Genomic DNA, 144179 nt, shown 5'->3' with positions numbered 1-144179 from the left:
GCGATGTAGGTGCGGTTGCTGTTCGTCGAACTGAAAAAGATGCTCCGCCACAGACGTCAAGGCCGAAAACCCTGCCTCGACAACATATCAACGAGACGCCGCCATCCCGACAAAGTATGGACGCAAAGAATATGCCGACGGAAGACACGTACCAGTCACAGGTAAACGCGACGCAGCCTTGATCCGACCCAACTGTAGTGCTAGACAAATAACCACCGACCTCAACGTGCCTCTCAGCGGCCACGCAGCCATCGCCTTAGTGGAGACAGGAGCCGATTACTCTCTCATGATTGGATTCACCGCCACCCACTTGAAGAAATTTAAGACTGCCTGGGAAGGCTCTCGAATTCCTACCGTGGGAGGACAGCTCCTAACGCCGACTGGAATCTACATGGCAAAAACTACATTAATGACCGCACTTACCATGCACCTTCGTTATCCTCCAACAGTGTTCACAAGACATCATTCTAGACATTGACTTGCTGAAGCAACATGGCACGTTCAACGACCTGAAGTCGAAGTCGATAACGCTGCCGGAAAATCAAGCGATACCGCCGGAGAGCCTTCCTAGTAAACGCGCCTTGAGCATGCTCGAATATCATGTGAGCATCCCGCCTCGCTCCAGCATTGTTATTTCGCTCGGCACCGAAACACCCGCTGACGTAGAAGGCGTCATCCAAGGCGACCAACGCCTACTTCTCGACCGGGAAATTTACGACGCAAGAGGGATCGCTCAACAGCACGCAGGAAACACGAAAGTGTTGATGACCAACTTCAGCCATGAGTTCTAGCACATCAACAAGGGCACAATGATCGCATACATCGAGGAAATCCTGGAAACCAGCAATCCGTTTGTTTTCTCGGATTTTGCCGCATCTACCCCGATGACTATATTTCCCGAACCAGACTTTGACATAAACCCAACTCACCCCATGCGTAAGCAGCAACAGATGAGACGTCTGAAATAGTTGCAAGTTCTGGCTTGCGTAGTTGCTGTTCGCACATTAACAACTACATCGAATAAGGTTAATGTCCTCGTTGCTCAGAATACTGCACTGCTTTGTGTGTAAGCACTGCGCGCTCACAAAACGTGAAAAATTAGTTTAATTATTTTTTTGTAATGAAAGCAGGGTCTTTGGGGAAATGATGGAAGCGATTGCTCAAGCTTTGCGTGCTAATAAAATTTATGAAAAATAATTTTCTTCCGCTTACAATTGGAAACGTCACCCGCACTCCAACAACGGATTTTCATTGGTAGGAAATGAAGCTGTTGGGAGGCCCAGACAGACGTGGTGAGCGATAATAATTTTGTACAGACAAGTTCGGTAAACAAGTTTGCTAAAGTTCGATGGTGCATGGCAGGGTTTATGGTTGCATAAGCGACAGTCGGCTCATTTTTCCTGTAGGCACATATGTATACTGAGAAAGCCGCCACCAATGACCTGCATGTGCTTTAGAGAAATCTCGAAGGATATTTGTCACGAGAAAGCGCAGCGATGGTGATATGAAGGTTCTGTGACTTGCATCCTTTTGATGGTCTTAGTGCACTATGATACGACACACTCTGGCTATTTGCGCACGTGAGCCTATCGCGAAGCATGCACATAGATGAAAAAGGTGAGCATAAATATTAGAACACATTAGGAAAGGTGCTGTACAAAGCTGCACGAGTTGAAGTACTGCGGGGTTCGAAGTAGGGAAATTGTACTACGATTATTCTCACCAATATTATTCTCTTCACATCGTCCGTTCCATCGAGTGGCCAATTCTGGTGAAAGCTGGCGGTCGATTTCTTCGAGCCGATGTCACAAGGCAAATATTAAATAATGAAATCACCAATAATATTTATTACGCCTAGTAATGTTATTGCTTATCCAGGAGTCGGATAGCCACGTACGTTTTTTCACATATAAATGAGTTTTGTGCAGGGATAACGCCCAAAGCAGAAAAGCATCCAAAGCAACGGCACTAAAACAACAATTCGAAAGCATTGTTAATGTGTGAAAAGCACCTACCAAAGCCAGAATTTGCAAGTATTCGAGTCTTTCTGTGCGTGTGCGAGGAAAGAAAGAAACTATGGGAACGGCTAAAAATTCAGTTCCTCTATCAGTACCCCGTAACTTTCAAGGTAAATACCTTTCGGTCTGTTATTTTTTTTGCTTTGTTTGTTTGTCGAGTTCGTTGCAACATCTCAATTTTCCTTTGTTTTGCTAATGTTCGCTGTCTGCCAGGCGCTGCCACTTTGGTAGGCCTGATTTTGGTGTACGAGAATTGACATGAATAAAACTACTATCTATCTATCTATCTATCTATCTATCTATCTATCTATCTATCTATCTATCTATCTATCTATCTATCTATCTATCTATCTATCTATCTATCTATCTATCTATCTATCTATCTATCTATCTATCTATCTATCTATCTATCTATCTATCTATCTATCTATCTATCTATCTATCTATCTATCTATCTATCTATCTATCTATCTATCTATCTATCCACGCCAATCGCTTGAGCCATCAGTCCCGTTCATTGCAGAGTTACGTGTAGCCACGTGGCGGGCTTTTTACCTCTGTTTCCGTGGTGTTGCTTAGCAGCAGTCGCACTGGCTGTTTGATTCCCGTTCGCATAGTATGCATGTGTTCACGTTTGTAAATCACCCAATGACTAGAAAAAGTCCCGTGAGTGTCACGTGACACTCCTTCTCACGTGGTCTGATGAGCTGCTCCGTGGACACTGTCGCAGAGTGTGTTCGAAGCCGATTCCTGTGACATGCATGTCAATATGGTTTGGGAGCACCAATGGGCCTGCGAAAGTCATGTGAAGTCAAATGATACCCTCCGCCATCTCGTCTGAGATTCCCTACGTGGCTACCACTGTATAGCTTCTTCGATTCCCGTTTGTTTGTTTGTTTTCATATTTATTTATTGTTTGTTTGTTTGCTTGTTTGTTTGTTTGGTTATTATTAGGAGTGGTAAATATTTATACAAGTGAATAAAGAGAAAGGGAGGTTTAACGTAGGTGATGAAGAGGCGCACATTTGAAAGCTTCACGGTCAGGAATGGAGACGATGCTGGTGGACAGGTGGTTCCAGTCTGAGCTGGTCTTGGGAAATAAATATTAAAAATACTGGTTGGTTCTGGAACTTGGAACACCTACTTTGAATCGATGATGAATGCTGGGTCATAAGTAATTTGGGGCAGTGAAAATACTTTGTCTGCGTGATTCGTTTGCGTAATATATCTTGTGGAAAGTGGAGAACCGTTAAAGATGCCGCATGGAAAGATCTGGAAGGTCTAGGGTTTTTTTTATATGTGTGACACGAGTTGCACGCGAGTAATTAGTCAAAATAAAACCATAGCCATGTTGCCATGATTCGGAATTAACCATGGGCTGCCTAAGGTTACGTGATGTGACGTGGCTGCTTTTCACGGAGTCGGAAATATGCGACGTGCGTACCATCGCTGAGCTTGTTCGAAGCCTGATCGTTTGATATTGATGTCAGTATACTTGGGACCATGGTTCGGCTAGTGAAACATACGTGAGGTCACGTGACAGCCTTTCCCACCACGTTTGACGTTCGCTGCGTGTGTACCATTGCATAGCTTCTGCGATTCTCGTTCCTTTGACTCCTATCTCACGGTGTTTGTGAAGCACGTCAGGGCTCCGGAAAGTTGCGCAAGGTCACGCGGCATCTTTTACAACGTTGTTTGACGTGTCCCTGCTGCGCAGTATCACAGAGGTCCTTCGAAGCCCGATCGTTTGACATCGACGTCAATATGGATTGGAATCAGGAATATGCTGGCGAATGTTAAGTGAGATCTTGTGACGCCCACGTACACGAGGTCTGGGGTCGGCTACGTGGTTTTATTCCCAGAGATAACCAGGTAGCCCAGAATAATAACTACGTTCGAAGCTCATTTAATTGATATCCGCACCAAGTTTGTAGAAAGCGAGATCATCGGATGATACGTGAGGCTTTTTTCAGCCTGATTTACCTTTAGAAATCACCTTTAGAAATCAACCGTCTGTATCTGGATATCCCTTTGTTTCAATGCAAGTCAGCAAAGACATCAAATAGCTCAATATAGCATAACGTCAATAACAGTGGATTACTTAGATGATGTATTGCGAGGCAAAGGCATTTTTGTTGTCACATGACCACACTATTCAAGAAGACTCACCACTTATACTTGGTCGGCGAAAAGTTATAACATATCGTCTTTATTGTTTACTTACCGGAAAACCTCCGCAACTGCATCTTCGTTTTGGATTAACTTCACTGGCGTTCGAATTAAAACATGTGGAGCGAAGAACAATAATTGTTGGGCACTGGGAATAAATGTTTGCGCCTGGATTTACCTGACAGGCGCTTAGGTTAACTTGAGGGGGAAAACCTGTAGATACCACAGCGTGTTTCGAAAGAAGCGCGAGACAGGAGCCCGTCTGCCGCATGACGTGTTTCTCGGCGTTCGCATGCACCGGCGCATCATGTATTTCGGAGGCCATGCACAGGCTTTACTGTGGTGGTGCTAGACGGTTTAGTGTATCTTTAGGGGAGCGCGAAAGAGGAGTCGTGCTTCAGTACATGCATCCTACACATGTTGCAACAGAATGCTGAACGCATTACCACTTACCATCGCCGCAAGATGGATTCTGCAGAGTTGTCTACGCCTCTCTGCAATTACACCACGATAATTGTCAGCAAAGTTCTACTGTGCAACAAAGAAACATTCGTGGATACATTTTATCGGTGCTGAAAAAAAAAGAGAGATAAGGAGATGTAGTGCACAGAGTTTATTTCTTACGAACCAAAGGTAGAGGAGGTTGTCGAGGACAAAGAATTCACTAATGCTAAACAATACATCAAAGTAACAAGACTTCGCGCATGGCTTGAAGGAGGGCCCCATGGAAATAATAGACGAAGTATTCGTCCCGCATTTTTCCAGTGATCGCCGGCAAGAGCTTGCTAAGGATCATGCTTGCGGTCTTTATTTCATGACCGGCGCCTTCGATATAGATGTATGGGCCTAAGGAAATCACGGGGATAATTGGCCCTTCGTAAACGACACCGACCTTGTTGTTGAACGGTCCTCCAGTTATGACGCGGAACACGAGCGTAAAGCGCGATAGTTCGGCGCGCAAGTTCAGCGTTCCTTCTCCAAAACAGGCCTTCCATGGCACCGACAAAAGAGCGTCGCCTTCGTTGACGAAATCCACAATGACTAGCCGGGACCCGTTGACACAGTATGGGCGGAGTGGTCCGAATATCTGGGTCTTGTCAAGACCAGATACGTTGACGGCGCCAGTTTCGATAGCACCGAGACTGAATAGAAGACACGCAGGCTGTGGCTTGTGGTACCGGGGCAATTCACCAAGAATTCTGTCCAGGGCTCTTTCCAGGTCGACTCCAGTAAAGTCGCAGGCAGCTTAAAAGAAAATGAGAACAATGGGAACCACATTTGAAAGCTTCAGGACGTCTGTCATTTTTCTCTTTTGTGATTGTACAAGTGGTGCTTGTGATTGCCGTTATGAGAGAACTCTTAAAAAACAATATCGAGCTGCGTTAAACAAAGGGAACTTTTGTTTAGAACGTACATAATTTTTGACAATCTGACAGGTGCACGTCACGATTTCGTCGTGAACTTGCATGAAGTGGGGAGAGTATTACAGGAACTTATACTTGAAATTCCCAATATCCAGGACATTACCCTAGTCCCAAACTCTTCTTACTTTGGTGTGCCTGAATTATTTGTAAATCAAAGGGACGTCTATACGGCAAGATTTTACGTTTGAATAAAGTGACAGCGATCTCTCAAGATGCATTTTTGTTTCTCACGCATCGTGCGGCTTGACTTCTTACTGCAGTATTGCTCACTGCGGTTACACCTGGCGCCCTAAAACGTGAAACTATTCCAATGTTTTTATTTTAATCTGCTTACGTCAAATTTGCGTAGCCGCCGACGGATGCACCCCGCGATCACCCGCAGGTTTGTCTGAACAGACCAATCAAGTACTTTCCTCGTTCATAGGAGGCGACTTTTGTTTGCTTGAAAAACGAATAACATTGCCTACGCTGAGTGGCTTGACTAATCTAATTGGCTGACAAGAGGAAGGAGCACGTTCAAGGGAAGAGGGATTCGATGGGGCCGAGCCAGTGCACTGAAAGTCGATAACCGAATGAAGAGGACGGCGCCGGCGGCTGCGATTGGTCCGATTTTTGTTACTTAGCTTGTGGTGGCTGGTAGAAAATCGTGGCGGCATGCAACGGAAGCTCATGAATGACGCTAAAACGGATCCTCAGCAAAAAAAAGTTGGCAGAACGAGGTCGTAAACGTGCCGAAAGTGCTCGAAAACGTTACACGGCTACGCAAAATGTTTTGTTATACGAAAAAAAAAAACCCGTGCTCTCCGACAGGTGCAACTAGCCAGCGCCTGAGCCATTGGCGGCAGCCATATTTTATTCCTTTCGGAACGAGGCCGCCTGCGGCTATTCAGAAGAAAATTCAGTTTCGTTTGGCATATTAGTGCATGTCTAATGCGTACACGCCACTTTGACGCATTTTTGTGACGTCGTGTGAGAGGCAGGTGCAGTGGGCGAAGCCCGAAAACTTTCGACCAACAGCTGAAGGCTAATGGCGAAAAGGCGTCGAACCAGTAATAACAATTTTCCGTTTGTTTGGTCAAATCACGTAAAATTAGTGTGTACACGTCATATCAGATGGGGAGCTATCGCGGTTTTCGTGACATAGCATGACAGACAGGTGAAGTGGGCGCAGCCCAAAAAGTTTTTGACCAATCGCGGAGGGCTGAGTGGAGAATTGGAATAGAAATGTTTCGAATAGTTTTACGTAATAGCGACCCAGATGTAGACGAAGGCCGAATCTTCATCTGTACATCATTTACTGAGAGTCAGTTTGGATCGATGTTGATTACTCTAGCCTGAAGATCATAAAAATGTTCTTTGCTTCCAATTACTGATTACCCCACTTTTCAATTCCGCCTTTTTCTCATGTACTCGATACCGTTCTTCACATTATCTCAAAAGAAAACACGTCCGTTGTCCTCATCGGGGAGATAAATATTAACCTACTTCACCTTTCTTCCTCATTCCTTCTCCACTACGTTAGCTGTTTTCACGGTAACCACCTTGAATTTATTCTTTCTCTTCCTGCTTGTTGATCTGTTGATGGATCAGGAACATTAATTGATCATGCGCTTTCCAACCTCCGCTCCCCTCCTTCCGCATTCATTCTTCAAAATCATAATATGGATCATTTCCCCATAGCTATCTGCTTTCACAATAGTCTTCGCATCAATAACGCAACTTTTGTTAAACACACGATTATTCGTGGTAAATTTGTACAATTATTGTCTAGCTCTTATTGGTGTTGTGTTACGTGAATGAACAATCTTCAGTCAGCTCATAGAAACTTTGTTTCAATAATAACCAATTCTGTCACTTCATCCACGACGTCTCTTTAGTGCCATGAATGTTATTCCTCTCCTAGGAATCCCTGTTTAACATTAGGATTACCTAATACCTTACGAAAGAAAGTATAATTTATATAAGAAAATTAAAAGGCAATCACTCAATCTCCGCCCTAATGACCACTACAAACAATATTGTAACACTCTGAATACACTGATGAAGAATGCGATGAAAGGCTATTACCAAAAATAAAATTATTCGTTCTGGTTCTGACCTTAAAAACAATGGCATTTGAGGAATAATTTTCTGAACAAACCTATAGGTCCTACTGTAACGAATATTACTTAAGTTGAGGTTATAGAACACAGCGTATGCGGTGCACCAGTCTCATCGATTGGAACATCAACACACTGAGATACATTTCGCCAGCTGGCGTTCAATTTCAGACTCAAAGAGAATCGTGCAGGCAATGGGTGTAATATTTTTGAGAAAGCACAATAAAATGAAATGAATCACTATTTGTGTGCGAGATTTTTAATGACGGCAAAAACCGCGTGCAGTATTTATAAAATTCACCAAGCTACTCAACGCACAAGCTTTCACGCGGGAAATTTTTGAAGCTGTTCCATTCGGTTTACATAGACATGCACCCGTCGCCGAAGGGTTAGAGGATAGAGGTGCTCTGCTAGAGGCCTTCAGTTCTAATTTTGCTGTCTGACAGTTTAATTTGGAATTATATGATTATTTAATTTAGACAACGTATTTACCTTTATTTATGTTTCATTTAAACCGAGGTAATATATTGACACGTGTATTTATATTTATCGGGCGACCAGGTTTCACCGCCTAACAAATCTTGTCGCGCAGCGCGGGACGCGCTTGCATGTATCCGAAGTTTCTGGAAAGTTATCGATGCTTCTATCCGCGTGTCTGTTGTCGCCGAACCTTGTGTTATCAGATTTCATCGCGTGACACAAATGGTGTAGAACTTTGTGGAAGACACGCGGGTCCCATCAGGTAATCTGGAACATTCGACGACTGATCTATAAAAGCCGACGCGCTTGACCCGCTGATCAGATTTTCGACGATCGCCGAGCGTGTTCGCCGCTATCGTTGTGCTATAAGTGTAGCCTGTTTTGTGGGCACAGGTTCGCCCAATAAAAGTTAGTTTTCTCGTTCACAGAACTGCTACTGTGTTATTCAACGTCACGACCACGTGACATCTGGTGGAGGTGCTTTTCGTCCATGTACAGGACGCCCCCGACAAGCCGTGATCCCAGCCCAGACCGCGAACAGAACACCAACGTAATCCCGGACCACCGAGCAAGCCGCCGTCTTCAACAGCTGCCCCCGGAGCACGGACTTCTACCTGAGAAGACCAAGAAGATTGTGGCCAAGGCAACCGCAATGGCAGCCCCAGCGTCCCCCATCGTCCTGCAGCAGCCCAGGGAACCACCGACGTTCCGCGGTTCCACATTTGAGGACCCGGAAACCTGGCTGGAAACGTATGAGAGGGTCGCTTCGTTTAACAACTGGGCAAGCGACGACAAGCTACGACATGTCTATTTCGCATTGGAGGACGCCGCCAAGACGTGGTTCGAGAATCGAGAAGCCACCTTGACGACGTGGGACCTCTTCCGAAGCGGCTTCCTGAAAACATTTCAAAGCGTCGTGCGAAAAGAGCGAGCCCAAGCTCTACTGGAGACAAGAGCGCAGCTGCCGAATGAGACGATCGCGATTTTCACTGAGGAAATGAGCCGTCTGTTCCGCCACGCCGACCCAGAAATGTCCGAGGAGAAGAAAGTACGTCTACTGATGCGTGGCGTAAAGGAGGAACTTTTCGCCGGTATGGTAAGAAGTCCACCGAAGACCGTCGATGAGTTTCTTCGTGAGGCGACGAGCATCGAGAAGACACTGGAATTGCGGAACCGGCAATTTGACCGACGCACCAAGCCAACAAGCTACTCCGGAATTCAATCACTGGCCACGGACGATTTATGCGAGACCATCAGGGCCATCGTGCGCGAAGAACTGCGCAAGGTCTTGCCATCGTCGCAGCCTCAAGTGGCCCCGATCGCCGACGTCGTGAAAGAAGAGGTGCACCGATCGCTAGGAGTTCCTGAGGTGCAACCACAATTACCGCAGCCCCAGCCAGAAGCGATGACTTACGCCGCCATCGCACGCCGTCAAGCTCCCCCTCCGCGACAACGCCAGGTCCCTGTAACGCCGCAATTCCGTCGTCCACCACCGCCGCCGCCAGCACGCCCACCCGTCGCCCAGCGCACCTACGCGAGGAAGACGGACATTTGGCGCGCCCCCGACCACCGCCCGCTCTGCTACCACTGCGGCGAAGCCGGGCACGTGTACCGCCGATGCCCATACCGCGACCTGGGATTGCGAGGCTTCGCCGTGAACGCACAGCGCCCGAGGGAAGGTGAACGCCCTCGTGACATCGCCGATTACCTCGCCGCTACTCAGTGGAGCCCTCGACGACCGTCCCGTTCGCCGTCACCAGGCCGCTACCTGTCGCCGCAGCACCGACCATACACCGGCCCAGCCCGGGGCCGCTCTGCGAGCCCATATCCGGAAAACTAAAAGCAGCAACCGATGGAGGTGCGGTTGCTGTTCGTCGAATTGACGAAGATCCTCCGCCGCCGACGAAGACGACAAAGAAACCGTCTCGACGACCTAATGACGACACGCCGCCGTCCCGACGAAGTCAGGAAGCCAAGACTACACCGACGAAAGACGACTTGACGAAGCGACGTTCCAGCTTCAGTTCAACACGACGCAGCCGTGATCCGACGCCACGACCTAACTGCAACGCCAGACAAAGAACCACCGACCTTGACGTGCTTCTCGACGGCCACGCAGTCACTGCCTTAGTCGACACAGGGGCCGATTACTCCGTAATGAGTGGACGCATCGCCGCCCAGTTGAAGAAGGTTAAGACTGCATGGGAGGGCCCCCAAATTCGGACCGCTGGAGGGCACCTCATTACGCCGACTGGAATCTGCACGGCAAGAATTACCATTCATGACCGGACTTACCCTGCCACCTTCGTTATCCTGCAACAGTGTTCACGAGACGTCATTCTCGGCATGGACTTCCTGAACCAACACGGCGCCATCATCGACCTGAAGTCGCAGTCAATAACGCTGTCGGAAGATCAAGCGATACCATCGGAGCGCCCTTGTAGCCACCACGCCTTGAGTGTGCTCGAAGATCAAGTGAGCATCCCGCCTCGCTCCAGCATCGTTATTTCGGTCGGCACCGAAACACCCGCTGACGTAGAAGGCGTCATCGATGGCGACCAACGTCTACTACTCGACCGTGAAATTTGCGTCGCAAGAGGGATCGCTCGACTGCACGGAGGAAACACGAGAGTGTTGCTGACAAACTTCAGCCAGGAGTTCAAGCACATCAACAAGGGCACGACGATCGCATTCATCGAGGAAATACAGGAAACCAGCGATGCCTTCGTCCTCTCGGATTCTGTTGCATCTACCCCGACGACCGTGGTTCCCGAGCCAGACTTCAACATAAATCCAAGTCTCCCCGTGATTAAGCAGCAACAGCTCAGAAGTCTGCTTCGACGATACAAAGACTGCTTTTCGACGTCATCAAGGATTCGACAAACACCAGTCGCAAAGCATCGCATAATCACCGAAGAGAGCGCTCGACCACTACGCCAGAGCCCTTACCGAGTTTCGACGCGAGAACGCGAAGCTATAAGACAACAAGTCGACGAAATGCTGCGCGACGACATCATCCAGCCGTCGAAAAGCCCGTGGGCGTCTCCAGTTGTTTTAGTGAAGAAAAAGGACGGAACCCTACGTTTCTGCGTCGATTATCGTAGACTGAACAAAATCACGAAGAAAGACGTATACCCCCTCCCACGGATAGACGACGCATTAGATCGGCTCTGCAATGCTAAATACTTCTCATCGATGGACCTCAAGTCTGGCTACTGGCAAATAGAAGTCGACGAAAGGGATCGCGAAAAGACCGCCTTCATCACGCCAGACGGCCTCTATGAATTTAAGGTTATGCCGTTTGGACTGTGCTCGGCGCCTGCAACGTTCCAGCGCGTGATGGACACGGTTTTAGCAGGATTGAAGTGGCAGACCTGTCTTGTTTACTTGGATGACGTCGTCGTCTTCGCCGGAAATTTCGACGATCACCTTAAGCGGCTTGCGACAGTATTAGAGGCCATCAAGTCATCAGGGCTCACCCTGAAGCCGGAAAAGTGTCACTTCGCTTACGATGAGCTTCTATTCCTAGGCCATGTCATCAGCAAATCTGGAGTACGCCCCGACCCGCAGAAGACAGCTGCCATCGCAAAGTTCCCGCAGCCAATCGACAAGAAGGCAGTGCGCAGATTCCTTGGCATGTGTGCCTACTATAGGCGCTTTGTCAAGGACTTTTCACGCATCGCTGAACCGCTGACGCAGCTAACTAAATGCGACGTCGAGTTCAAGTGGGAAACGCCGCAGGCCGAGGCATTTCAAGAACTCAAACGACGCATGCAGTCGCCGCCCGTACTTGCGCACTTCGACGATCACGCCGATACCGAAATCCACACTGACGCCAGTAGCCTAGGCCTCGGCGCCGTCCTGGTCCAGAGAAAAGATGGACATGAACACGTGATAGCTTACGCTAGCCGGTCGTTGTCAAAAGCGGAAGGCAATTATTCTACAACCGAAAAGGAATGCCTCGCCATCGTTTGGGCTACAGCGAAATTTCGCCCTTACCTATATGGCAGGCCATTCAAAGTCGTCAGCGACCATCACGCCTTGTGTTGGCTAGCGAATTTAAAGGATCCCTCAGGACGGCTGGCACGGTGGAGCCTCAGACTACAAGAATACGACATCACCGTAACATACAAGTGCGGACGAAAACACTCAGACGCCGATTGCCTATCCCGCGCCCCCATTGACCCGCCGCCGCAAGATGACGAGGATGACGACGCCTTCCTTGGAATAATAAGCGCGGAAGACTTCGCCGAACAACAACGAGCGGACCCGGAACTTAAAGGCCTCGTCGATTATTTGGAAGGGCACACCGACGTTGTCCCCAGGGCATTTAAGCGCGGATTATCTTCCTTCACGCTTCAAGACAGTCTACTCGTGAAGAAGAACTTCTCGCCAGTCCGCGCCAATTACCTTCTTGTTGTCCCGTCAGGACTTCGTCCAGAAGTATTGCATGCCCTACATGACGATCCGACCGCTGGACACCTCGGATTTTCCCGGACACTATCAAGGATACAAGAAAAGTATTATTGGCCGCGCCTGACCGCCGACGTCGCCCGTTATGTCAGAACATGCCGAGACTGTCAGCGACGCAAGACACCGCCGACAAGGCCAGCCGGATTACTACAGCCAATCGAGCCTCCTCGCCGACCATTCCAGCAGATCGGGATGGACTTGCTGGGACCCTTTCCGACGTCAATAACCGGAAATAAGTGGATCGTCGTGGCGACGGACTACCTCACCCGCTTCGCTGAAACAAAAGCACTGCCGAAAGGTAGCGCAGCCGAAGTGGCGAAATTCTTTATCGAAAACATCCTGCTGCGACATGGCGCCCCAGAAGTCCTCATCACCGACCGAGGAACGGCCTTTACAGCGGAGCTCACCCAAGCCATTCTGAAATACAGTCAGACAAGGCACAGGATGACAACGGCTTACCACCCGCAGACGAATGGTCTTACGGAGAGGCTGAATAAGACCCTCGCCGACATGCTAGCGATGTACGTCGACGTCGAACACAAGACCTGGGATGCCGTCCTGCCGTACGTAACATTCGCTTATAACACGGCGGTGCAAGAAACAACACAGATCACGCCGTTCAAGTTGGTTTACGGCAGGAACCCGACGACGACGCTCGACGCCATGCTGCCGCACGTAACGGACGAAGAGAATCTTGACGTCGCTACCTATCTCCAGCGCGCCGAAGAAGCCCGACAGCTCGCCCGCCTGCGAATCAAGAACCAGCAGAGGACCGACAGCCGACACTACAATCTCCGACGACGCTTCGTCGAGTACCAGCCCGGCGACCGTGTTTGGGTATGGACCCCTATACGCCGACGAGGACTGAGCGAGAAGCTTTTGCGTCGCTATTTTGGACCGTACAAGATCATCCGACGTATTGGTGCACTGGACTACGAGGTCGTGCCAGACGGCATTTCGCTGTCACAGCGGCGCCGCTCAAGACCTGAATTTGTCCACGTTGTGCGGCTCAAGCCGTACCACCAGCGTTGACGAACTTTGGTACTTCGCGTAACTGACCTGTGGACTTTATTTCTTTTCGTTGTTTTGTTACTTACGTTTAATAAGTGTCCCTTTGTGTTTCGCTCTCTTTGTAGCATCGGGACGATGCTTTTTAAGAGGGGGGTATTGACACGTGTATTTATATTTATCGGGCGACCAGGTTTCACCGCCTAACAAATCTTGTCGCGCAGCGCGGGACGCGCTTGCATGTATCCGAAGTTTCTGGAAAGTTATCGATGCTTCTATCCGCGTGTCTGTTGTCGCCGAACCTTGTGTTATCAGATTTCATCGCGTGACACAAATGGTGTAGAACTTTGTGGAAGACACGCGGGTCCCATCAGGTAATCTGGAACATTCGACGACTGATCTATAAAAGCCGACGCGCTTGACCCGCTGATCAGATTTTCGACGATCGCCGAGCGTGTTCGCCGCTATCGTTGTGCTATAAGTGTAGCCTGTTTTGTGGGCACAGGTTCGCCCAATAAAAGTTAGTTTTCTCGTTCACAGAACTGCTACTGTGTTATTCAACGTCACGACCACGTGACAATATTCAGGAATATGTTCTGTACTTTTGTCAAAATATGTTGAATGTTTCCGAATAACATATCAGAAAAAGAAATTTGTCAGTAGGCAGTGTTGCCTTTGTCAAAGTGACCAAAAATAGGCGTTTAGCGACAGTTTCCGTTCTCTTAGGAACGAGCTGACTGAGCCCTTTGAAACCAATTTCAAGTGGCCCATGGCAACTTTTCCTATACCACCAGAGTTTTTTTTCAGTTGACTTCGGCAATGCGCCTCCATGTTTGATGTAGTCTTCTTCTTTAGGAGAGAAAAAAAAGACAGTCGCAGTGTGCATTACCAGTCGGAGTAATGCTTCATCGTATGCTTCACCTCCATCGTATTCGGTGCCCCCAACATATGCCGCCATCAAAATGACGGCTGCCAAACCTTTGATAACGGTCATGCTTGCCCTGAAAACAGAAGAGAAATATCTTCATTAAAATGGGCTCCAGGAGTGCCATGTCATATATCGGTTGATGAACTTATTTGGGCTAATGAAAAGGGTGATATGTACAACGCAGATGTACGAGAACTCATGCTTCTTTTTTTTCACATGTGGCACCATCTTCGTTACTTAATACAGGGAAGTTTTTGCCCATGCACTGGTCTCCATTACATAATTATATAAAGAAAGCCCAGGGGGGCGGTGTTTTGCCAAACTGGCGATTCACCAGCAATTTCGACTGAAACTTTGCCGGGACTTTGCACCGCTCAAGCACTTGTTATTGGTTACTGATTACCAATGGTACAATCTCAGTACATCAATTTGTAGTACATTCTTTGTTCCGCACGAGTACAACTTGACCTGCAAAAAGCATGTAACGCGTTGTTGTCGTTACAACAAGGTGGAATTGCCCGTGCTTTAAGGTTTATTGCATTCATACCAGAGTTTATCGTAAGCATGGAAGAACACGTAGGCGCACTTTTACTAAGTTTGACGCCAAAGCTAGCCAGCTCTTACACCTAGTGAGCGAAATTTGTTTCACAACGTAATAGTAATACTTTTTTTTAAAATTGAGACTATATATATGAAAATACTACACAACTGGCAGATATATCACAAAGAGTGCCAGCTATTAAGTATTCTGTTTGGAATCGTTATTTCTAGAGTATTTTACAATATGAAATTATCATATTTATTATAACGGATGATATTTCCCTTAGGTAAAATGTTGCTGTAAGGAAGGATGACAAAAAAGCCTTGGGCTACCTTAACTGGAATTTACCTGTTTAAAAAAGTCACAAAAGGGACATAGTGGCAATCTTAATGAAACAAAATTGATATTAGAGACACAATTTATTTTGCAAGCTTTAAGTATTTGGAGCCAACAGAAGAACTCAGGAGCTGCTACACCATTGTAACACATGTCTTCAACGTATTTCGAAAGCTAGTTTTCGTAAACACTTTTACGGCGTTAGTACATCATGCAGCTATTATGCAGTAGCAGTAAATTCACCTTCAGTACAGGTCTACAGTGTTAATGTGACATTCACTCTTCTCAAAGGGTTACGTTATTCAGCCTTAAGCAGTAGTTTGATCAATATGATTAGGCACGCAGATTTTAGGCGCTGATTGATGTATAGAACGTTTCGGTGTATAAAAGGTCGACCAGAGTGCTAAACAGTGAAACACTCACTTTTCGGTTCTCCCACGAAGCCCCAAGTATGGAGTCAGTAGTGCGAGCCTATAGCAACCATTGAATGAAAGGACCTCGAAGTATCTATGAAGCATTTGAAAGAAATTATATTTAGTGCAGCCATATAAAGTTTTGAGCGTCGGCTGTTACGGGCTGCAGATAAGCTCGGCGTCAAAGGAAGTATGTAACTTCTGCTTCATGAAGGAGCCTCCCTGAGTATTGCATGCGCGTCATGGTGGATGTGCTGGATAAGCACGTCCGTGGCTACGATTGTTGTACGCTCTATATAAAAACAACCATTATATGGTGCAAGGTCTGAAAGCTCTGCGCTCTTAATGAACGCTTTTTTCCCTTCTGCTCGGAAAACAGCCATCCATATCGTAAACGTCGGGAAAGCTCGACGTTCTTAATAAGGCTGTTTCCTGGATGCCCGCTATCTGTGGTCGCACACGTCCCAATCAGAGCCCCGAAGCTAACGTCGCCCAATACTCACAGAAACGCATGAATACACATGACGGGACCATGGAGGAAGATGTGAGTAAAAGCTGCTCGTAAGCGGCAGCCCACAGCCCCCTTCTACAAAGCAACAACAGCAAATAAGAGAAAGACACACTCAAGCATACATACAATCTGTTCGCTTTTTAGCAGAGCCAAAAATAACAGGATCATTTAAAAAATGACATAAAAATAGAAACAAAGAAAATATAACAACAATCAATACAATAAGTACAGAGGGTATAAAGCTGTACAATAAACACAGGATTAAGTATACACATTGTATGAATACAGGTGGAGTTACTAAGAATGTGTGCAGTGAAGCTGTCGTAATTCACGTTTAGATATTTCGAGTAGGTGAGTCCAGGATTTTTTACAGTTGTTTAATAGAGCTGGAAGTGTGAAGGATAATTTTTCCATGGTGTAATTGGTTGTAGGAGTTGGTACAATCCACTCCTCTTTATGACGGGTAGGGTAAAACACAGTGCTCTTTTTACGTACTGGCAACTCATGCAGAGATTCAAGATGATATTTTAGTTCACGCTGGAATGCAAGTGCTAGCATATAATTGTAAAGACTGAATACTGGTATTATGTATGCTTTAGAAAAAAGACCTTGCGAGTGGCTGTTCTATGGTGGAATAAAAATACTCTAATAAGGTTTTTTGAAATATAAAGATCTCTTGGAAATTTGCATACGTGGTTGTGCCCGAGACCAAGAAACAGTAATTAAGATGAGAGGAAAACAGGGAATTATAAAGCTGGATCTTTACTTGATACGGGAGGTATGATCTGTAATGGGAAATAATGCCGACTGCTCGAGCTAACTTGGAACAGAATCAATGGTACCATCCCATAGCACGCTCTGAGAAAATGTAACACCTAGAATTTTATTATTATATGCGATTTCTATTGGTGCGCTACCATAACTTAAGCCTACATGAGAATGAGCTGCCTCGATTTAGGTGTAAATATTACAGCTTTCGTCTTATTAACATTTATGTTTAGATGGTTTACCATTGACCACGTTTTAAGATTGGTAAGGAGAGAATTCGCGTCATTGTGTAAGATATGGCAATCTGGAGCAGATAGAACTATACTAGCGTCGTCGGCGTTCAAAACATATTCAGGTTTAGTAGAGCGGTTAGCGAGATCATTGATGTAAATGTTAAAAAGAAGCCGACCAAGAATACGGCCCTGAGTAACACCTTTAACTATAGATTTTAAATCAGAACGATACGTTTCTATTTGGACGAACTGCTGTCGAAAACTGAGATATGATTTGATAAGTTTAAGAAAATTCCCTCGGATTCTATAAATTTTCTGTTTCATCAGCAAAGTGAAGTGAAGAATACAATCAAATGCTTTAGAAAATTCGACATAAATACCTAGTACAAAATTCTTTTTCCAAATTCGGACAAAGTAAATTCTTTCTGTTCAAGCAAAGCTAATTTGGTCGATTTGTTGTTCCTAAATCCATATTGAGCATCTGAAATAAGTTTGTGTAAATCAAAGAACGAGCAAAGCTGATAATCGATAAGCTTCTCCAAACGTTTTCAAAATATGGGTAAGACGGAGATGGGTCGGTAATTATTCATGTCATTAGGATCACTCTTTTTGAAGAGCGTAGTTACTTTAGCGATTTGCATTCGCTTTGGAAAGCATGCACTTGTTAGGCAAAGATAAAAAATATGGGCTAAATATGGACATAAGACATCACACACATATTTCACCGGACGTGTCTGAACTCCTTCACCACCGCAACTGCAACTTTTAAAGAAGAAAAAAACTGTTGTAACTTAATCCTCTCTTACAGGGCTTAGCAAAGCAGATGAATTATTTCGAACGGGCATAAAGCTGTAAAAAATGGTAAAAATTGTAAAAAATACTCAATAAAGGAATCTGCAAGGGTTCAGCCAGGCATTCACAGTCATTTATTGACATAACTTCTCGATTCTAGGTGAAATTTTCGTGCGTATAAAAAACAGTGTTCAACTTTTTCCATACGAGGTCTGATTTCTTTAGGCAACTCAGGAATTCAGAGAAAATGTAACTAGATCTGCTCTTTACCATCCTTTTTAAATTTATTTCGGCACGCCTCAAATTGCTTTAAGGTATCAGGATCTGTTGTTTTAGTAAACTCATGCTAAAGCATATTTTTCTCATTGATTTTCGGCGCAGTTCTGGAGTTATCCAAGTTTTGTGGATTTTTTACCTAGCTTAAAAGGTTTTATTAGAAAATGTCGCTTGTAGATCTGCAGGAACTGGTTCATAAATTTTTCGTACCCTTCATCGGCATTTTTATCTCCATTACGCATGTAAAATCTGACTTCAATAGTTCAGTCCTGAAGCTGTCTAAATTTTACACATTAATAAATTGAAAAAAGAATGGGTGGTCGGCTTTTGCATCCTTCTAAATTCCCCTTCTTTACCATACCAAATATCGGAAGATGGTCGCTAAGACCACATGATATAGCTCCTGTATGTTTTTTTAGGAATGTCTGTAATATCAAAATTTGTCACAAAAAGGTTTAGCAGTGTTTTATTGTCTTTTTTATGTCTAGCAGTGTTTTATTTATTGCCTGGTGTATCTAACTATTATTCCTGGGATCATATCGTGCTTTGTAGGTAGCCAGTGAATTGCATCTACGTCTGCAATCGAAAGCCTTGAAACTCCTTTCGTGTCAGCCACAGCGTTTACGTCATTTAGCAGATTTTCAGGTTTGGTGCACTGAATTCCATGGAATCCAAGGTTCAGCTTTCTGCTCTTCCATTCAAAATTATTGACGTCACTTCACAAGTTCTATTTTCTTCTTTTTTTTGGACCTTTCTATCAAAAATTTCCAATCTCTTTTGAATGTCCTGTGTCTCTTTTTCCTGGGTAGTTAGCAGTTCCTGGCTTGTTGGAAGATAGGCGCAGATAAATATAAATTCATATTGCTTTCTTGAGAAATCAAGTACTGATCCTAGTGTAGTGGAGAATATGAATGCAATGCTGAAGGTTGTGGGCGCTGCCATCATTTCTATGCGAAACCCGAGCTTTCGTGTTGTTGATACCAAGAGCTAGGACTCTTGCTACAAAGCCTGTTTTGAACCATTGGAAGAGCTTTAATAAATCCCCGTTTTATTTGGTGTACCTGCAGGGTAACCTTCAAAACTGTAGCTCCGAAGCATTACGCTTCCCACAGCTGAAACCATGGCTGATAAAAGCAGCCAGCAACATTACTACAGCACCGAGTGGCCATCGTTTCTGCTGTCTTGCCCCAGTGGGATATCCTGCCATGTTTAGGAAAGCATTGCTGGTGAGCTTACGAATGGGTGAGCCAGTAGAAGTGGTGCGATGTGATGAAGTTGCAGAACGTGCTATTTTACTTTGCCGGCATCGCGAAACTCTGGTTGCGAAATCACGAACATGATCTTAACACGTGGAGTGCGTTAAAGACAAGTTTCACGGTAGTGTTTGAACGCACTGCTGTTCGCAAGCCTAAATAAATTAAATTATGGGGTTTTACGTGCCAAAACCACTTTCTGATTATGAGGCACGCCGTAGTAGAGGACTCCGGAAATTTAGACCACCTAGGGTTCTTTAACGTGCACCTAAATCTAAGTACATGGGTGTTTTCGCATTTCGCCCCCATTGAAATGCTGCCGCCGTGGCCGGGATTCGATCCCGCGACCTCGTGCTCAGCAGCCTAACACCATAACCACTGAGCAACCACGGCGAGTGCGCAAGCCTCATGCTGAACAACGGTTATGCGGGCGCGAGACATCATGCTAAGACTCTCACAAGTAACATCAGAAATTTCATTGACTTGTGTAAGCACGTGAATTCGTGAATGGCAGAGCAGTGAGAGATCAAGCACATTATTAAATGTACTAATAAGGACGTCTTTCTAAGGTTGCTACCAAAGCATCCGCGCACCATTGCTGAAGTCATCAACTTGTGTCAAAATCTTGAAACAACGCATCTTAGCTCGGCCACCAACACCCACGAAAGATTGGGTAGCAGGGTTGGTTACTGGCCAGACAACCCTTCTGTCTTTGTGAACGAGGAGGTCGCGTGACAACTTTTCATTTTGCAGACCACGGAATATTCCCGTCATTTGGCTCCCGCAATTCTACAGATGATTCAAGGGCGAGACGCCGAAACTCTACATCTCAGTGTAAGCTGGCTCGCGTAGCTGCAACTATGACATATGCTGAATCCATTTTACGAGCGCGTCGTCTTCTCGGGTTCTCTTCTCTGCCTTCAGCGCCTCGTCGAAAGGTATTTTCTCCTCAATCTATCCCTCGGCAGCCAGTGGCTCCGTTTTTGTTTCCGTGCACAGGTGCAGGGTTCAAATCCTTACCGCACTGCTGACAAACGCCCAGTATGTGGTGCCTGAGGCACCATTGGACATGTAGCTTGCTTATGCCACCGGTGCTTCCAAGCCTTCATGGGCAAGGCAGAAGCCGCCTAGCAACGGCTTCCGACCATTTCATATGCTAGAACAGCCGCCACCGTAAGTGTTGGCTACTGATGACCAACTTGCCTTCCCCTCGCCGCCACTCTCTGTCACTTAAGCTTCGTAGGCCCAGTGCCAGTACAACTGAGGCAGTTCTGCGTTTCTGCAGCCCCTTAGGCACGAAGAGCGTCTTCCGTGATAGTATCTTTCATTGATGTACTCGTTCTTGGTATCGAACCCTTGCGCTCGTCCACACATGTGCTGATGTGTTCATGATTTGTGAAAAGGTTTGGCGCTAATTAAGTAAAGTCACCATGACGCCTTCTGTATTATCCCTCCGAACTCCAAGTGCGCAAGAAATTCAGCCAGTCGCTAGGTGCAGTGCCAGTTTGCTGACTCAGGACATTTTGGATTCGACTTAATTATTTGCGCTAAATGGTTGCTACCCCGATGTCCTTCTGGGCTGGGATTTACGGTCGCGCCATTATGACGTGCTGCGGTTCAGTTCTCCCTTGTGTGCAATTTGCCACCTCACAACTTGCAAGTTCATGATGCCAGCAGAATATTTGTCTCTTCAGATACTGATCTTCCTCCGCAGAGTGCTGTCTTTGACACTTTTGCATGCTGATCGCTTGCCGGCGCAATGGTTTTATTTATACTTGCCGCTGTCTTCCGTCGTCACCAGCCCATATTGTTGCCGTTCGTTCTGCTCATGAATCACCATCGCCCTGCAGAAATACTTTGTTTTTGTTGATATTCCCACACTTTGGCTTTTCACTGTGGGGAGAATATTCTCTCTGCACAGACTGTGGACGCTGACGTTATCGTGCATTTCCCTAAGGCCGACAGCTCCACTACTACCAATGTGAGAGCACTGACGCCGCATGTGCCGTATGAACTGATATCGCTGGATGTTTTTGTCGCTCTATTGCGGATGACCTCAATCCGACACAAGGTGACGGGCACCGTACCATTTTAATTGATTTTCACGCTTCTGTTGACTTGATCAAAGCCTCATTAGGCCGCCCAAGTTCCGTTTCTCACCACACTGGTACGGCACATCGCGCATTATTACGCCATCGTACGTACGGTGTATCATACGTGAAAGGTCGTCTCGTCACCGAGAAAAAACGGATATGCCTCAATGGAGTGTCATCTGATTATCTTACAGTTCTTGATGGTCCCTCGTTAAAAAAGACTCGTTAAGAAAAGTACTCGTTAAGAAAAATGTGGCTTACTTCATTTCATTGCGGAATATCAGCCCCTCAACAAGATTACACGAATGTATTTCCAACCTCTACAGTGCAAGCACGGCGCCATGGATTTTCTACGTGATTTCTAAATGTTTTCTCCTCTTCCGTCATTCAAACTTCGGGCATACTACCGAGAATGTCACAGAGCGCAAACATAAACATGTGGAGATGTATTTATCTGAAAAAGCGTTTGGCTCCAGTCGACAATATCTCTCGAAGAACAATGACTTAGAAACGTTGCATTTTGGAGGCATTATTATTTCCCATGACGGGCAAACACAAACTACTATTTCCTTTAGCCTAATTCATTTTTATTCTGAGCTTAGCGATGATGATTCCGCAGCATGGATCGAATTGCGACAAATACTATAGTTGTCCTCACAGATCGTCAGAATGACAAAAAAAAACATTCTCGCCACATGTATGGAGTCCTGTGATTGTCATTGGTGTCAAACATATAATTTTCAATGACAATCTCTCACTTGAAAGAGCCAAGCTGACTGCCCAGTCTACAGGATTGCATTTGCTACGAGGCATTTTTAAGTTGATTACAAAATCTTTCGATGTTAATTCAGCAGTGTTGTCTCAGTCTTCAATATATTTTTTTATTTTTACAACAGAATATAATTACAGTGTCCTCTTATCTCGCGGCGTAGCATTAGTCACCTATATCGTGTGGGATCGGTATAGCATCTACCGCCATAGAAATGATAGCAGCCAAACATTTTACGATCGCCGTACGAACAGAAGCGGAATATGAAGGGAAGAGGAATATATATTACCGACCTACCCAACCATGTTGTCATCATCATCAGCAGCAGCCTGGCTAATCCTACTGCAGGGAAAATGCCTCTCCCATACGTCTCCAACTACCCTGGTCATGCGCTAATTGTGGACATGTTCTACCTGTAAACTTCTTCCACCTAACTTCCTGCCGCCCCCTGCTACGCTTCCCTTCTCTTGGAATCCATGCCGTAACCCTTAATGAACACCGGTTATCTTCCTTCCTCAATACATGCCCAGTCCATGGCCATTTCTTTTACTTGATTTCATCTCAGATGTCAACTCGCGTTTGTTCCCTCACCCAATATGCTATCTTCTTATCCCCCTTAACATTGCACCTATCATCCTTCTTTCCATAGCTCGCTACGTCGTCCTCAATTTAAGTAGAACCCTTTCCATAAGCCTCCAGTTTTCTGCCCCGTAGGTGAGTACTGGTAAGACACAGCTGTTATGCACTTTACTCTTGAGGGATAAAGGCAATTTGTTGTTCATGATCTGAGAATGCCTGCCAAACGCACCCCAGCCCATTCGTATTCATCTGATTATTTCAGTCTCATGATTGGAATCCGCGATCACTACTTGCGCGAAGTAGATCTATTCCCTTGCCACTTCCAGTGCCTCGCTACCTGTCCTAAACTGCTGTTTGCCTCCGAGAATGCTAAATATTACTTTAGTTTTCTGCAGATTAATTTTTAGACCCACCCTTCAGCTTTGCCTGTCCAGGACCGTGAGCATGCTTTGAAATAGGTCCTCTGAGTTACTAATCAAGTTACTAAGGCATTCTCCATTAACTGTTATCCCCGATTCTTTCCAGTCCAGGTCTCTGAATACCTCCTGTACACACACTGTGAATAGCATTGGAGAGATCGTATCTCCCTGCCTAACTCCCTTCTTTACTGGGATATTGTTGATTTCTTTGTGGACGACTACGATAGCTGTATTTTTAAATACGGCTCGAGAACACCTTGATTACTTAATTCCTGCATGACCTCTGAGGGTTCGACAGAATCAAATGCCATCTCCTAATCAATTGCAGCTATATATAGGGGTTGGTTATATTCCGCACTTTTCTCTATCACCTGATTCATAGTGTGAATATGGTCTGTTGTTGAGTAGCCTTTACGAAATCCCGCCTGGTCCTTTCGTTGACAGAAATTTAAAGTGTTCGTGATTCTATTTGGATAACTTTAGTAAATACTTCGTACACGATGGACAGTAAGCTGATAGTTCAATAATTTTGCAAATATTTGGCGTCCCCTTTCTTATGGATTAAGATTATGTTGGCGTTCCTCCAAGAAAGCAGTACGCTCGAGGTCATGAGGCATTGCGTATACAGGGTGGCCAGTTTTATGCGAAGCATATTACGAGGGCTCAACCCAGCTCCTCAGGCGCGGCGGTGTCGCCATGAAACCACGTGACACCGTGACGTCACGACAGAGGAGAAGTGGTTTTGGCTCAACTCTTGCAAGACGGACTGGGTGGGAATCGAACCAGGGTCTCCGGAGTGTGGGACGGAGACGCTACCACTGAGCCACGAGTACGATGCTTCAAAGCGGTATAAAAGCGCCTCTAGTGAATGCGGTGTTGCCTTAGAAACGAGCTGTTTCTACGGCGTGCGTCTCTTGCTCAGGCGCACATTTCGTTGCCGCGCCGAACGCTGCTTTGCTCGACGCTCACCGCGTCCAATGCGGGGCGCGTAGTCGCTGCCCTGTAGCCCATTGTCTTACACCCCTTGGCGGGTCGACGGGAACGCTGTCGCGTTCCACTCTTGAAGGCGAAGCAGTATTGCATGAGTTGTTTCTTCGTCTAGCCGAACCAAATATAGCCAAGCAACAGCAGTTCACCAGGCTAAACAGTGGTTCAACAACTAAAATAAAGGCTAGTATGCTTCGCATTCTGGGCTTAACCTTACCTAAGCCACAGCCATTTTTTCTAGAACAATCTGCCCACCATCCTTCAACAAATGTGCTGTTACCTGATACTCCTCAGCTGCCTTCCCACTCTGCATAGCTCCCAAAACTTTATTTCCTTCTCCCGGCCTTACTTGTGGGATATCAAATTCCTATAGACTATTCCATCTCGCATTATCTTCGGTGGTACCAGTGGTACTGTGTAAATTTCTACAGAACTCCTCAGCCACTTGAACAATCCTATATATATCAGTAATGGTATTGCCAGCTTTGTCTCTTGACGCATTCATCTGATCCTTGCCTATTCCTATTTTCTTCTTCACTGCTTTTAGGCTTTCTCCGTTCCTGAGAGAATGCTCAATTCTATCCATACTATACTTCCTTATGTCAGCTATCTTTCGGTTGTTGATTAACTTGGAATGTTCTGCCTGTTCTATTCAAGCTGTAGGGTTAGAGGCTTTCATTGATTGGCCTTTCACAATCAGATATTTCGTCTGCTGCGATTCCTTGCCGGTATCCTGTCTAACGAAGTTACCACCAATTTCTTTTCATCATCATCATCAGCCTGGTTACGCCCACTGCAGGGCAAAGGCCTCTCCCATACTTCTCCAAAAACCCCGGTCATGTACTAATTGTGGCCATGCCGTCCCTGCAAACTTCTTAATCTCATCCGCCCACCTAACTTTCTGCCGTCCCCTACTACGCTTCCCTTCCCTTGGAATCAAGTCCGTAAGCCTTAATGACCATCGGTTATCTTGCCTCCTCATTACATGTCCTGCCCATGCCCATTTCTATTTCTTGATTTCAACTAAGATGTCATTAACTCGCGTTTGTTCCCTCACCCAATCTGCCCTTTTCTTATCCCTTAGCGTTACACCTATCATTCTTGTTTCCATAGCTCGTTGCGTCGTCCTCAATTTGAGTAGAACCCTTTTCGTAAGCCTCCAGGTTTCTGCCCCGTAGTTGAGTCCTGGTAAGACACAGCTATTATACACTTTTCTCTTGAGGGATAATGACAACCTGCTGTTCATGATCTAAGAATGCCTGCCAAACGCACCCCACCCTATGCTTATCCTTCTGATTATTTCCGTCTCATGATCCGGATTTCTGTTGCAAACTCCTTGATGGTGCCCATAAAATTGTCGTTCTTTGCTTCGACGCCAGAGTCCTCTTCCTGGGTTAAAGCCGAATGACTAATCTCTAGCTAAATCCAGATTTCCTCTATTTTCCTCTTACCGCTAACTCATTGATCGGCTTCTTATGAGCCAGTTTCTTCCGTTTCCACCTCAAGTCTAGCCTAATTCGATATCTTACCATCCTAGGGGCACTGCAGCGCACCTTTATGGGCACGACCACATCTTTTATGGTACCAGGGTAAGGTCAGAGTATGAGGTCTATTTTATTTATAATATCGCCATTCGGGCTCCTACACGTCCACTTTCGGTTGCCCGCTTGCGGAATAACGTATACATTATCCGCAAATTATTCCGTTCAGCAAATTTCACTAATAACTCGCCCCTGCTGTTCCTAGAACCTATGCCATATTCTCCCCCTGTCTTGTCTCCAGCCTTCTTCTTGCCTAACCTGGCATTGATGTCGCCCAACAGTATAGTTGGGCGACACTATCCATACCTATAGGAGGTAACAGTTGTACGAAAACCCGCAAGGTGGAAAGAAGTGATTAATAATGGGAAAATCAGACATCCACCCGTTCGGAGCAATTGCTACAAAGGAAACCCAATGGGTTCCTCGAAACAAAAGCCTCGCAGTTGAAGAAAAATTCGTCCTGGTATGGGACTCGAACCCGGGACTATCGCCTTTCCAGGGCAGCCGATCATCCAACTGGGCTAACCAGGCGGCTAGCAGATGGCAGGGTGAAGTCGAATTTGTCAACAACTCGAAGCAAAGAGAAGAGTTTAAGGTAATAGTTCTGCGGAAACCCACATGAGTTAGAGAAGCAAATAATTCAGGGAACATCAGACATCCACCCGTTCGTAGCAATTGCTACAAACGAACGCCAACGAGCTCCTCGAGCTGCGGGGGTTTTCTTTCGAGGAACCCGTTGGGTTTCCTTTATAGCAATTGCTCCGAACTGGTGGATGTCTCAATTTCTCTATTATTAATAAAGTCTATTTTGTTTTGACTTAACCCATCGCCGATTCGAGGTGTTCATGGAAGCTTTCGACTTCCTGGTCATCAAGACTGGATATAGTGGTGTCGACCTGTACCACCTTCAATTTGTACCTCTTATTAAGTTTCACAACAAGACCTGCCACCCTCTCGTTAATGCTATAGAATTTCTCTATTTTACCAGCTATATCCTTATTAATCAGGAATCCGAGTTGCTTCGCAGCTGCTGGGGACTGAGGGCCGGGGTATCTTCTCCTATCCTTGTTTGCCCACGATTGCGTCATCTATCACACGATAACGAACCTTTCTTATCAAAATGTGCTTCAAAATGACCTTAACCGTGTACATGACGGGTGCGATCTTTGGCTAATGACGCTTAATACCACTAAATGCAAACTCGTTTTATGTCAACGCCAGCGTAATCCTTTGCTGTTTCCTTACGCAATCTGTAACGCCACTGTGGAATGAGTCTAATCCTTTAAATACCTTGGCATCACATTGTCCTGTGATATTTCCTGGCGCGCACTTTTCACCATTGTCATATCATCAGCGAACAGATGTGTCGTTTTTTAAGCATCATTTGCGTCATGCCCCACAGGACATAAAACTTCTCGCGTCTAAATCTCTAATCAGATTTAAACTAGAATATGCGCCCACGTCTGAAGTCCACACCAGGTATACTAATTAATGAATGAGAATCCGTGCAAAATCGTGCAACTTCATACTCATATGACGTAAGCATATCATCCCTCAAACGCGAAAGTGGTCTTCCAGATCTTTCCGTTCGTCAGCGCATTGCCAGCTTCTGTCTGCTTCACAATTTTTTTCACAGCTTCCTCAATCGCGCACCCTACATCAAAGCACCCACGCGCATATCCCACCGCACTAACCATCCGTATTAAATTTTATGCTCACGCGCTCACACTATCACTTTCACTGCCTCATTTTCTTCGCGTAGCAGTGGACTAGCATTACCTTCCCCAAGACATTGCATAAATCAAGTGTACATCAAGTTTTACAGAAAATGACAGAGCAAAATGTTCCATATAAGAGCTTATTTGTAACCTTGTTAGCCCGCCCCTAATGCAATACCCTCAAACGGGGGCCTTTACGGTAATAAAGTGGTGTGATGTGATGATCATAAACACCTGGCAATAACAAATCGCAATTCCCTTCCACTCTGTGAAGAGCGATGACTGTGTATGTGAGCTGTGTATTCGGGCTCCTAAATGGTGAACTGCACTTCTGCCGCGAGTTGGCCCGCGTGTTGGCTTACCTTCCAGAGCAGACCATGTATGGGGATGGCTTAACGCTTACTTCAACTCTGCCGTGGGGCAGCCTGATATTGCACCATCTTCGGGATTGGCCCACGCATGGGGAGTGTTTAACGCGTCTGGTTAACCCTTCCCGCTGGTGCGCCCGTCATTGCACTATCGTTGGGATAGGCTCACGTATGGGGAGCGTTTAATGCCTGCTTCCTTTCCACCGTGGGTCGGCCGGGCATCGCACTATCTTCGGCATGTTTTTCCACATGCGTCCATGACAGTAGGGAAACTATCCTTTAGAGCTGCGCTGTAATATTTCGCTCAATCAAATGGCACGTGAAAAACGCACATATTGGGCGGCTTATGTTTTGCCTAAACTTGCATTAACTAACTTTATAATAAGATGAACAAACTTTGTGTCTATGCGCGGGAAGCTTTGGTGGTCCTCAATGAATATTCTTGAGGACATAATCGGTCACTTTTTATGTGACCGTAGGTGTGTGCCGCTATTCAATGAAGGCCTTTGATGCCATCATTGATAACTAGGTATATTCGGATGGGATCGTGCAACTCTGCAATAACGGAAAGGTACCCTAAATTTCTCAGATGCGGAGTGCAATTGAACTTACGTAACAAGGCTTCCGGAAGGACAGCAACCAGGAACCTCAGCAGGCTGTGCCAAAAATGGATGAGGAAGTGCCACTTCTCAATAAATGCCTTGGACGACAACACTTTATCGAGCTGCTCCATGAATCCACTGCCTATGCGCCACTCTGGGATGAGCTGTTCATCGCCTTGGATTATAGAGTGTGCGAAAAATAATGGGAAAATTCGCAGTGCTCGCAGGCACCAGCATGGCACCCTTCTCATCTCGGAGGTCATGCACGGACTTTTCGCTGGTGCCACTAGATGGAGCAGCGTGTTTAGGATGAAGCTCGAGAGTGGAGTCCGGCTGTCGCATGACGCGTTTCTCAGCGTTCACATTCACCGGCGCGCCATGCATCTCGGAGGCGCTGCGAAGGCTTTACTGCAGTGGTGCTAGATGGCGCAGCACATTCTTAGGGGAGCACAAAAGAGGAGTCCTGTTGCAGTACATGCATCCGACATAAGTCGTTTCAATGTGGGAAATAAGTTGTGTCCCTGTATTAATATAACGCTGCGCGCATTAACATTGACAGTCATCGCAAGGTGGGCTCACCAGAGTTCTTTATGCCTATCTACTTTTATGGCACAAATATTTTCAGCAAAGCTCGACTGTGTGACAACAGACCTTTGTGAGTATTTTACGTCCGTGTTGAAAAAGAAAAGAGGGAAACAAGTTGCAGTGTACAAAGTTTATTTTTTTTTATGAATCGAAGGAAGTTAAAGTATTCGAGGACAGAGAACTCACTTATGCTCATAAACATATCAAGCAGGCGATACTTCATTTATTGCTTGATGGAGGGCCCCAGTGATATAAAAGAAAAAGTAGTCATCCCACATTTTTCCAGTGATCACCGGCACGAGCCTGCTTAGGATCATGCTAGCGATCCTTATTTCACGACCGGCGCCATCGATATATATGTGTGGGTCTACGGTAATCACAGGGATAGTTGGCCCTTGGTTAACGAGAACTTTCTTGTTGTTCGATCCTCCAGTTGGGACACGGAATACGAGCGTAAACCGCGATAATGTGGTCCGCAAGTTCAGCGTGCCTTCTCGTCCAAAGCAGGCCCTCCACGGCAGCGACAAGATAACGTCCCCTTCGTTGATGACATCCACACTCATTAGCCGGGTCCCGTTCACACAGTATGGGCGGAGCGGTCCGTATCGCCTGATCTTGTCCAGACCAGTTACGTTCAGTGGGCCACCTTCCAGACCAGCGAAAACCCTCTGAAATCCACGATCTTCTGGCACGTAGTACCGGGGCAATTTACCAAGAATTCTGTCCAGGGCTCCATCCAGGTCGATACCACTAAAGTCGCAGTCAGCTTTAAAGAAAATGAGAACAGCGCAATGCACATTTGTAAACTTCTGAACGTCTGCGAGTTTTATTTCTTATAACGGTAAAGCGGAGATTCCAATTTATTTAATTATAAACACAGCGTGGCTCTTCTAAAAGCAATATGAAGCTGCGTTAAACACAGTACATTTTCGTTTAGCTAATCGATAACGTACATAATCTTTTGACAATCTGATTTAACATGTGCACGGCACGCTATTCTTGTCAAGTTGCATACAGCGGAAAGAATATTACAGGAACCTAAGCTTCAAGTTTTCAGTGTCCGGGATATGACGCTGATGTTAAACTCGTCTTACTTTGGTGTGTCTGAACACTTTGTCATAAATCGCGGTGATGCCGATATTGCATGGTTTTGCTTTTCATTAATGTCACCGTGGTCTCTATCAAAATAATTGGTTTTCTGCAGGCGTCGTGCTACTTGACTTCTTCCTTCAGTAATACTTATTGCGGTTGCACTTTTGCTATAAAAACTAATCTATCCTCAGCAGGCCTGGCATGCTTGAATATATTGTCAGGGTCTTCCCAATATATATTCTGGATCTGCTCCGGAACGTATTCCCAACATATTCCGAATCTTCCTAAATTTCTAGCGTTACAATATGACTAAAGTCACCAACCAAATGCGAACTGCAGACCCAGCATCTGCTACTGTGCCAGAGCGTGGTTACACTGAACGCAACTGATAGCCGTTATGATCTGACCTAAACAACCTAGGACACGTGATTTATCAAAATGGCTGCTACAGAAATATTTTTGATAGTTATTAGCTGGATTTAGTGGTCCTGCTTTATTTCTATTGGCAGCACAAACGATAAATAGAGGAATTTAGGGCATGAGTGAGAGGAAGATGTAGTGATGAGGATATGTGTTACGGCCTTCCTTGCCTTTTTAAGCACAGCATCAATTAATTTCGGTTGTACTCCACCGGTTGTGTTTTCCGCACTGTTTGTATGTCTGCCGTAAAATTCGGCGCCGGTTAATTTTAGAGATAACTCTGGGGCTAACCGAACCAGTAAATGGTTTTAATGATGGTTAAGAAATATGTAAATCGAGCACACCCATAAAGGGTCTCTTACGCGCCTTACACCCTTCGACATATATATTTCGCATGCATAAACAGCAAATGTCCTTACTGCGTGTGAAATTATGCACATCACAATCTTAGCAATGGGAAATTTTGGTGTAGTTCGCGGTAACTTCTTTCAAGCGGAATATTGCAAAATTGAAAAACACATGATAAGAGGCAAAGTAAAATAATAATGTTATCGCGGACTTCTTTGTCAATCCTGTATTTAAGCATCTATATATAGAAATCCTTCAGAAAAGGGAAGCACTTAGGAAATATAAAATAACTTTATTTTGCCTACGTGACCCGGAAACGGGACCGGCCTTCGTCGGAGTGCTGCACACACACAACGGTAGCAATATACGAGATAACAATGATGTGTCATTCATTGCAAGTATCACCGCACTGTTGCTGGTTAAAAAACAAATTGATTTCTTTATTTTTTATTCATTTATTTATTTATTTTCAATACTGCTGCTCTCCTTCGAGAGCGTGCTAGTTGGGCAGTAGAATAATTCAGCTGCACAGTGCAAGGAAATCAAAGTACAAGTTAAACAAAAAAAGATCGACATAAGCAGAGCAAGATATATATACTATAAACAATGTTATGGTCAAATAGAACAGTAAATAATAAAAAAACATAAAAGGGAAAGAAAGCAAGAGGCTTTATAAAAATTGCACATGTATCACTATGGGTAAGTTGTAAAAAAAAGTATAATAAAACTAGGGGTGTTTGAGAATCATTATGACAAACAAATAAGCTGTCGTAAGTGAGAGAGTTCATTACATTTCCGAACGAATAAAGCAATCTGTGCCGGCTTTCCTGCCTGCATACCTAGTGTTATTCACACACCGTCTTTTTCTACTTGAGGGATAAATTCAGATAACGATTCAATGTTGGTGATAGTTGCATAAAATTCGTTTCATTCTGCCATTGCGAGCGGGAAGAATAAATACTTAAACCAGACATTTTTGCATTGGATACTTGGTCAATGTGTGCGCATGCTTGTTGCGTGTAGGTCGAGCCTCGGAGAATGAAATGTATTTGGAGGTATCTGTTCGATAGTAATTTTTTAGTAGTTGAAACAAGAATGTTAAGCGAGCGTGTTTCGCTGTTGTGGATAGCGTTCGCAAACCAACATGGTTTATAAGATTTCTTCGGGAGGCTCTACGCTTATATTTGTTATGGATGAACCTCACAGGTTTCCTTCGTATTGATTCTAGTCTCCTTGTGTTAGCCAGTGTATCCTTAAACGAGACTGTGTTAGCGTATTCGAGAACAGGCGTTACAAATGATGTGTAGGCTAGCAGCTTCGTTGACATGGTTGCGAGCGCCAGGCTTCTTTTTGAAAAAAATAGTTTCCGCAGCGCCTTTGATGTTATATTACTAATATGTTTGCCCACTTAAGCTTCGAGGTTAATCAAATGCCTAGATATTTGTGTTTTTCAACTTTTTTAAGTGGAGCGCCGTTAATTGCGTGTATAAATATTGTTGATACCGTTTTCTTCATTGCAGTCATGATCGCGGATTTTTGTATGTTTATTTGCATCTGCAATTTAGAGCACCAACCAGCTGTGTCAGCTAGAGAATCATTTAATTTATTATGAACGTTGTAAAAATTAATTTATCTGTGTCTGACGCAGTCATCCGCGAATAGTTTCATATTGTATTTGATGTTACCTGTGATATCGTTAATATAGAGTAAGAAAAGCAATTGTCCGAGAACAGACCCTTGGGGGACTCCTGATGTTACTGCGACTGTGTTAGAAAGTGTATTCTCGTAAACCACAAACTACTAGCGGTTACTTAAGAAACCTTTTATTGAGGCAGAAAGGTCTCCTATACCAAAAGCTTTTCAACTTTAGCTGTTACTTTGCGGTCACATATGCAGTCGAAAGCCTTGGAGAAATTGAGTAGAATCAAGTTTCTTTGATCGCGGTTATTAACTGTAATAGCAACATCGTGGACTAGTTCTGTTAGTTGAGTTACTGAAGACTGACCACTGCAAAAACCATGTTGGTTGGGAGAGAAAAAGGATAATGCGCTCTAGGAATACTGTCATGTGCTTTAAGATTATGCGCGCGAGATGTTTACATGATGTGCTAGTTTGTGAAACGGGTCTCAAATTTGAAGGTAATGTTGTGTCACCTCCTTTTTGGATCGGATTACCGTTGTAATTTTCCAGTCGTTACGTAGTTGTGAAGTTGTAAGTGATTTCCGGAAAACTAGGCCAACATATTTACTATACCACTCGGCATATATATTGAAAAAAGTATTAGGTATGTCATCGGGGCCACTACTTATGGTTGTTAAAGCGGTATCTGAACAGCTTTTGACGAGCGGTCGCATACATTATTCCATAGTGTCCTCGAGGCCGTTCCCTTTCGCACACTGTCGCGATTGTTAGCAAGAACACACAAACACACAGACACAAAACGATACACTGTGCCGAAATTGCCTGCAAATAACTTTAGCTATGTAAATACTTCAATAATAATGGCTGCTCTTATTATATTTTCGTTCCTACTACGCGTTATTTTGTTTGCCCTGCAATTTTTCATCACGCACAAGAGCATCGGTAATTTACCTTCTTAAATAATTTTGTCCTAAGCTTCATTTATATTTTATTCAAACTGAATAAGGCAGTCAACAAATCTGTCCCAAACTGTTGCAGAAGTATGTTGAATGTCTCTGCATCACCTCTAGGCAGAAGAAATTTGTCACCAGGCAACGTTACCTTGACTTTGTCAGAGACAAAATATAGCCCTTGAGCGAGAGTTTTTGTTCATTTAGGAATTAGCTTACTTGGCCCTTTGAAATAGATTTCAGGTGGCCAAAGACAACGTTACCTCTGCCACTTGACTTTTTCACATAACTTCGGCAATGAATCTCCATGTTCGATGCAATTTTGTGCCATTCCTGCCATAAATTTCGCAGTGTGGACTCATATTGGCGCGATGCTTGCTCACCTGTATCGTATGCAGTGCTTCCAGCATATAACGCCATCAAAATGACGGCTGCGAAAGCTTTGACAGCGATCATGCTTGCTACTGCAAAAGAACAGGACGATCTTCATGAAAATCTGTTGTATGAGCGCAGAGCCATGTAAAGGTCGCCGAAATTGTTTAGGCTACGGAAAAGGGTCAGATGTAGAACGCACATATTGGGCAATTCCTGTTGTTACACAACAATGCGTCATCTTCGTTAACGAATGCCGGGCCGTTTATGTCTATGCTCCGGTCTCTATACCATGAATATATAAACAAAGCTCACTTGGAGGTGGTGTTTTGCCAAACTGCCGATTCACCAACAATTTTGAGTGAGACTTAACCAGGGTTTCACTGCTGATTTTCAATGGCACAATCTATGTACATCTATTTCTAGTACATTCTGTATTCCGCACGAGAACAGCATGACCAGCAAAAGTAGGTATCGCGTTGTTGATAGAAGAGGGAAAATTACCAGTGCTGAAAATTTTACTTCATTTGTACCACAGTTTATCGTAAGCTTGCAACAACAGGTAGGCGCACTTTCACAAAGCTTGATGCCAAAGGTAGGCAATCCTGACTCCTAGTTAGCCATGTTTGGTACACAACGTAATAATATTTTTTTTTAAATTGCTGCTACGCTTATGAAAAGACTACACTATCACCAAGTAAGTCAATAAGAGGTACCGGCTTCTAATTATTCTGTTCGCAATCGTCAGTTCTAGAGGATATTACAATCACGTTGCAGATATCCTACTTACTAATAAGAATGATTACGCAATTACGCACAATGCGGTTGTAAGAAAGGGTGACAATAAATATGAGCCCTAGGCTTCCTTAATTGAAATTTGCATGTATAAAACACAATAAAGTGACATAGCGATACTTTTAATGGAGAAAAGAATACATGAGGTGGATTATTTATTTTGCAGGCCTTATGTATTTGGCGCTTACAGAGGACCTGATGAGTTGGAATAAATTTGTGACTCAGCTCTTCAAAGTATTTCAACAGGTCGTTTTTCTCATCATTTTTACGCCGTTAGTTGGTCATGCAGCTATTCTGCTGTAGCAGTAAATTCACCTTTGGTAGCTGCCTACAGGGTTATTGTCACATTCACTCTTGTCAAAGGGTTACAATTTAGATTTCCGTAAACACTTTTAGGTCTTTACCAATGGTTTGATCAAGATGAACATATACGCATAATTTAGGCTCTGATTGTAGTATACAACGTTCCGGTGGATAAACTGGTCGACCAGAGTGCAAAACTGTGGAACACTCACTTTTCGGTTCCTTCACGAATCCCAAGTATAGCGTCAGAAGTACGAGCCTAACGCAACCACTTACAGAAAGGACTTTGTAGTATCTGCGCAGCGTATGAAAAGAATTCTGTGTAGTGCAGCCTTATAAGGTGTTGAGCATGGGCTGTTACTCGCTGTAGATAAGCCAGATGTCGAAAGCGGTATGCAACTTCTGCGTCACAAAGACGCCTCCCTGAAAAGTGTATGGGCGTCATGTTGCACGTGCCGGATGAGCACGTCCGTGGCTATAATTATTGTCCTCTGTATATAAAAACAACCATTATGTCGTACGAGTTAAGAAATCTCAGTGGTCTCAACGAACGGTCTTCCGCTTCAGCTTGGTGCAAACACAGCCTTCCATATCGTAAACGTTGAGAAAGCTCGGCGTTCTTAATAAGTTTCCTGTGTGCTTGGTATCTGCGGTCGCACACGTCCCAATTAGAGTCCCGAGGCTAACGGCCTCCAATAATCACAGAAACGCATGCATTCACATGACGGGACGTGCCTTAAAGGCTTGAAGCATACAGAGGTCTTTTTTTTTTGTCTTGCCATCATAAAAAAATTGGCTGGCTGAGCTCCATTCGACATACAAGTAATGAACAGGGGTCACGGTTCAGTGTAGAATGGTTCCCATTTATCAGCAGCGATCGATCGGGTAATGCTTTTGGGATGTGTTTCAAATTAATGCGGAGTGCAGTGTTCGGTGTTTTTGCTGCAATTGTTGGTAACAAGTTTTAAATCTGAGAGGTTGCTTAAGAGAAAGAGTACCCTTTAATGAAAGACAGAAATTTTAGCCATGCTAATCTGCATGGTGAAGGGAATTGGGAACGAAACGACAGGAGAGGCACAGAAAAAAGGAAAAGGTAAAAACTGGAAACTGAGTTTTCTGACTCATTGCCCATGGACAACGGCTTGAAATGGTAGAGTGGTTCAGTCTATGCACCACCATACAATGAGGTGACAGAATTCGCCACGTGAATGGTGCATGACGGTGACACAGTAGAGCTAAAATTTGTTGAGAGAGAGAGAGAAAGAAGTTTAATGACACGAAATGCCGAGAGGTCGGCCTGAGGTATATTCCTCTAGCCAGCTACTCGGCATTGGGGGAAGCGGAAGTGGGAAAGAAAGAGGGAAGAAAGAGGTGCATGATGGGTGACGATGACGATAGAAGGAAGATGTAGAAAATATGGCAAGCAATTGGGCATGCTCAAAGTCTGCAGTCCAGGCCCGTAATTTTTAAAAAGTTCAGTAATGCCTTGATGGCCTTAAAACTCGACTGAGCGTCTGGCCAAGAGCCTAAAATAATATCCTCCGACAACGGTGCGCTGTCGAGACGCGTAAGGTCCTTGACCAACCTATCACGCTCTTCCACAAACTTAGGGCAGTCACAAAGCACATGACCTATAGTCTCAGTCACATTGCACACCTCACAGTGTGGAGACTCGGTGCGTCGCATGAGGTGCACGTATCCGCGCGTAAACGCTACCCCCAGCCTTAGTCTGTGCAGAAGACTGGCATCGCTTCGTTGAATTTTCGGTGGTAGCCTAAAACTCATAGTGGGGTCCAATCTCTGGAGTCGTCCGTGGCGATTATCTGGATTGTCCCAGTGCTTTGCTGTCAATTTTCGGATGACACTGGAGAGGAGACAGTTGGCGTCCGCTCTTGAAAAGGGAATTGAAAGCAGGGACTCTCGTTCTTCGAGTGCTTTCTTCGCTTCGGCGTCGGCCAGTTCGTTGCCCTGTATACCACAGTGACTAGGGATCCACTGAAATGTGATGTGGTGGCCGTTTTCTTGCGCTAAAGTGTAGAGCTCGGCAGTTTGAAGAGCCAACACTCTATAAGCGCTTTCTTTCAACACCACTCTAAGTAGTTGAAGAGCCGATTTTGCGTCACTGAAAACTGTCCATATTTGAGGAGGCTGTCGCACAATATATTTAACGGCCTCTCTTATTGCCACTAATTCCGTAGATGTTGTAGTCGTCTTGTTATGCAGACGAAACCGTCGAATGACTTGATGCGCAGGCACGACGAATAAAACATTTGTTGAGTTGACCAATGTTTCTTAAAGGGCCCCTGAAACGGTTCGGAAAATTTTGTAGACGCGTAGGGTACAGCTTAAGTAGAACATTCGCACCAAAATTTAAGTGAAGCGTTACGTATTAATGGAGTTAAAAGCGATTAGAAGTTACCCTCCTCCCTAGCTATTAACTCGTTCGCCGAGCGAGCGGGGCTAAGCTCCGCCTTCACTGGTTCTGCGTCACGGTGCGACATCACATCGTCCACTTCCGGTTGTTTTGGAACCCGTACCCGCCCGCGTGAGAGCTCTCCGCTGGCCGCTTGGCCGTCGACCCCAAGCGAGAGCTATCGAAGCAGCGTGTGTTGCGATGCATTTTGTCGTAGCGCTGAACGTGTCTTGTATTCCGGTAACCACAGGGGAGCTGGTCATTTCGGCGAATGACTGGAGGCATAAACTCGAGCTGATGAAGTAACTTTAGCGTAGACGTACGTGAGTGGCCTGATCGGTCTGCACGGTCCATACACTTGTTGGCGCAGCGCTTAACCATCCAAACAAAGCGCTAACATTGCTCTGACCAAGTGTAAAACATTTTAAACGTTTACAAAAACAACGTGTTGATGATTACACTCCTGCGAAAAATACACACCAGCAGCAACGAAGAATACACTTCGTTGCTGCTACTGTGTATGGTTGAGCTCTGTGCCACCAGGTGGCTGCACCGTGCAGACCATTCACATTTGTCCTCTGCTCATCTCATGGCTCACCCCGTTACGGCACAGTCAAGCGGCCAGACTCTGTTCCCTTGCTCTTGCATTTGCCCTAATACCGGACTCGCGAAACGCTATTGCGTTAGTTTTCTTCCGGTGTAAAGTGACGGCCACAAACGCGCAAATCCTGGCTTTGATCGGATAGCGGCAGTCCGATGCGCAGCAGCCAGTCGCTCGTACGCTGCCTTGCAGAGGGACATGATGTCGCAGCTTGACGCATTGCCAGTCGCTACATTTGCAGTCCACAAGGCAACAAAGTCGAATCATAGTACTCGCGAAAAGACTGAGACCGACTCTGACCGCGGAGCTCTCGCGAAAACGGAGTACGTTGTAACACAAGCAGACGACACTTGCTGTGTGCCGGAAGTACTTAAGTGTACTGAAAAATTTTTGTTGTGCGTTCTCCTTATGTTACTTTCTTTTCATAAAAACAAATTAACTAACATTCCGACTATTACGAAGATCATTTCTTTACCATAAAATTAGAAAAATTATCGATCACGCGCCCTTGTCAGCCAATCGGATAGCTCGCCCCACTGACGTCGTATGGGTGATTTCGTTCAAATGGGTAGGGGTGGCTTAAAATTCCGCCGAGCAGTGTGTTGCGATCGGCAGTGATGTGTATTTTTAAAACCTTATAATAAATTACACGCTTTACGCGGGGCACTCAGATATGTCAATTAATGATCCGAAGGACCTACTCTAACGACCCAGTACGTTCGAAGAATATTGTCAAAAGCGTTTCAGGGTCCCTTTAGGTAAGTGAATAATACGTTCATCGCAGGCCTCTGTTGCGTTAGGTAGGCTAAAGGGCCCAAGACACAGGCAAATAATAAATGTCTCTGTGTAGGTCAATGCATGCAGGTATCGCAGGTTCCTTGAACCGTGGCATATATTCAGTTCCACCTATCTACGGAAACGGCCGTCCACGTTTTAGATTACACTGCCTACAAGATTGACCCACACTACAGCGTAGCGCTATTTTTGAAATCGACCATTGAAAGTGGCGAGTTAGTCGCAACAATGTCGAATGGCAAGTTTGAACGGGTTGAATATTCTTCGCTATAAACACGATTTGGAGCTTACCGCTGCTAAATCATGCTCTAATCTTGTAGATCGAATTTTCGATGTTCATCATTCAAATAAGAATTTCTGTATTTATTTGACGCATGTATAATAATGAAATGCCAAGTGACCTTCGTCTGCGAGACTCGATACTATTGAACGCCTATACACAGATATTATGACGTTACATGGTCGCTTCCTATGCCTAGTGTAAAGGCCTTCGAGAGTGTTTATATTAGTTGTGGGGAGGGTATGTTTGCTATGGTGTAAGCAAGATACGAGTAGATAAATGTGAATTCATTTTGCTTTCTTGACAAATCAAGCAAGTACTGAGCCTACTGTAGCGGAGAATATGAATGCAATGCTGAAGGCAGGGGAACAGCCATGATTTAGACCAAGAGCTAGGACTCTTGTAACAAAAACTGCTTCGACATGTTGGACGAGCTTTGATACATCTCCCTTTCATTTGGGGGACGTGCGGGATAACATCTAAAACTGTAATTCTAAAGCCTGACGGTGTCCCCTGCTGGAACCATGCCTGACAGAAGCAGCCAGGAAGATATCCCACAGCGCCGAGCGTCCACCGGTTCTGCAGTCTTGCGGAAGCGTGATCCTCCCGTCTTAGCGAAGGATTGGTTGTCAAATTACAAATGCGTGAGCCAACAAATGTGGGACGATGCGACAAAGTTGCACAACGTGCTATATTACTTAACCGGCATCGTGAACCTATGGAGTACACTAAAGACAACTTTCATAGTAGTGTTTGGGTGCTCCACTGTGCGCATGTTTTGCGTCGAACAACTCTCAAGTGGGCGCGCAGCATCATGGCGAAACTTTCAAAAGTTGCGTCGAAAACGTCATTGACTTGTTTACGCACGTGAATGGATGAATGGCAGAACAGGGGAGATCAAGCATATTATTAAAGACGCCGATGAAGCCGTCTTTCAAAGGATGCTTCAATGCACCGATGGATCGGCGCATCGCTGTTGAAATAATCAATTTTGACAAAATTTTGAAACTAAGTATCTTAGCGCGGCGCCCAACACTCACGAAAGATTCGCTAGTAGCATTGGTTACTGGCCAGACAACACTTCTGACTCAGATGAAAGAATTTGTGCACGAGGAGGTCGCGCGACAACTCTCCCCTTTGCCGACCACGGAGAACCCTTGCTATTATTTGGCTTTAGCCGTCCCACATATGGCTCAAGAGCAAGTCAGCAAAGTTCAGGCATGCCCGTGTCTGCCGCTTCCCATGGCTATACCTATGATCTATGATGAATCCGCTGCACGAGCACCTCGTCTGCTGGGGTTCTCTCCTCTGCATGCAGTGCCTCATGTGCCGCTGTTTTCTCATCTGCCTTTGCCTTGGGAGACAGCGTTCCATCTTTCTGTATGCAGCAGCATGGTGCAAATACATAGCGTTCTCTTGACAGAGGCCTAATATGCTACGTCTGCGGCATCGATGGACATATAACGCGCTCATGCCATCGCCGCTTCCCGGCCTTCATGGGCACTGCATGAGCTGCAACTTCCGACAATTTTGTATGCCACAACAGCGGCCACCGTAAGTCTGCGCTACTCATGGCCAAGCAGCTCCGGATACAGATTCATTTTCTACTCGCCACTCGCCTTTCTGTCTTCGCCACTCTTCTCTCACTCATGCGTCATAGGCCCACTGGCAGCAGAACTGAGGCAGTTCCGCATTTCCGCAGTTCCTGAGGCGCGAATAATGTGTTCGTTGATGATATCGTTGACTGAAGTGTTCGTTCAAGGTAGGAAAATTCTTGCGCTCTTCGACACAGGTTCAGTTGCATCTATGATTAGTGAAAGCTTTGGCGTGCTTTATCTAATGTGACCAGGACAACTTCCGTATTGCCGCTTTGAATTGCAAATGCACAACAAATTCAGCCAGTCGTTAAGTGTATTACCAGCGTGCTGAATCAGGAGATTTTGCGTTCAATTGAATTCTTTGTAATAAACGGTTGCTCTCATGATGTCATTCTCGGCTGAAATTTTTTCTGTCGTGCCACCAAGACTTCATTAACTGTGCACGGGTTGACGTTCAATTCTCCATTCTGTGCAACTTGCCAACTTATGACCTGCAAGCTCATGATGCAAGCATGATATTTGTAGCTTCAGATACTGACCTTTCTCCGCAGAGTGCTGTCGTTAACACTTTTGCAAGCGCATCGCTTGCCGGCGCGATGGTTTTATTGAGACCTGCTGTCTTCTTCAGTCATCACAAGCCTGTATTGTTGCCGCTCGCTCTTTTCGTGGTTGGCCATTGTGCTGCAGAATTACTTGTTTTTAACCGATATTCGTGTAACTTGGCTTTGCGCTGTGGCGAGAATATTGTCACTCTCCGGACAGTGCACGTTCAGTTATTGTGCATTTCCTTGTTGCCGACAACCTTGCTACTGCCAGTGTTAGAGCACTGACGCACCATGTGCCATCTGACCTGACGTCACCGAATGTTTTATTTCGCTCTATTACCGATGACCTCAATCCAACACAATAGGAGCATCTACTTAAGCTTTTTATTTACTATCACGCGTGTTTTGTTTTGAACCGAGCCTCATTAGGCCGCACAAGTACCTTCTCTCACCACACTGATGCGGGACATCACTCACAATTAGGTAGGCCAGCGTCTTACCTCGTACCATCCGCTCAATGTCGTGTCATCACCCAGCAAGTTGATGACATGTCTCAACGCGGTGTTAACGGACCATCCTGCAGTTATTGTTCATCCTCTCAAGTACCCCTTATCAAAAAATATGGCTCAATTGGTTTCTTTGCGGACTATCGTCGCCTCCGCAAGAATGAACTGAAATATGTATTTTCTCTACCACGCAAAGACGATACCATATATTGTTTACCAATTATTCATTCAACTTCCGTCGCTACAATTTCTGGCGTACCACCGCAAACGTTACCGGCTGCAAACAAACAGAAGCAAAGATGGGGTCTTCGGAAAAATGGTTGGTCCATGTCCTCAGTACTTCTCGAACAGTAATGACTTGGAGACGTATGTTACACACTCTAAACATAGTAACCTCTAATGTAACTTTCGGGCGTAACTGATGAAATAAAGGTTACAAGTGGTTTATTTTCTTGTTCTCTATATGGTTCTGTATTCTAAAGATTACAACACCCAAAATGCAAGCAACCTATAGGTTACCATCACAAATGACGCCATGTAACCTTTGCGCCGTAACCTATGAGCTGCGTGGTAACTTATGTTTCTAGAAACAAGGAGCTGCGCACGTGTACAGAGGATGGTTTTTGCTTGAAGTGCGCAAATATATTTATTTGAGAGGCAGCGCGGGTATGGTCTTGGCCACAGGATCACTACTATTATAGAACAAAGTATTTGTAACAGTCTGCCGCTTGAGCGTAGTACTGTCGTTTTGGATGGCAGTTACAAGCAGACTTGCGCTTGGTTAAAATCGACATTCAACACAATGGTAGAAGTTTGCGGCTCAATATGCTACAGCACAGCTTGATTATTCGGTGCGTTAGTGAGTTGCATAACTAGGTCCATGTGCTATTTATTTTAAGCCCGCTGTCACTGCGGGGTAAGATGATTTACCTCGCAAATAAATTTCATATTTTCAGGAAGAGAAACTAGCGCAGCGGGTCGAGAAACAGTAGATACACAAGACAACGATAAACACAAATCGCTGTCATGTGTTTTTCTATACTGCGTCTCCGTCCTCAGCGGTGGTTTATATTCCTACAATTGTGCACCAACTCGTCCAACTCTCGACCCAAATTGACGGAAAATCACAGTTCTTTCAAATAACACGTAGTATGCTAGCATGCTACAATACAGCCTTTGTATCGTTTTCACCATATAAGCCGAAACGCATGGAACACTGTCGCAGTTAACGTTTTAAAAGCACAGACGGAGAAGTGCAGCGCCTGAGAGGGCGGCAGAAGACGGGACCGGATGTTCGAGGCCGAAGGCGCAACTCGACGGGCTATTTTGTTGCATTCTTCCTGCCCTTCCAATATCTCCGCCGACATAGCGAGTCGAACATAGCGAGAACAGCAAGCGCGCGAAAGACGGGTAACTGTAAGGAGAGCTGCTCAAAAGATCACACGACGGTCGCTCCGATACGCGCTAGACGCACATGCGCAAAGATACCGCGGAAGTCCAGGCGGCAGGAAGGCGCCACGGCGCACGTGCTAGCGCGTGCTGCTTCATAAGCGTCGTTTGAACGACTGAAACTGCTTGGCTGAGCCATGCTGCTTTCTGGCGGCATTTCTTGTCGGCTTTGTTCGCAATTTTGAAGTCTTTTGGTTTGCGTGCGCTCACAACAAAATCTGTAATGGCGCTAAGCAGCAGGGACTTGTGGGGTGTGCTGCGCGCCAGCTGAAACGAACCATTTTGCGACTGTCGGTGGCACATTGCTGTCTGTTCATCGGACGACTCGGCAGAGAGCGCAATCAGTTGCGACTGTTGCAACCACTGTCCAGGTCCCAATGGAAGAATCACAGACTTGGTTAAGTGCATTTGTTTCAGAGCCGAATTTATGGCGTGCAAGGTCTTTGTTAGCTTACTGCTTGTCACATCGTGCCGATGCGTTGCTCGACAAAGCCGGCTCGCTTGTAGAGCTCTTTTCATGCGTGCATTTTGAACATAGAATATGTTTACACGGTTTATACGATTGCATGACGGACCTAGCTCGCGATACTTTGGGTCGATACATCTGGTTATCTATGATGTACTTCTTTTAGCCGAGTACTGCCTTAGGTGCCTAGTGTCATCGCTTGCGTTCTCTAAACAGCAGGCTGGTAATCCACAGTTAATTATACCTTTCCTGTTCAAATGTGTGTGCACGTTGTGGTGATGTGCGAGGTTTCGTCTAGTCATAAATGCGCACGTTTCCACTGCACGACTGAGGTACTACATTTTTAAACCTGATTTCTAGAACTCTGCGTATGATAGTGCTACTTCTGAATATTAAAAATATGTGTGACACTACAGAAGCATCGTCCATGCTTTATGCAGCACGTAAGCAAACGTGCGAGACTGAGGCTTCGGTGTAACATAGACGGCGTGTGATGAACATGGATAGCCTGACAGAATTTCTCGGTATGCTGTGAAGAAATTCCATCAGGCGTTTAATTTTGTATTCTGCCTGTGAAGTTCAGTACAAAGGAGTGGAGTTGCCTCAGTGCCGCATTAGAGTTCTCAGCTTGGCAGCTCGAAAGGTTAGTGGGTTCCGCACACCTGATAATTTTAAACTTTCTGTGAAAAAAAGAAGCACCTTGTTTTTTTGTGAAACCGTTGCCCCTCAACTGCCGGTATTGCCTGATTGCATGCGTGTGCGCTGCTGGTGATGTCTGCTTTTGTATGTTTACGAATGCGCCCGTTTTCAATCTACGGCTACTGTATTTGTACTGTACAACCTGTTTTACATAACTCTGCTCGTATATTCACACCTTGTGTATTGATTTCTGTTCAGCAAGCTTTCAGCGCCCCATTCCGGGCATGAGTAAAGATGTTCGTGTGGCTGTGCATCAAACCGATGTAGGCACAGTCCCTTCTTTATGCAAAACAAAAGCAAGATTGCTCGACTGAGGTGTCAATGCAGCATGAGCTGTATGATCATGGTGGAAAACAAAAGTTATATCGATGGCTGTGCAAGGTGCGGGCGGTAAGTGTGAATTAACGCGTTTACGTCACGGTGTACGTAAGTCACTCTTCCAGTTGACATCACCAGTGAGTCTGGGGTTGACTCAGAGCGTCGAGAAAAACTTCAAAACTTTCAGGAATTAGTCTGTATTTCGGCTCCGGACAAGTGAGAAAAAGCTATGAAAGGCTCAATATGAGTGTTCAGTAATGACAAAAATGTGTTATATTTTTCTGAGTGTCCCTTTAAGTGCCATGCTCTCTCCCACAGCGTGGCCCCCGTGCCATCGTAGCTGCTCACATCCACCGCGGCAGCGACCCTGGCTAGCATGGCGTAATTTCGCGCTTTGTTGTGAAATTGCCCCGTTTTTTGCGCTGTATTCTAGCTTCGTCACACAATGCAAAATGATGGAATGGCCGAAGAACCGCAGCAGAGCCCACAGTGTGGTTTGAACAAAAGTGAAAATTTTGTAACAAAACTTTCTTTTTTCTGAAAGCTCTGCGCCTAACTCGCTGATCACATTAGATCTTTAGTGGTGTAGGTTTTTTAGTGATTTCTGAACGTAAACGCACCATAGACACAGAATTTTTGTTTCTAGAGGGTTTATTAAGCTCTAATGATGTGTAGGACATCCATACACTTAGATCACTATGTGGTATTCAAGAATCATCGGTGTGTAAGACGTGAATTTTTGCCTTAGTATTTCTTGTTGGAAAACATTGCGAGTTCACGTCTATGTCTGCGCTTTAGAAGAGCACAGAAACACAGCCTTGTCTTGTTCTCTACTGTAGGAAATGGCAGGTCACTGACATAAAATTATCAACTGCGGAAAAAATAGTTGCCCTGAGGGCAACTGGTATTGAAGTGATTGAAATTAATTTTCTATTGCTTTCAACTCTGATGGCACGAAATGTATCTGAAGTTTGATTTTGCATCTAATATTATTGACGACTTTCGCTTCATCACACCTACTTTTATCGAGCTCTGCATCAAAGTCAACTCAGGTTTAAATGCAAGATTGCTGACCTGGAGGAAAAACTAAAAGCAGTGGCAGAAGTGTTCTCATGCAAAGAGCAACGTGAATGCACATTCGTCAACATCGGCAAGTATGTACAAGGCAACTTAAAGCACGCACTCATCATCGAAGTTTGTGGGATTATTTTGCATGTATCTACCAGTTGCTGTGGCAACAAGTGCTTTATCACGATTTAAAATTCATATTCAGTGAATATATGAATGTTCTGAAAGTCTCGTAGCATTTTATATGTCTTTATTTCACAGTAAAGACTCCCCAGCAGCTGTGAAGCAACTGACCACGGCGGCGGTCAGACCTGCGACGCTGCAGAGGGTGCTAAGAATCACCGGCTCCGGACAGGCCGCCATTGGAATATGAACCTGGCAACGTTTAACGCTAGAACGTTATCTAGTGAGGCGAGTCTAGCAGTGCTATTGGAGGAATTAGAGGGCAGTAAATGGGATATAATAGGGCTCAGCGAAGTTAGGAGGCCAAAAGAAGCATATACAGTGCTAAAAAGCGGGCACGTCTTGTGCTACCGGGGCTTAGCAGAGAGAAGGGAACTAGGCGTCGGATTCCTGATAAATAAGAATATAGCTGGTAACATACAGGAATTCTATAGCATTAACGAGAGGGTGGCAGGTCTTGTTGTGAAACTTAATAAGAGGTACAAAATGAAGATTCTACATCCAGTCATGATGACCAGGAAGTCGAAAGCTTCTATGAAGACGTGGAATCGGCGATGGGTAGAGTGAAAACTAAATACACCATACTAATGGGTGACTTTAATGCCAAGATAGGCAAAAAGCAGGCTGGAGACAAAGCATTGGGGGAATACGGCATAGGCACTAGGAATATCAGGGGGGAGTTATTGGTAGAGTTTGCGGAACAGAATAATATGAGGATAATGAATACCTTCTTCCGCAAACGAGATAGCCGAAAGTGGACGTGGAGGGGCCCGAACGGCGAGACTAGAAATGAAATAGACTTCATACTCTGCGCTAACCCTGGCATCATAAAAGATGTGGACGTGCTCGGCAAGGTGCGCTGCAGTGACCACAGGATGGTAAGAACTCGAATTAGCCTAGACCTGAGAAGGGAAAGGAAGAAACTGGTACATAAGAAGCCGATCAATGAGTTAGCGGTTAGGGGGAAAATAGAGCAATTCCAGATCAAGCTACAGAACAGGTGAACAGGTACTCGGCTTTAACTCAGGAAGAGGACCTTAGTGTTGAAGCAATGAACGACAATCTTGTGGACATCATTAAGGAGTGTGCAATGGAAGTCGGTGGTAACTCCGTTAGGCAGGATACCAGAAAACTATCGCAGGAGACGAAAGATCTGATCAAGAAACGCCAATGTATGAAAGCCTCTAACCCTACAGCTAGAATAGAACTGGCAGAACTTTCGAAGTTAATCAACAAGCGTAAGACAGCTGACATAAGGAAGTATAATATGGATAGAATTGAACATGCTCTCAGGAACGGAGGAAGCCTAAAAGCAGTGAAGAAGAAACTAGGAATTGGCAAGAATCAGATGTATGCGTTAAGAGACAAAGCCGGCAATATCATTACTAATATGGATGAGATAGTACAAGTGGCTGAGGAGTTCTATAGAGATTTGTACAGTACCAGTGCCACCCACGACGATAATGAAAGAGAAAATAGTCTAGAGGAATTCGAGATCCCACAGGTAACGCCGGAAGAAGTAAAGAAAGCCTTGGTAGATATGCAAAGGGGGAAGGCAGCTGGGGAGGATAAGGTAACAGCAGATTTGTTGAAGGATGGTGGGCAGATTGTTCTAGAGAAACTGGCCACCCTGTATACGCAGTGCCTCATAACGTCGAGCGTACCGGAATCTTGGAAAAATGCTAACATAATCCTAATTCATAAGAAAGGGGACGCCAAAGACTTGAAAAATTATAGACCAATCAGCTTACTGTCCATTGCCTACAAACTATTTACTAAGGTAATCGCAAATAGAATCAGGAACACCTTGGACTTCTGTCAAGCAAAGGACCAGGCAGGATTCCGTAAAGGCTACTCAACAATAGATCATATTGACACTATCAATCAGGTGATAGAGAAATGTGCGGAATATAACCAACCATTATATATAGCTTTCATTGATTTCGAGAAAGCATTTGATTCTGTCGAAACCTCAGAAGTCATGGAGGCATTACGGAATCAGGGTGTAGACGAGCCATATGTAAAAATACTGAAAAATATCTATAGCGGCTCCACAGCCACCATAGTCCTCCATAAAGAAAGCAACAAAATCCCAATAAAGAAAGGCGTCAGGCAGGGAGATACGATCTCTCCAATGCTATTCACAGCGTGTTTACAGGAGGTATTCAGAGACCTGGATTGGGAAGAAAGGATAAAAGTTAATGGAGAATACCTTAGTAACTTGCGATTCGCTGATGATATTGCCTTGCTTAGTAACTAAGGGGACCAACTGCAATGCATGCTCACTGACCTGGAGAGGCAAAGCAGAAGAGTGGGTCTAAAAATTAATCTGCAGAAAACTAAAGTAATGTTTAACAGTCTCGGAAGAGAACAGCAGTTTACAAAAGGCAGCGAGGCACTGGAAGTCGTAAGGGAATACATCTACTTAGGGCAGGTAGTGACTGCGCATCCGGATCATGAGACAGAAATAATCAGAAGAATAAGAATGGGCTGGGGTGCGTTTGGCAGGCATTCTCAGATCATGAACAGCAGGTTGCCATTATCCCTCAAGAGAAAAGTGTATAATAGCTGTGTCTTACCAGTACTCACCTACGGGGCAGAAACCTGGAGGCTTACGAAAAGGGTTCTACTCAAATTGAGGACGACGCAACGAGCTATGGAAAGAAGAATGATAGGTGTAACTTTAAGGGACAAGAAAAGAGCAGAGTGGGTGAGGGAACAAACGCGAGTTAATGACATCTTAGTTGAAATCAAGAAAAAGAAATGGGCATGGGCAGGACATGTAATGAGGAGGGAAGATAACCGATGGTCATTAAGGGTTACGGACTGGATTCCAAGGGAAGGGAAGCGTAGCAAGGGACGACAGAAAGTTAGGTGGACGGATGAGATTAAGAAGTTTGCAGGGACGGCATGGCCACAATTAGTAGATGACCGGGGTTGTTGGATAAATATGGGAGAGGCCTTTGCCCTGCAGTGGGCGTAACCAGGCTGATGATGATGATGAAAGAGTATGAAATAGCATGAACCAACTAGCCCAAGCAAGAGTTTTACTTGAGCATATTTCTTCTACATTGGGATTGCTTTCAACAAAGCTTTTGCACCGATCCTGCCATTTTGTGCGTCAACCTGATCGCCATCTGAGCTTGCCAGTCTCGAGTGGCGCCGGTCCTGTCGTTTGTGTTCTTCTTCTTGAGTCCGGGTCTTCTGTGCCTTGCCTTTACTACTTCAAGCATGAACCAACTAGCACAAGCAAGAGTTTTACTTGAACTGCTACATCAAAAACCTTGAATACTCGCCTGCGTTCTCACTGATGCTTCTGCGTCTGAAAAATTGCCCCGCCTGACATAACAGTCCCTCGTAGACTGCTCACCAACCGCCTGAAGAATCTTCTGATACTCTTGAAAAAGAATAATTTGTGTTAAATTCAAGAAACAAATTTGCTAAACAACCTACGTCCCAAGAAGCTGAAGTATATTTTCAACGGATGGCTTCAGCCTTTTTTTTTTTTGAAATTCAGTGTATTTGTATCATTTGTTGCGTTGAGCGTTGTCAAACTTAAAATGCTATTTGAGTTAGAAGGTGGTCTCATCTTTGCGTGATGTATACGAGGTGTTAGTTTTTATTATGGTATTTAAGGTGCAGGTATATGTTGGTATATTCTAGGCGATTGGTGGTGTACTTCCTAAACTTATACTCTGAAACTGCAGGCGCATGCACCTGACATATATATAGGTTTGCATAGTTGTTTAAAATCATGGCCCTCTTCCATTTATTTTTTATTTGGCTACAACCTTTGATGGTCTTTGTCTTTTCTGTGCCTATAGCACCATTCTTGATCTTTCAACATGTGGCTGCCTTAATGTCACCTCAGAGAAACAGGGAGAGAGAGCAAATGATAAATGAAAGGCAGGGAGGTTAACTAGCACTGAGTCTGGTTAGCAACCCTACATTGGGGAAAGGGAAAAGGGGACGGAAATAATAAAATAAAAGAGAAAGTCCACTGGGGATATCGTTTGGTCACTCTGTTGGTATCATACGCTGACTAATTCCGGTAGCTTTCAAATATTGCAGCTGTGTTTTTTTTTCCTTTTATAGCTGCGATATGCGAGGCCATGGTCCCAAGATCTTGTTCAAGGTGAACGGTATTCTATCTAACTGGTTCAGAGCTGTGCAGAGGTCATGACTTTCATTTTAAAAAGATGGGCAGTAGTGCAGTAGATGTTCCATAGTTTCCTCAACAACACAGGCATTCCATTCGGCGCTATCAGCCATTGTAATCAAAATTGTATATGCATTGGCGAATGCAACGCCCAGGTTTAAGTGGCGCAGAATAAGAAGAACTTAACTTTGGCCTATAGTTGGTGCACATAAACAGCATGGGCGGTAACGTTCAACTGCTTTATTCACGGCAGCCCGTGGGCATATATAGGCACATAGAACATGCGCAGATCGCAGCAAACAAGAACACTCATCAGCCTAGCGTGGCAATCAAATATAAAAAAAAAATCTATTTCCGATGGCAACAACGTAATGGAGGTGTCTGCGATATTATTGGCGGCAGAATCACTCCAGAAAGAGGCAGAAGCAGCGCGCAGAAGCACAACCACACATCATACTGGTTTGTATTGACACAGATAACACAGAAAATGGCACACACACGCGACACTTTCCCAAAATACATAATAGACGACATGCAGCTATATATCAATATATATATATATATATATATATATATATATATATATATATAAGGGATGTGCGAATATTGAAATTTTCGAATACGAATCGAATACGAATACACACATATACGATCGAAAATCGTATATGTGTGTAGTATTAAACAGTTCAAAACGAGGTTACAATAGCTTTATTACCCTTTTAAGAATAATATTGCATTTTACAAGGCTGCTTCAGGTTAAAGAGGCACTCATTATAGGTAATGCACTCAGGTAATGTCAGGTAATGCTCTCAGTCAGGTAATGTCCTTGTTGCAGGTTATTGTAAAGGAAAATTAACTGCTTAGCTTGTTCAGAGAATAAGCGCCCTCTATGCATTGTGACAACATTTCCACCGATAGAAAATCTTCTTTCACTAGGAAGGTGTCAGGGATCGCCAAGTACTTCTGGGCGAGTACACTTAAAAGCGGGTACTTGACGCGGCCAACGGACTGCCACCACTCACAAGGATCCTTGCCCCTTTCCAGAAGAGGCTTCGGATCGCACATTCGGATCGGTCCAACTCAAAGAGGCAGCAGAGAACGGTGGCATGTTTCGGTTATCGCTTATTAAATTTGTACAGTACGCCTTCAACTGCAACCCGCCGTGCTAGATAAAGATGCTTACTGCGGTAGTTTTGGCGGTGATAGCCGATAAGGCGAGCCCGTCGGTGGCTGTGTTCTTTGCCGACGTCGTCACCACACCTCTGTTCATTCGCGCTGTGTATCCGTGAACAGTCACCGCGCGGAAGCTGCGACTTATCGGTTGACCGTTTTCCGCAAATCCAAAAGAGGCGAAATATATTTTGCGGGGCGCCGCACCATTAGGCGCAACCTAAATCCAGGCGCGCTTAACCGCTATGCCACGAAAGGTGGTCACACTAACCGTATGGTATACGATGAGTCACTAGGTATTAAAAAAAACATTTTTGACGTCCTACGTGCCAAACAAACGATCTGATTATGAGGCATGCCGTAGTTGGGGACTTTGTATTAATTTTGACTTCCTGGAAATTTTTACGCGCATAAAATGCACAATGCAGAAGCGTTTTTGCATTCCGCTCGTTTGGAATGTGGCCGCTACAGTGATCGTATCCACGACCTCGAGCCCCAAATTGCCACGGCTGGCACTTTGGGGCTCGAGCGTGTGCGTGAAGTGCAACACTGCCTTCGGGTACGAGTGTCGTGCAAGCGTAGCACAGCTGCACACCTGCTGCACAATTATTTGTCGCGGTTCTCCTAAGCTCGTAGTGCCTACCTAAATACCTTGAAAGGCAGCGCGCCTCTCACATATCGGAACGCGAAAGCAAGCGCTTAGACGGCCCACGTTAGCCCCTATGAAAGATGACGTGGCCACTGTGCAAAATTATCACTGGGCAGAGAAGCCGATCCTTATGTTCCAATCCTGTTCTCTCATACAAATCAAGGAAACGTTATTAGACAGGAACAAATGAAGCAATACAATTTTATGCACGTGGGGCGCGGCTGCCTCATCGCCTACCATTGCTTCAAACGAAGTGACGGCGGCAGCGAGAGCTTGTATCGCGCGCTTTTGCTCCGGAGCATGCGGTTTGCTTGAAGAAAGCGACCGGTGTGCTTAACGTCTCACGCTTGTCGATGTCAAAATAGAAAAAAAGGCTACGTGCTCAAGAAAACGAGATTACTTCCCTATCTGCAGAAGTTCGGCTGTGACTGTTTCGGGGCGCCTTCTCTCCAACAGGCATCATGACCTCTGCCGCGCAACTCATCAAAACAACCAAGCTCGCACATTAGTCGAAGACTAGTAGCAGGGGTGAGCCAAAGACTTCTCCGGATAAACGTTCCACTTATCGTCGTTAAAGCATTTCACTAAAATGTGTTTGATGATGTCCGCAAAGAAAAAAATACTTTCATCAAAAAGCACGCGGCGTGAACCACCGCACAACTGCAGCCAAGTAACTGAGTCTGAAAGGCATTCACAACTTCACTATGGCATTAAGTTATAAAAACCTTTCAAACACAACATAATGCTACTTAAATACCGCTAAATTATTAACAATAATTTTTCATCCATCAGCCTTTAGAAATTTTTAAGAACAACCTCATTTGTAGCGTAAACAATAAATACTACGACCAAAAATGCGACTACGAAACTAGCGGTAACCATGTGTACTGTTGAAAAAGTGTGCGCAAAACGAAGCTACAACGGTTGCAACCACGCACGCGCACATACACACATACCCGAACGCTACCTTGACGTTGGTAGCGCAACCTAGAAATAAAAATTACTAATAATTTTGTTATTTTTACAAAAGTAAAGCTTTTAAAATATTTTGCAGCGTCTTTACTGATGACGAGGTGACAAGTAAGGCATGATAAGAGTCCGTTACCTGTATTTCAATCATTTCCCTTTGGTGTTCTTCTATTTAACGTAGCATACGAGACCTGCAGGCTATTGGGGAGATGAGAGGACGACAGTTCGGCGATGCTCAAATATATCGCCTGCTTCTTGCAAGGGGACTGTCGGGAGCAGCCACAGATACAGCGATTAGCAGTGATACTGTTGCGGCTGTTGCTGAATCCGAAGCTCTTTGAAGTCAATGGTTATAGCAGCTACGCGCTGCGATCTCAAAGCGCATTCGTTCTTTGATCTCTAGTACCACAGATATTCGATAAAAATGCAATATTTGCTTTACGGACAGAGGGTACGTCGCAGGAAATTCGAATACCTCACACGTGTATGTTGTAGCGTGTGCGGGCTTCCATCCTACAGTTCCCACAGCGCGTCCGATGCTCGAAGGTAGCATCGTCGCGTGTCGGCGCCTGTCTTATCGCCCGCCGCGCTGCCACCGTGTCTACTTTTGGGGAATCCACATGTGCGTAGTCAGCGTGTTTGCAAGTGAATTTCGCATTCTTCTGCTCCCCGAAACGTGCTCATTTCGGATCCTACTAATGGCTATGTCATCTAGTGTATGTTAAAACGACGATGGAATTTGCACACCGGCGAAGAAAGAAATTGTTATGAACTTCGGCGGTCATGAATCTAGTCTAACGTTACAGTTTTTACGTAGCGGAAACGGCTACCAAAGTGGGGTGGTTAATCAACAGTCATTTTTGTACGGGTTGCTCGTCAGTGCGACAATTTCATCTACATCTGCTGCCGTCTTCAGTCGTCAATAGCCTACATTGTTGCCGCTGGCTCTCTTCGTGTTTGGCCATTGTGCTGATGAAATACTTGTTTTTAACCGATATTCGTACAATTTGGCATCGCACTGTGGCAAGAATATTTCCATTGTCCAGACAGTGGACGTTGACATTACTGTGAATTTCGCTGTTGCCGACAACCTTGCTACTGCCAGTGTAACAGCACTGACGCACGATGTGCCATCTGACCTGATATCACCGAATGTTTTTGTCGCTTTATTACCGATGACCTCGATCCAACCCAACAGGCCCCTCTACTTAACTTTTTTATTGGCTCCCACACATGTTTTGACTTGAACCAAGCATAATTAGGCCGCACAAGTGCCGTCTCTCACCACACTGACACGAGACATCATGCACAATCAAGCCAGCGTCCATACCGCGTGCCATCCGATGAACGCCGTGTCATCACCAAGCAAGTTGAGGACATGCCTCAACGTGGTGTTAAGAGATCATCCTGCAGTTTTTGGTCATCCACTGTAGTAAGCCTTAAGAAGAAGATGGCTCCATTTTTTTCTGTATGAACTATCGTCGCATCCACAAGAATAAACTAAAATATATCTTTTTTCTACCATGCAAAGAAGATACCATATATATTTTTACATGGTGCCCAATTCTTCTTTCAACTTCCGTCGCTACAATTTATGGCATACCACAACAAATATTACCCGTTGGAAACAAACAGAAGTGAAGATGGAGTTGTCTGAAAAAATGGTTTATTCACATCCCTAATACCTCTCGAAGAGTATTGACTTGGAAACGTTATGTTATATGTTCTAAACACAGCAACCGGTAATGTAACTTTTGGACCTGAGTAATTTATGAAATAAAGGTTACAAGTGGTGTGTTTTCTTGTTTTCATTATGTTTGTGTGCTCTAAAGGTTACAAGATCCAAAATGCAAGCAACCTATTGGTTACCCTCACAAATGATGTCATGTAAACACTACGCCGCAATTTACGAGCAGCGCGGTAACTTATGTTTTTTAGAAGCAAGGAGCTGCGCATATGTAGAGAGGACGTTTGTCGCTTGAAGTGCGCTAATATATTTATTTCAGAAACAGCGCGGCAGTGTTTTCAACCACAGGATAAATGTTATTACACCACAAACACTTTTTGACAGTCTCCGTGCCCTTCCACTCTGCGGAGAGCGATGACCAGTGAAGCTGTGGGCTCCTTAATGAGGAACCGCACCTACGCCTCGAGTCGGCCCGGCACTGCACTCTCATCCAGATGAGCACACGTATGGGGAGTGCTTAACACTTGCTTTACCTGCGCCGTGGGTCGGTCTGGTATTGCACAATGTTCGGTATTATGGGGGGTGCTTAATGCGCATGGTTCACTTCCCCCCATCAAGTTGGCCTGTGATTGCGCTATCGTTGAGATAGACTCACGTACGGAGAGCGTTTAACGCCTGCTTCCCTTCCGCCGCCTGTCGGCCGGGCACTGCAGTATCTTGGGGATGTTTTTCTACACGCGGGCACGACAGTAGGGAATGTAGCCCTTAGAATTTCGATGTAATAGTTCACTCAAACAAATGGCACATGAAAAATGCACACATTGGGCGGTCTATGTTTTGCCTAAACTTGCGCTAACTTCCTTTGTAATAAAGGCATAAAACATTGTGCCTTTTCGTGGGCAGCTTTCCTGGTCCTCAATGAATATCGTTGAGGCCGGCTTCGGTCCCTGTTTATGTGGCTGTAGGTGTGTGCCGCTCTTCAAGTAAGACCTTTGACGCCATCCTTGAATACTAGGTATACGCGGATGGGATCGTGCAAGTCTACAATAAGGAAAATAAAGCATACATTTCTCAGATGCGGAGCGCAATCAAACCTACGTAACTAGTCTTCAGGAAGGACATCAACAAGAAACATAAGCAGGCTGTGCCACAAATAGACGGGGAAGTTCCACTTTCAATGAATGCCTTGGACGACGAAACTTCAGGGAGCTGCTCCATGAATCCACTGGATATGTACCACTGTTCCATGATCCTCTCGCCGCCTTCGCTTACGGAGTGTGCGGAAAAGAAGGGAACAGTTGCCAATGTTCGTAGGCACCGACATGCAGCCATTGGCGTAACAGAGGTCACGCGCAAACATTTTCGTGGTGTCGCTACATGGAGAAGCATGCCCAGGAAAAAGCGTGAGAGAGAAGCCCAACTGCCACATGACGTGTTTCTCAGTGTTCGCACGCACCGGCGCTCCATGCATCACGTAAGCCCTGCGCAGGCTTTACTGTGGTGGTGGCAGCGCATTCTTAGGGCAGCACAAAAGAGTAGTCCTGCTGCAGTACATGCATCCGACATAAGTCGTTTCAAAGGGGGAAATAAGTTGTGTCGCTGTATTAATTTAATGGTGCGCGCATTACCATTGGCAGTCGTCGTAAAATGGGTTCTCGATAGTTTTTATGCCCATCTACATTTATGGCACAAACATTCTAAGCAAAGTTAGACTGTGTAACAAGATACTTTTGTGAGTACTTTGCGTCTGTGTTGAAAACGAGAAAGGGGAAACAAGACGTAGGGAACAAAGTTTGTTTCTTTTTATTAACCGTAGGAAATTAAAGTCTTTGAGGACAGAGAACTCACTTACGCTAAAGAACATATCAAGGAAACAAGACTGACGGAGGGCCCCACTGCAATATAGGAAGAAGTAGTCCTCCCACATTTTTCCAGTGATCGCCGGCAAGAGCCTACTTAGGATCACGCTAGCGATCCTTATGTCATGACTGGTGCCATTGATATATATGTATGGGTCTACGGTAATCACAGGGATAGTTGGCCCTTCGTCAACGAGAACTTCGCCGTTGTCTGGTCCACCAGTTGTGACACGGAATAGGAGCGTAAATCGCGATAATGTGGTCCGCAAGTTCAGCGTGCCTTCTCTTCCAAAGCAGGCCCTCCACGGCAGCGACAAGATACCATCCCCTTCGTTGATGACGTCCACACTCATTAGCCGAGTCCCGTTGCCACAGTATGGGCGGAGGGGTCCGTATCGCCGGATCTTCTCAAGACCACTTACCTTGAGTGGGCCAGTTTCCAGGCCACTGAAAGCCCTCCGAAATTCCCCATCATCTGGCGCGTGGCACCTGGGCAATTTACCGAGAACTGTTTTCCAGGGCCCCTTCCAGGTGGATTCCGCTAAAGTCCTAGGCAGCACTCCGAAGAAGCATGACAGCATGCCAGACTGCGGATGAAGAACCAGCAGAGGACCGACAGCTGACACTACAAACCTCTACTACGCTACGTCGAGTACCAGCCCGCTGACCGTGTTTGGGTTTGGCCCCCAATATGCCTTTGAGGACTTAGCCAGAACCTTTTACACCGCTATTTTCTCCACAAGATGATTCGACGCATTGGCGCACTCGGCTATGAGATCGTACCAGACAGCATTTCGCAATGACAGCGGCACCATTCATAACATGGAATAGTCCACGTTATGCGGCTTAAGCCGTTTTAGCAGCGCTAATCAATATTAGGACTTTGCGTACCTTACCTTTGGACTGCTTAAGTTTGGACTTTATTTCTTTGATAAGTGTCCTTTTCTGCTTCGCTCTCCCGTTATGTTTGTGGCATCCGGACGATGCTTTTCGAGAAGCGGCATTGACCTGTGGACTTGTTTATCTTTTCTCGGAGGAGCGCTTTTCAAAGTATAAGAAATGTTATCGCTCAGCGCGGGACGCACATGCATGCATCGGACTTTTCTGCAATGCTATCGATTGTTTTGTCCGCTGTCTGTGGTCACTGGACGTTGTGTAATCTGATGGCTGGTATAAGCGTTTTCGGCGAGCACCTTTTTTGTACCCGCCATGGTTGCTCAGTGGCTATGGGGTTAGGCTGCTGAACACGAGGTCGCGGGATCGAATCCCGGCCACGGTGGCCGCATTTCGATGGGGGCGAAATCCGAAAACACCTGTGTGTTTAGATTTAGGTGCACGGTAAAGAACCCCAGGTGGTAGAAATTTCCGGAGTCCTCCACTACTGCGTGCCTCATAATCAGAAAGTGGTTTTGGCACGCAAAACCCCATAATTTTTAACCTTTTGTGTTCGCTTTGTTTTTGTGTTATATATATATATATATATATATATATATATATATATATATATATATATATATATATATATATATATATATATATATATATATATTCGGTGAGCCAGAGCGGATGACCTCAATCCGACACAAGGTGACGGGCACCGTACCCTTTTAATTGATTTTCACGCTTCTGTTGATTTGAACAAAGCCTCATTAGGCCGCCCGAGTTCCGTTTCTCACCACACTGGTACGGGACATCGCCCATTATTACGCCATCGTACGTACCGTGTATTATACGCGAAACATCGTCTCGTCACCGAGGAAATTACGGCTGCGCCTCAATGGGGTGTCATCTGATGATCTTACAGTTCTTGATGGTCCCTTTGTGGTACTCGTTAATGAAAATATGGCTTACTTCATTTCTTTGCGAAATATCAGCGCCTCAACAACATTACACTAACGTATTTCCACCCTCTACAGTACGCCACAGATTTTCTACATGATTTATAATTGTTTTCTCCTCTTCCGTCACTCAAACTTCGGGCATACCACCGAGAATGTTACAGAGCGCAAACAGAAACATGTGGAGATGTAGCTATCTGAAGAAGCGGTTGTCTCCGGTCCACAATATCTCCCGAAGAACAATGACTTTTAAACGTTGCATTTTGGAAGCATTATTATTTCCTTTGACGGGCAAACGCAAACTACTGTTTCCTTTAGCCTAATTTATTTTTATTCTGAGCTCAGCGATGATAATTGCGCAGCATGGATCGAATTGCGAGAAATACTATAGTTTTCCTCACAGTTCTTCAGAATGACAAAAAGAAAAACATTCTCACCACATGTATGGAGTCCTGTCATTGTCATTGGTGCCAAACATATAATCTTCACCGACAATCTCTCACTTGAAAGAGCCAAGCTTACTGCCCAGTCTACAAGATTACATTTGCTACGAGGCATCCTGAAGTTGATTACAAAATATTTCGATGTTAATTCAGCAGTGTTGTCTCAGCCTTCAATACATTTTTTTTATTTTTACAGCAGAAAATAGTTACAGTGTCCTCTTATCTCGCGGCGTAGCATTAGTCACCTATATTGTGTGGGATCGCTATAACATCTACCGCCATAGAAATGATAGCAGCCAAACATTTTAACATCGCCGTACGAACAGAAAGGGAATATGAAGGGAAGAGGGATATATAATAACGACCTACCCAACCATGTTATCATCATCAGTAGCACCAGCAGCTTGGCTAATCCTACTGCAGGGAAAATGCCTCTCCCATACGTCTCCAACTACCCCGGTCATGCGCTAATTGTGGTCATGTTCTACTAGTAAATACTTCATCTCATTGATCCACCTAACTTCCTGCCACCCCCTGCTACGCTTCCCTTCTCTTGGAATCCAGGCCGTGACCCTTAATGAAAACCGGTTATCTTCCTTCCTCAATATATGCCCTGTCCATGGCCATTTCTTTTTCTTGATTTCATGTCAGATGTCAATTCACGTTTCTTCCCTCACCCAACATGCTATCTTCTTATCCCCACTTAACGTTGCACCTATCATCCTTCTTTCCATAGCTCGGTACGTCATCCTCAATTTAGGTAGAACCCTTTCCGTAAGCCTCCAGTTTTCTGCCCCGTAGGTGAGTACTGGTAAGACACAGCTGTTATACACTTTACTCTTCAGGGATAAAGGCAATTTGCTGTTCATGATCTGAGAATGCCTGCCAAACGCACCCCAGCCCATTCGTATTAATTTGATTATTTCAGTTTCATGATCGGAATCCGCGATCACTACTTGCGCAAAGTAGTTCTGTTCCCTCGCCACTTCCAGTGCCTCGCTACCTCTCCTAAACTGCTGTTCGCTTCCGAGACTGCTAAAGATTACTTTAGTTTTCTGCAGATTAATTTTTAGGCCTACTTTTCTGCTTTGCCTATCCAGGGCAGTGAGCATGCATTGAATTTGGTCCCCTGAAATACTAATCAAGGCAAATCTTCAGAGAATCGCAAGTTACTAAGGTATTCACCATTAACTCTTATCCCCGATTCTTCCCAATCCAGGTCTCGGAATACCTTCTGTAAACACACTGAGAATAGCATTGGAGAGATCGTATCTCCATGCCTAACTCCCTCCTTTATTAGGATTTTGTTGATTTCTTTGTGGAGGACTACAGTGGCGGTATATTTAAATACGGCTCGTGTACAGCTTGATTCCGTAATTCCTGCATGACTGCTGAGGTTTCGACAGAATCAAATGACATCTCGTAATCAATGAAAGCTATATAAAGGGGTTGGTTATATGCCACAGATTTCTCTATCACCTGATTGATAGTGTGAATATGGTCTATTGTTGAGTAGCCTTTGCGAAATCCTGCCTGGTCCTTTGGTTGACAGAAATCTAAGGTATTCGTGATTCTATTTGGATACCTTTAGTAAGCACTTTGTACACGACGGACAGTAAGCTGATCATTCAATAATTTTTCAGATATTTGGCGTCCCCTTTCTTACGGAATAAATATTGGCGTTCTTCCAGGAAAGCAGTACGCTCCAGGTCATAAGGCCTTGCGTATACAGGCTGGCCAGTTTTTCTAGAAGAATCGGCCCACCATTTTCCCAGCTATATCCAGCTATACCTTATTACCAGCTATATCCTTATTAATCAGGAATCCGAGTTCCTTCGAAGCTGCTGGGGACTGAGGGCCGGGGTATCTTCTCCTATCCTAGTTTGCCGACGATTGCGTCATCTATCACTCAATAACGAACCTTTCTTATCAAAATGTGCTCCAAACTGACCTTAACCGTGTACAGGACGGGTGCGATCTTTGGCTAATGACGCCGAATACATCTAAATGCAAACTCGTTTTACTTCAACGCGAGCGTAATCCCTTGCTTTTTCCTTACGCAATTTCTAACACCACTGTGGAATAAGTCTAATCCTTTAAGTACCCTGGCATCACCTTGTCCTATGATATTTCCTGGCGCGCACTTTTCACCAATGTCATATCATCAGTGAAGAGATATCTCCGTTTTTGAAGCATCATTTGCGTCATGCCCCACAGGACATGAAACTTCTCGCGTCTAAATCTGTAATCAAATTTAAACTAGAATACGCGCCCCTGTATGGAGTCCACTCCAGGTATACCTAATTCATGAATTAGAACCCGTAAGAAATCGTGCAACATCATACTCATATGACGTAAGCATATCATCCCTCAAATGCGAAAGTGGTGTTCCAGATCTTTCCGTTCGTCGGCGCATCGCCAGCTTCTGTCTGCTTCACAATTTTTTTCACAGCTTCCTCAATCGCGCACCCTACATCAACGCACCAACGCGCATATCCCACCGCACTAGCCATCCGTATTAAATTGTACGCTCACGTGCTCAACTACCACATTCACTGCTTCATTTTTTCTTCGTGCAGCAGTGGACTGGAATGCCCTTCCCCGAGACATTGCAGCAATCACGTTTCCAAAAAGTTTTAGAGAAAATAACACAGCAAAATGTTCCCCATAAAAGCTTATTTGTAAGCTTGATTTATTAGCCCACCCCTTATAAAATACCCCCGAAACGGGGACCTTTACGCTAATAAAGTGGTGTGATGTGATGATCACAAACACCTGGCAATAACAAATTGCAATTCCTTTCCACTCGGTGAAGAGCGATGACTGTATATGTGGGCGGTGTATGCGGGCTCCTAAATGGTGAACTGCACTTCTGCCGCGGATTGGCCCGCGTGTTGACTTACCTTCCAGATCAGCCCATGTATGGGAAGTGCTTAACGCTTGCTTCACCTCTGCCGTGAGGCGGCTTGATATTGCACTATGTTCGGGATTGGCCCACGCATGGGGAGTGCTTAACGCACCTGGTTAACCCTCCCGGCTGGTCCCGCCGTCACTGCACTATCGTTGGGATAGGCACACATATGGGGAGCGTTTAATGCCTGCTTCCCTTCCGCCGTGGGTCGGCCGGGCATTGCACTATCTTCGGCATGTTTTTCCACGTACGTCCACGACAGTAGGGAAAGTATCCTTTAGAGCTTCGCTGTAATAGTTCGCTCAATCAAATGGCACATGAAAAACGCAGATATTGGGCGGCCTATGTTGGGCCTAAACTTGCACTAACATGCTTTATAATTAGGTGAACAAACTTCGTGTCTATGCGCGGGCAGCGTTGGTGGCCCTCAATGAATATTGTTGAGGACAACTTCGGTCACTGTTTACGTGCCCGTAGGTGTGTGCCGCTATTCAACGAAGGCCTTTGACACCATCATTGATAACTAGGTATATGCGGATGGGATCGTGCAACTCTACAATACCGAAAAAGATACCATAATTTTCTCGGATTCGGAGCGCAATTGAACTTACGTAACAAGGCTTCCGTAAGGACAGCAACCAGGAACCTTAGCAGGCTGTGCCACAAATCGATGAGGATGTGCCACTTCTCAATAAATGCCTTGGACGACAACACTTTATCGAGCTGCTCCATGAATCCACTGCGTATGCGCCACTTTCGGATGAGCCGCTCGCCGCCTTGGCTTATAGAGCGTGCGAAAAACAATGGGAAAATTCGCAGTGTTCGCAGGCACCGGCATAGCACCCTTGTCATCTCGGAGGTCATGCACGGACTTTTCCCTGGTGCCACTAGATGGAGCGGCGTGTTTAGGATGAAGCTGGAGAGTGAAGCCCGGCTGCCGCATGACACGTTTCTCAGCGTTCGCATGCACCGGCGCGCCACGCATCTCAGAGGCCCTGCGAAGGCTTTACTACAGTGGTGCTAGATGGCGTAGCGCATTCTTAGGGGAGAACGAAAGCAGTACATGCATCCTAAATAAGTCGTTTCAATGGGAGAAATAAATTGTGTCGCTGTAAAACCATAATCCTGCGTGCATTACCATTCACAGTCTTCACAGAATGGGTTCTCCAGAGCATTTATGCCTATCTACTTTTATGGCACAAGAATTCTCAGCAAAGCTCGACGGTGTAACAACAGACCTTTGTGAGTATTTTACGTCTGTGTTGAAAAGGAAAAGAGGGAAACAAATTGTAGAGGACAAAGTTTATTTTTTTATGAATCGAAGGAAGGTAAAGTGTTCGAGGACAGAGAACTCACTTATGCTAAAGAATTAATCAAGCAACCAAGACTGCGATCATTGCATGATGGAGGGCCCCACTCAAATAAGGGAAGAAGTAGTCATCCCACATTTTTCCAGTTATCGCCGGCAATAGCCTGCTTAGGATCATGCTAGCGATCCTTATTTCACGACCGGCAGCATTGATATATATGTGTGGGTCTACGGTAATCACAGGGATAGCTGGCCCTTCGTGAAAGAGAACTTTTTTGCTGTAGGATCCTCCAGTTGGGACACGGAATACGAGCGTAAACCGCGATAATGTGGTCCGCAAGTTCAGCGTGCCTTCTCGTCCAAAGCAGGCCCTCCACGGCAGCGACAAGAAAGCGTCCCCTTCGTTGATGACATCCACACTCATTAGCCGGGTCCCGTTGGCACAGTATGGGCGGAGTGGTCCGTATCGCCGGATCTTGTCAAGACCAGTTACGTTCAGTGGGCCACCTTCCAGACCAGCGAAAACCCTCTGAAATCCACGATCTTCTGGCACGTAGTACCTGGGCAATTTACCAAGAATTTTGTCCAGGGCTCCATCCAGGTCGATACCACTAAAGTCGCAGTCAGCTTTAAAGAAAATGAGAACAGTGCAATGCACATTTGAAAACTTCAGAACGTCTGCGAGTTTTATCTCTTGTAACGGTAAAGAGGAGATTGCGGAGACAGCGCGGCTTTTGTAAAAGCAATATGAAGCTGCGTTAAACACAGAACATTTTAGTTTAGCTAATCTTTAACGTACTTAATCTGTTGACAATCTGATTTAATAGGTCTAAGGCAGGCTTTCCTTGTCAAGTTGCATACAGCGGGAAGAATATTGCAGGAACCTAAGCTTGAAGTTTTCAGTGTCCGGGATATGACGCTGATGTTAAATTAGTCTAACTTTGGTGTGTCTGAACATTTTGTCGTAAATCGCGGTGACGCCGATATTGCGTGATTTTACTTTTGATTAAAGTCACCGTGATCTCTATCACAACATTTTGTTTTCTGCAGGCATCGTGCTACTTGACTTCTTCCTTCAGTAATACTTATTGCGGTTACACTTTTGCTATAAAAACTAATCTATCCTCAGCAGGCCTGTCATGCTTGAATACATTCTCAGGTTCTTCCCAATATATATTCCGAATCTATTTCGGAATACATCCCCAATATATTCCCAAGCTTCCTAAATTTCTAGCGTTACAACATGACTAAAGCCACCAACCAAATGCGAACTGCAGACACAGCATCTGCTACTGTGCCAGAGCGTGGTTACACTGAACGCAACTGATAGCCGATATGATCCGACCTAAACAACCTAGGACACGTGATTTATCAAAACGTCTGCTACAGAAATATTTTGATAGTTATCAGCTGGATTTAGTGGTCCTGCTATGTTTCTATTGGCAGCACAAAAGATAAATAGAGGAATTTAGGGCATGAGTGGGAGGTAGATGTAGTGATGATGATTTGTGTTACGGCCTTCCTTGCCTTCTTAAGCCGAGCATCAATTAATTTCGGTTGTACTCCGCCGTTCGTGTTTTCCGCACTGGTTGTATGTCTGCCGTAAAATACGGCGCCGGTTAATTTTATAGAGAATTATGGGGCTAACCTTACCACTAAACGGTTTTAATGATGGTTAAGAAATATTTAAATGGAGCACACCCATAAAGGGTATCTTACGTGCTATACACCCTTCGACATACATATTTCGCATGCATAAAGAGCAAATGTCCTTACTGCGTGTGAAATTATGGACATCACAATCTTAGCAGTGGGAAATTTTGGTGTAAGTCACGGTATGTTCTTTCAAACGGAATATTGCACAAGTTAAAAACACATGATAAGAGGCAAAGTAAAATAATAATCATATGGCGGACTTCTTTGTCAATCCTGTATTTAAACATCTATATATAGACATCGTTCAGAAAAGGGAAGCACTTAGGAAATATAAAATAACTTTTATTTTGCCTACGTGACCGGGAAACGAGACCGGCCTTCGTCGGAGTGCTACACACACACAACGCTAGCAATATACAAGATAACAATGATGTGTCATTAATTGCGTGTATCAGCGCACTGTTGCTGGTTTAAAAATAAATTGATTAAACACGTATGTAAGCAGGACACGTGGAACTGGCACAGACAGATGTCTAACTAGAGAAAGAAGGCAACATGAGATCTAGTTTTGCATGTGCACGCATTTTGACATCACAGTGACAAAAACGTGATAGGAATAAGTGATAGGAATAAATATAGAGTAAGAAAAGCAATTGTCCGAGAACAGACCCTTGGGGGGACTCACTATGTTACTGCGACTTTGTTAGAAAGCGTTTTTTTTTCGTAAACCACAAATTGCTAGCGGTTACTTAAGAAACTTTTTATTCAAGCAGAAAGGTCTCCTATACCAAAGGTTTTTCAACTTTAGCTGTTACTTTGAGGTCGCATACGCAGTCGAAAACCATAGAGAAGTCGAGCAGAATCACGTTTCTTTGACCGGGGTTACTAACTGTAATAGCAACATCGTGGACTAGTTCGGTTAGTTGAGTTACCGAAGATTAACCACTGCAAGAACCATGTTGGTTGGGCGAGAAAAAAATAATGCGCTCTAGGAATAATGTCATGTGCTTTAAGATTATGTGTGCGAGATGTTTACATGATGTGCATGTTTGTGAAATGGGTCTCAAATATGAAGGTAATGTTGTGTCACCTCCTTTTTGGATCGGATTACCCAACGTTACTAGACTAGCTTCAGTTGTAAAACTCTCCGCCCGCGCGCTTACAGCCGGTGTCGCCACTTCTGGGACAGCCGCCAGATGGCAGCGCCGTTCCATCGGGCTCCACTGCAGACGCCTCGCCGCAGCCTTCAGCCCGTGCGGACGGGCAGTTTGCGCGTGTTTCACGCTCGCTGGCGTTCTCCCTTGTCCGAATTAGTGATACCATGAGAAAGCGGTATCCACCTACAGCAATAAGATTTATCGGGCCAGTTGGTTCATACTGTAATAAGGGTAAACTGCACGAAAGAAAGAAACGCATAGAGCGAAGCGCGGAAGCTGTGTTTTTTCCTGCCGTCTTAACGTTTCGCGCAGTTTAGGCTCAGAAGCCTGAACATTTGGCCAAAGTGTGTGATTAGGATGATCTTCATCCCCACCGAGGCTTCTCGCCACGCCAAAGAAGCGCAACAAAAAGAAAGATGAGGTCAGTCTTTGAACACACAAGCCACACACACACACACAAAAATATCATCTGCTCTTCCACTCCGTGAAGATGGTTAACCAGCGAAGCTGAAACGTGCAGCCCGTGTTTATCACTGGGTTAATCTAGAGGATTCATTAAAGTATTTCTGAATTATGCGGTAACACACACAATCGGCTGCGACGGAGAGAACGACGTCACTGACGATATGCCCGTAGTCCGCCGTTGTCGCTTGCGTTCGATGTCTCGAGTTTGCGCGGAGGCGTGATTAGCTGCTTTCGCCCGATTTGCGATTATTCAAAATTAAGTTTCTTCAGAAATTAAATCTATCCGTTACGTAAGACAATGAGTGGCTCATACTGCCTTAAGCAATGGCCCCTCCCACCGTAAACGCGGCCTCCCCATTACGATGACAGAAGTAAAATTCTACGCTGGAATGATGAACGGCAACGCAGCCAGCTGTGGAAGACGACGATGAACGTAGGAGCAGTGGCACGAGCGCGTGTGCCGGTCGGCACAAGGAATAGCCGAATTCATGGCCGTGGTGCTAGCATTACGCAAATTAGGACCATCAATTACGTCAGCCGTGATAGTTACTGATTCTTTATCATTGTGCTCATCCCTTACTGCTTCTAGTGATTCTCGCGTGATGAGGACATTTCAATCATTGGTACCTGGTTACTTGAGAAGCGTGCGTTTGGTTTGGGTGCCCGGCCATAAAGGACTAATCATTAATAAAATTGCAGACTCTCTAGCCAAGGCATCGATAAGTGGCCCGATTCTTCCTTGCTGCCCTTTGACTGCTTATGTAACTGCAGCTAGATTTCGCAGGAGTATCATTATACAGTCAGTATCAGGCTCCGAAATTACTAACTCTGTCGAGTACGGACATCTCCTGCACCCTTGGAACAGAGATTTTTGCCGAACACGGAAAGTTGAAGTGTCCACCACGAAGCTGCGCTGCCGTATACCTGCATTGAACTTCTACCTCCACAGGTCTGGTCTGGTCCCCTCACCACTATGCTCATTCTGTGGCGAAGCGGAGACAATCGACCATTTCTTGTTGTCTTGCAGATGTTTCTCTATTATAAGAAAACGACTACTCGAAATCCCGCTTCGCTCTATTGGTCTGACTTTATCAGTGCCTGTGATTCTATCTTTTGGAGCCTCCATTGTTGGGTTCAGCAACAGAAATGTTTGCTTGGCGATCCAAAATTACCTCATTGAAACTAATCGATTTCCATGTTAGATTGATCGTTCTCCCTCCCAACCATAGCTTTCTCTTATTTCTTATCTTTTATTAGTTATTATTATTATTATTATTATTGTTATCTTATACCCGGTTTTCATCTGATTATTTCTTTTTTTTTCTCCAAACACAAAACGTTTACTTTTAAACTCACACGCCCAAATTGTTAACTCCCTTGTTATCATTATTATTTCAGGCACCTAATTAAACCGCCCGATTCTTGGCCAATCCCCCACTGTGGGTATGTGCCACGGCCACTCAGGACAACAACAACAACAACAACAACAGAATCGCTCTGTTCCCCGCCGAGCGAAGCGTCGCATTGCTGGCGGCACAGAAAAAGCAGCGCGCCGAACTGTCGACATCGTTCCGATAGCCGCCTATGCAGCCAGGTGCGCAGCACGTCAGCACCGTCTGCTTATATTCTCAACAAACTCGGCGAAAGCTACAGTTTCGCGGATTACATGCTTGCTGAAATTCGCCTTCAACAACGAACCACACAATACGCTGCACCGCGCGCTTAGTCCGGCCCGCCCGCGTAGCCGGCTAGTGAGGAAGTGAAGCCGGGCGCGACTGCAGCGCCACGAAGGCGCGGGCGGGTGGCGGTTCCGCGCAACGGCGCCGAGTTTTAAAACTGAAGCTAGTCTAGTAACGTTGGGATTACCTTTGCAATTTTCCAGCCGTGAGGTAGTTGTGAAGTCGTAAGTGATTTCCGGAAAACTAGGCCAAGATATTTACTACACCACTCTGCATATCTTTTGAGAAAAGTATTAGGTATGTCATCGGGGCCACTACTTTCGGTTCTTAAAGCGGTATCTGAACAGCTTTTGACGAGCGGCCGCATACAATAATCCATAGTGTACTCAATGCCGTTCACTTTCGCACACTGCCGTGATTGTTAGCAAAAGCACACAAACACACAGACACAAAATGATACACTGCACCGAAATTACCTGCAAATAACTTTACCTATGTAGATACCTCAATGATAATGACTGCTCTTATTATATTTTCATTCCTACTACGCGTTATTGTATTTGCCCTGCTATTTTCCGTCACGCCCAAGATCATTGGTAATTTACCTACCTAAATGATTTTGTCCTAAGCTTCATATATATTTTATTCAAACTGAGCTAAGGCAGTCAACAAATATGTCCCGAACTGTTGCAGAAGTATGTTGAATGCCTCTGCATCCCCTCTAGGAAGAAGAAATTTATCTCCAGGCAACGTTACCTTGCCTTTGTCAAAGAGACAAAATATAGCCTTTTAGCGAGAGTTTTTGTTCACGTAGGAATTAGCTTACATGGCCCTTTGAAATAGATTTCAGGTGTCTCAAGACAACGTTACCTCTACCACTTGACCTTTTCACTTAACTTAACATGGAGATCCATGGAAATTGCACTGAACATGGAGATCCACTGTTAAGTGGATCTCCATGTTCGATGCAATTTTGTGCCATTCTGACGAAAAAAAGTTTGCAGTGTGGACTCAGATCGGCGCGATGATTGCTCACCTGTATCGTATGCAGTGCTTCCAGCATACACCGCCATCAAAATGACTGCTGTCAAAGCTTTTACAACGATCATGCTTGCTTCTGCAAACAGAACAGGAAGATCTTAATGAAACTCTGTTATGATTGCAGACTTATGTAAAGGTCACTGAAATTGTTTATGCTATTGAAAAGGGTCAGAGGTAGAACGCACATATTGGGCAATTCCTGTTGTTACACAACAATGCGCCATCTTCGTTAACGAATGCGGGAAAGTTTATGTCCATGCTCCGGTCTCTATATCATGAATATATAAACAAAGCTAAGGTGGAGGTGGTGTTTTGCCGAACTGGCGATTCACCAACAATTTCGACTGAGACAACCAGGGTTTCACTGCTGATTATGAATGGTACAATCTGAAAATATTACTGAATTCGTAATAGAGTTTATCAAAAGCTTGTAACAACAAGTAGGCACACTTTCACAAAGCCTGGCGCCAAAGTTAGGCAATCCTGACTCCTAGTTAGCCAAGTTTGGTTCACAACATAATAATATTTTATAATTGCTACTACATATATCAAAGGACTACACCGTCAGCAAGTAAGTCAATAAGAGGTACGGGCTTCTAATTATTTCGTTTACAATCATCAGTTCTAGAGCATATTACAATCACGTTGCAGATATCTTACTTACTAATAAGAATGATTTCGCAATTATGCACAATGCGGTTTTAAGAAAGCATGACAATAAATATGAGCCCTAGGCTTCCTTAATTGAAATGTGCATGTTTAAAACAAAGTGACGCATCGACACTTTTAATGGAGAAAAAAATATGAGGCACATTACTTATTTTGCAGACCTTATGTATTTGGTGCTTACATAGGAACTGATGAGTGGCAATAAATTTGTAACACAGCTCTTCAATGTATTTTAACAGGTCGTTTTTCTCACCATTTTTACGCTGTTAGTTGGCGATGCAGCAATTATGCTGCAGCTGTAAATGCACCTTTGGTTGCTGCCTACAGGGTTATTGTCACATTCGCTCTTATCAAAGGGTTACTGTTTAGATGGCCGTAAACACTTTTAGGGCTTAGCCAATGGTTTGATCAACATGAACATATACACAGAATTTAGGCGCTGATTGTAGTATATAACGTTCCGGTGGATAAACTGGTCGACCAGACTGCAAAACTGTGGAACACTCACTTTTCGGTTCCCTCACGAAGCCCCAAGTATAGCGTCAGAAGCACGGGCGGGCCTAAAGCAACCACTGACAGAAAGGACTTTGTAGTATCTGGGCAGCGTTTGAAAATAATTCTACGTATTGCAGCCTTATAAGGTGTTGAGCATGGGCTGTTACTCGCTGTAGATAAGCCAGATATCGAAAGCAGTATGCAACGTCTGCGTCACAAAGTGTCACAAGTGACACAAAGTGTCAAAAGTGTATGGGCGTGATGTTGCACGTGCCGGATGAGCACGTCCGTGGCTATAATTATTGTCCTCTCTATATGAAAACATCAATATGTCGTACGAGTTAAGAAATCTCAATGGTCTCAACGAACGGATTTCCGCTCCTGCTCAGTGCAAACACAACCTTCCATATCGTAAACGTTGAGAAAGGTCGGCGTTCTTAATAAAAAGTTCCTGTGTGCTCGGTATCTGCGGTTGCACACGTCCCAATTAGAGTCCCGAGGCCCCCAATAATCACAGCAACGCATGCTTTCACATGACGGGACGTGCCTTCCTGGTGGAAGGCTTGAAGCATACCGAGGTTTTTTTTTTACTTCTCATCATAAAAAAATGGCTAGCTGAGCTCCATTTGACATACAAGTAATGTACAGGGGTCATGGTTCAGTGTAGAAGGGTTCCTATTAATCAGCAGCGATCGGGTAATGCTTTTGGGATGTGTTTTAAATTGATGCGGAGTGCAGTGTTCGGTGTTTTTGCTGCAATTCTTGGTGGCAAGTTTTAAATCTTAGAGGTTGCTTAAGAGAAAGAGAACCCTTTAATGAAAGACAGAGATTTTAGTCAGCGTAAAGGCATCGCTGACATGCTACTCTGCATGGCGAAAGGAATTGGGAAGGAAAAGACAGGAGAGGCACAGAAAAAGGAAAACGTAAAAAAATTTGAAACTGAGTTTTCTTACTCATGGCCCATGGACAACGGCTTCAAATGCTAGAGTGCTTCAGTCTATGCACAACCCTACAATGAGGTGACAGAATTCGCCAAGTGAAAAGTGCATGAGGGTGGCTGAGTAGAGCTAAAATTTGTTGAGTTGACCAGTGTTTTCTAAGTAAGTGAACAATACGTTCATCACAGGCCTATGTTGCGTGAGGTAGGCTAAAGGGCCTAAGATGAAGTCAAATGATAAATGTCTCTGTGTAGGTCAATGCATGCAGGTATCGCAGGTTCCTTGAACCGTGGCATATATTCAGTTCCCCCTATCTACGGAAACAGCCGTCCACGTTTTAGATTACGCTGCCTACAAGATTGGTCCACGCTATAGTGTAGCGCTATTTTTGAAATCGGCCATTGAAAGTGGTGAGTTAATTGCAAGAATGTCGAATGGCAAGTTTGAACGGGTTGAACATTCTTCGCTATAAACACGATTTGGAGCTTACCGCTGCTAAATCATGCTCTGATCTTGTAGATCGAATTTTCGATGTTCATCATTCAAATAAGAATTTCTGTATTTATTTGACGCATGTATAATAATGAAATGCCAAGAGACCTTCGTCTGCGAGACTCGATACTATAGAAGGCCTATACAGAGATATTATGACGTTACCTGGTCGCTTCCTATGCCTAGTGTAAAGGCCTTCGAGAGTGTTTATATTAGTTGTGGGGAGGGTATGTGGGCTATGGTGTAAGCAAGACACGAGTAGATAAATGTGAATTCATATTGCTTTCTTCACAAATCAAGCAAGTACTGAGCCTAGTGTAGCGGAGAATATGAATGCAATGCTGAAGGCAGGGGCACTGCCATCATTTCGGCCAAGAGCTAGGACTCTTGTTTGGTAATGCAGCCTTTGTATCTTTTTCGCCATATAAGCCAAAACGCATGAAACACTGTCGCAGTTAACGTTTTAAAGGCACAGACAGAGAAGAACAGCCCCTGAGAGGGCGGCAGAAGACGTGACCTGATGTTCGAGGCTGAATGCGCTAATCGACAGGCTACCTTGCTGCATTCTTCCTGCCCTTCCAATATTTCAGTCGACGTAGCGAGTCGAAATTAAGCTAAAATGAGAACAGCAAGAGCCCGAGAGACGGGTAACTGTAAGGAGAGGTGCTCAAAAGATCACACAATGGTCGCTCCGATACGCGCTAGACGCGCATGCGCGAAGAATGCGCGGAAGTCCAGACGGCAGGAAGGCGCCACGGCGCACGTGCTAGCGCTGCTCATAGTACAGCCCGGAAGACCAAAGAAAGAGCCGCCGCCGAACATAATCATCACCATCGACGGCACAGAGATCAAACCAAGGCAGCAGATCCGGATACTGGGCCTGCTGTTGCGCAGCGACGGCAAGGCGCACGCAGCCGTCAACAAAATCAAGACCACGTCAGACAAGGTCCTGAGCATGATCCGGAGAGTCACCAACCGGAACAGAGGAATCAAAGAAGAAGACACACTGCGCCTGGTGCAGGAATTCGTCGTGTCACGCGTAACGTACTCCGCCCCGTACCTCCAGCTTACGAAGGTCAACCGCGAGACCCTGAACACGAAGATAAAAAAAGCAGTCAAACTCGCCATGGGCATCCCAGTCTACTCGTCAATGCAGAAGCTGCTAGAAATGGGTGCCCACAACACGGTGGAAGAGCTGGTGGAAGCACACCTATCCCACCAGAGAGTAAGGCTGAGCCGGACAGAGCACAGTCGGGCCGTCCTACGCAAGATAGGAGGGCGAATTGAACAGCAACCGACAACGGAGCAGCTCCCCACAACGTGGAGAGACATTATTAAGACCAAGCCCCTCCCCCGGAACATGCAGCCGGGGAGGAACAACGAGAGACGCTCTGCGCGGGCCAAGGCACTGGCTCGACAGCTGGAAGAGGACCCCGAGGTCCTCTACACGGACGCCTCGCTTCCCAAGCACGGACCATCGATAATCTGGTCACAGGCGCGTCGATACGGACGATGAATGCAGCCGAAGCAGAAGTGGCCGTGGCCCTCGCACTCACACAGCCGGAAGTGAGGACCGTGGTCACAGACTCCCAGACCGCCTACGCTAGCTACCGCAAGGGGAACATCTCTCCCGCGGCACTAGCGATCCTCACAAAATGTAAATCACCGGGACGGGCCATTGAGCTCGAGTGGGTCCCGGCTCACCCGCAAGTGGAAGGCAACGCACTCGCCGACCACTATGCCCGAGAACTGTCAATCCGGGCCGAGGACGAGCCAGAGCTACCGCACCCCGTGACAAGGTACAAAGAAATCATGCAAATGTACAGAAGCGGCAGATGTAGGCTTCCCCGTGCCCATCCGCAACTCAGCCGAATGCAGCAAACAATCGTGCGACGCACGCAAGAGGGGTCGCTAGTGCATCCCGTGCTCTTGCACAAGATGTTTCCAACAGAGCACGACACTTCATGCCCTTTTTGCAGACGGTCAAAAGGCACTCTAGCACACATCCTTGCAGAGTGCACTGTGCTCAAGAACCCTCCACCATCTCTACCGCCCACCCTCCCCTGCCCCATTCTCCCCGAGCGATGGGAGACCTTGTTGTCCAGCCCCGACCTACCGACCCAGCTCGCGCTGGCGGCTAGGGGACAGGAACTGCTGCACACATATGGGACCTCAGGAGAAGGTTCCACCCCATCTGGTGCCAGCGCGCACCAACCTTCACTAAGGGCTCAGTAGAAAAGTTGACTCTCTCTCTCTCACTCGCTAGGACTTCGGGTGATCACTCTGATGTCTTTGATTTCATTCGGAACCAGCGCCACTGGATGTGACGACCCGGCTTGCCTCTGTGAGGCGTCTAACGCTGTCAGCAGCGCGAACTGGCGCGAACAGGAATGTGAGAAGTTCGGTATTGCGCGAAGATCTCACGGTGTACTTAATCGAATTCAATGATGCCCTGAGAAATCTTCGCTTGGCTTTACGACTCCGCACCAGCTAGAAGGTGCCGTCACAAAATTCTTCACTGCTGACATAATACTGCATGGTGTCGTCGCTGTCAGTGTCGCTCTCGTTGCCATTGCGCTTCATGGAGGCAGCCGCCATGGGCACTGCCGAATCTGTCGAATGCGCGTGAAAATTTATCTCCATCATAGTTAAGGAGTAAGCAGCAGTTCATTGCCAAACTATAAGAAATTCACAAAATGAGTAGAGCTGGCAGACCTGGCGTTCTGCCTAAAAGCGCTTCGTCTCATGTCTCATGGTAGTTTTAATACCAGTGCTGCGGCTTTCATAAAGAAGTCAAGCTGCCTTAACACCTCATTTTAAAGCAAGGCTTTTTATTGTGTACATATTTTTCCGTCATGATAGCAGTGAGTATTTATTTATATTGTGAGGGCAGCAATATGTTGTGGAAATTTAGGAAATTGAGTTTTCATGTCAGAATTTCGCTTTATTACACGGCGTATCAATCCTGATTCCTCTTTTCGCACTGCAAACAGCAATATAATATAAGGTCAGACTTATAGTGTATTATATGCAGAACTTATTGTGATAGATATTATTTCTAGTCCTTGTTCACTACATAAGAAAACTATTTTACAAATGTAGCGCCGTGAACACATAGGCATTACCTGTATAACGTAGGTTTTTTTTAATACAGCCTAGACTCAGGAAGTCAGGCTACTTTGTGTAACAGTAAGCGTCGTTGTGATAGGTATGCTTTCGTGCTGTGGTTAAGGCAAATTGTGCATTTATGTCTGTCCTCATTGATATTAAAGGCGGTGAGCATGATTGAATAACTTTGTCTGACTAGTCTGTCTATTTCTTAGACCTCTATTTTGGTGGGTATTATCCGTGCACGTCAAATCGCAGTCCACGGGAGTTCTGTATTTTGTGACTCTGAGCAAACAACAAGGACATTTTTAATAAGAGATTTTACCAGAAGCATGGCATCGTCCAAAGGTTACACGTGTTCTAGCAAGTAACCTATGTTTTTCTAAAGGTTTCATACCTTCGTAAAGGTTACATTCCAAGAAAGCATGTAAGCTATGTAAACAAAAAAGTTACCTTTTCATTTGTAACCTTTCAAAAGGTTAAAAATGTAAAGCCGAAATTGTTGTAAGTATTAAGTTAAAGGTGCACAAAAATGTCAAAATGTGCACCTTTGTATAGGTTACTTAGTTTAGAGTGTATTAGCGTTATTATTTGTTATGACGGCAATCGGATTGGTTATTGTGCTCTAGTAGAAAACCGTTTCAATTACCTTATATACGTTTTAATCTCATCTCAGCTATGATGATCAGGCAGCGTGTCCCGAATTGCGACTAATATTCTAGTTTTGATCAGAGATCGTTACAATGACAAAATTTTTTCTCGCGAGGACGGGTAAGAGTCTCATCGTCAATCGGACAACGTAGAAAGTGCTGAACAAAAATTTACCTCCTTAAAGGGCCAAGCTAACTCAGCCCGGTCTATAAAATTGCACTTGGGTCAAGGCCTTTTTACGCTTACCACAAAAATGTTTGCTGTAATATGAGCCGTATCGTCGTCTGTTCCGATATAAATTTTTATATTTATTACAGAAAATAATTGCAGTGTGTTCTTGCCATGCGGCGTCATTTTTACTCACCTGTATTATATGTTGTAACTACAGCATTTGGCGCAATACAAGTGAGAGCAGCCAACATTCTTAGCACTACCATGTTTGCTTCTGCGACCAGAAGCCTAATATATTCATAAACACCGGCTACAGGAGCGCATGTAAATTTAAAAATTGAGGAAAATAATTCACATATTCAAATGGCACATGTAAAACGCACTTATTGGGCGACCTATCTTTGGCCTAAACTTGCGCTAATTTACGCTACTGTAACATTCCAAAAGTTTGTGTCCATGTGCGGCTAGGTTTGCTGTAGGTCCGATCAACGCCTATGATGCCAACTTGGGTGACTGTTTATGTGCCCATAGGTGTGTGCCGCTTTTCAATGAGCGTCTTTAATGCCAACCTGGGTAACTAGATATATGTCACTGGGAATATACAACGAAGATCTCGTAGACTTCTCGGGTGCTATCTGTACGGCTCGACAGACGCACGCGATTTTTTCCATAACCTATTCATATGCAGCTTAGCTGTAAAAAAGTCACCCGTACCATATAGTGTCCTAAATTTCTTAAGAAAGCTCTGGCACTGAAATTGTTCCGCTACTGGCAGCTGGGGGTTAGTATGTATGTTTCCATAAACGTTGCTCTTCCGGCTTTAAATATTCTTGTGACGGTATTTATTCCCCTTTACGGTACTCCGTAAGCAACTACATAACTTTGTAAACACAGGAAGCCCCTGCTGATACGCGTGATTATAGGGAATAGGTCTTACAGCGATAAATATGTGATCATCACCATCATCACTATCACCATTTATTTTTCTTTATAGACCCTGATGGGGCACACAGAAAGGGGGAGGAGAGCATCAAATATTTCAGTGCGCGATATGACGTAAATGACATAAATGACGGGTGCTGTAGGTACCTGAATAAGTGAATAAATAAAGAAAGAGTAAACAAAACAGGCCGATGTAAGAGTCAGAATATTTAAGGTACTAATTACAGTGACGGGGCCCGGCACAATAACATCTACATTACAATGACAGGGCCCGGCTGCATTGAAGCTTCATTTGGTTATACAATTAAAGCTGGCAATAAGAATCATGACGCACTTGAGAACCGATACACCCAGCAGGCTACTGCTCAATCGACTAAACATATTGCCATTGGATCTTTATGCGTGAGTATAATATAGCTAGCTACCTAAACAGTGTTGTTAAACGTAATCATCATTTCCCTGTGTCCATATTTTTTCATCATCATACCAGAAGTACTGCTGCTGGAAATTTCAACATGTCTCCTGTACATAATTTTTATGGCAAAAGTGTACTTGAATGTGTTGAAGTTAAGATATCGAACAACATACCCTCCAAAATAGGAAACACTAAATTTCGTCAAAGCACTATTTATTAGCTATAAACCACTGATTTTCTGCCTGTGTTCTTGCTTGGCGTTCTGTTTGCGATTTGATAATATATGTAACTGGTGGTAACTTCTGTTCATGCCGAAAAAAAAAAGATTTCTGTTTTTAACGAGCTGAAGTGTTGCATTCGTCCCCTGCATTGATCCCCTATGCTTGTACCAAATGTCCATTATATTTCGCACATACGGATCCATCCTCTAGCCTGCGGCTATTGGGTCCAACAGTCTTGTGCGTATACAATGTAGCACTTATGATGATAGCAATAAAGAAAGAAAGAAAAAAAGTTTACTAGAATGGAAAAGTAACGGTAAAAAGCACATTAAAAGGAAGGCATGGCATATCTTCAAGCTTGTGTAGCACCTGACAATGAATATTGCACTGGATTAGGAAAAGGAAGCAGCCGGTAATTGCTCGCTTAGAAGACCGATAAACATACAGTGCGATGCAACTTGAGAAATAGTTACATTGAAGCTTCCAAGAATTGAGAACGAAAGAAAAAAAGGCACTCACGACGGCACATCACAAGTCGCCGTAGGCGTCGAAGCCTAGCTATAACGGTATTATTTCTGAACAGCTGTGATAGTCTCCATGTAACAATGGTTGCTTGCCTTCTGTCAAATGAACATATACTGCGGCATAAAACTCACGGTACGGGGCGAAAACGCGCTCACAGCAAAACGCTAAACATTGCGCGCGGACATGCATGCAGACGCGCAGTCGGTCAGCGCGAACCCGTGCGATCGCTGCATTGAAGCTTCATTCTGCTTTGCCCCATTTGTTTACATAGACAGCTCACTATAAGAACATATTCCGCATAGTTTTCTCTCAGTGATCGCCCCCAAAGTTGTATTCTAGCCACTGTAGTTGTATGAAACTCTCTGCCCGCCCCAATACCGACATCGCTATAGTGACGGCCCCGTCGCTATAGTGTTGTTAAAGTGACGGGCCCCGTCATAGTCACTACCAATATGTACTATATCATCAACCAATACAGAGAAAAAATATCTTTAAGGGAAAGACAGAAAGCGCATCACAGAAATTCGATAATAAAGAAAAAGGCTGTAAGAATATCGTTGAAAGACGGCGGGCAGGAAAATTAGGAGGAAGCAGGAGCGCCTCATGAATGTCCCGAAATTAAAGCATGTTTTGTGCAAAAGGGAAACACGGCTAATCCGGCGGCGCATTGCTAAAAATGGAAGGCGAAGAGATGATTTGGTACTGGGAATGCTAACAGTTCTATCATATTCAAAAGTGGGAAATCGTGAATATCGGTTCGGAATCGCTTCTAACTCGTTGGTTAAATAAGCTTAATGGGGGCTCCAGACGGGAGGACGCGTAGTCAAGTATGGTGCGGATGAGAGATACATCGTTCGATATTTTCAATATCGAAAGTCCCAGTCTTACTCAAGCCCACGTAACAAAGTCAATTAAGTCAATTTTCTTGCACAGCATTTATATGCTGACCAAACCACCACAGTTACAGGTCGTGTAGATGCTAGAGCCAGATTTACTCTTAGTACTTTTCAAAGAATGCTCTAAGACACAATACCACGCAATGTCTCAGGCGCGTCTCCTTCCCCTGTCAGCCCGCTTTGCGTTCGCTCCCGCCGCCATGCACACGGCTAAGCGGGCGCGTCGTTCGGGTCTGTCTTGTAGGTCGCACGTGCCGCCAAAACACTCGTCGTCACGATTCAACGCGCCTCTTCCTTTGATGGCATTTCCGGCTTGATATCAGAGCGGCAACACACCTTTCAAACAACTGAACTGCACGTGCCTTCCTACGCTGCCAGAAGTTGTAGTTCCACTTCTGGTTGGCGTTCAAGTGGTGAGTAGAAGGAATTTGGAATCTGCTTTACGTGCTTCTCACTGAGTATGCATGACATCACCCTTGCGGTCATTCAAGACGCGATCGCAGAAGCGCTTTCTAAAGAGTAGCTTAAAACAAATCAAATGCAGCAGCGCGAACTTTGTTTCAGCAAGGGCTGACCGAGTATTTTAGTACCCGGGTGTTCACCATGAAACGCCCATGCTTTCAACCCTTTGGCAGCACATTTCAGTGCAAACAGAGTCGGCTTTTTAAAAACAATTGCTGCCGCTTACACCTAAAGCAGCACTCTTTGGCCATAATCGAATATTCATGAAGCAATACTAAAGGTAACAGCAGATTTTGCGCATGCGTGAAGCCATGTCTGCAATCCTGTGTCCCGGAACGCTTAGGAAAAACCCGCCGTCTTCCCTGTGCCCTACACACACAGAGAGACACACCCGAAAATACATAGCTAGTATACCGATACGGGTGTTTCCATGTAACATAAACTATGGTATGCTCGTAAAATCTATGCGAACATGTGAATGCCTTTAATGCGCTTGTTATACGTGAATTTTATTGGAAAACTCCGTAACTGGTCTCTTGTGGCAATATTACTGATTGAGAAAAATTATAATCTACGTTTCTAAAGCAACAAATCTTCACCCGATGTACCTACTTGGCGAGACTCTTATCTCTTTCGTTTCTGCAGCTGCAACACCTCACGGCTTTCTGTATCAGTAGCGCTTCTTCAAAATTCTGCGTAAAGCACGAGCGCTTGCAAAACGCGTAATTGGTACTAATACATAGCATCTGTTGGTTTGCTTTTTCATCGAAAGAAATACAAACAAGAATGGAGCGTGAATTCACCTTTATTTCTGCTGTCCTCCTCGCCACAGCAGGAACAACATCCGCTGTGGCTGGTAAGTTAATAAATTTCAACTTTAATTTTCCTGAGGTGAATCGTAGGTGTTACATATGATGTTATAATAGAATAGTATGTTATACACGTCGTTTTCAAAGGTGTAAAAGTGTTCATTTCTTGAAAATGCGCATTACTCTAAGTTATCTTCAAGCTGGGCCTACTCAAATTCTGCTTTGAGTTGCACTAACTTTCAAAGAAAAACGATGGTTTCATTCCATTCTGTCTATGTGCAAATATATTGTTTTACGTTTTTTTATGAAGTACAGTCTAAATTTGGCTATAGATAAAGAGCCTACATTTTTCGAATTTCGTTCTTTCTCTGCGAACATATTTTAAAATATTTTCACGATCAGATTCTTTTATGTTATTATATTCTCTATCTGCTCCTGCAGCCATGATTCCAAGCAAGCAGCATACAGCATTCCACATTTCTTCCAGCGGAAATGATATGCTTAAAAATATGGAGTAGCGTACGAAAAGTTCGTACCGTATTCAGAAACGCCATGATATTTTGAAAACGCACAACAAAATTTTGCATCAGAGTGGCACCAAATTGTTGTTTTCCTTATTTCTCCTTTTACGCACTTGTTCTTCTTTCATATTGTTCAGTGCACAAGAAGACATCCGAGAAAAAGACAGCATTGTTGGGACAAGTGCTATCCTTTACGATGGGTTTGAAGAAAACACGAATGATAAAACAAACAAAAACTAAATTTAATATCGGAGACAGCGATACATATACGCCTTTGGAACAAAGTTTTGCAGTTACATTTTCTTTAAAATCCTTATCAGGATCATCCAAAGATGAGGTTTCCCCTATGCTAATGGTAAAGGAGTCTGGATTCGCCTACATTTTTCGAATTTCGATCTTTCTCTGCGAACACATTTTAAGATATTTTCACGATCAGATTCTTTTATGTTATTATATTCTCTATCTGCTCCTGCAGCCATGATTCCTTTACTATGTAATTGCTATGTAGAAGCGCATGTCCGCTGAATATCCTAGTTGGTCTTAGCTCCTTTGCGCGCAAAACAATATTACCTTTCTCGAACTTGCCCGCATTACAGCGTTAATAAGGTCATATGAGTCCTTTACCGACCTCCGATAAACTTACTAATGTACTGAAGTGGCTGTAATGCGAGCCTTTTTCATAGCACCAGAGTATCACAGTATCACATTCTGCTTTACCCACCGTCTTCTGGCGGCCGTAAAAGCATCTGTAAGCACTGCTATCTTCTAATAGAAGAATTTAGTTTATAGGAGAGCCTCTCTGCCTCAGCCTCTGCCTGAAAGTCCGCAGGCACCATTCGTCTGGCGAAAACAGAACTTCTCGGTTCTTTTAACGCATAGGCAAAAAATTAAAAAAAAATGTTTGTTGCTCTAGTTGGCGCGTGCATATCACGAAGCTTTGCCAAAATAAATACGTCACGAAAACCATAAAATGTGCACGGGCAGCTAGACAGTATTAACTTTATAACGACCGTGTGCAAATTCTTACGCCGTAGTGAGCAAGTGTAGCGCGTAGCATACCAGCTTTCGAGGCTTACGCAACAACTACTGCGTCGTCTCGCTTATCGAGAAACATTATAACAGAAATAGCTCAAAGAATGTGTTAACTACACAACGGTAACAATAGGTGGCGTCAGTTTACGCTGGCGTGCACGACTGTCAAAAATTGTTGCGATGTCTTCAGTCAATAAGAAGCGTTAGTGGCGCTTGGCAAGCTTGAATCCTATGACGCGTCTAACTCTCATGGGGACTCTTTCAAAGCCATTGTGAACAAGTTCTTTTTTTTATGACGTTGAACAGGAGCCCGTTGCCACTTCTCCGACGTGGATCTAGATGCCCTCGTTTCCGACATGCTGGACAAGATGCCCGAGGAGTGGGCGATGCAACCAGGTTTTACAAAGACACTCATTCCGGGAGTCGAGATTGGCGGCGCCAACGTCACAGGATTGCACCTTCTGCGGCGCTACGGACCACTGCTACCTTACTGTGACAACGGGACCCGAATGATTCATTTCGATCTCGTTAACCGGGGAGGAGGCATTCAGATCTCGTTTCCGTGGCAATTATTTTGCTCGGGTAATGGTGGTATTGTTGGACTGGCGGTAGGTTTTACGAGAATCACGGTCCCCCTTCGGATTGACGGATCGGGGACCGATGCCAAGCTCTCGTTGGAAGGTCCCGTGACTCCTGTGGCCATCGAAGGCATTCACCTCAGGCTCACCGGCGCAGGAACCCAGTTGGAGGAAGCCTTTGCCATGATTGGCAAGCTCGCACCAACGCACCAACGTGAAGAGTGGAACCGCTTGTTTTTCACTACCATGTATGATGTTTTCGGAAAGACTCTGGATTAAAGCCTATTACCGTACCTCTTCCATTTTGAAAAATCTTTCACACGCAGTGTGAGAATGAGGCATTTGTAATGTGCGCGTTGTTCTTTTTGTTGTATGAGGTAAATGTTGCGATGTGTTACCAAGAGGAGTCAGGATTGAGACAAAGGAGAAAGACGTTCCAGAATATAGAATATTAGACGGAAGAACTGTTCTTTCATTGGACCATGTGAAAGGGCGTTGTAAAAGCGGTGGAGGAGCGCTGCAAATATATAGAGCTGCATTATTAACTAGCTGCAGGGCAGCGCAGGGGGATGAAGTAACGAATTTTTTAGACGCATCACGGGTCATAGGTAGCATTCTAATTTGTTACTGAATTATGCAAGCTATGACGAATGTTTTGTAGAATCTACTGGCAGGTAAATTACTCTAGAGCTAGACAAGACAGCGTGCTCTAGTAATTTTTTGTCACACATCGCGACAGGACCGCAATTCTATATGAGCATATTTTTCTTTCAAAAATATGAATTAGTAGCATAGGTGTTGCTAATCAAGGTGAATGAAAGTACACATGTTTTCTGATCACAAGCGCGTCAAAAAGTAAAATTATAAATAGTGCATTTACTAACCTATAAAATTTACCAGTTATTCTACCTGTAAGCAATTTGTACCCATCCAAGTTGAGGCGTATTCTATATTTTTACGTATTTCTTTTCATTTTACATATAGTACATGAGCTTAGAAAATCCTTTGCAGACCAATTTTATTATTCTTGTTACAGTAGAAGAGCAAGCATGGCAATTTTATTACGACAACTTTTGCCTACATTTCCATAAAAGACGAGATCGAGGATATGTAAGCACTAGGAATAAGAGTAATTCACTGTGGACGCATCTCAATTTTTCAACGAAAACTGTAGCATGGGCAAGCAGGTCAAGATCTAGGAAAGACAACATGACAGTAGTATCCAAAAAAGTGATCGGCGGAATCCATCTCACCATGACTCGACGCTACTGCGTATACTATTCAAGCAAAAAGTTACGCAACGTGTTGCCATTGACGAAACGAGTTATGTATGAGGCCTTTACTGCCGGGGAAGCGAAGCCGCGAAGCCTACATGTGCTCTCAAAAATTAATGGCGTGTCACTACATGCGAACGCTGAAAAACGCGACATACGGCAACTAGACTTCTCTCTCGCGCTTCTTTACGGACACGCCGCGCCATCTAGTGTTACTGCTGAGAAGTTCATGCGAGGCCTCCGAGGCAAGAAGCGTGGTGCGGTGGCGCCTGCGGACGCTGAGAGCTGTTCCCTCTCTTGCCCCACAATCAGTGGCGCTTACTCAGTGAGCCATGTTGGCGAGAGTGCAGCACACACCCAATGCATTCATGACGCAGCTCGCTAAGTCCTAGCTTTGAAACGCGTTCATTAAAAGCGGCACGCACCCAGTACATTAATCGCTGAGCACGCTGATGCGTCGGGTTTCTGTCTTTGGAACCATGCGACATAAGTTTAATTCCGTTCAGCGTCGGAAAAACTTAAGGGATCTTTTTGGTGATCAAAGGGTGGCCCATTCTGAGTGGCACATACCGAGACCTAAGCTTCCACCAAAGGGGTTCAGTGAAGACCAGCACAGACCGCGGGGCGCATCGCGAGTGATTTAAGTCGGCCTGAAAGTGTTTCTTCGAACAGCATACCTACGCTGTCACACTTCTGCATTGACTCATGTCGACGTGAAAAAGGTTCATTGAAGTGCGGCACCTATGCACACATTGCACATACTCAGTGACCCAAGTTGGTACACAGGTTGGTTTCAAGCACTGTTACCTCAGCACAGCAGCATGATGCAGCTGCCCATTCGGCCACGGATGACCCATGACCCTTGTAGGCAGGGAAAATGGTTAGGCACGAGCATACATAGATTGACAGACACAAACTTCAATACAAATAAATAGCTGGCTCCCAGAAAGTGTGTTGACTACATAGAGGATGCTAAAGCGTTAAATGGAGAATGAATAACAAAAAGACATGACAGTAATACCAGAATACTTTATTCCAACATTACATTTGCTCTTGAAAATGTCCAATGCTCTTGCGTGTGTTGTGCAAGCATGGCTCATTGATTCGCTGCCTTCATTTTAATGTAAAGATGAGCTAGAGAGTTTATGTAGGCACATTTAAACTACGAGCAAGAAAAAGAAACAACTTGAAACTGAGGTACCTGTCTTGTTTATTTGAACAACTTGCAGGACAATACATAGAGTAATATTGTACAGCGTTGGGCGAAGAAGACGTAGCATCCCTGAGCACACGTTGTAATTTCGGATTATAGATGTGTTTTCGATTCGTTCTCTCCCAATGGCTGGATTCTGCCATTCCAGCATCCTTGCAATTTTCGCAGTGCCTTTCAGGTCTGTCTAGCTAGTAGCAGTTTTGGGAAAATTTTCCTGATTCAGATTTTGTCTTTACGGCGCAGAAGACGCGAAGTACCATCTGTAGGGCCTTTTGTAAATAACTTCAGATGATTTCCCCAGCCTTCACAGCTATAGCAGTCTTGCATGCCCATATTTTAAATATTTATGTGTTGCTTAAAAGGCAACATTGTGTTGGGGAACCTATGCTTAAAAACAGTCTTCGCAATATTTCGTTGTAAAAATATAGACTTGAAAAATTTTGCAGAAAGAGAATACACATTTTAGCTCATGCCATTTATGTTTTCTTCTGATTTTAGTTTCTCAGTTCTCTATTTTGGAGAACAATTTATGTTCTATGCTTCTTTCTTTTTACACAGATAAATATTGTTACGTAGACCACGTCCTTATGAGAATGACTTTTACTCTCCTCGTTACTGCATTTCTCAGGAAATACGATAAAGTCAAATGCTAGGATGCGGTTATAGCTCATAATACAAGTACATATGTGTTCACAACAAAGCATATATGAGACGTGACAGGACATCCGACACTACACGACACATATAGTCATGCTCTGAGTTGCATGACTCCCATGGACAGCAGCATTGCGACATTATTGTATCACTGTATCATTGTGACATCTTACGACAAATTGGTTGGCGCAAATGATGTACATGTGCGTCTCCTTACGTGGCTGTGGAAACCATTTATTGAAACTGTAGTTGGTTTGGCCGTTGTTGGCTCTTTCGACGAACGCAGTTTCTGAGATAGGATTCTTGCAATTTATTTCCGCGGTCTAGCCATACCAGACCTAAAATCGTTTTAAGTGCTTTAGGCGGTAATTTTCAAAGCCTCATTGTAAGTATGTGCGATGCTACATTTAAGTATTTGAACTTGACAAACAGGAATAACTCGCTAGTGCTGCACGAAAACTTGATCCCACCAAAAACATCAAAATGCATATTTCATATGCAAAGCTCAGAGAACAAATGAAAAGTGATTCTAGTCTTCGTGAAAAGTAGTGGCATATCGAATGATTTCTTTACCTTAAAACCACTGCAGTGCTAAAAAATCCGTCTGATGGTACAATATTCTTTTCTCACAAACCACTTGAACAGCAAAGTAAAACAGTCACAGCAACGTTTCACTTCCTGAACGCCGGTTACGCGCAAGCGTAAGGATCCTATAGCGTAAACGACGCTATCGTATTGCCATGCGCCTAGACGCCTACACTGTCCACACTGCAGCTCGTATTCAAGACAGGGCTCGCACGGCCATACCATACGCAGCCCCCGTGGGGGTAGAACGCTCCTATATTACTAGCATGGCGTTAGCGCGCACAGAAAACATGAACACTGGACACTCGATGAGCGCGGACACTTGCTTTTAGAACGCTAGTGTGAGGAATCGCGGCAGCAGTGGCGAGCGAAGTGACCTTCGTGCTTTTTATCACATCGCAAGCTAAGCTAGAAGCCGTCGGCCCACTTATATTGTGTCCCCAAAGCAGATCACTCTCGAGATTCAGCCCGCGCGACCACGCGCGGTGATAGTACGCCCTCCTCCTTCCCCTCTCGCCGGGTCATGTAGGCGGCGGAATATCGCGCGCTTCCTGCCATTGCGCACGCCAGATTGAACGGCCGTCTTCGGCTCACCGCCGCGCGCTTTCACTCACACACAGAGCTTACAGCGTGCGAGGACCACGTTATCACGAGACGAAGGCGGTATGTATGCATCGCAAAGAAAAGCTGCATCAACTGAACTGCCAGAAGAGATCAACCCAGCACGCCTCCGGCTACCTCCCCCCTCCGCGACGCTTCACCTCATCCCTCTATGCTTAGTTCGCTCACTATTACCTACACATAATACTCTAGGGGTCTGTGTGTGTGTGTGGGGGGGGGGTTACTTTGCTGGCTGCTCAGCGCGCTCCTTCGTACTTTGCCCGACGCGCGAGTCTCTTCACCTGCAGGCGCCTTCCTCGTTCGCTTGCTTCGCGGCTCCCGAATCCGCTGAATTCTTGACCTGGCCAGTTACGCTTGCGCGTAAAAACCGCGCTGTGGGTCAGTATGATGATAGCGCTGGCAGGTTAGTACTGCGGAGTACCGCATTGTGGTACGGTGGTAAGGGGAGCGTTCTCGCGTTCTCCCCTTGTGAAAGCTAGCGCTTTGACACGCTGTGATTGAGACGATGCCCGTCTAGTCTGCTATCAGAGGTGGTGGCAGGTTTGGGTACGGGCTAGTAGGTATTCCAAGGTATCAGTCGTCACTTACAGTGCATCATTATGCGCTGTAAGTGACGATTGATACCGTGGTTGCAGGGCTTGAAAGGGGTTCAAATTTAAATTCAAATTCTTTATTTATTCTTGAAAACACAATAAAAATGTGTCCAGTACTGTTTGGACCCGTAGCCATAGGCTAGTTATGGGTCCAATAAATTAAATTCTATAATGCAGACACTTCGTCACATACACAATAAAAACTTGGAAGAGCGAAGAGGGGGATATATACATAATACAAATGACAAAAAGAAAGCATAACAAGGAAGAGTCGCTTCAATTCAAAAACATCGTGCATGTTATACTACAAAATTAAATGGGATGATAAGAGCAGATCGATGTCTTTTAACATGTTTAATGCATGCGCTGAAAGAACTTTTTAGCTGTGTGTGCAAAATTTCGAGCGCACTTTATATCTTGCGGAAGAGTATTCCATATCTGAACACCAATGAAAGAGAACCATCGTTCTCCGTAAACGTTGTGCGTGGGCAGTAGAATAAAGTTGCCTAATAATACATTTCTGGTAGTAGGCGATGACGTATGGAAGAGGGAGATGTGGGAGGGGGGGTTGTTTCTTACGATACTGTTTGCTACAGTTGCTGTTTTTAGGAGGCGTAGTGAATCGAAGGGTAATATCCGTGGGTCGTTGAATAGTGGTTTGCTGGGGTGATCCTGATTAGATTGCTTGATGATTCATAATAATCGTTTCTGCAATTTTCTGATTGGCTGGAGATAGCTATTGTCGGTCCACCCCCATGATTCCAGACAGTGTGAGAGATGACTGTGGATCAAAGAGAAATACAATATACGAAATGTACTTGTGTCAAAAAAGTCACGTGCTTGAAGCAGTTTATAGCAATCCGATGCGACATTCACCCCCACTGCTAATAAATGGTTTTGCCAGTGCAGGTGGCTATGAAAGATTACGCCAAGATATTTAAAACATGGAGTATATTCTCGTAGAGAGTTGTCAATACCAATGTTTACAGTGTTGACATCTACTTGTTTTCTACAGGAGTGAAATATGGTATATTTTGTTTTCTTGACATTTACAGTAAGCTTGTTGGCTGAAAACCATTTAGAAACGTTCACCAAATCTACGTTTGCTTTAAAGTGTATTTCCTCAATGATATTGCCTGTGATTGTTATAGCGGTGTCATCTGCATACATCAGCATTTCTCCAGATTTCAAGACACGTGGAAGGTAGGAAACGTATATAGAAAAAAGCATGGGTCCCAAAACAGACCCTTGGGGCACGGCAGTATCAATACGTTGTGGTGACGATGAGACATTATTTATGACAACTATCTCATGACGTTCATTGAAGTAACTATAAAACAAATAGAAAAACCGTTCCCGAAAACCGTAGCGCTTTAGTTTGTGCAAAACGATGGAATGGTCGACCATGTCGAAAGCCTTTTTCAAATCGAGAAAGACTACAGCTACAAGTTTGTTGTCATGTAAAGCACAGTTTATAATGTGGGCTAAAGACTGCACCGCTATTGCGGTTAAATGGTTTGGCCGAAAACCACGTTGCTGTGGGCAAATTATGTTGTTTTTGCGTGAAAAACTATTGATTCTACTGGCAAGGATTTTCTCGAAAAGTATATTAATGGCGCTGAGCACGGATATTGATCGATGACTAGAAGGGCTTGAGCTATCGCCGTCCTTGTATATTGGGACAACTCGGGCTGTTTTTAGTGACGCTGGGTACGTGGCGGTTTCAAGTGAGTGATTGAAGACGTGGCATAATATTGGGCCTAGAATATCAATATTTTCTTTTAACATACGTACTGTAATCTCATATATACCTGAAGCTTTATTGGTACCCATAGTTGCTAATGTTGAGTGTATCTCGCTAAGTTCAATGTCATCCATACGAAAGGAGTTTGAGAGTGGGCTTGGTAACAAAGAGCTTATATCTGTATTATTTACATTAGTACCTGAAGAAATTCCAGCGGTAGTAAAATATGAATTAAAGCTGTTTACAACATTCTGATCAACCACGTCAGGAAACGTCTGTTTGTGTGGCGTGCCTATAACACTGTCCACGATTTACCAGAGTTTTTTAGAGTTACCGGAGCTCTGTTCGAATGCGTTGCTTGAGAAAGTAGCGCCCGAAGTAGCGCTCGAAGTAGCGGTTGCCTACCGCTTGCGCGTAAGGCACGGTGGTAAGGGGTGGGTGGGGGGGGGGGGGCGCCCCCAAGAACAGAGTGCCAGAAATAACCACCTCCCATTGCATGCTTAACATATTGTTGAAAAGCAAGCCGGGTTGGTTCTTCGTACATATCGTTGTGCATTGACAGCAAACATTCTAGCAGTGCGATTGCAGGCTTATGCCTGTCAGCCTTTGTGTCTAAAGTGTTAGTGTAAAGGGAATGGAGGACGCTTAACGATTTTTATCGTCAGATTTCGGCGTTGTTCACCGATAGTGCTAATTATATATGCGGGCAAAATTTCGTGATAAGCAGGCAGCCAAGACACCTTTCTCCTTCCCTTGCTTCGCTGCTTCGGACAAGAACCGATGATTTTATGGGCTGGGCAATAATACTTGCGCGTAAGGCAACCGATTTTCTGTAACCTCAATGTTAGTTTTTCTTGCTATTGTGGGCAGCGTAAACAGAGACGGGTACGCATTGCAAGAGTTACCACCATCTATGCATATGTGGAATAAATAGGCGTCTAAGTGAAGCTAGCTGGCCGCCAAGGCCCGCCTCTTTGCCTTCCAACCCAGTCGCGAAGGTCAAAAGCGTATTCTTGCTGCAGACGTCTTGACAAGATATCGCATAGTATCGCATTTCAAAAGCTGATTTGGCAGCCAAGAACTAGTCTTGTGCACTGACGCCGATATATGAAACCAAGGCCTTCTCGCTTTCAAGAAATTCCCACACCCGGCAACAGTTCACTTAAATATGACGCACACAGTCGCTCAGTCGACAATCCGGAGCAGTGGTACGAAGTGAAAAAGACAAAGGTAAGTATGTGTTTTTTATTTCTTTATATTTATCCTACGTACAATATCGGCGTTAGAAAATGCACACATCTTATATTTGTCGTTTATATAGATATATATGTACACAAAACCGTTGTAAAGTGTATGACAATATCAATATAGCCGCGTTGCACCAACTTGTACAAGTCGTGTGCAGTGCGGCAACATCATCACTGAAGTGCCATCACGGCCATGGTGCATAGCTAAATTTCCAGCTCACGTGATTTATCCGAAGATGACGTGTGTCTTCCGATTAGTATTTTAGAGTCTGCTTTCGCTTGTCAGATCAGAAAGACATGCTGATTCTTCGAGTAAATGGTAAATATAGATTGTTAGAAAAGTTTACGAGCCCTTACTATTGTCTGTAGAAAAGGACAGGACAATGCCCACCAACGCTGATGATAGCCAAGTCAAGGTCGACGTATACCTTGTTGAAGTGCTTCGATGATGGAATGTTCAATGCATATCTCTATTCGGTCGTTTTTCTGATATCTTATTCACTCAAAGCGTAACATTACGTTTCATGTTTCACACGCACTTACGACGATGCCCATGGGGTCTGCATGAGACACTTGTTATATCGTTAAAACGTGTGGAGAACCACGCGTCTGTCGCACTCGCATTTCAGCGAGACGTCGAGTCGGATACGTCAAACCATCCACGCGAGAATCGCCAAATATTTGCGCCTTGTACGGAAGGGAGTGATGAACGTGGCTCACATCAAAGCCGCCATGAGCTGTTGCCGCAGCGCTTGCGCACTAGTGCGCGGCAAGCGATCATGTTTTCGTTCGGTGAAAGAACAAGCTCAAGACACTCTCTTCGTTGCACTTGAACTGTTACACCAGCACCCTGCCGGCCCCCCAAGCTAACACACGATGCACTGTGGTCTAGGGTCTCTGGCGTGATACAGGACATTTTTATAGATCCTAGTTACACTACCTTTAAAATTGGGCTTGCCTGTCCTTTATAAGCAAACATATCTGAAATATAACTAGTGTAGTAAACTGCAAATGAGTTGAGCTTAAGTTGAGTGCAGAAATAAGATCAACGAAGTTGTTAATGTCAACTTAAAAGCCTGTAATCTCCAATCTGAAGTAAATGTAGGGGATTTTCCAAGTGATCTCTTTTCACTGCACTGAAAGTTGCATAATCATGTTGTGAAAAAAGTGCGTCGGAGAACCTTTTAATGAAAGCTACGGTAGTGAAGAACAAATCTGTTCCCTTTTTTCCATCTATTGGGTGACAACGCATTCGCAATGATCAAGTGATTAGATGACAATATTTAAAGCGATAATAAATAGCGCAGGTTAAATCGCGCACAACCGAATATTGTCCAAATAGGTTCATAAGCACTCTAGATTTTCTCTTCTTGATCAAAATAGGACAAGTACGTTTGGCTATTTGAGGTGTGTTTCATAATTGAGACATATAACTAGCACTAAGACAAAGTAGTACGAGCCTGAGAATCACTCAGCGTAGCCCTTTGTTTGAAGCTCACTCGGGTACTCCACTCTTCAGAGCCATAGTAAATCTGTCTGCCTTTCTGGTCACACACCCTTACGACAAGTTATCCAGCAAACTTGAGCTATCATTTTGAGCTATATTCCAGCAAACTTGAGCGACCCTTTTGAAATTGTGTAACCTTGTATTAAGAACATTTCTGCCGCAAAGCGTCTGTTTTACTTTACGTAATGAATAGCTTCTCTTGTCTACATTCCTGATTTTCGCCAGATAGACCGAGATCACTCTACCAAAATGACGCCGAATAATGCTATACGGGCGTTGGCACTCCTTGTCATGTTCGTTGGGATCGTCAGCAGTTTTTCAGGTATTTTTTCCTTCTCACTACCACAGAAATTAAGATATACAATTCGTAACTTATCAATGTGGCTTTATAGCCCACGTGCATTGCACAATCACAATTTGTGATCATGAGTGTGCCATAGCATCTTTTTATTTCCCGTCGGGCATAAACATTTTTACGTGTTGCCATAAAATGCGGATGTCCACCCAGCGATATGTTTTATGCATGTGGATATTTTATATCTAAAGTTATGCTCAACTTTGTGCACGAATGTAAAAAAAATACTTTACTATGTTGTTGATGCCCTTGGGCAATATGTGACAAGTGCAGTTATTTCTGGTAAAGACTCGGCAGTTGACAATACGGTGGACCGGGTCAGCATATTTTACATATACAGTGGTGTGAGTGAGTGTAAACTGCTGAGGCCTTGGCCTACGACGTTTCTTTTTTCTCCTCATTAGCGGCACATTTGAGAAATTATTATGGGATTTAATGCCACGACGAATTCATCTAAGTTTGGGATCATAGAGAAGTCGATCCACTTGTTTAGGGCAGAGCGCACCTTAAATGGCTTTTGCACAGCATTTGAAGCCTCACAAAGTGAACTTGCACAAAAAGAAAGAGACAGTACGAATTGAGTCATATCATGAACAGTTTCTTGTGGTTGCTTCTACTTTGGCTAACAAAGCACAAAACTGCAAATGTAGTACATTCTTGATGTGAAAGTTTGGTGATGTGCTACATTTAGGAACGCCATTTGAATACCAGAATACACGACTGGTACAATGCTCAAAAAAGAAATCACGTCGAGACGCTCTTGCCCCATCAAGGACGAGACGGCGCTTGCTCCTGGATTGCAGTCCTCATTGCCTTCACTGACCCATCTCATTTACCCTGTCCGTGCAGATTTACTTAAGGAGCGTTTGCCAGATTCATCATCATCAGCCTGGTTACGCCCACTACAGGCCAAAGGCCTCTCCCATACTTGTCCAACTACACCGGTCACGTGCTAATTGTGGCCATGTCGTCCCTTGAAACTTCTTGATCTCATCCGCCCACCTAACTTTCTGACGCACCTTGCTACGCTTCCCTTCCCTTGGAATCTAGTCCGTAACCCTTAACGACCATCGGTTATCTTCCCTCCTCATTACATGTCCTGCCCACGCCCATTTCTTTTTCTTGATTTCAACTATGATGTCATTAACTCGCGATTGTTCCCTCACCCAATCTGCTCTTTTCTTATCCCTTAACGTTACGCCCATCATTATTCTTTCCATAGCTCGTTGCGTAGTCCTCAATTTAAGTAGATTCGTCACATTCCGTTTAACGCTCTAATTGTAAGGACAAAGAAATAGTTCTTGAAATGTGACAAGTGTTGTTTACAGCAAATATAAGTGCCGCTTAGGCTAAGTGTATAGTGAGCCGCTCTTGGCGGGATATATGTCGCTGAGTGATTGCTAAATCGCAATCCTATAAGAAATTCCATTTAGGCCGTAGTTCCACATGAATCTCACTAACCTGTCATACCATGCTAAAGAAAATATCATATGGCGATAGTAAACACACAGCACGGGCATATTGAGGTATGACTGACTTCTTAATAAGTTCAAAGCAGTTACGAATGCGCAGAAGTGTGTAATGATAGCACCCACTAAAGCAAAAAGACTAAGGTCCTCGGAATCTAGGAATTAGACCTTATTCATCAGTGCTCGTTCTGCCGAATTCCGGAAGGTAACCTACAAAAATATACGTCATTGACTACCGATGTAAACGTGTCACTTAACGCCTGTGGTTGTCTTTTCTGCTAAGCGTTTTCTTCCAATATTTCCGATTATTATTAGTAAGAGTACCAGCATCATTAGGCTATCCATGCTGAATATAATCTTATTAGCTTTGTTCTGAGAAAGACAACATTGTACATATTTACGTACTTTGTCGATAAACTTTTATAGCTTCACATGGTTATGCGTAACTTGCTCACTGGAATCTGTAACATATATACTTTTTTTTTCAAATGTTTTCTTTGCCTCATAGAATATGCTACAATTGTTATCGCTGCACAATACGCGGTATAACCCTATTTTCTCGCTCCGCATTTCAAGAAGGGAAGCACCTTCCTCACTTTACGTTTGCTTTACGTACTCTCTGCAACTTTCATTTATTATATATTTTTCTGTGCAATTTGTTGACTCCTTAGCCGGGTTTTCTTTAAACGAGCATACCTTCAGTCTAGAAATTCTGGCAATATTTTATTGCACAAAGGAATAAAAGGAATGTTTTTGCTGGGTAATATTCCACGGGCGAAGCGCCTTCAGATTCTTTGCGGTCCTTTTATACCGAACCATGCCAGCTGCAGCACAAGATTTAGCCAGGGGAGTGTCGTCACGCCTAGGTCAACACTATTTTTGTGCGCTCACGTGCTTCCGAAGAGCAGACTAACCAAATAATATGCCATGAGGGTTTGTCTGACATCACACCCAGAATGGTGCGGGGCCGACAACGACAGTCGCCTGGAGCAGCTCATCGAAACAGCGCTGCTCGATATCCCGCGAGAGCATACGTCTGAAATACAGGCAGGGACCTCGCATCAATCTCCCCTGGGATTCGAAGGATACAAAGTAACCGGATTGAATCAGCTGCGTCGTCGGGGACCTCTGCAGACCTATTGCGGGAATGGAAGTCAGGTAAAGAAATTTGGCGTTTTTTTTGCACTTCTTGCCAGATCGTCTTTCTTTGCACTATTAGTCAGTAGCCATAAACTAAAACGCGTGTTCTTTGAAATGGGTCATAATCGACTCCTGGCACAATCAGCCTTACCAAAGACAAGGTCATGCAGTGCCTTAGCAACCAATCACTCTTTTACTGCCGTGGTGTAACCCGTTTCACATAGCCTTTACCGTCACGCAAAAACAGCGGTGGACATACGATACCACCACTCCTATACTGTAGATCGCGCGGGAATCTTTAGACAGGCGAACACATGCCCACAGCAGAAACTCCTACTCTTGAGGTTGCTGTTGCACTGCATAGCGTGCAGTACGCTTGCATATTGCATTGTCTGCGTGCCTGCCACGCATCTTTGGTGCTTCTTGATTTCTAGAGGACTTCACTTTCCACGCAAACCCTGAAACTGGTGGCGCTGATTGATGTACTTTGGAATCAGGATTTGCAAATACTGTGCTGCGCTCAAGAGAATGGTGCTGTGTAAAGTGCGAACAAGTTACTGAGAAGATGACGGTGTCCCCTGTAACAATCTGCTGCTATTGCAGTACCTGAATTTATATGAAGAGAAATTCCTCAACGCTGCTTCAGAATAGAGTATTGTCATTCGCGAATGTAGTTAGCCACAGTAATTGTAGTGATAAAAGGAGCAAGCCTCTTTGCAAAGTCCCACTTAGATTGCAATGCAAATGCCATTGGGTAAGTTTATAGGTCACATGCTGTCTCCACCGTACTGAGGGTGTAGCGCGGTGTTACACCAGTGTTTGGCGATTTGCAGCACGAAATAAACTTTGGTGAGGTGCTGCAGAGATAGACAAACTTTATTTTAGAATACAAGTGGTTACGCCCAATTCATCAAATAAAGCCAAAATACGTGTGATTGTCGAAAGAGAAAATAGGCCTGTAGGTTAGGGCAAACAGCGAAAATATTCAATGGCAGGTGGATAAGTACAAAGCATAAGTGACATATCATGGAATGGGAGCTGATCCCAGGTGCACAGTTGCTAAATGTGTTTAAAAGTATGCTAGCAGTGAAAGTAATTGAATAGCCCACGTACCAAACAAGGTGTTATTCGGTTTCAGCGTGTCGGAATAAACCTAGGTATGCTCGAAGAAGTATGCCTAACATTATTTTGTAAACGCGATTAATGCATCGAAATAACAAAAGGTACGTCAGAGAGCTAGTTTAGCTAACACGTGTTTTTCACATGTGCAATGCAGCCACAAAAGTAAAGCTTGAAACGTCTGGTTACACCTTGCAGTCTGTGTAAAGGGTCGTTCACACTTGCGGTCAAGATAAGTGATCACTCTGCCGAAGTCAGCTTTTTCGGCGCACAAACGTTTCGCATATTGTCACTTTTTGCTTTTTACATACTCACTTTAAACCCGTAGTCACCATAAGTTTTTCTATCTTGTAGCTTCAGTTTACCGCTCCTGCATCATAGTTTAAAGTTTCGAGAGTTCCAGTACACGCACTCCTAACAGTCGAAATTGAAAAAAAAAAAAATGGAAGTGAGCGCATTGATGAAACGAACCTATGTGTTGAGTTTAATGAGCAGTAATACCTAAGGTTGGCCGAAAATATAATCAATTTATTGAAGTATAAAAAAATGTCACTGCCTGGTTCAGGTTGAGTCATACGAAATTCAAAACTTGGCTTGTTTTAGTGCGCTTTGTAGTTTACTATAATGTTGACTAATCTAACGTGTAATAATCTTAACAAGACTAAGAAATAATGCACTGCAAACAAGAACGAGATTTCTAGCTGAAGTATACAAAAAAATAACATTTCTCCGATCGTTTAGTAATGCCTGATGCAAGAAGTTTGACCTAACCTGGTAACGAAATATAAAATAAAATACTGAAATTATCAACACAATTTTGTCAGGACAAACACTTCACGAAGTGTTTTTCAATGCTAATCATTACCTTTTGCTTTCTATTTTCTCATTTAGCGGACTGCGCGAATGTGTGCTGTGCTGCTCTATTTGTCTGAATAAAACGCATTCACCCACGCGTTTTCCTAAAATTGCTCTCCTGCGCATTCATCATCCCGGGCTTTACGTAAATACCTGTGAGAAAACCAAGCAGATACCATTTGTCGTCCTTTATCTATGTGTATGTCGGATGACGTTTCGTATACACCAAAGCATACGCACATTAAAACCTCTTGTGTATTAGCTACGATTGACTCCACTCAGAACTGGCGAATACGGTTCTCCTGGCAGGCCCTGAAACTTCGCCAAAAGGTACTCTTTTTTTTTTCAATGCGCTCCCTCCTGATTTGACGCAGGTCATCCACTTTGACCTGGCTTCCGAAGAGCCAATCTTGTGCTCGTTCCACTGGACGGCTGGTGGCAACGGCTCCCTCGACCTCGCAGCTCACGGCGTGCGGGTGAAGACTCACCTGAAGTTTGTGCAGGGGATTGCTACTGAGGGCAGCGTTACGGCTGGGAAAATTATCGATGAGCAAGAAGAACCGGTGACCACTTCGCTGCGTGCAGCCCGAGTCACCCTGCACATTGACGACACCAGCGGAGATAGGACGAAGGCCTTGGCAGGATTTCTGCGACATCTTGCACTCGCTTCTATCAAGGATTCCTGGGAAGGCGTCTTTGTACCGAGGCTCGTGCGTGCTCTCAAAGAACCGTGACAAAACACGGGCATCCTTAGCGAAATAAAGCTGTTGAGGAACATTTAATTTGTTAGATTGCGGTTTCTGAGATTTATCCCTCACAAATTTGCCTTGCTGTAAAACTGGAGCCAGAAGCCTAGGTGGGGCACAAGTCCACTCCACTGAATCGCAGGGCACGCAGTAAATTTATTTGATGGAGTGAAGGTTTATTTCGAGGAACAAAAAATCCTGAATTTTTACCCGTCGTCTGATCTATAAATGTCACCATGTGTATCGCACTCTTTGTTTTTTCTTTATTCTTACTTTTCTACGTAATTGTTTATTTCCACCGCTCACCTATGCAGAACACCATGTCAATGGCAATACACAGGCATGAAAAAATTTCTGCCTTCCATCGAAGAGCTTCACTCTCTCTCGCTCTCTCTACAGAGATATATACCGCACTTGTGCATTCTAGCATTTCAGCAAGCTGAAGCGCTCATGCTGTTGGTTGATATAATAATGACTGCTGCCACTGAAGACCGACCTAGAGGAATTAAAGCGGCACGTTGAACAGAAGACCTACGTGGAGACAGAAGACCATTTGTAAGAACGTTAAAATTATGGCAATAAAAAATGTAGCCTATGAAACGCGAAGTGCCGCAATACAGGTACTCTGAAACACTTTTTGAAGACAATGAGGAAACGTTGCGGATCTGTGGATTCGGTTATTCTAAAAATTCGAGCCAAATATATTTGTACTGGGAAAAGAACAAATTTAAAATCTCGTGTCATAAGACAGTGAAAATTCGCTTGCTGTTCACTTTGCAACATGGTCGTCCAGCTACGCCACAAGCTTCCTGGTCACGAGAAAAATACTTAGTAATGCTACTGTTCCTAAGTTTGAAAGAAATAAATAAAAAATTCACACATCTGCGATTTCAAAAAGAAGAAAAATAATTATTTAGTCTTTGCGCTTCCGGTTCACAAAGGTCGGTTGCGTGTAGCAGCGTCTACTGAGCGTGGCCTACAAGACTGCACGAGGATGCTGCAGTAGATTGAAGGGCGCGGCCGCTACAGAGTGCTGCGACGTGCCTTCTTGTCGTAGGGTGGATTGATGCCTATCTCGTCGGCGAGAAAATCAGAAAAGCGCGTTCACTGATTCGTCTCCGTAAGTGACGTAGCTCCGGGCACCCGGGCTTCGAATTCACGTCGAGAGAGTACCGCACACGTCTGAATCGGAAGTAGCCTTGAAAAAAAAAAGAAAGAGGAAACAAAGACAAGGGAACTCTTGGTCGGGGCCTTGCCCCCTTGCGATGCCCTCTGTGTAGCTTCCCTAGCGCTAGTGGATACGAAGGCCGAGAGAAAGCTGTGCATTGATGCGGTACCTACCTCTATATTCACTTGAACTTGAAGAATCGGAAAATTCTTGGAGACGATATTGAACAATGGAGGAATTGGTGGCGACATTGCTTATTAGTGGTGTCACGCAATGATCCGTTATAAAAGCTTGACATGACTCCTTATAACGTGAACGGTAAATAGGGTGTAATTTGTAGCACACGCATACAGTAGACTTAACTGTGGCGAGTAACTATTGCTTGAGTTGACGCAGAAATTGTGTGACAAAAAAAAGAAGCATTTCCAAAGAACAAGAAAGAGCTCGGCAAGCTGTTGGCCTATAATAGTCAAAACAAACTGCGCAATTAAACACGAAACACAAAGAAAGAAAACGTTGTACTCGAAAACAAAATACAGTCTGGACGCGAGCTAATTGGTACAATACCTTCATGGTGAAACAATGCTAGAACAACAAGGACGAGAGAAGAACACAAGGATGAGCGCTCGTCCTTGTGTTGTTCTCTAGTACATGTTTTGCTAGCGCTGTATGAACGTGAAGGTATTGCACTCGACCATGTGACACTTTTGTAGGGTCTTGATTTTGCTTATCGGTTATTCACAAATAAAAAGCAGAAATCATTAAGCTATTATGTATATATTCCTTCTCACAAACAAGAGAAATTGCTGAAACAAACGCATAACTTTGCCATAGCATCTGCGAACTCGTTCGGTTGGTTACGAGGGATGCGGACGTTCGCCGTAGGTACGGGCGTGTAAGAGCTGTGCTCTAAATGATGCCGGAAAACACTGCTGATTTATTTTACAGCATTTTCCCTGTTCTAACATGCCCTAGAAGTGAAAGTTCACCCACATTCTATTTGTTTTAGATAGAAAAGTATCACGGACAAAATGGTAGCGCATCTAAACTCCACATAAATCAAAGACGCACTGAATTTCGCACCAAATTTCGCACCCAATCACTGCAATCACCAGTTCATCTGCATTCACGGAAGAAGTCTCATCGATTCTCTCACCTTAATTAGCATTGTTTTTGGATTTGTTGTAATTCCACCCCTTATGTAATATCCCCGTGTGGGGTCTTTAGGGAACGAAAGAAAGAAAGAAACAAATTTCTGAGCTAGAAGATGTAGCATGCCTGCAAATGCAGGAATAATAAAAGAGACGGAACAAGCGAAATAAAGCTACACAGAATAGAAATTTATTTGTACCTAATTTCCGTCGTCATTACTATCGAAAAGAATCTTATCAATGTCGAAGAGCCATATCATGCTCTCCATATGGCCAATTCAGCGTGTGTTATTCTGAATTTATTAAACGACTCCTCAGCAATCGCAAACTGAGTTATGATCCATGCCAAACCACTCGTCTACTTAATTGTGCGACGGATGCAATTCTTGGGAACGGCAAAAACACGTCACCCGACATGATTTCAATAGGTAAGCTTTCATATTTAGAAGACTGAAAAGGGTGAGTCGGACATCGTCACGCTGCGGTGGATCTATCTCTGTCGCCAGCTTTAATGGCAACTACGATGACGCTATGTCGGCTCTTACAATAGGCGGTTGCAAATGCATGGCAGGGTGTTTTAATGTCTGATTAGGCTGCAGGGGGCAGGCCATTTTCTAAGCAGTTTTCTTGGAGAAGGATGTGCGTGTAATACTGTAATTATGGAGGGTGTCCCAGCTACGTTTATCTCGCGTTTAAACATATGCGAATTCCACGTACCTGGATAGAACCAAGGCAATTTTGTTTGTCGTCTCTTGGAGATGCTTGAATTTTTTATGCCTCCTAATTAGATAATTAGCCTTAATTAATATTCAACGTCTCAAATATTTTATTTAGATGAAAAGTGTCAATGACAAATTGTACAGCGACATGAAAAACTCCCCATACAGCTTTCTGCTGCTCATTACGTGCTACACAGAAGCTTTGTTCCCAGCATGAAAGAAGCCCGCGTATGCACGCAAAGTGCCTCGAGTGGGCAGTCGTGCGGCAATTCCGCCTTTACAACATACGTGTCATACGTCCTTCTTAGGAGTAGGCAGCTTTCCATCAGCGACGCCACGAGCAGAACCATGAACGAGCTCGTCTACGCCATGCCGATGCTGCAGCCATGTGCAAGCAGCAACTGCGTGCCGAGGATCCGGCAGTCTTTCAAGCAGTCGTTAATGTACCGTTGGGATTAATCTTGCTTTTGTGGTCAATTTGGTTAGCCAACGTTTTCGCGCGTTTGCCTTGCAACTATGTCCCGTTTTCCTTACAGGTAAACTTTTTGGGGGCGCACGAAATCTTCGACACGATGGACCAGCTGTTGGTTCATCTGCATCTGTAGACGTTCTTGTCGAACGTGAGAATGGGAATGATCGACAGCATGCTGCCTTTTTCGGAGTAACCGTCGTTTACGACAGCTCTTATTGTTATCTAGTGCTCCCTCAGACAAAATGGGAGCAGCCGCATGATCAGCTTCTGCAGTATTGCACGTAACGAACGCCTGTTTGTTTTCCTATCGCTGAAAACGTCTGCGTTGTGGATTGTGCCGGTACCCTGAAATATTTCCTCTCGTATGCGGCTGCCGTCACACAATATAGTGGCAGGATAAATAAAAATTAGGGATGGTGTAGGCTCACGCTCATTTATCTGAGGACATATGCGATGCCATCAGAAACATGTTCTTTTTTAGTTGCGCTCTATGCGATAAAACCCACAAGTGGTGTCAGTCATCGAGTGGCATTTATGCCCTGAATGTACAAGAACATTTGTTGATTTAGTTTCAATGCAGCAAAGGCTCCTGATATGGTCACTCGACATGTCTTCACAGCGCAAAAAACGAGGACGAAAGAAAGGATACAATACAGACGTTTTGTGTACATTCTTCTGTCGTCGTATTTTGCGCTGTGGAGACTTGCCGATATTGCATCAGCAACTCGCCCATGCTCCCACTCCATCCTAATACTGTTTTTTTTACACGAAGAGTTGGTTCATTCATATAGAGCATTCACTGAATGGTTTCTATCGACGAATATTGCTTTGTCCGAGTACGTGGCGGTGGGAAATACAGATTGCGAAGCGTATGTGGCTGATGAAAGGCACAAGAGAATGAGAAATTGAGCTTGCGTGCCCAGCAGGACACCACGATGAATACACACAACGTAAGATAACATAATCATAAACAAATTTCACACAAACATATTACCATAAACATACATTCAACGATGAATTAACGTCACGCATTGCATGCTTCATGTTTAGAAGGACCTGAATACTCTTATGGCAACGGAATGAGGCCGTACTTAATCCAGAGATCCTGTACGAATGGAAGCTATAACAGCATGAAAATTGCTTTCAAAAAGTGACACCTAATAGATGAAGTGGGAAATATGCATTGTGTATAGTGCACTCAATTTGCTGAAGCTATTCTAGTAACTACCGCACAAACAACAAACCTAAAGCTTTTCACAGTGTATCACAGTTTACGCCACCGGAAATGGGGTAAACACCAGAAACCACAGACGCCTGCGCCTTCGGCCCGCGGCAGTGAAGGAAAAAAACAGAAGTGTACGTGCCTCGGAAAGACCGAGCAGAATGCCTGGACGAGCGGCAAGGTGCCCACGCGATTCATTACGCAATATTTTGAAACGCGACAGCAGTTCGGTTCCCACGACGGGTGTGGTCCTGAATGCCTTCCTTGCGACAGACACCCGTCCGCTTCTGGGTTGTTGTCTCAGTTCCTCCGACAATTGCTACGTGAAGGGCCCACACACAGGGTACGTTCTACTCTTCCGCCCCCACTTTGATTCGTGTATATATAGAGAGACGCGCATGCACTCTGTGGCATCATTGTTTCCAAAGCTGCTACAAAGGTGCTGTTTCTTCCAGGTGAAACGTGTTATTGTGCGACAGCAAAGGTAAGTGCTTACGGTTGCAAGTCAGTTACTTTATTAGCGGTTTCTTGGCAGAGATGGCAGATGCTGACTTTAGTATGCTGGCTTTAACTGGCCGACACATTTGCCATTTAGACTTAAAGTACGTTCATCTCCAGGCCTTCACGCTCGATGAAAAGGTAGCGAAAGGTCTTATATAATTCAATAAAAAGTTGCATGTCGCTCATCTCTAAACGTACGGCTCATGTGCTACAATTGCAAAAAAAAAGATGAATGTGAGTGAGGTATACCAAACAGTATGAAACATATGCGCTGAAAGGCCAGAAGCTTCTGTCCATACCAGAGAAGACGCAGACTGCAATCAGCAAAAAGGAATTCAGCAGCAGCTCTCAGCACCCGTGAAGGCCACATAAAAAGCGCTTCCTGTGGAGAGACAGATAGAAATTCAATACAAGACGCAGACAAGGAAAGTTGTGCACATCTGCGAGCTCGCCACGTTCAGGTGATGGAAGCGTAGGCGCAGGACAGAGATTGAGCGAATGAGATAACCAATGCATTTATGTGTGTGTTATCATAACTTTCGGCACTGTAATTCCTGCCAAATTTATGTACTCAAATCTACGTCTCCTGTTAAAGTTGTTTTGTGACAAATGTAACGGAGAACGCGTATTTGATGAAAAATGCAGTAGAATTACACTGAATGCTACCGAGAAAGTAACGTAATCGGTGTTTACAGAATGATCAATACAGCGCAGTTCAATACAAGCAAACAATTTAATCTAATTCGTTGCATGCACGCGTAGTAGGAACATTAAATTGTTTTCGAAGTGAAAGAAAACACTCAGGTATATTAGGAATAATTTCGTTTGGTTGGCTATTTGCTAACGCGGTTTCAATTTGTTTGATTCTTTTGATTTCAGGCACAGAATTACATTCTTTGTACATAGACAGCAAATATGAACGTCCATTGGATACCTGCTGTGTTTCTCCTGAACCTGGGATACGTTTCCGCTCTGTTGCCATCGGACGGGTCATATCCTGTCAGGGTGTCACCGGGAAATGGTATTGTGCAGGCTGAAATGGCCTATTTAGCTTTAAATCAGGGTAGATGTCCTAACTCCCATTAGCAATTCGCTGAAATAAGGCTGAAAAAGAAAACGTTACACTTCTATGAGCTGCCCTCCTGCAAAGTCAAGTCGCGCTGTTTAACATAATTAACTCATACATATTTTATGACTAACTGGCATATATCGAGCTAATGTTTTTAAGTTTTTATCGTACCTAGGACGCAGTTTTAAATTTCGGCCACCTGTGCATACTATCGCACAAGATAATTTCACTGATTGCATTATAGTTGTCAGTGCAGTATTCGCGCTCAATTGTTGAAGCGCTAAATACGACCCATAGTCTGTCACATTCCAATGTTTATTTGACCTTATTGCTTCTCGCCCACGTCCTCCCTGTAAAAAGAATATGCCTCAATTTAGCCTGCAATAATCATCAGAAGATCCGCTTATGCTATTTTTCTGTCGTAAGGTCTAAATATATAGGTAACAATATAGTACGCGTGGCGGCAGACTGATGCAGAAAACATGCTGAAGTCCATTTTCTCCCTAAAATGGCGTTCTTGTTAGGAAAAAGAAGTCGCTAGTTGCGCGAAGCTAGGATCACGTGCGTAATCTAATATAAAATGTAATGCTGCAAGAACTGACATACTTAAATTCTCTTTCCATCCTGAGGCAAAATTTGAATGGAGAACTTTTTTTCTCTACATTATTAAGATTAACTAAAACTCGGTCCATGAATTGTGCTTATGTTGATTGTTTTATTGCATGGTACATCTTTCTATGCTAGTCACATGTTCATTTGCTAGCATTGCTTAGACTGCTGGATCATTTTCCTATTTTTTTCTGTTGTCCTCCTGCGTAGAACAATGACGCTGTGGCATCGATAAATAAATGAATCAGGCGGATCAATAAAATATACAATAGCAAGTCCCCGGCAATTATCTGCGATATGGATGTTTTTTGAGTGAAAGAATGGGATGCGGCCGCTTCTGGAAAACACCTGAAGTACACACAGAGTAATCAATGGAGTAGCTGTTCTTACGCCCAAGATATACTTGACAATCTCCAACCTTGTAAAATTGGCACACAGCCCACTTACCGCTTGAAACCAATTGGAACACGCATTGATTTCAGCGAACCAACGTTCAAGATAATCTACAACCTGATGCACAGACATTCTTCTATTCTCGTTGTGTATGACTACAAGCCATTCCATCGCGAGCAATACAGAATATTTTTTTCTGAACTTAGCGAAGTATGTTCTACTAACCGTTGATTATTGGCGTATAGCAGTACCGGCACCGCATTCAAAAACAAAATTTTTCTTCTGCACTGCCGTATCTTTCACATGAAGTTACTCATATTGTCTATGCTCCCAGTGGGTATTTGCATGGGAAGCATATTCTAGTGTCAAGGCAGACAGTTGGTATAGTTGGAATTTAAACAAAGATATTTTTGTGTATTTTTGTCCTTTGTCTCCGCACCTTTTGTTTCTGTCATCTTACACGCAGAAACGTGCTTATGAATCTTCCAGATTCTGCACGTTCCTATTAACGCTGCAATTGAGTAGATACAAAAACTGTTCACGTGCTCAAATGAGGATTCGCGAGCATTCCAACAAATATAGGGCAACATACATTGCCCTTTGCGGAAAATGTTTTGCTGAGTAATGGCCGCACTGTTGCTGCCAGTAATTCAATTTAGGCCGTGCTTTGAGTTGTACGCTACTGGCCCGAGATAGCCCCGTGAAAATTATTTAGGGTCGTAATGACTGTACTGAACCCAGAGACGGAGACCATTAATATGTCGAAATAGGGTTGGAGCGGCATCTATTTTACTGAAGCATACAGTAACCGCAAAACTGTAATATTGTGTAGTTGATGGACGGCTAACAAGCAAACCGACTTATCTTGGCCCCTGTCACGGAACATAAGGAACATTACCACAACAATGTAGCCTACTGAATAGGAATGACAATGCATCTCTGCAGTGCCACTGGTTATCTTTTTTTTATTTATAGCAAGCTTTCCTGGAAGTGCTTTTATCAGTATGAGCCAAATAAGGTTATTAGATGTGAGTGTAATAATTCGGCTTCTGAACATTTTTTTTTTTTGAAGAGAACATGGAACCTGTTTTAGATACTTTCAATAATATATATATGACCACTTCATATGATTATGCGTGACTGGGTCACCCAAGAGGGCGTTAGATTCACTTCAAGTTTCTGCACTATCCCTATTATTGTACTTACCATGTGAGAACGGCATGATATGTGGTACTGCCTTGCATATTCAGTGTCATTTCACGCCCTATATCTAAAGTAGGCCAGGTTCTTACTCGGTTGGCCACTGTTATAACAGCTCTATGACACTTTCCTTAAAAAAGTTTCTTTTATGTTTCCTTGGGGCACAGTGGGCAGTGCATTCTTCGTAGCAGTGTTACAGCACATACAAATAGTGTCGCATCGCACAACTTCAGATTCTTCGGCATGTTTAGCAGCTTTTCTTTCTGGTAACGAGGTCTTGCTCACGCTAGCAATTACGCCGAAGTTGCAAAAAGGGAATAGTGTTTTCCGCTGATAACATTTGATGGCATGTTTACGTTCACGTTCTCAGTTATACTTTCGTGTGACACTAACGTGGCTGGCAGGGATGCCTCGTATCACATGTTTTGTTTCGCTAAGCTATTGTGCCACAAATATTGACAGCGAAGTGCCCAATAATTCGGCATTGTTGTGCAAAGTAGAAATAAATTATGACTCTCTTTTTTTGTTTTACTCCCTAAAACTTTACAGTGAGTAATGAAGGTAGATATAGCAGAGTACAGAGAACCTGTGGTGTTATGACATCCAAAGTATACGAGTGTTCTTGCATTTATTTGCCGCTAAAATGTGGTCGCCATTGCTCGCAATTCCACTGGCGACCACGTGCTACGTAGATTAACGCTATTGCGCGACGGCTGAGGGTGTTTGTAAAAGGGTGTTCGCTTACGGGGGTGTTCCCACTACCGACACACTATTTGTTACGGTCCATATATATAAAGCCATACAATGACGATATCTGTCGCTGTGGTGGTTAGAATACGCTGTGCATTTTTTTTCTTCTTCTTTTTCACAAAGGTACTTGTGACTTCTCCGGTGTGGACGCGGAGGGCATGGTCGACGCCATCTTGAACCGACTACCCGTAGAACACACTGTTCCCGACGAAGAACCCTACGAAATCATTCCCGGCGTAACTGTTGGAAAGTTCGCAGTGTACTCCGGCCTGAGTAATCTGCGGTCTTTCGGTCCAGTGTTGGCCTACTGTCGAGACGACGCGAGGTTCCTCCATGTTATACTGGATGTGTCCCGGGGCAACATCAGGGTAACACTGCCGTGGCACACGTGCGAGGAGGCGCGTGGCGCTGTCGGCGCCTTTGCCCGGGGGAAGTTCGCCGTCACATTTCAGGTAATTGTTGTGGTGTCTATGAGTGGTGTTCTGTTAGGTAAAAGTATGTTTGGTGTTTAGCGAATTGAAATGCATGCCTTCGTACTGCAACACATCAATGTAGAATGTCTGTGAAGAGTTTTTAGTAGAAATATTTTTACGCGAAGCTATATTAGCCCTATTCTTGCCACTTAGCGGCTGGTGGAGAGGTTCAAAAGTTAGGTTAAATGAAATAAAGCATGACCAATGATGCAATTTGACTTCTGTCGTCGAGCACCTTTATCCTTGTGTTCTAGCCATCGCTTTCATCTTTTCATATCATCGTCATTTTTCCAAATAGTTATCACTGTTTTCTTGTTGCACAATATTGACGATAGTGCACAATTAGGCAAATATCGTCAGTCCTTTCTTTTTTATGGCTCTTTTTTATCACGCCTACTTCTTTAGTTCCAATTCCAGTCAATCCATTGAAAGGCTTTGCGCATTCGCCACGTGCCACGACCTTGTCGCCTTTCGTTGCGCTAGCTCGCGCTTTGAGAGACTTTGTCAGACTAAACTCTGTGTGCGCCGGCCCCCTTTCCCTAGTTGTATCCTCGTAACGCTACGTAGAAATTATGCGACGTTGTGTCGACTCAACGATTTCCCTACATATTTGTGATTTACCATTTCTTCACCCGGGCGCTATAACATAAAACGATTCAAAACTTTTCTATTCCAATTCTGCAATCAGCTCTCCGCGATTGGTCCGAAATTTTTAGACCACCCCCACTTCACATGTCTCTCGCGCTACATCACGAAAACTGTGATAGCTGCCCATCTGATATAACTTGTACAGACTGATTATGCAAGATTTCACGGAACAAAAACAAAATAGTTACTTCTGGTTCAACCCCTTTTCGCCATTAGCCCTCGGTCATTGGTCAAAAGTTTTCGGGCTGCGCCCGTTCAACTGCCTGTCACGCGACGTCAAAAAACCGCAGAAACTCATCGCGTCGAAGTGCCATGTACGCGTTAAAGGTACATTAATATGCCGAACAAAACTGAATTTTCTTCTGAATAGCTGCAGGCTACCCCGTTCCGAAAAGAATAAAACACGGCGGCCGCTGATCGCTCAGGCACTGGCGACTCGCACCTGCCAGAGAGCGTGGGTTTATTGTCGTATAATAAAGCTTTTTGCATGGCCATGTAACGTTTTCGAGCACTTTCGGCATGTTTACGACCTCATTCTGCCAACTCTTCCTTGCTGAGGATCCGCTTTAGCGTCATTCTTAAACTTCCGTTGCATGCCGCCGCGATTTTCGAACAGCCACTGCAAGCTAAGTAAGGGAAAACGGACCAATCGCAGCCGCCTGGCACCACCTTCTTCATCCGGTTATCAACTTTCAGTGCAGTGGCTCGGCCCTATCGGATCCTTCTCCACTTGAGCGTGCTCCTCACTGCTTGTCAGCTAATTAGATAAGACAAACCGCTCAGGGTAGGCAATGCATTTCGTTTTTGAAGCAAACAAAAATGACCGCCTATGGACGAGGAGAGCGTTTTTTTGGTCTGTTCAGGCAACCCTACGGGTGACCGCCAGATGCCTGCGTCGGTGGTTAGGCAATTTTGACATCAGGAGTTTAGAATAAATACATATTCGAATAGTTTTACGTTATAAGGCGCCGGAATACAAATATCATAGCACTTTTTGTATACACCACCATGACGTAGCCATAGAAACATACGACTGTTCAATGTATAGTCACTGGTGACATCCTAATACATGCTTCTGTCGTGTACGCTTGTCCACTTCTACTTTGAACTGGCAAATCGTAAGCTCGAGTCGAACTACCGGGCATACGTTCACCTTCAACCCGGCCGTCTTCTTGCTGCTGTCGCCGCAGATACCTATGCTCGCAACACACGCACACACAACTACACAATATACACGAATATGTTGCTCCCCCTGTAATCGCTTTGCGGAACCCCATATAGTTCTAGATAGGCATGCGCCTGCAAAATGCTTCTAATTACGTCGATTTTGATAGTGCATGGGATCTGCAGTATTTTTCATGTGTGGCGAATAAACATGATTCCTGCTCGGATGTCATCCCGTGGAAAGGTGGCTCATAAGTCTCCTGCCAACAAAGTTACAAATTACTTTTCTCAGGACTATCCCTTAGCAATTTACATACCTTCGTGGCATCTCCCTTCATTTGAGCGTTTGCAAACCACAGTTACCTTCTAATCATTTAATTTTTATGGTAATTTAGGTTCATTAGCTGTAGCAGCTGCCTGTCACAAATTTATCGTGTAATCGTAGATCTAACATGGGTAGAGGCTGGAGAAGTGCTTGCAATGGTGCAGCCGGCGAGCCGCTGACTACATAAAATATTTTATGGGAAATTTTGATCCTCTGACAGACTACACAGCTTTGCAAAAAAACATTTATGCTCAGGGCACGTATGCTTTAGCGGTTATTATCCATACCTTTGTGGTGGCCCCGATTAGTTGGTTTCGCATTTTTTTTTTTAGTTTGTTTGGGAGCGAATGCGGAACGTGGACGTTATAGACGAAGTGATGTCAGTTCTAAACAAAGTCGCCACTTTTCAATCGAGTATATTTCTAATTAAGGTAAAGAGTTTCGGCCGCAGAAGCTCTCTTAGTATGTCTCGGACGTCTGTGTACAATCATTTGTGCCATCGCAAGAAAACAAAACGCGGAATATTTGACCAAGTGTTTCACGGTCCATGTTATGCCTCAAAACAGAGTTTTTTGTTATTGTTCCTTTGGGTAGTTTCCGCGACAACGTGCACAAAACATTGGTTTACTTCAGAAAAACTGCTTATGAATATACAAGGACGTTTGAAAGCTCTCACTTGTATCCGCACGTTGGCCCGCAGGTGGTGAACGAAACAGGAACCAATCGATTTAAGTTGGTTCTGCACAGCGGACCCTCACCCATCTACGTCGACAGTGTGTACGCATTCTTAGAGGACGCCGGACCTTCTGTTGACAGTGCGTTCAAAGTACTGGGAATAATGTTTTCGGGCGTAGTTAAGGAAACTTGGCTCCGCTACGTCACCCCGACGCTTCAAGAGGTCTTCAAGAACGCCACGGCTTTGTAAATACAGCCCTTTAAAGGAAAAAGTTGCCGGCTCCGACACTCGATCTGGCAATGAGTGCACACTGCTGTTTTAGTGCTTTACAATATGAAACAATTTGTCGACAACAGCCTGGGCGTGCTTCGAGAAACTACAAGTCTGCCGAACGTGAGATGTAACCTAGCGCGCGCAATGAAAAGCTGTTATTGCTGGACGTGGTGGCACTATTGATAAACCTAAATTGCTTCGTGGCCGGTAATAAAGCATCTTTTGTTTTTGAGACTTGGTGGATCCCTTATTCTTGCATGACAAAGCTAGATTACTACATTCGAATGAAGAGCAGACAAATGACGCAGTATTTCTGCGCCTTTATACAAAGTCTGATAAATCATGAGACCAACATTCACAACTAGAGCAGGGCAAGGACTGGCTCAATAAAACAAGCACATAGACAGCCTTACAGCGCTCAAATAGCCATTTGATTTTAATGAACAGCTAGAAAATGTAATTGTAGTATGAGGTCAATAAAAGCAATCCGAGGTAGGCGTCACTATATAATTTAGTATCGTCATTCGTCCCACGAGAATAAATGACACTTTCTCTAGGTGATAAAATGCATGAACTTGAATTTAAGGATACATCAAGTACACAGGCACTACATGTTCATTAGACAAAGGAAAAAAAATGGCCAAGTGTATTACATGTATCTCTCAACGTCGGAAAGATTTAACAAGTCATTGTTTTTATTCGGAATTGCTAACTCATGAGCCCGTTTGAGCACACGCCATGTATGATGTGCTTTTGCAGTCAAGGCAATGAATGCATAAGTGTATGAATGATGGGGAATAGAGTTAGATTATAGGCGGGATCGAATAATGGTCACGGCGGCCGCGCTTCGATGGGGGCGAAATGCGAAAACACCCGTGTAGTTAGATTACGCGCACGTCAAAGAAACCCAGGTGGTCAAAATTCCTGGAGTCCTCCACTACTGCATGCCTCATAATCAGAAGGTGGTTATGGCACCTAAAACCACATAATTTAGGAGTTAGGTTATAGATTTTTCTAATTTCTCCTAACGCGATTAGCATTCTCAGGGTACTGCACGTACTTTGCGGTGTAAATCCGCGTCCAGATCTAACCATGATTCCATACGAAACATTGCTAATGAAGAATGTGCAGCGCTATCGTTACACTCAATAATATCTATTTAGGTCTCTGAATACGTGCTATTCTTGATAATAATTATCGTAACATAAGATATATCATGATCAACCGAAAACCCATAGAAAGCGGTATTGCTAATCGCAATGGCGTCGTAAATCATTTCTGTATGGTGGATGCGCTGTCACTTTTATTTACCTTCACTAAAAACTTGCCATGCATTTGCAGTAATTAGTTGTTCATTAAAATAAAAAAAAACAAAGGAAGGAACTCGGAGAGGAGAAGCTTACTAATGACTGCACTATCGCTGTGTACTGCAACCTGGGGCCCTATAACGTAAAACTATTCCAATATGTTTCTATTCCAATTTCCTGACGTCGAATTTGCGTAACCACCGACGCAAGCACCGGGTGGTCACCCATAGGGTTGTCTGAACAGACCAATCAAACGCTCTCCTCGTTCATAGGAGGTCCCCTTTGTTTGCTTGAAAAACGAATAACATTGCCTACACTGAGCGGCTTGTTGTATCTAATTGGCTGACAAGAGGCGAGGAGAACGCTCAAGTGGAGAGGGATTCACTAGGGCAGAGCCAGTGCACTGAAAACCGATAACCGGATGAAGAGGCTGGTGCCGGCGTCTGCGATTGGTCGGCTTTCCCTTACTTAGCTTGTGGTGGCTGGTCGAAAATCGCGGCGGCATGCAACGGAAGCTTAACAATGAAGCTAAAATTGACCCTCAGCAAAGAAGAGTTGGCAGAATGAGGTAGTAAACGTGTCGAAAGTGCTTAAAAACGTTACACGGTCACGCAAGAAGTTTTATTATACGCAAATACACCCATGCTCTCCGGCAGGTGCGAATAGCCAGCGTCTCAGCGATCGGCGGCAGCTATCTTTTATTCCTTTCGGAACGGGGCAGCCTGCGGCTATTCCGAAAAAAATTCAGTTTTGTTCGGCATATTAATGCATCTTTATCGCGTACACGTCACTTTGACGCGGTGACTTCGTGCGGTTTTGTGACGTCGCGTGACAGGTAGGTGAAGTGGGTGCAGCCCGAAAACTTTTTACCAATAGCCGAGGGCTAATGGGGAAAAGGGGTCGAATCAGAAATAACTGTTTTTCTTTTTTCTGTCAAATCATGCGTAATCAGTGTGCACACATCATATCAGATGGGGAGGTATTGCGGTTTTTTTAACGTCGCGTGACAGACAGGTGAAATGGGGGGTGGTCGAAAAAAGTTTTTGACCAATCGCGGAGGGCTGATAGCAGAATTGGAATAGAAAAATTTGGAATAGTTTTACGTTATAGCTCCCCTGCTTACAGTTAACGGGTAATCGGCCAAACTTGCCGTCCTGCTTACAATTGACGGCTAATCAGCAGTGATGGCATGGGCTGAAAATGAGACCGGGAGTTAGGCCTTAGAAGAGAAGTGCCAATCAACAACACACAGGAGAAAAAGACAGGACAAGGACCACTACTACTGGTTTATTAGACCTCCAAACAGCCTTTAGAAGGCATAGTAATTCGAAGACACGCGCAGAACCCAAAGATCGCAATTGAATATAAGGGAAGGAAAGATGTGATGGTTTCATTCTACAAGATGAAAAAAAAAAACAAGAAGAAAGGGGGGATAACTGAGGGGCCCGATCTTTTGGCTTCGTTTTGGCTTCGTAAGCATCTCCATCCGTGTTTGTTATCATGGTAGGCCTCTAATGTTTGTCTCGCGATTGCGCTCCTACTATTCCCTAATTCGAATGTCTCAGAAGCCCTGCCTACATCTGCAGGAATCTCAGTGTGCGGCCAAGTGCACCTCCTTTTTTATTTCTGAGAGGTAACGTACCTTCCCATGCACAATCATTTATGCATGGCCGTTTAGGTATTTACCTGCGTAGTATTCACGTACCAACTCGCCCAACTGGCCATCATGTTACGCACGGGCTACTTTGTCCGAACTAGGACTCTTCACAAGACAAAGAGAGGTACGTCGTACAGCACACCTACGTTCAACATTATTAGATTAGTTTCAGTTTTCAAACTGGGCGCCATTGCACGGAACCACCACCCGCCCGAGCCCCCTCGCGGCGCTGCAGTGGCGCTGAGCTTGACTTCCTCATTAGCCGGCTACGTGGGCCGGACGGACTAAGCACGCAGTGCAGCGTTGGTGTATTTGTTGTTCGTTGTTGACGGCAAATTTCAGCAAGCATTGTCATCCGCGAAACTGTAGCCTTCGCTGAGTTTAGAATATCAGCAGACGATGCCGACGTGCTGCGTACCTGGCTGCATAGGCGGCTATCACTACGATGTCGGCAGTTCGGCGCTCCACTTTATCTGTGCTCGCAGCAATGCGACGCTTCGCTCGGCGTGGAACAGAGCGGTTCCTGATGCCAACCGAGAACTCTCTGCGAAATCCACGGCACGCGCTCGTACCACTGCTCCGCGTTCGTCGTCGTCGTCGTCTTCCACAGCTGCCTGCGTTGCCGTTCATCATTCTAGCGTAGAATTTCACATCTCCTCTGTCGTCGTAATGGGGAGGTCGCGTTTACGGGCGCATGAGCCACTTCTTAAGGGAGTATGAGCTACTCATTGTCTTACGTAACGGACAGATTTAATTTTGACGACATTTCATTTCAAAGACCCACAAGCGACAATGGGCGGGCGAGGGCTGTTAACCACGCCGCCGAGCAAACTCGAGACATCGAACGCAAGCGACAACGGTGAACTGCGGGCATACTATCAGTGACGTCGTTCTCTCCGTCGCAGCCGATGGTCTGTGTTACCTCATAATTGAGGAATACTTTAATGAACCCTCCGGATTAACCCAGTGATAAACACAGGGGCCGTACGTTTCAGCTTCACTGGTTAACCATCTTCACGGAGTGGCAGAGCCGGTGATCTTTCTTCTTTTTTTGTGTGGCTTGTGTATTGAAAGATTGACCTCATCTTTCTTTTTGTAGCGCTTCTTTGGCGTGGTGAGAAGCTTTGGTGGGAATGAAGATCATCCTACAATCACACACTTCGGCCAGATCGTAAGGCTCCTGAGCCTAAGCTGCGCGAAATGTTAAGCAACTGCGCGAAACGGGCAGACGACAGGATGAAACGCAGCCTCTGCGCTTCAGTGTATGCGTTTCTTCCTTTCGTGAAGTGTACCTTTCCTTCGGTATGAACCAACTGGCCCGACAAATCTTATTGCTGTAGGTGGATACCGCTTTCTCATTGTATCACTAATTCGGACAAGGGAGAACGCCAGCCAGCGTGAAACGCGCAAACTGTCCGAACGCACGAGCTCAGTGCTGCGGCGAGGCGTCTGCAGTGTTGTTCGATTGAACGGCGCTGCCATCTGGCGGCTGTCACAGAAGTGGCGACAGCTGCTGTAAGCACGCGAGCGGAGAGTTTTACAACTGAAGCTAGTCTAGTAACTTTACCTACGGTATCTATCAGAAATAAAGAAGGCACGCACTTGCCTGCGCATTGTGCTTCCTGCAGATGTGAGCATCTCTTCTCAGATGTTCAGCTTATAGGGAGAAGTAAGTAAACGATCGTGAGAGAAATATTAGGAGCTTACCACCTCAAGTAATACGGAGATAGATAGGTGTATCAGTGACAGATCTCTGGCCTGGCGTCATTCAGAAAGCCCGTTGTTGGAACTCGTAGCATGAAACCATCAAAAGTTTGCCCTTCATTGCTTTCAATTGTGGTCCCGCCCTTCTACTGATGCTTTCGAATTCTCGCGCCCTTTAAAAGCGCTACTGAAAGTCGAATAAATGAGTTACGTAGCAGCGGTCATCGCGTCTTCATCTTCGGTGTGTCGTTAATTTGTGCTCCTCTTTCTAATGGCTATGAATCGCTAACTGGCCCTACACGAAGAACTCCTGCAACGAGAGAGAAAGGAAGATGGGCTGCTTTCGGCCGATAACCCACCCGCATGCCCCGTCGACGCCGATAACTACGGTAGCCACGGCAGCAGACCATGCACGTAGTAGTGTGCACGCGCTCGGGCATGGATGCACGACGTGGCCGCTGTCACACATGCTTTGTAGAAGAATGCAAGGATTCCAAGTCTGCATATTGCAGCTTGGCGAAAGTGACGAGCAGCGAGGCAACTTCCGAGCAAGTCTCGATCGCATGTGCTGTAGCGAGCATGGGTTTGAGCAATAGAGGAGCAGTCAGGACGCGTTGACTTGATCAAACTTCAATGTTCGGTACATCAACAGCTGTTGGAGGAACCCGGTCGAACGCCAAATACGGGAAGACCTGTAAGCGAAATCTATTTTGCTCCATTCTTCGAGGAGACGCACAAGCTTCCTCTCGAGCAATCCATCGATCGACGTTGCCTGTTTGGCTTCATGGAACACAAAATTGTGAGGCGACTCAGCATTTACGGATGCTGTGTAGGGACGCTTTGCATTGTTTCCGCACAATTAAGTCTATGTATTCGGGCTGCGTATGTTTATTTTTCTTTATTCTTTAATATACGTTGGCGTGGCGCTCTTCCCACCATTTCTTTCTTGCTGCCCTCGGAGGCTTCTCTTACTCCCACCATTAGGCCTGCTCCCAAAACCGAAGTCATTAGCAGATGCACACAAATATTCAGCTCAGTCACGTACAGGATCAACGCGAAAGAAAGAAATATGCGCCGCCACAACGAGAACAAGAAAGAGCACTTTTCCAGGAGAAATAGCGTGTAAAGTATTAAACATTACCTAAAAATACGATATGAAAGCGCAAAGATTTGGAGCCCTTGAGAGGCTAAATATGCCTTGCATATCAGTAGCTGCCTTCCAGGCATCCCTACCCCCCTCGCCTCTCCCCCCCCCCCTGCCCGATGGAGCGGCTGTGAAGAAGTGAGAGCCTTGCATGTTTGCGATGCGTGGCGCGACTGTTTCCCCTTCGTTCGGCCAAGGCCAGGTGCCAGTTGATGTCTACTAATGATGAGTGAGCCGACGTTCTCGACCATTTACCTCCTGCAGCATGGAGTTATCTGAACAATTCTCGCCGAGCGCACGGAAATTGAAAGGTTCCATAACACGAGACAACCGTTTTTCGCGTTATATAGCTCGTCGTCTGTATGCCGGAACGCCCGCGAACGTAGCTTTTTACATAAAAAGGATAATTTCAAAAAATAAACCTACCTTGTCTTTTCATCTTCCTTCATTTTAAACAACTCGTCTGGAATACGCTGAAAGTTTGAAGCAACATGCACTCTCCTAAACACTCTCTAGTAAAAATAAAGGTCACAGGAATTTTTTAATTACCAATTTTATATAGTTAAAAAAAAGAAGTAACGTGATGCCAACGACTAAATATCCGAAGCACTGATATGTCCATATCAATGGGTAACTGAGGAAGGCTGTCATCTAGAATAAGCAAGAAGTAAACAAGGCTGCAGACAAATAGAAATATTAAAACCTAACACTAAGAGAAGAAAAATAATTGGCTTGCCATCGAAGGAAAATCTGTAAGTTAATTACGAGAGTACAACTACAGCAAGCCACTTCGCACTCCTTAGATTTGAACTTTAGTTGTCGGCATAGGTCATGCGGAAAATCAAGACGTTCACTCATTTCAGCGCTGAACGACCATCTTGTTAAGTGAGCCGTACTGGCCAAAGACAATAACATTTGCGTAGACAAAGTCTTGGCTACTTAGTTTTCTCAAACGTGAAGCAGCAGCACTATAAGTTCATGTTGAAAATGACAAAAATCCTCGTGATATTTGGTGTTTAGCACTCAATATTTTCCCAACGCACTCAAAGGATCGAAGGCGATAGATATAATACATATTCAACAATGTTTATAAACAAAGAGGTCCGTATGTACGTGTATTAAAATTCTGTCAGTCTTCCGGCAGTAACGGTCGAAAATTATTTGACCTTGTGGCCGTTTCGAAGCTAGCGCGGATTAGAAGCTTAACAGCGGTGACTGCTTTGGAATAGCACATTAGATTTGTAATGCACGCGCAAGTCTCTTAAGCGTGGGAGTTAAAACGAAGGAGTAGTGCTCGTTCTTATGTTTTGCAGAGTTCTTCATGTCTAACATTTCGGAGCAATCTTGCTTTAGAAGATTCATCTGAACAGCTTGGACGGATATCAATGCTGCGAATGTGCCGTTGAATAAATTGTCCAGTTTATATCATATTTCCCCCCTTAATGCAATATTTACACCACATGCCAAGTAACGAAAGCTTAAAGGAAATACTTCATTTTCAGGCAAGAACCATCCTTGCGGACTGTACTAGAGATTAATACGGCAGGCCTACCCACAGCAAATCCCGAAGCAATAACAGGTGTAAAGACGGGATACGTTGCTACTCCCTGTCGAAGCAAATTGAACATCATCAAATGTAAACGCCTCTCGGCGTTTAGATAATGGTGTTTGCCTTGGTGCCCTTTGCGACTGAAACATGTCGTGACCGTGAGTCACGATGGCAACATAACTGGAAACCGTGGTAACACGTATAAAAACCGTAGGGGCATGGAAGCTATACACGTCTTTCAATCTTGAGGAGCTGCGCACACAATGCTTGCCCAGTCAGACTCAAAGTAGGTGCGATTCTTCATTGGAACCTTGTGCCTGCCGTAGTGAGAAGCGCTTCATAAAGCAAGGTGAGAAAATTGTATCATTTGCTCAAACAGTACGAACAATATTGATGAGTAGTTATGCTTAGCATCGCCTTGAGGGCGTTCGAGACGCTGTGCTGAAACTGTCGTGAATCTTCACTAAATTTAAGGCTGCCGAAATTGATCAGTATTGCGTTTATAAACGCCCATTACCAGTAGCCACGGGGAAATCTGCTCAGCCGGGATAAAAAAAAAAACACCACCATAGCTTTTAAGAACCATTTGAAGTTTAGATAATTATTGATAAAAAGCTTATGAAATTATTACATGTTTCCCTCTCCCTCCCTCTCTGCGCCAAAAAAAAAAACAGGATCATGTACGTCTCACGCACGGAGCCTTAAATAGCTGTAGGATGGGGAGCGCGAAAAAACACGGACAAAGAAGAAACATGTGAAGGTGTACTTGAACAATGAACCAGACTACCCAAGCGGAAGTTTTCTTGCCTTGCACAGACACTATTTTTTTATTACAGCAGCTGTTCAGGTAACCCCACCTGCATTCATTGTCCCGCCAAATTAAGTATTTCGAATTTTTAAATCGCTGATTTTACTCATGAATCGGTGGGTAAAGGGATCAAATTATATATTTGAGGTGGTTCTGCAGCGACAGGAAGTGCGAGTGGGGCTGACGCTATTTCATACATGGAATACTTCTTGGGAATACTTTTCTCTCAGTATTTGCGTCTTGTATTGGCCCTCTTAGTGGCTCCGCTGTGAACGGATAGAAATGTACTTCTACCGACAGCTTCGTTCTGCTATATGGTCAACTTTTCACCATCAGTATAAAAAACGAACAAAGCGAGTTAAAAGAGCGCCAAATGCTTAACATGCATCCTATTTGAGATAAGAGTAAACCTGCTTTCCCGATAGAACACCGCGAAAGCTCCAAGTTAATTAAATTTCTCCCCCTGGCTAAAAAAAATATATTATTATCCAAGTCATTGTGTGATGTCACAAATGAAAACTTTGGTCATTTGTGATGTCACAAATGAAGATTTATAAAAGCAAAATTTTTGTTTTGACATTGCTTAGCGATCTGTTTTGTAATGAAGTTTTTACCTTATAACATGGTGGTCCGTCAAAATTTAAATAAACATGCAAATTGTATGCGAGTCGTGGGCATTCGCGCCCGGTTCGATATTCGGGAATAACAAGCTTGTTTATGCCCTCTTGAGCTGTAATCTCGTATGCAAGGTAAAGTGCCATAATAATCATGTTACATGGGAAAAAGCGTTTCATCTTTTTAAAAAATACGAATTTTCACAATGTGCACAATTCTCCCGTATAAAGGCCTATTAGGTGAGAAAATCACGGGCAGGTGTTTTCCATGTTTAGAGAAGGGAGAAAAGTTGTCAAATAACCCTCTTGACGAGAGAAGGGGCCATATGAATCGCTGCCTATATATATTGACTGCCCTGCGTATTTCCTCCAGTTTGGCAGCAGTGCGTGTGGGTTCTACAACACTCACCAGACATTTTCTGTACAGGTGCACTCTTGCTCGGCGCGATCCATCGGCTTTTGCGTGGCTGAAACTGCTCAAGGAAGGCAGTTACCTGACGAGGACAGGCGCCGTTTTCGTCGGCTATCTCCGCACTGCTATCCCCCAGGATCAGCAAGTGTACGTCGACGTCCCCGCGCCTGCGCTGTGACCCACCAAGCTACTGGACGCTGCCTATATATATTGACTGCCCTGCGTATTTCCTCCAGTTTGGCGACAGTGCGTGTGGGTTCTACAACACTCACCAGACATTTTCTGTACAGGTGCACTCTTGCTCGGCGCGATCCATCGGCTTTTGCGTGGCTGAAACTGCTCAAGGAAGGCAGTTACCTGACGAGGACAGGCGCCGTTTTCGTCGGCTATCTCCGCACTGCTATCCCCCAGGATCAGCAAGTGTACGTCGACGTCCCCGCGCCTGCGCTGTGACCCACCAAGCTACTGGACGCTGCCTATATATATTGACTGCCCTGCGTATTTCCTCCAGTTTGGCAGCAGTGCGTGTGGGTTCTACAACACTCACCAGACATTTTCTGTACAGGTAAGATCGTATTACCTTTTCAAGTCCTGCCATTGTTGCTGCATGCACTGCTGCCCAACAGGAGTAACATTGTTTCCCTTGAATATTTTGTCATGGCAAGCGGGAGGGATCTGGGTAAAGCATTCGAGGATTTCAAACGTGAAATCCGTGCTGAACTTCGCTCCTTCAAACAAAGTTTGGAACATTGCAGTGAAAGCTGTGACAATGTCAATGCGCTCACCTCGGAAATGAAGGCTTTACGTGAAGAACTTGTCGCAATGCGAAACAGCAACGAAAGACTCGCTGCTGAAAATAAACAACTACAGACGAAAATTGAAGAATTGGAGCAATACTCACGGGCGAACAACCTTGAAATTAAAGGTGTGCCTGATGAGGGAGAGCCTTTTGATACTGTCCAAAAGATTTGTGTAGCTGTGGGTGAGCCGTTGGCACGTGATGAGGTTGACATTTGCCACAGAGTTGGAACAAATAAGACTGGCGTAAAGAACATTGTGGTACGTTTTGTGCGGCGGGACAAGCGAAATGCTGTGCTGGCCAAGGCGAAGAGGGCACGCCTGTCTACGACAGTACTTGGCTTTAGGACAACTGGCCCTATATATGTCAACGAGCACCTAACAAGGCAGGGCAAGCAGTTACTAGGAGCCGCAAATACAAAAAAACGAGAAGTAGGATGGAAGTTCGTTTGGACGCATGGCGGAAAAATCTTCGCAAGGAAATCGGAATCATCAGACATATTAAAGATTGCCTGCCGAGAAGATCTGGATAAAATGCAACGTTAAGGTTGGCGTTGATATAGCATTTCTTTTTTGGGTATAACCTAACAGTCATGGCTGCCATGGCAGGATGTAGATACTACGACATTGAAAACTTCAACACTGACGTGTCGTCTACTTACTTCAGTGCGTTCCATTTAAACGCTCGTAGCATTAAAAATAAAATGAACAGCTTACGCATGTTTTTCGATAGCCTATCGATAAAATTTGATGCCATATTGTTCACAGAATCCTGGCTTTCTGCAAACGATAACCCACCAAATATACCAGGATATAATCATCACGGAATCACGCGGTCCACTAACCGCGGAGGAGGTATATCTCTGTACATCAAAAATTGTATTGGTTGTGATGTTGTTGATGAACTAACTTGTATTACAGCCAATGTAGAGTGTCTAGTAGTAAGACTTACGAATATTGTTATTGCAGCAGTTTATAGGCCACCATTAGGACTTAAGTCCGAATTCTTTGAGTTCATGGAAACTTTGCTGCCTAGTCTACACTCAATGCGCACATCCTTTTTAGTAATGGGCGATGTGAACATCAATATGCTCAGTGGTGACGCATCCAGTGAACATTTTCAAAGCATCCTTTGTACTTTTGCCTGCGCAAATCTGATTACGTTACCCACGTGTATTACTGGAACTAGCGCCACACTTCTTGATATGAGTATCGCCAGCCTTCCTTGCGACCAGTTCTTAGCAGGTGTTTTTTCCCTTGATATCAGTGATTATCTCCCGATTTTCACGTTTATACCAGTAGCTCCCAAAAAGCACAAAAATAACAACCCAAGTTATCGCGACATTAACTCTGTTTCGCTCAACAATTTTTATTCTGATACTGGTATGATAGTATGGGACAATGTTTACGCCGAAAGTGATCCCGATCAGGCCTACCGTATCTTTCTCAAGAAAATCATAGCCTGCTATGATAAAAATTTCCCTTTGATACATAAGACAAAACGAAGCAAAAGAATACGCAAGGCTTGGATTACAAACTGCTTGCATAAAAGAATAAAAGCTAAAAACAAAATGTACCATAGATTCGTTCAATCACGTGATGCTGCCTTGCTCGCAGAATTCAAATCATATCGTAATAAATTAAACGCTGATTTAAAAAAGGCTAAGATCTCCTTCTATCAGTCTCTGTTTGCTAAAATATACAACAGTCCAAGAAAATTATGGCAGGAAATCCATAATTTGTCTAATAACGCTAAGGTTCAGTGCTCAATTAATATTGCAGCTTTTGCTCAAGGCAAGACGGATGAAGACGCCCTAACAGAAATGAACGAATTTTTTTCCAAAGTTGGCGACTACGTGTCTCCGAATAGCCATAGTGATTGTACTAAAACGCCACAGTTTGCACGTACAATACTGGCTAATTCAATTATTCTTTCACCGGTTACTGCACAAGAAGTCACAAATTTCATTTCCAGAATTAAAAACAACGTTGCCGCCGGGTTGGATGGCCTGAGTGCTGTCCCTATTAAGCATGTGGCGTCTGTTATAGCCTTACCGCTGACATTCATAATTAATCAAATGTTAGAGACTGGTATATTTCCCTCTGACCTTAAACTGGCACGTATAACCCCTGTTCACAAAGGTGGAGCCGTCAGTGATATAGCAAACTACCAACCAATATCTGTTCTGCCCATCTTGTCCAAAGTTTTTGAGAATGTCATTCATACACGGCTCGAAAACTTTCTCACTAAATACCGCGTTGTGAATGATTCACAATACGGCTTCCAGAAAGGGAAATCTACCGAAATGGCGCTATTACTAATCAAGAATGAAATTCTTAGCAACATAGAAAACAGACTTTTTACTGTGGGAATGTTCATTGATTTAAAAAAAGCATTTGATTGTGTAAACCATAATATTCTGCTGTCAAAACTGCATGACTACGGCATACGTGGCGTCGCCCATGATCTTTACAACAGAAAGCAGTGTGTGAAATTCGATGGCTTGTCATCACCGACTACTGTGGTAAAACATGGAGTGCCTCAGGGGTCGATTCTAGGGCCCTTATTGTTTATACTTTATATGAATGACTTATGTGATGTGCCTAATTCTCCCAAACTGGTCATGTATGCTGATGATACTAATATTTTCTTTTCTGCATCAAATTTAGCCCACCTAAACACAACAATAAACAATTACCTAATTAACCTTGAACAGTGGTTGAACTCTAACAGATTAACCTTAAATATTAAAAAAACTAAATATATTATTTTTAAACCTCTCAACAAACAAAGCGATTTCGAACTCACCCTAAACTTTCAACGAATGGCCCTACAACGCGTTGCATCTGAAAAGTTCTTGGGGGTTTGGTTCGAAGAAACAATGTCTTGGAACATGCACGTTACTAAGCTCACGAATGAATTAGGCAAAGCAGTTGGTTGCCTCTACAGACTGAGGGAACTAATTCCAATTAGACTAAAGAATGCAATATATTATGCTGATTTTTACTCACGTCTTTCATATTGTACTTTAGTTTGGGGCACTACAACAACCACCAACTATAACAAACTGGAGCGGCTCCAAAAGAAGGTATTAAGAATCTTTCAGAACTTTAATGAACACCCCAGCCTATTACCCACTGGTCCCCTGTTCATTAAACATAATATGCTTAAAGCGTCTAAGTTATATGACTATAAACTATCTCTCTATATGTATAAAAATAAACTCCCACACTATACAGAACATTCCCCGTATGACTATAGCATACGTAACAGGCTAATACCAGTGCCGCGTACACGTACAAATTACGGTAGATCTAGGCTGGATTACTGCATACCAACACTATACAACCTCTTAAAAAATCACATTAATTTCAGTGCCCCATTCGACACGTTTAAATCGGAGGTGCGTGATTACCTGATGAAGCAATGAGCTTTTTCTCTTTTCCCCTGGCTGCTACATTTCCTGCACTGTTTATGCATTATGCATTGTGTGATGGTGTCCACCTTGTATGCTGCATCTGTATGAAATAAGTTCATTTCTTCTTCTTCATAATGTCTGTATCTGTATGCTGCATCTGTATGCTGCAATGTCATAATCTGTATGCTGCATCTGTATGAAACAAGTTTATTTCTTCTTCATAATGTCTTTATGTATTTACAATTGTTCGAATTTGTGAAATCCACTGCCTGCTGCTCTCTGTAGGCCCCCAGGTCCCGTCAAGCTGTCTGCGACAGCTTTTTGCCTGGGGGCCCCCAACTAGTGTGTTGGAAATAAAGTGGATTCTGATTCTGATTCTGATTCTGATAACGTAAAGCTAATCCAATATGTTTTTATTCCAATCTCCTGACGTCAAAGTTGTGTAACCGCTGACGCAAGCATCGGGCGGTGAACCGCAGGGATTTGGAAACAGACCAATAAAACGCTCTCCTTGTTTATAGGGGGGCACATTTGTTTCCTTTAAAAACGAGTAACAGTGCCTACAGTGAGCGGCTTGTCTTATCTAATTGGCTGACAAGAAGCGAGGAGCACGCTCAAGTGGAAAGGGATTCGATGGGGCTGAGCCAGTGCACTGAAACTCGATAACAGGATGAAGAGGGTGGTGCTAGCGTCTGTGATTGATCCGCTTTCCCTTACTTGGCTTGAGGTGGCTGCTCGAAAATCGCGGCGGCATGCAACGGAAGGTTAGGAATGCCGCTAAAACGGGTTCTCAGCAAAGAAGAGATGGCAGAACGAGTTCATAAACGTGCCGAAAGCGCTTGAAAGTGTTACACGGCCACGCAAAAGGGTTTATTGAACGCAAATAAACCCATGCTCTCTGGTAGGTGTGACTAGCCATTGCCTGAGCGATCGGCGGCAGCCATCTTTTATTTCTTTCGGAACGGGGCAGCCTGCGGCTATTTAGAAAAAAATTTTGTTTTGTTCGGCATATTATTGCATCTTTCACGCGTACACGTCACTTCGACGCGGTGTGTTTTCGCGGTCTTGTGACGTCGCGTGTCAGGCAGGTGAAGTGGGTGCAGCTCCAGAACTTTTGACCAATAGCCGAGGGTTAATGGCTAGGATAGAAGGCGTCGAATCAGAAATAGCTATTTTTTTTGTTCGGTCCAATGATGCATAATCAGTATGTACGCGTCATATCAGATGGGGAGCTATCGCTGTTTTCGTGACGTCGCGTGACAGATAGGCGAAGAGGGGGTGGTTCAAAAAAGTATTTGACCTATCGCAGAGGGCTGATTGCAGAATTGGAATAGAAAAGTTTGGAATACCTTTACGTTATAGCTCCCAAGTTCTACGTGTACACAAAAAAGCTCTTGAACAACATGTCATTCTCATGTCTAGATTAGTTGATTCCTCAAACAATTTTTTACGTTGCTACTTCGTTCTTTTTGTTTACAGATCACAAAATGAATTTAAGGACGACTATAGTGTCTGCCGCCGTGTTCGCGTTGCTGGCAAGTGCTGTCTCGTCGGAAGAAGGTGAGAGGGCGTTATGATTCAATATGCAGAAAAGCAGAACGAATATATATATATATATATATATATATATATATATATATATATATATATATATATATATACACACACACTTCGAAATTAGAGTGTCTTTGCGATGGAAAAACCTCATCCGTGGCGCAAACGACGTATACAATGCATGCAAGGGATATTTCGTTACTGCAAAAACTACGAAATATGTAAAGTCTTCTGCTGCGAAATTTTAGCCTCATCGACCCTTCAATATTATTTCAAGCTAAAGCGTAAGACAAAGATAAGCTTAGCAGTGAAAAAAATTTAGCACGCTATAGATGGAGCACCTTTAATGTTTACACAGCACACGAAGCACAATTTACGGCTTGCCCAGAAACTTTCAGTCCCTGTCAAAAAGAAAGAGGTGCTCACACATTGATAAGGAAGAATTTTAATCAAATCTGCTTCGGTAATTTGTTTTTTGGCTATCCTTGAGCTACCTCTTTTCGACCACAGAGTTCTTTTTAAGCATGCCGGAGCGCCCCCACTACACACGTGGGTCAGATTGTCTTGTTCAGACTTTGCTGCACCGAAAGTGTGCTCAGATTATGTGGAATTCAAACATCTGTCGAGTTTACCGACATAAACATTTCCACAGTAACAACACACTGCTCACACCATTCGCGACACACTAAATAAGCATATTTTCGGGTCTAATACTGAACATTGCTTGCGGTTCAGTTTTGTGAATTGAAAGAGCTTAGGCAAAGGAAGGGTTTTTTTAGCGTACTATTGCGCTATGTCACTTGTTTCTGGCTCAGGTGAGTAAATTGCTGAGCTTAAAGACATTATCAGGTAATGAGAACTCAAAACGGGCACTTTGCTCACTGTGCAATCGTCTTCAATTTATGCACCAAAGTAGACGTGCATCACAGCTGTTTGAGGCTTCGGCCCAGACATGCCCCATTACGAGCCCATACATCATTTCCAACTTTTATTGCAAATATCTGTGACGAGATTACCAAATGGCTCTCCCTTTCGGAAAACTGAGCAGAATCATCTTTTTATTCGATGAATTTATATGTACTCAGAAGTGCACATTAGATTGACCTGCAAGGTACGAAAGATGCAGTGAACCTTCGAAGGAATGGCTGAACTAACCGTTTCTGGGGAGACGTGGTAGAACGAATAAACGTTCAAACGCAAGCTGCTTTATGACCATGCTGCTAATATCCGATTTAACAGCATGACGCTACAAAAGGTAGTAAGATTTTCGAACCAGCATATCCGTCTGTAGGCTCTCAGCCGCAATTTCATGTAGCAAATTTTCAAGGAAAGCTGATAAGATAAAGTTTCACAATTTGCAGTACATTCCTATTCAGTAGTGAATCTACGTATGTTGAAACTTATGGGCGTTATCGTAAATGCACATAGATAACTTCAATGGTATTTTTCTTCTCGTCGTTCACGAACACCAGTACCGTTTGCGGACGACGAGGACAAGCGTCCCGAGAGAAGAAACACACCGATGCACAAATGTTAAAATAGAGAACATGTGCATGAAATGAAGGACACATAATTTATTCGGCGTAGAAGAGCTATGATAGTGAGTCTGCTCCACTTGCTGTAGTAAATGTAACACGAAGTATTTTATGGCAGTGTGTGCCTTGGCGAAACAATGCCGCCCAAGTCACGGCTCCATCAAGTACGAGACACATCAACCCGGTAGCACAATACGCATTATACGCATTAGACACATAGTCTCCTACTTTCGATATTTCCCGGCCCAAAATGTAAAACGTGTCAGACATTTTAAGAGAGGTATGTGGAAAAAACATTTGTTTATAGTCTTCCAAGGTATTTGCTTTACGCAAATATAAAAATTGTTCGAAAATGGTTTGAGAAAACTCATACATAGAAGAAACGTCAATGTAACTTTGAAGGATCCTTTTTTCAATTGCGCAAATAACGATGAAATCACAGACCGACAACTTGCTCTTAGATTCCAGAGATATAATTTTTGTGCAATATTATCGAATTTCCTTTCTCTAAGCTAGTGAGAATCTGTTTTGTTGTCCGGAAAAGAAATGAAACGAATGAAACAGTCGCAACCACTGCATGCCTAATGTTGATTTTCATGATCTACTTCCAGTGGAGTGCTCTTTCCATGACAAGCACCTGGAAAGCGCGATAGAGAACTTTGTCGCCAAGCTGCCCACAGAGCGCATTGTGACCGTGGACGAGGACAAGGAACGTCCGGCTCAATTAAACTCGAGTCAGTTGAAATTCATTGGCCTGAATTCCCTTCGACCTTTCGGGCCATTTTTTACTTTCTGTCCGAACGGGACGAAAGTGGTGCAGTTCGACCTTGTCAACGCAAAGCCCCTGGTGCTGATTGGACCATTCATCAAACCAAGTGGCACAGTACACGAATTCGAGAGCAAGGCACTTCTTCTTAGGTTCACTGCGCAGTTCGAAGTCGAAGGAACCGGAGAGAACGTAAAGCTGCATTCTACAGTCAACATGCCAGTGTCCTTGGTGGGGCTGTCCTTCAGGCTCAAAGGGTTGGATGAGAAAAGCGACGAAGTGGCGAAGATTGGTGCTTCCCTTCAACCGCACTCTTTTCGTGACTTCTGGCATGGCACGCTCTTCGTGGAACTTGAAACCCTCTTCGCTGAAATTCTCGAGAAGAGTAAATGAGAACGTGGCTGCTCATGTGGTGAAACACGGTTACTAGGTATATAGAGATCCCCGAACTCAGTTTCTTCTTTGTTCCCTACGTGACACATATAGAGTATACATTATAAAATTTCGCGTGCGCTAACTAAATTTTGACGTTTCCTGAATGATATCTTGGAAGTAAGAATGTTACGTCCGGCTTGTATTCTTTATGGGGCTACTTTGCTTAGAAAAGCCGCCACTTGTAGCCCTATGACGCATAAATGATAGAACAAAAGCGTTCAAAAAGGAAAACTAATATGTATTGCTCTGGCGCTAAACATATATTTCACTGCTAGTTAGATATATGAACAGCGCTTGTTACAAGAAATGTTTTGGACAGCATTTAGGTAACACATCTTGTGTACGTTTTTTCTTTTCAAATAAACAGACGCATGATTTCGCCTTGTACACTTCCTTTGCTTGTGTACTTTTTCTTCAATGCGTTTCTCCTGTTGGGAAAGATACGTCCCGATTGCATGGCTTATATGTAACTTGGTAGTATACATTTGATTAACTACCGCTACCTAAAAACCATATTTTACCAATAAAGGTTTTGCCATAGGTTACTGCGCACGTACGAAAAGTAAGTCGCATACCCCTTGCCATAGTATATTACTGTTCTAAGTTGCGCGTTTTCTCTTCAGCACTACATCTTTTCATACTACGCAGCACATACATAGCATACCCACCTGATGTATAGACAATAGTTACCGTCACTTCGCTGGAATACTTTGTTAGGAAATAAAGTTTCTGCTTAGAAGCCCGTGTTCGGCATTATTTCTATAGAAATGGTAAAGAAGAAGTCTCAATTTAGCGAAGCAGTTTTCTCTTAGGCGAGTTTCTGGTGGCTGTGTGTCCCCGTTTTGTCATGCGTCAAGAGGCAGACGACTGCTGTCATTTGCAGTCAAGGACAAAAAGTAGCAGAGGTGATGGCTGAGCAATCGTCAATGCAAGTGTAGACCTTAGTGCCTTGTTTTTTCATTCTCCCCCTTTACCAACATGACGCGAGCAAGCATCACGCCAGAACAAGCTGGTATGGTTCCTCCCTCTGCGTTTTAATAGACTATCAATGGTAAAACGACAAAGAGCGCTTTGAGCCGCCAGGCCTCCCCACCCCCCTCCCTTGGCACATGTCCGCGTATCGTGCTGTGCACAATGCTTGGCAATGCGTAGATTGCGGCTCCATTTTAGTCTCACATGTATTTTAACTATATGATAGGAAGCCAACAAACACTGACACCAAAGACAACATACGGGAAGTTACCTGTGCTTAACAAAGGAAGTAAGAAAACTAAAAATAATGGAAATAAAAGTGGATGAGAAAACAACATGACGCAGGTGGGGAACAATCCCACAACCTTCGCATTTCGCGTGCGATGCTGTACATTTGAGGTACAGTGGGGCCCTCCCCCTGGTATCGCTTTGCGCAAACCCATATAGTGCTAGAGAGGCATGCACCTGCAAACTGCTTCAAATTACGTCAATTTCCATATTTAATTTATTGCGATTAAATATTTCTCCATGTGAGATGTCACCCCGTGCAAAGGTTGCTGATAAGTCTCCAGCCAACAAACTAGCGAAACCCTTTTGTAAGGCTCTTCCTTATCAATTTACATACTTTCGTGCTATCTCCCTTCATTTCAGCATTTTCAAAGCGCAATTACCCTCTAATCATTCACATATTATGTTAATTTACGTTCATTAGCTCAAGCTACTGTATGTAAGAAGTTTATCATGTAATAGGAGGTCGAGTTTTAATAGAGGCTACAGAAATGGTTACAATTGTGCAGCAAGCGAACCATTAGGTACATAAAATATGTCAAGGGACAACTTCATTCGCTGACAGCCTACACAGCTATTCAAGAAGCATTTATGCTCAAGGCCAATATATTTCAGCGATCTGATTCATATCTTTAGAGTGGTGGCGCATGATTTGTGTCGTTGGCATTTTTTTTTAGTTCCTTTGTTGAGGAGCGAATGCGGAACGTGGACAATAAAAGTGAAGTGAATTCAGATCTTAACAATGTCGCCGCTTTCCATCGAGTATATTGCCGTTAAGGGTGAAGAGTTTCTGCCGAAGAACCTCTTTTAGGATCTTTCAGACGTACCATGTGCGATTCATTTGTGCCATCGCAAAAACAAAAAAAAAACGCGCAATATTTGAGCAACATTTTCAAGCTCAGTGTTGTGCCTCAAAAGGGAGTTTTTTTCTGTTTTGTTTTGCTTTGGGAAGTTGGCGCGACAACGTGAGGAAAACATTGCTTTCATTCAGAGCAGAAATGTTGACGAATGTACAAGGACGTTCGAAAGCTCTGACTTATATACTCACATTGGCCCGCAGGTGGTGAACGCAACGGGAACCAATGGGTTAATTTGGTTTTGCACAACGGACCCTCCGCTGTATACTCGTACAGTGTGTACGCATTCTTAGTGGACGCTGGACCTTCTGCGGACAGTGCGTTCAATGTACCGGGAATAATGTTTTCCGGCGTGGTCAAGTAAACTTGGCTTTACTACGTCACCCCGACGTTTCAAGAGGTCTTCAAGAACGCAACTTCTTTGTGAATACAGTCCTTTAAACAAAAAATTGCCCGCTTGAACACTGGGTCTATCAACGGGTTCGTACTACAGGCTAGTGTTTTAGGATATGATACAATTTCTCGAGAACAACCTGAGCGTGCTATGAGAGCCCACAAGACTGTCATACTTGGGATGTAACCCAGCGCTCGCAATGACAATATCTTATTGCTGGACGTGGTGGTACTGCACATGTGGTCAACCCAAAATGCTTAGCAGCCTGTAATGAACTATGATTTGTTAATGAGACTTGGCGGATCACTTGTTCTTGCATAACAAACCTAGATTACTACATACGAAAGAATAACAGACTAATGACGCAGTATTTCTGAGCTTATATACAAAGTCTGTTAAATCACGAGAGCAACATTTACAAATAGAACAAGTTAATAATAATAATAATATTTGGGGTTTTACGTGCCAAAACCACTTTCTGATTATGAGGCACGCCGTAGTGGAGGACTCCGGAAATTTTGACCACCTGGGGTTCTTTAACGTGCACCTAAATCTAAGCACACGGGTGTTTTCGCATTTCGCCCCCATCGAAATGCGGCCACCGTGGCCGGGATTCGATCCCGCGACCTCGTGCACAGCAGCCCAACACCATAGCCACTGAGCAACCACGGCGGGTAAATAGAACAAGTTAAGAACTGACTCAATAAAACGAGCATATTAGACAGCCTTGCCGCTCTCCAACCGCCATTCGAGTTTAATGGATGGCTATAAATCGTAGCTACACTATGGGGTCCATTGAAACAATCCGAGGTTCGAGTAACTATAGAATTGAGTATTGTCCCCTGTCACATGAGAATGAATGACACTTCTCGGTAATAAAATCCATGAATTTGATTATAAGAATGCATCAGGTACCCGACCACTCCCTGTTCATTAAAGAAACGTTTTCCAGATGCAGTTAATATGTCTCTCAACAGTGCAAAAATTTAAAGAGGTAGTGTTTTTTTTTTTTTTGGGGGGGGGGGGGCGGGGGAGGGACTTGTAATCCATGAAAAGCTTTGAGCGCACACCATGAATGATGTACATATGTTGTCAAGGCCACGAATGCATTGATGTGTGAATGATGGGAAATGTAGTTAGGTCAAAGACGTGCCGCAGCTTACATTGTTCTTTGACGTTTCTCCTAATGTGATTAGCATTGTTGGGGTACTCCACGTGCTTTCCGGTATAAATCAATGACTGCATCTAACCAATTTCTCTTCACCCAAACTTGACTAATTAAGCATATAAAGCTTTATCTTTAACCTCAATGATACCTTCTTGGGTCTCTGAATATGTGCCATTCTTGATAATAAATATCATAACGTAAACCATATCCTGATCAGCTGAAAACTCATAAAAAGCGATATTGCTAATCACAGAAACGCCGTAAATTATCTCGGCATGATGGATGTGCTGCCATTTCTTATGCGTTGCATATTGCAATCACTCAGTTCAGCCCTTGGGTGCGGCCGCGCAGTCACCATTGAGGGCATGAGCCATTGTTCACTGCTGCGCGTCTCATATGTGGGCCTATTCTCTTTTAAGTTTGCTATGTTTGTTAATAAGTTGCTTCTATTTTTGTGCGTTGCATATTGCAATCCCTCAGTTCAGCCCTTGGGCGCGGCCGGGCAGCCACCATTTACCTTTAGCGCAACCACGTGACGTGACGTCACGACAGCCGGAGGAAAAGCTGGGCCCGAACTCGCGCAATATGCAACGCATTCTTGGCTTAACCAAGCTAAGCCTGCCCATTTTTACTTCTACATTAAAAGCCTCATATGTGCTTGCTGTAATTAGTTGTTCATTAAATGTGATTCCATTATTAAATTAGCTGCGACACTGATAGACCTTCCTCCGTAATTGTTATCGAGGTAGGCCTCTAATGTTTGCGACGCGATTGTGTTCGTACTTATCCCCATAATTTTAATGTCTCAGAAGAGCTGCCCACATACACAGAAATCAGTGGGTGGCTAGGCTCGGCACCTTTTTTTTATTTCTGATAGATAACGTATCTTCCCATGCACAATCATTTATGCATGGCCATTTAGGTATTTACGTACGTAGCATTTGCGTAACTCGCCCACTGACCATCCTGCTACGCACGGGCTATTTTGTCCGAAGTAGGACCTGTGACAAGACACAGATAAGTATGTCATACAGCACCCCCACGGCATCTCTCAGAAATGAAAAAGGTGCGCACTTGCCCACGCATTGTGCTCCCTGCAAATGTGAGCCGCTTTTCTCGACGACGACGACGACGAAGTGTTTTTGACACAGAGCTGTTCTTCCTTGCTCCAGTTTATTTCTGTGAAATTCTAAGTTCATCCGCTGGTCCTTGCTCCCTGCTCGGTCGTGATAGAAGTGGATGACCCCGCACGTCTGCCGGCGACGGCCGCCTCCAGGAAGCGGAACGGTCAGCAGAGCGACAGCGACCGCGAGGACACCCATGTCTACTCTCTCAGCAGTGAGCACACTTCCGATGACGACTTCCAGCTGGTGCAGAGCCGCAGAGCGAAGCGAAGAAACACCAGGACGTCCTCATCGTCAAGCACGCAAACAGTAAGACACACGCAGAGGCCGGACGCCAATACAATCATATTTGTGCCCTTGCTTCCCACCGTCAACATGAAGCTACTCAACAGGCCATCTGTGTCGATGTCACTGGAAGCCCTGGTGCCAAATGAAATATCGGACATTCGAGTCAACACTCGGAAAAATCTACTGGCGGTTGATGTCCAACATGCGGCTGCTCTGAACACTCTACGCAGCGTAACGGACATCGATGGCATTCAGGTGCGCTCTTACATCCCTCTGGGATCTGACGTAGTCAGTGGCGTTATCTACGACGTAGACGTCGCCATCCTTAATAACGACTTGCCGATTCTTACCAAGCCAGCCAATGATGAGGTCATTGTTGATGTTAAGCGGCTAGGCAGTTCACGCTGCGTGAAGATTGCATTCAAGGGTAAATATATACCCTCGCATGTTAAGGTGGGACACTTCAGACATGCAGTGCGGCCTTTCATTGCGAAACCTCTTCAGTGCCACAAATGCATGAGACTGGGACACGTGAGCAGCGTCTGCGAAAATCAGGCAGCATGCCCCCGTTGCGCCGAGCCCCACGCTGCAGATAAATGTGGCGCGACTGTGATGAAGTGTTCAAACTGCGGAGGGTCACACGAAGCTTGCTCGAGGAAATGCCCGCATATTAGGAAGGAAATGGCTATCTTGAAGGAGATGGCGAGAGATCATTCATCTCATCGCGAAGCCGCCGAAAAAGTCAGGAAGCGACGTTCCCGTCGCCGGCGCCCCTCAAGGAAGGCTGTTTTCTCTGCGACGCGCATGCCACTTCCTACACCACCTCCTCCTCCTCTGCCGCCCGGGCCAGGCACTGTCGAAAGGACCGCGCAGAACTGAGAAGACCACACCTGCAGAATCTTGGCCGGCTCTACCGAAACGACAGCATCCACCGACAGAATCACAGCAAAATTTTGCTGGACCACCCCCGAAGTCGACTGTCAGTGATTTGTGCGACCAAGACAAGCAGGTGGCTGATATGCTGCAATCGCTAATTAATACAATGCGCATCATACTGAACAAGCTGCAAACACCAGCAGCTCGAAGTGCTCTGCAAATACTGGATGCACTAAATCTAGTGCTTGCTAGCATCGTTTAAGCATCATGGCTCGACCAATAGTCCCCTTCCGCACTGAAGTTAAAAGTGCGTTGATCTTTCAGTGGAATGCTAGGGTTTCTAAGAACCCGCATAGCACACTTTCGCCAATTCAATTTTACAAATTGCTTTCCCATACTGGTCATTTGCGAACCAAATACGTCAACACCACTCAGACTGTCCGGTTACGAATCTTTCGTCCACATGCGGTGCGAGCACGAAAGTAATCATCTACATCCGGACGGACTTTACATATGTCGCTAACGTAGTAGAGCCTCACGACGACAACCAATATGTCTGCCTGAATATCCAAAAGAAAGATGTGTCATTCACACTAATTGGAGCCTATATATCCCCAGCGGGTCACTTTGACGGCGAACGACTCAAGAAAATATTACTGATGAACAATGGCCCCTGGGTTATCACAGGTGACTTCAATGCGCATCACCAGCTATGGGGAAGCACTAAAATTGATTCCAAAGGCAGGAGTCTCGCCTCCTTTGCTGCCGACCATGATTTGTGCTGTGTGAATGACGGCAGCCCTACGTTTTTGCGAGGCACCACCTATAGTAGCTGCTTGGACTTAACTTTGGTGTCACGGCGCTTTGCCTCGAGCGTCCACTGGTTTACGGACATTGAAACACATGGAAGTGACCATATTTCAACATACATAAAGATTAGAGGGGTTGAGCAACGCTCCTCTACTGTCTTGCGTACAGTTGATTGGACAAAGTTTAAGAAGGATATGGATGACGCATGTCGAGAAGGCCTTTCACACACCATCGAAGATGCCATCGCAGAGACCTTGAAAACATCCATCTGCTCGCTCACAAGGTCAGCAAGGCGAACAGACTCAGATATGGAACTGGAGAGGCTTCGTGCGGAACGCCGACGGGCGGAGAGGAGGTATCGGCGCACGAACTCCGTCTTGGATCTGAGGGCTTCACGACGCATACAGAAGAAAGTACAGCGTCGTATAGATAAACTGGATGACAAGCGATGGAGAACTTTCTGTCAGTCGCTTGATCCCAGAAAATCGCTCTCGCACATATGGAGAACTGTTAGGGGACTTCGCTCATCTCCGCATCAATGGAAGCCCTTTGCTGCTCTGGGCCTATACCAACTCCGCTCGGAACATCAAGTGGCTGAAGAGTTCTGTGACGGGTTGCTGGGTCCGCGGCCACCATTACTGACGCAGCATTGCATGACATCCCTGAGGCACGTGTACCAGAAATGAACGCGCTCTTTTCACTCGAAGAGCTCGATGCTGCGTTGGCGACCTGCAGGCGTTCGTCGTCACCAGGACCTGATGGCATCACGTATGCTGCCCTATGCCACCTTGGACATGACGCGCGTGATGCGCTGCTCAGCTACTACAATGAGTATTGGCAGAATGGCGCCGTTCCTAGACAATGGAAATCGAGCCGCTTGATCCCCATTCTGAAACCTGGAAAGTCTCCGCTTGAGCTCTCATCATACCGCCCGATTGCGCTTTCGAGCTGCGTCGGTAAACTTATGGAAAGAATGATTCTTGCTCGCTTGGAATGGTACCTAGAGCGATTCAACATCTATCCGGACGCCATGACGGGCTTTCGTCGAGGTCGCTCGTCCATCGACAACGTCATTGACCTCGTAACCTGGGTCCAAAATCAAAAAAGCCTCAAGCGCCTATCAGTGGCACTTTTCCTAGATATTAAAGGAGCATACGACAACGTCGCCCATGAGGCCATACTGAACTCGCTTGAGGCTGTTGGAATTGGTGGCCGGATGTATCAATGGATTCGGGACTATTTAACTGAGAGGTGCTTTTTCTTACAGACTGAAGACGGCCCAACTTCGGAACATTACATTAGGCACGGTGTGCCACAGGGTGGAGTGTTCAGCCCCATTCTGTTCAACCTCGTCTTGGTAGGACTAGCGGAGTACCTACCCCGGTCAGTTCACGTCTCAATATACGCCGATGACATTTGCATCTGGGCTTCTGCGGTGACTCGACCTCAGGTACGAGCCAGGCTTCAGCGGGCGGCAACCATGACGGCATCTTATCTACGAGAACAAGGCCTCAGCCTGTCTACTGAAAAGTGCGCATTGTTTGGCTTTACACGCAAACAAATGTCATCGTATCCTGTTTCAATTAATGGCCAAGCGGTATCCTATTCTAAGACACATCGCTTTCTGGGCGTAATCATTGACCGCAACCTCTCGTGGAGCCCTCACTGCGTCTATCTAAAGAAGAAATTGGTTGCCATTGCTCAGGTCTTTAAATTTCTCTGCGGCAAAAACTGGGGTACACCAGTCCGTTCTATGATGCAGCTCTACAGGGTACTGTTTATCGGACTGCTACGTTACAGTCTACCCGTGTTGTCAAATGCATGCAAGACGAACTTTCTCGCCTTGGAGAGCATACAAGGTCAAGGCCTACGCACGTGTTTAGGGCTGCCTCGGTGCACGTCGACAGCAGCAACAAGTGCCATCGCTGGGGACCATATGATCCAGACACACGTAGTTGTAGACTCTATCAGAGCGCACATTCGCCAGCCATCTGTCAAGGATCCCCGACCATCATTTGACCTCCCTACTAGCCGAAAGACCTCAAGCGACCTTTTCGCGGGGGATTAGCGCTCATCAAGAGTGCATACCGTCATCTTTTACACCGGCGACAAAGCCTTCATCTCCCCTGTGGTGCCTACGACAGCCTCAAGTGAATTTTGATATTCCTGGAATTACAAAAAAGTCCAATCATCAATCGCCGGCTCTGAAGCAACTTACGCTCCTATTACTACACCAGACGTATCATGACCGCATACATATATATACCGATGGTTCGACCTCACGTGCCAGCTCAACTGCCACATTCGTCGTTCCAGCCAAGAAGGTTACAGTTAAATTCAAATTGTCGCACACGACTACATCGACATCGGCAGAACTTGCAGCTCTCCATGCCGCTATGATGTACGTCACCGAAGAGCCCACAGAGAAATGGGTCATATTTTGTGACTCTATGGCAGCCCTTCATAGCATCAAGTCTGCATTACGTCACAGAGTATACGAGCAGATGATATCTGATATCAGGGAAGTACACCACCATGCTCTGGAAAGAGGGCACACCATTACATTTCAATGGATTCCTGCTCACTGTGGCATTGTCGGCAACAACCTAGCAGACAAGGCTGCCCGGTCTGCCCACGAAGATACCCAGACGCGTTCCATACCTTTGGCGAGGTCTGATGCTGCCAGGGAACTTCGCCTACATGCACGCAAAAAGTCGCAAGATCTCTGGAGTTCACGTGCCGTCAACTGCCGATTACATAAACTGGACCCCACGCTACGGCTACAAGTGCCATCTAGCCTTTCCCGCGGTGAAGCAACCTTGCTGTACCGCTTGTGGCTGGGAGTAGCATTCACAAACTCATATTCCTTTCGTTTGGGAATGGCCGAGAGCCCGATGTGCGATTCCTGTGGGTGCGAGGAGACCATCGAACACCTATTGTGTACCTACCCCCGCTACGATGTACAACGCCTCTCTATGCAGGAACCTTTACACCGACTAGACTTACGACCTTTCAGCGAGTCAAAGATACTCGGACCGTGGCCACACCCCTCACTGGCAAGAAAAGCGAATCGTGCATTACTGCAATACTTGAGGTACACCGGTTTAAGAGACCGTTTATAGTGTCCCTGTGCATAGTGTCCCTCCCACACGTGCTCTGTGCTTACTCTCTCCCTTTTTTCTTCTTCTTTCTATTCCCCTTTCCCCCACCCCCAGTGTAGGGTAGCAAACCGGATACTCTTCTGGTTGACCTCCCTGCCTTTCCTGTCCTTGCTTTCTCTCTCTTTCTTTCTCAGATTTGCAGCTTGTAGGGAGAAATAAGAAAACGATCGTGAGAGGAATATTAGGAGGCTTCTACCTCAAGAAATAGGGAGATAAATAGGTGTATCAGTGGAAGATCTCTGGCTGGGAATCATTCAGAAAGCACGTTGCTGGAACTTGTAGCATGAAACCGCAATCTGTTTTACCGTCCTTGTTTTCAGTTGTGGCTCCGCGGTTCCGTGGATGTTTTCGAATTCTCGCACATAATAAAAGCGATACTGAAGACCTAATAAATTAGGTGGTGGCGGTCGTCACGACTTCATCTTCTGTGCGTCCTTAACTTGTGCTCCTCTTCTTAATAGCTATTCATCGCGAACTGGTTCTACACGAAGCACCCTTGCAGGGAGAGAGAAAGGAAGAGGTGCTGCTTTCGGCCGATAGCCGGCCCGCACGCCGTGTCGACGCTGATAAGGATTGCGTTACCTACAGTGACGAGGGAGTGAAGCTTGCACGTGGTGTTGCGCACATGCTCGGGCATGGCAGCATGATGTGGCTGCTGTCGGGCGTCCCTTCTAGAAGAATGCAGGATACCACGTCTGCACATGCTCCTTGGCGAAAGTGACGGATAGCCAGGGAAACTCCGAGAAACTCTCGACCGAATGAGCTCCAGTGAGCCTGATTTGGAGTAATAGAGGAGCAGACAGCACGCGTTGGGCTGATCAGGTGTCAACGTTCGGGAGACCAACAGCTCTTGGAGGAATCCGGCTGAATGCCAATGGACGAGAAGACTAGCAAGCGAAATGGATTTCGCTCCATTTATTAAGCAGAGGCACACGTCTCCTCTTGAGCAATCCACCTATCGGCGTTGCCACCATGGCTCCATGGAACACCAAATTTTGAGCCTGCTGAGCCCTTACTGATGCTGTATAGGGACGCTTTGCATTGTTTCCGCGCCCCAAAGTCCATGTATTTGGGCGGCGTAGCTTAATTTTTTATGTTTTATTATATTTTTGCGCGCCGCTCCTGCCACCATTTCCTTCTTGCTGCCCTCGGAGGCTTCTCTTACTCCCACCATTGAACCTGCTCCCAAAAATGAAGTCATTAGCAGACGCACACAAACATTCAGCTCACGCAAGTGCAGGGCCAACGCGAAAGAAACAAATGTGCACCGCCACAGCGAGAGTGACCAAAATCACTTTTGCAGCAGAAAGAACGTGTAAAGAACGTTATAGTATGTAAAAAATACTATAATCGTCATTGCCTGCTGCGATATAAAAGCCCAAAGAAGATTCGGTGAACTTGAGTGACGGGATATGCCTTGGTTTCAGTCGCTGCATGCCAAGCGTTGTTGCCCCCCCCCCCCCAACCTCTCAATAGGCCTGCGAAACGAGAGCCTTACAAGGTTGCGTGGCGTGGCGCAACTTTCCCTTCGTTGGGTCAAGGCCAGGTGCCATTTGAGGTCTACTAATGACGTTCTGCCGACGTTCTCGGCCACTTAGCTCTTGCAACATGACGCTGCCTGAACTATTCTCGCCGAGCTCGTGGAAATTGAAAGGTTTCATCACACGAAACAACCATGTTTAGCGGCATATAGCTCGTCGCCTGTGTATCTGAATGTCTGAGAACGCAGCCCTTTACATAAACCGGAATATTTAGGATAAAAAAAGCTTGCTTGTCTTTTCATCTGCGTTAATTTCGAGCGAGTGGTTGGGAATAGGCTGAAAGTTTGAAGGAAACAAGCACTCTACTACACACTCTCTAGCAAAAAAAACGGTCACTGGAATTTTTTAATTAGCAGTTGTAAATAGTTTAAAAAGTCAGTAATGTGACGACAACGACCAAATAACAGAAGCACTGATATGTCCACACCAAATGATAGCTTAGGAAGGCTGTCATCTGGAATAAGCAAGAACAACGCTGCAGACAAATGGAAATCATAAAAAAGATACCGCTATGAGAAGAAAAGAAATTGGCCTGCCATCACAGGCAAATCTGTAAGTTAATGACAAGAGTACAACTACTGCAAACCGCTTCGATCTGTTTAGATTTGAACTTTGTTTGTCGGCATGGGTCATACACAAAAATGAAGACATTCACTCATTAAAACGGTGAACGGCCATCTTGTTTAGTGAGCCGTACTGGTCATACACAATAACATTTGCTAGGCACATTTTGCGCTTCATGGTTTACACAAATATGAAGCAACAGCGGTAAGCATGCATGTCGAAATTGAACAATCCTCGTCATATCTGGTGGTTAGTGGAAGTAAAGCTCAATGTTTTTTGCACTGCAGTCAAACTATTGAAGGTGACAAGCACGTTAGTTATCGGGCAATCTTTATAAATAAAGGTGACCATATGTACGTCTTTTTAAATTCTGTGTGTCTTCCGGCAGTGACTGTTAAAAAATTATTTGGCCGTGTGGCCTTTTCGACCTAGCGCCAATTAGGAGCTCAAAAGCGGTGACTTCTTTTGAACGGCGTATTACATTTGCGACACATGCGTAAGTTTCTTAAGCGTTGGAGTTAAAACGAAGGAGTAGCACTCGTTCTTGTATTTTGCGGCGTTGTTACTGTGTAACACTGCGCACCAATGTTGCTTTAAAAACTCCAGCTGAATGGGTTGGACGGATATCGATACTCTAAATGGCCGTTCAGTAAATTGTCCTGTTTATATCATATAACCCGCACAATGCAATGTTCTCCCCACACGCCAAGTAACGAAAGCTTAAAGGAAAGCAAAGGAAAAGGAAGAGCACCCTTGCGGACTCTATTACAGACAATTACGGTAGACCTACCTCCAGCAAATCTTGAAGCAATAACAGGTGTAAAGACGGAAAACCTTGATACACGTTGTCGAAAGCAAATTCAACAACATCAAATGTAAACGCCTGTCGGCCTTTGGATAATGGTGCTTGTCTTGGTGCCCTTTGTGACCGAAGCATGTCGTGACCACGCGTCATGATGGCATACATAATTGGAAACCGTGGTAACACGTATAAAAACCGAAGGCATCGAGGCTATACGTATCGTTCAGTCGTGAAAAGCTGCGCACTCTATGCTTACTCTGTGAGACTGTATGTAGGGGCGCTTCTTCATTGGAACCTTGTGCCTGCCGGAGAAAGCAACCCTTCGCATCATAAGGTGAGAAATCTGGATCGGTTGTTCAAATATTACGCAATATAGCAATGAGTAGTTATGCTCAGCACCGCCTTTAGGCCGCGGAAGACACTGTGCTTCAGCTGCGGTAAATCGTCGCTAATTTTAAGGCTGCCCAAATTGAGCACTATAGCTTTTACAGAAGTCGATTAGCCGCCGGGAAATCTGCTTCAGCGGGGATAAAAAAAAGAGCACCAAAGCTTTTAACAACCATTTGACGTTTACCAAATTATTGATAAAATACTCGTGAAGTTGCCCCGCAATTCCCACTCCTTCCCTCTCCCCGTCAAAAAAAAAAAAAACAGGATGGTGTAAGCGTCAGGCACGGAGCCTTATATAACTGTAAGCTAAGGGGCGGGAAAAACACTGACAAAGAAAAAAAGACATCCGAAGGCTTACTTGAATAATGAACCAGCTCGCCGAAACATAAGTTTTGGTGCCTTCCACAGGCAGGCATTATTTTGTTACTACAGCAGCTGTTCAGGGAGCCCGCCTGCATTCATTGTCAAGCTTGCTTTAATATTTCGAATTTTCAGAACGCTGATATCACGCAAGCATCGACGGGTAGAGGTATCAAATTACATATTTGCGGCGGGTCAGTAGCAAGGGGGAGTGTGAGTAGGGATGACGCTATTTCATTCGTGGGAGACCTATTGGAAATACTTTATCTGCGTATGTGCGTGTTGTGTTAGCACTCCTATGGGTTTTGCTGTGAACGGATATAAATATGTTTCCACCGACAACTTCGTTCTCCTGTATGGTCAATTGCTCCCCATTAGCATAAAAAAGAGCAATGCGAGTTAATAAACGCGAAGTGCTCAACATGGCTACTATGTGAGATAAAAGTTAACCTTATTTCCCAATAGAAAACCGTGAGGGCCCCCAGTTATTAAAATTTCTCCCCCCTGCTGAAAAAAAAAATATTATTAGGCAGGACATTGTCTGATGTCATCAATGAAAACTTGATGTGCCAGTTTTGCTTTTGACATTGCTCAGTGAACCGTTTTATAACAAAGTTTTTGCCTTTTAACATGGTGGTCCGCCAAAATTTTGATTGTAGCATGCGTGATCCGAGCCTTCGCTCCCGGTTAGGTATTCAGCCATAAGAACCCTGTTCATGCCCTCTATAGCTGCATTCTCGGATGTAAGTTAATATGGCATAATAATTATGCGAGACTTAAAAAAGCGCTTCATGTTAGGAAAAATACGAATCTTCATGATGTGCACAATTCTGCCGTATAACGCCTATTTAAGCGAGAAAATAGCGCGCAAGTGTATTCAATGTTTAGAGAAAAGAGAAAAGCTAATCTAATTACTCTCAGGTCAGAAAAAGTTCTACCTGTACACAAAAAAGCTCTTCAGCGACACGTCATTTTGATGTCCCGACTAGAGGATTCCTCAAACAATGTATTTACGTTATGGCTTCTATCTTTTCATTTACAGATAACAAAAATGAATGGAAAGACGACTATGCTGACTGCCGTCGTTATCGCGTTGGTGTCAAGTGCTGCCTCGGCGGCGGAAGGTGAGGTAGTTGTGATTCACCGCGCACAAAAGCACATACATGTATATATATATATATATATATATATATATATATATATATATATATATATATATATACAGTTACTTACTTAAAATTCGGGCTAATGGGAACTTCATTATCATAAGCGTAAGGCGAAGATAAGCATAGAAGATAAATAAATCCCGCTATATATGAAGCACCTTTAATGTTAACGCAGTAAATGAAGCACAATTTACAGCCCTTCCGCAAACTTCCCGCCCCTGTCAAGAAGAAAGAAGTGCTCACACATTGACAACGAAGCATGTCAATCAAATCTGCTTCGGTAATCAGTTTTTGTCTGTCCCAGAGCTTTATTTTTTTTTCTGACGACCTAGTTCTTTTAGAGCACCGGACTGCACCCCCACTAAAAACGTGAGCCAGACTGTCTTGTTCGTACTTTCCTGCAGCGAACGTGTGCTCAGATAATGTAGCATTCAAACCTCTGTCGTGTTTACCAACATAAACTTTTCCACAATGACAGCACGTTGCTCACACCATTCGTGGTACAACAAATAAGCATATTTTTGTACATCATAATGCACGTTGCTTGTGGTTCATTGTTCTGAATTTATGATATCTGCCCCTTCTACTCTCTTTTTCTTTTTATCCACTGTAACCCTTCCCTCCGTGCAGGGTAGCTAACCGGAACTACCTCTGGTTAACCTCCCTGCCTTTTATGCATCCTTTTCTCTCTCTCTCTCTAAAGAGATTAGCCAAACAAAGTTTTTTTTTAGCCTACTACTGCCCACTGTCACTTGTTTGTGGCTAAGATGAACAAATTTGCAGAGCTTAGACAAATTATAAGATGATGAAAAAGCCAAACGGCCATTTTGCTCGGTGTGCAATCCTCTTCAAATTAACACCAAAGTTGACGTGCATGGAGCCACAGCGGTTTCGGGCTTGGGCCCAGACACGCTATTACGAGTCCGTACATTGATTCCAACTTTTTAGTGCCAATAACAGTGGTGAGAATACCTCATATGTCTCCCATTCAGAAAACCGAGTAAAACCATCTCTTTATTTGATTAGATTATATGTACTCATTAGAGCAGACTAGAATGCTGTGCAAGCTACGAAAGTTGCAGGGAACATTCGAAGGAACCACTCAACTTACCATTTAGGAAAAGACGTGGAAGTACGACGCAACCCTCGAACACAAGTTGCTTGGCCACCATGCTGCTATTATCCAATTTAACAGCACGATGTTACATAAGGTACTAAGATTTTCGAGACAGCAATGTCGTGTAGCAAATAATCAAGGAAATGAGGTAGAGATTTGCAATTTGCCGGATATTTTGCCGGAGGTTTGCAAGTTGCCGGAACAAACAATGCCGAGGAAGTGACAGCTCAATCAAGTACTGGACACTTCAACCCAGTAACACAATACACATTATACGCATTATACGCAAAGTCCCCGGCTTTCGATATTTGCCGTCCCAAAATGGAAAACGTGTCAGAAATATTAGGAGCGGCGTGTTAAAAAAAAAGAACTTTTCTTTATAGTCTTCTGAAGGATTGTGTTTACGCCAAATATAGCATTCTTCAAAAGCATTTTGAGAAAATTCGCAGAGAAAAAAAAAAGGCAGCAATAACTTTTAACGATCCTTAATTCAATTGCAGGATTGCCAAGTAAATCAGAGGC

General features: G+C 44.6%; 4 protein-coding genes and 1 long non-coding RNA gene across 7 annotated transcripts; 4 read left to right on the top strand and 1 right to left on the bottom strand.

Annotated features, from left to right (window-relative positions):
* Positions 1-29498: 29498 nt before the first annotated feature.
* On the bottom strand, positions 29499-35676 carry LOC135897233 (uncharacterized). The gene is made up of 3 exons (XR_010562976.1): positions 35517-35676; positions 34218-34298; positions 29499-30149 (listed from the first exon to the last, which is right to left on the bottom strand). It is a non-coding gene; the product is annotated as an uncharacterized lncRNA (long non-coding RNA).
* Positions 35677-77033: 41357 nt separating this feature from the next.
* On the top strand, positions 77034-82430 carry LOC135897251 (uncharacterized). Its single transcript, XM_070529901.1, has 4 exons — positions 77034-77085; positions 78985-79153; positions 79975-80058; positions 81871-82430. The coding sequence occupies exons 3-4, from the start codon at positions 79989-79991 to the stop codon at positions 82419-82421; spliced, it is 621 nt and encodes a 206-aa protein (XP_070386002.1). The 5' UTR covers positions 77034-77085; positions 78985-79153; positions 79975-79988; the 3' UTR covers positions 82422-82430.
* A 7477-nt stretch (positions 82431-89907) lies between these two features.
* LOC135897229 (uncharacterized) lies at positions 89908-97309 on the top strand. 2 transcript variants are annotated; one of them, XM_065425810.1, is made up of 4 exons: positions 89908-90056; positions 91806-91902; positions 94360-94562; positions 96893-97309. In XM_065425810.1, the coding sequence occupies exons 1-4, from the start codon at positions 89934-89936 to the stop codon at positions 97250-97252; spliced, it is 783 nt and encodes a 260-aa protein (XP_065281882.1). In that variant the 5' UTR covers positions 89908-89933; the 3' UTR covers positions 97253-97309. The 2 variants fall into 2 exon arrangements, with proteins under 2 accessions (XP_065281882.1, XP_065281883.1); XM_065425811.1 differs by having other exon boundaries at positions 89944-90056; positions 91810-91902.
* A 4914-nt stretch (positions 97310-102223) lies between these two features.
* On the top strand, positions 102224-110311 carry LOC139052798 (uncharacterized). Of its 2 annotated transcripts, XM_070529900.1 has the most exons (5): positions 102224-102339; positions 102452-102480; positions 103377-103518; positions 106642-106970; positions 109829-110311. In XM_070529900.1, exons 3-5 carry the CDS (start codon positions 103413-103415, stop codon positions 110051-110053), a joined length of 660 nt encoding a protein of 219 aa, XP_070386001.1. In that variant the 5' UTR covers positions 102224-102339; positions 102452-102480; positions 103377-103412; the 3' UTR covers positions 110054-110311. The 2 variants fall into 2 exon arrangements, with proteins under 2 accessions (XP_070386001.1, XP_070386000.1); XM_070529899.1 differs by lacking the exon at positions 102224-102339 and having other exon boundaries at positions 102413-102480.
* Positions 110312-117690: 7379 nt separating this feature from the next.
* Positions 117691-128168, top strand: LOC135897203 (uncharacterized). The gene is made up of 3 exons (XM_065425785.1): positions 117691-117787; positions 124969-125049; positions 127190-128168. The coding sequence occupies exons 2-3, from the start codon at positions 124977-124979 to the stop codon at positions 127735-127737; spliced, it is 621 nt and encodes a 206-aa protein (XP_065281857.1). The 5' UTR covers positions 117691-117787; positions 124969-124976; the 3' UTR covers positions 127738-128168.
* The last annotated feature ends 16011 nt before the right edge of the window (positions 128169-144179 follow it).

This window comes from Dermacentor albipictus, unplaced genomic scaffold (genome assembly GCF_038994185.2).
Source record: "Dermacentor albipictus isolate Rhodes 1998 colony unplaced genomic scaffold, USDA_Dalb.pri_finalv2 scaffold_35, whole genome shotgun sequence".
Classification (NCBI taxonomy): domain Eukaryota; kingdom Metazoa; phylum Arthropoda; class Arachnida; order Ixodida; family Ixodidae; genus Dermacentor; species Dermacentor albipictus.
The sequence above is the reverse complement of the archived record's forward strand: the minus strand, read 5'-3'. Positions and strand labels throughout refer to the sequence as shown.

Excerpts from the sequence above, each read along its gene's own strand:
- LOC135897251 (XM_070529901.1), top strand. The coding sequence starts at position 79,989 with ATGGAGCGTGAATTCACCTTTATTTCTGCTGTCCTCCTCGCCACAGCA. Across the intron at positions 80,059-81,870 it reads AACAACATCCGCTGTGGCTG|GAGCCCGTTGCCACTTCTCC; the intron begins GTAAGTTAATAA and ends GACGTTGAACAG.
- LOC139052798 (XM_070529900.1), top strand. The coding sequence starts at position 103,413 with ATGAACGTCCATTGGATACCTGCTGTGTTTCTCCTGAACCTGGGATAC. Across the intron at positions 103,519-106,641 it reads CAGGGTGTCACCGGGAAATG|GTACTTGTGACTTCTCCGGT; the intron begins GTATTGTGCAGG and ends TTTTTCACAAAG. Across the intron at positions 106,971-109,828 it reads AGTTCGCCGTCACATTTCAG|GTGGTGAACGAAACAGGAAC; the intron begins GTAATTGTTGTG and ends GTTGGCCCGCAG.
- LOC135897203 (XM_065425785.1), top strand. The coding sequence starts at position 124,977 with ATGAATTTAAGGACGACTATAGTGTCTGCCGCCGTGTTCGCGTTGCTG. Across the intron at positions 125,050-127,189 it reads TGCTGTCTCGTCGGAAGAAG|TGGAGTGCTCTTTCCATGAC; the intron begins GTGAGAGGGCGT and ends ATCTACTTCCAG.
- LOC135897229 (XM_065425810.1), top strand. The coding sequence starts at position 89,934 with ATGAAACCAAGGCCTTCTCGCTTTCAAGAAATTCCCACACCCGGCAAC. Across the intron at positions 91,903-94,359 it reads GATCGTCAGCAGTTTTTCAG|AATGGTGCGGGGCCGACAAC; the intron begins GTATTTTTTCCT and ends CATCACACCCAG. Across the intron at positions 94,563-96,892 it reads ATTGCGGGAATGGAAGTCAG|GTCATCCACTTTGACCTGGC; the intron begins GTAAAGAAATTT and ends GATTTGACGCAG.